Below are 142,223 nucleotides of genomic sequence, written 5' to 3'. Positions count from 1 at the left end.
TGGACAGCTGTACCACTCGAGAGCCTGTAGCTCTATAGGTAAGAGCTCCAGCTGAGGTTTCTGTTAATTGCAACAGTTCAGAGGTCAGAGGGTCAATTTAGATTATCTTTCATCTTACCGAGAACAGAGATCAGAGAGTCAATTCAGTTTCTCTTTCATCTTAATGAGACCAGGGGTGTATGTATTAGTCGAATTCTGTTGCAAAACGTTTGGTCTATTGCAAAACGGTTTACAACTGAAACCGTTTATCTTTCACTTGAGCAACCAAACGGAAGCAAACAGAGCAAACGGAACGAAACGGGAGGGACCTACCCGAATTTGTCCAATAGAAACTCTTCTTTTTTTTTTGCAACAGATTAAATGTTTTTTCAACAGAATCCGACTAATGAATACACCCCAGCTGAACCTTGGAACAATCCATTGAGTCATCAAACCGCTGAACGTGCACACGCACACTAACACACTCACTGGAAACCATGCATAGCATAATTAATATATAGCCTAAACTTAGTGATTCGCATTGTTTAAAGTGGAGTAAAGATGTGAATGACGCGCGTGGATTATATAAAGGACTAAAACCTTCTATACTATGTTTACACTGTATGGCATGGACCACGGATGGGTATATAAATTAAACATGGATGGATACTGGCTCAGCATTGAATGACGTCCCAAATGACACAGGCCCAGTGACCTTCACTTACGCATTCTTCTAATAAACCCATTTAATTCAGAAAGAAGAAAAAAATGAGTGAGGAACTAGACTCAGACAGGAAATTAACTTTAAACTCAGCAATAACATAAAAACTCATTTAAGTTGGATTCTTTATTTACACGATGTCTCAGAGACAAGGCTATGGTATATCTATACCTCTATGACCTCACAGAGAATCTCACTCCATAGGCTGTGACCTCATAGCCCGAGGATCCTCTCTCTCATTGGATACGAGACAGACGGATCCTCTCTCTCATTGGATACGAGACATGAGATCTGACAACATGGTACAACAAGGAGAATGCTGCCCTCTGTCCTTCACTATACTACACATGCTATGCTTGGCTCTCATTATATGCTCTGAAGGGCTGGAATGTACACCACTTATTATTGATCAATAGCGCCATCTGGGTGATTGACTATTGATTAAACGTGTCAATCCGATGAGAAGTTCAGGATGATAACCATTGATGGACTTTTTGATTAGTGTCGTCAAGGAGCTTTCAATTAAAAGACAGTTGATGTAGCTTATTGCTGCAGAGTATTTACTTAGCAAGGGCCAAAACCTCAGCCAACTGGGCAAAAAAAAAACAGGTTGAATCAATGTTTGTTTCCACGTCATTTCAACAAACAAACAAAAAAAAGCATGTGATGATGTTGAATCAACAATAATAAGTCATCAATGTCAGGGAATTTTGTTTTTTTCACCCAACTTTGAACCTAAATCCAGTGGCATGTCGACATGTTTTTGTTGATTTCATCATCTGATTTCACGTTAGTTGACATCTCATCCAAAACTAGACATTGAACTGACATCTGTGCCCAGTCTGAGCCCTCGTTTTGTACCACACCGTCAGGCCCCTAGGCAAGCAGAGAATAAACGATTGCAACCTGAATACTGCAGGACATGGTCTGGATCCCTCATACTCAACCAGAACGGGGTCAATACTACAAACAAATTTCGAGACTACAAAATATATTGTTTTTTTAAATTCGGTTGGGCTTCACCCCTGGTATCACATTCGCCCCTGGTATCACACAAGACATGGAAAATTTGCTTTAAAACAGCAGACAATATCTCTGTCCCATGCAAAATGTGTAGAATTGAAGAAAATTTGATTTCAAATTGCTAAATGTTCTCTACATCAACAAGATTGGTGTGAACAGTTTAGGGGTCGCATGAGTCGCGACTACGCCGATAAATGAGAATCATCCATCCGGACCTTTGCCACCTAGGAGATGTGTGTCTGGACCTTGTCAAATAGTACTTGATTAACCCTGGTCTCGATAGTTACCTGAATTAGCTGGGGTTCATCCAAATTAAGTCGTTGGGCCATGGTTCAGTTTGTTATGTTAAAGTAGCCTACACTCATCAAGTTTAGTGAAATGAATTGATTAATATACACCTTTCTGCTTGGAGAGATTTGCATGGTTTTTGCACACATGTGTTTCTTGATCTTTATGAAAAAAGCATGACATCTCCTGTGTTAGGCTCCGCCTAGTGGCCAGAGCCAAGCATTGCATTTTTTGTTGGGGGCATAGGAATTTTACAAAAACATTCTTCTTCCTGACAAATATTTGTGCATTAATGCATAGAAAAATACAACGGGAAATAAATTACCAATCCATTTGAGACATCCAAACTGGTGGAGAGAGTGCTGGGAAGAGTGGAGGCGGGCTTGTTTAGATTTTTTTGTGCTTCGGAGGAATATTTTTTTACCTTTATTTAACTAGGCAAGTCAGTGAAGAACAGATTCTTATTTTCAATGACGGCCTAGGAACAGTGTGTTAACTGCCTTGTTCAGGGGCAGAACGACAGATCTGTACCTTGTCAGCTCGGGGGTTTGAATTTGCAACTATTCCGGTTACTAGTCCAACGCTCTAACCACTAGGCTACCCTGCCGCCCCAAGAAGTGTGTTGTGTCTCACCCGATTGGATAAGTTTGAAGTGTTGTGTGTTTCCTAAGAGCAGTGGTGAATGAAGGAAAATAGTTTCTGTTCTTTAGTTTTTTTAAATGTAGTCTCTCCCTACTCACGTAGGCGGCAAGTAGCCTAGTGGTTAGAGTGTTGGACTAGTAACCGAAAGGTTGCAAGCTTGAATCCCTGAGCTGACAAGGTAAAAAAATCTGTCGTTCTGCCCCAGAACAAGGCAGTTAACCTCCTAGGCCGTCATTGAAAATAAGAATGTGTTCTTAACTGACTTGCCTAGTTAAATAAAGGTACAATTAAAATAAGTGCAGTTAGGGTATATTAACTAGAGTCAGAGCTTTTATCCCAATGCAGTGGGATCATTGCAAAGCTTTTGGTCATGTGGCGAGTGTTTGCAGAAGAGTCCATGGTAGTGGAGAAGCCGAGATGTGGATGTGTTGTAAAAGTGATGAACATGTGACACGTTGCAATTGCGGTGGGGAACCACGAAGTCTTTCGAATGCCCGACAAAACGATGAAAGATAATTTGTCCACAGTCAGAGCTGTACAGAACATTTCATAAGCAGCAGCTGTTAAAAGGGCTGAGGGTTTGAATAGAGCACCAGAAGAGGCCGTGGTAGTGGATAGGCCTAGGATGCAGGGGTTGCCTTTCACCAGCAGGATCCTGACATTTTAAAAGGTTAAGGAGGTGGATTTTGTGGCTTTTATAGCTGTGGTAATTAATGGCACTGTTAAGGGTGGAGAGAAGGTGGACTTTGTGGCTTTTATAGCTGTGGTAATTAATGGCACTGTTAAGGGTGGAGAGAAGGTGGACTTTGTGGCCTTTATAGCTGTGGTAATTAACGGCACTGCCAAGGTGGAGAGAAGGTGGACTTTGTGGCCTTTATAGCTGTGGTAATTAACGGCACTGCCAAGGTGGAGAGAAGGTGGACTTTGTGGCCTTTATAGCTGTGGTAATTAACGGCACTGCCAAGGTGGAGAGAAGGTGGACTTTGTGGCCTTTATAGCTGTGGTAATTAACGGCACTGCCAAGGTGGAGAGAAGGTGGACTTTGTGGCCTTTATAGCTGTGGTAATTAACGGCAGTGCCAAGGTGGAGAGAAGGTGGACTTTGTGGTCTTTATAGCTGTGGTAATTAACGGCACTGCCAAGGTGGAGAGAAGGTGGACTTTGTGGTCTTTATAGCTGTGGTAATTAACGGCACTGCCAAGGTGGAGAGAAGGTGGACTTTGTGGCCTTTATAGCTGTGGTAATTAACGGCACTGCCAAGGTTGAGAGAAGGTGGACTTTGTGGCCTTTATAGCTGTGGTAATTAACGGCACTGCCAAGGTGGAGAGAAGGTGGACTTTGTGGCCTTTATAGCTGTGGTAATTAACGGCACTGTTAAGGGTGGAGAGAAGGTGGACTTTGTGGCTTTTATAGCTGTGGTAATTAACGGCACTGTTAAGGGTGGAGAGAAGGTGGACTTTGTGGCTTTTATAGCTGTGGTAATTAACGGCACTGTTAAGGGTGGAGAGAAGGTGGACTTTGTGGCCTTTATAGCTGTGGTAATTAACGGCACTGCCAAGAGTGGAGAGAAGGTGGACTTTGTGGCCTTTATAGCTGTGGTAATTAACGGCAGTGCCAAGGTGGAGAGAAGGTGGACTTTGTGGCCTTTATAGCTGTGGTAATTAACGGCACTGCCAAGGTGGAGAGAAGGTGGACTTTGTGGCCTTTATAGCTGTGGTAATTAACGGCACTGCCAAGGTGGAGAGAAGGTGGACTTTGTGGCCTTTATAGCTGTGGTAATTAACGGCACTGCCAAGGTAGAGAGAAGGTGGACTTTGTGGCCTTTATAGCTGTGGTAATTAACGGCACTGCCAAGGTGGAGAGAAGGTGGACTTTGTGGCCTTTATAGCTGTGGTAATTAACGGCACTGCCAAGGTGGAGAGAAGGTGGACATTGTGGCCTTTATAGCTGTGGTAATTAACGGCACTGCCAAGGTGGAGAGAAGGTGGACTTTGTGGCCTTTATAGCTGTGGTAATTAACGGCACTGCCAAGGTGGAGAGAAGGTGGACTTTGTGGCCTTTATAGCTGTGGTAATTAACGGCACTGCCAAGGTGGAGAGAAGGTGGACTTTGTGGTCTTTATAGCTGTGGTAATTAACGGCACTGCCAAGGTGGAGAGAAGGTGGACTTTGTGGCCTTTATAGCTGTGGTAATTAACGGCACTGCCAAGGTGGAGAGAAGGTGGACTTTGTGGCCTTTATAGCTGTGGTAATTAACGGCACTGTTAAGGGTGGAGAGAAGGTGGACTTTGTGGCCTTTATAGCTGTGGTAATTAACGGCACTGTTAAGGGTGGAGAGAAGGTGGACTTTGTGGCTTTTATAGCTGTGGTAATTAACGGCACTGTTAAGGGTGGAGAGAAGGTGGACTTTGTGGCTTTTATAGCTGTGGTAATTAACGGCACTGTTAAGGGTGGAGAGAAGGTGGACTTTGTGGCCTTTATAGCTGTGGTAATTAACGGCACTGCCAAGAGTGGAGAGAAGGTGGACTTTGTGGCCTTTATAGCTGTGGTAATTAACGGCAGTGCCAAGGTGGAGAGAAGGTGGACTTTGTGGCCTTTATAGCTGTGGTAATTAACGGCACTGCCAAGGTGGAGAGAAGGTGGACTTTGTCGCCTTTATAGCTGTGGTAATTAACGGCACTGCCAAGGTGGAGAGAAGGTGGACTTTGTGGCCTTTATAGCTGTGGTAATTAACGGCACTGCCAAGGTGGAGAGAAGGTGGACTTTGTGGCCTTTATAGCTGTGGTAATTAACGGCACTGCCAAGGTGGAGAGAAGGTGGACTTTGTGGCCTTTATAGCTGTGGTAATTAACGGCACTGCCAAGGTGGAGAGAAGGTGGACATTGTGGCCTTTATAGCTGTGGTAATTAACGGCACTGCCAAGGTGGAGAGAAGGTGGACTTTGTGGCCTTTATAGCTGTGGTAATTAACGGCACTGCCAAGGTGGAGAGAAGGTGGACTTTGTGGTCTTTATAGCTGTGGTAATTAACGGCACTGCCAAGGTGGAGAGAAGGTGGACTTTGTGGCCTTTATAGCTGTGGTAATTAACGGCACTGCCAAGGTGGAGAGAAGGTGGACTTTGTGGCCTTTATAGCTGTGGTAATTAACGGCACTGCCAAGGTGGAGAGAAGGTGGACTTTGTGGCCTTTATAGCTGTGGTAATTAACGGCACTGCCAAGGTGGAGAGAAGGTGGACTTTGTGGCCTTTATAGCTGTGCATAAAACATAGCGGATGCGGTGGAGCGGTTCCCAGGGCTGAAAGATTTCAGGAGTTACATGGAATATTGTCACAAGCCGTACCACCCTCTCAGGTCCTAGAGCCGTACCACCCTCTCAGGTCCTAGAGCCGTACCACCCTCTCAGGTCCTAGAGCCGTATCACCCTCTCAGGTCCTAGAGCCGTACCACCCTCTCAGGTCCTAGAGCCGTATCACCCCTCTCAGGTCCTAGAGCCGTATCACCCCTCTCAGGTCCTAGAGCCGTACCACCCTCTCAGGTCCTAGAACCGTAGCACCCTCTCAGGTCCTAGAGCCGTACCACCCTCTCAGGTCCTAGAGCCGTACCACCCTCTCAGGTCCTAGAGCCGTACCACCCTCTCAGGTCATAGAGCCGTACCACCCTCTCAAGTCCTAGAGCCGTACCACCCTCTCAGGTCCTAGAGCCGTACCACCCTCTCAGGTCCTAGAGCTTTACCACCCTCTCAGGTCCTAGAGCCGTACCACCCTCTCAGGTCCTAGAGCCGTACCACCCTCTCAGGTCCTAGAGCCGTACCACCCTCTCACCCTCCCACCTCAAGCCTGAGAAGGGAGATATGGAGAATTAAAAGAAGGAAGGAAGTGGGAGTTTTGTTAGTTTTGGCAATGTACTATTTTTATTGGGGTGGATTAACTTAGTTTCACTATTACATTTGGATTTTTTAAATTTTTTTAAACCATCCAGTTGGTGGCGGCAATACACCTTTAATGGGGTTGTAGTCCGCCATAAAACCCACAGAAGAAGAAGAAGATTTACTTTAAAGGTGGTCATGTGACTAACTTCTGTAAGCGAAAGACGTTTGTTGTTAGCCAATGTGTGAACTGTGAAAATGGAGCCGTTTAGAAGGCTAGTGAAGTGTTTTGTGTTTCTATCTGCAGCATGGGATGTCGCTCATTTGCTGGACGGTGGAATGCTCTTCCCCCGAGAGTCGTCGTCGAGGGAGATCAAAGAGCTGAATGGGCTGTGGGACTTCAGAGCCGACGTCTCCCACGACAGGAACTTGGGCTTTCAACAGGCATGGTATAAAAGTCGCCTTGCAGAGGTAAACACGAAAATCCAGTGTTTAATAAATCACATTAACTATGTAACGTGGATATGGTGTCATAAAAGCGTCGCCAGAAGCATGTGGACTACGAGTTCCTGTTTGTTCAGAATAGTTATCTGCCACTTTAAAACTTACATGTTTAATGCGTGGTCTGTTTGGGGAACATTGATAGGCTAGTCTGTAAACAAAACGATTATCCAATCTCTAGTCTGCAGAACATCTGTATTCTGTGTTGAAACTTCAAACCAACTAAAACTAGTTTGTTTCGCCAAGTCTTTGCATGTATTTGAGCTAATACTTTGTGTAAACTGTCTTGATGATGATTCAAGTCAAAACGAGTGTAAACATTTGTTCGTGTTCATTTTTCACCTCTTCTCTTTTTCTCTCTCTCTATTTCTATCCGTTTGTCTAGACCGGTCCAGTGATTGACATGCCAGTGCCTGCCAGCTACAACGACATCACCCAGGATCCACAGCTGAGGGATTTCATTGGCTGGGTGTGGTATGAGAGAGAGGTGTTGGTACCCTCACGATGGGTGTCTGATGAGGGAACCAGAGTCGTGCTGAGGGTTGGGAGTGCACACTACTACTCAGTGGTCGTGAGTATTTCATAAATCGTCTACCACTTGTTTTCAGCTCCAGTTGACATTCTGTATTGTGTGATAGCTCTAACTCCACAACCTACTCTTACGTGAGTTAATCTGCAATGTACATCCCTCAGTGTGTGTGGATCGATAAAAGTCTGAAGTTTACACACACTTAGGTTGGAGTCATTAAAACCCGTTTTTCAACCACTCAAACTATAGTTTTGGCAAGTCGGTTAGGACATCTACTTTGTGCATGACACATGTAATTTCTCCAACAATTGTTTACAGACAGATTATTTCCCTTATAATTCACTGTATCACAATTCCAATGCGTCAAATACACTAAGTTGACTGCCTTTAAACAGCTTGGAAAATTCCAGAAAATGATGTCATGGCTTTAGCAGCTTCTGAAAGGCTAATTTACATAATTTGAGTCAATTGGAGGGAAGGAAGGAGAAGTGTTCTGTCTCCTAGAGATGAACATTTGTGTGAAAAGTGCAAATCAATCCCAGAACAACAGCAAAGGGCCTTGTGAAGATGCTGGAGGAAACGGGTACAAAAGTATCTGTATCCACAGTAAAACCAGTCCTATATCGACATAACCTGAAAGGCCGCTCACCAAGGAAGGAGCCACTGCTCCAAAACCACCATAACAAAAGCCAGACTTCGGTTTGTAACTGCACATGGGTACAAAGATCGTACTTTTTGGAGAAATGTCCTTTGGTCTGATGAAACAAAAATAGAACTGTTTGACCATAATGACCATCGTTATGTTTGGAGGAAAATGGGGAGGCTTGCAAGCCAAAGAACACCATCCCAACCGTGAAGCACAGGGGTGGAAGCATGTTGTGGGGGTGCTTTGCTGCAGGAGGTACAGAAATAGATGGCACATGAGGGAGGAAAATGATGTGGATATTTTGAAGCAACTTCTCAAGACATTAGTCAGGAAGTCAAAGCTTGGTTGCAAATGGGTCTTACAAATGGACAATGACCCCAAGCATACTTCCAAAGTTGTGGCAAAATGGCTTAAGGACAACAAAGTCAAGGTATTGGAGTGGCCATCACAAAGCCCTGACCTCAATCCTATAGAAAATGTCTGGGCAGAACTGTAAAAGCGTGTGCGAGCAAGGAGGCCTACAAACCTGACTCAGTTACACCAGCTCTGTCAGGAGGAATGGGCCAACATTCACCCAACTTATTGTGGTAAGCTTGTGGAAGTCTACCCGAAACGTTTGACCCAAGTTAAACAATTTAAAGGCAATGCTACCAAATACTAATTGAGTGTATGTAAACTTCTGACCCGCTGGGAATGTGATGAAAGAAATAAAAGCTGAAATAATTTTCTCCACTATTATTCTGACATTTCGCATTAAAATAAAGTGGCGATCCTAACTGACCTAAGACAGGGACTTTTTTACTAGGATTAAATGTCAGGAATTGTGAAAAACTGAGTTCAAATGTTTTTGGCTAAGGTGTATGTAAACTTCTGACTTCAACTGTGTGTGTGTGTGGTGTGTGTGTGTGTGTGCCACATGGGAATAACAGTCCTATATTTCTCACACTCTTTTTCCATTCCCTGCCCAGTGGGTGAATGGAATCAAAATGACAGAGCACGAGGGTGGCCATCTTCCCTTCGAGGCTGAGATCAGCGATGTCCTCCGCAAGGACCCGGGTGTGGCCTGCAGGATCACCATAGCTGTCAACAACACCCTGACTCTCCAGACTCTGCCCCCGGGGACCATTCAACATATTGACGACCCCACCAGGTAAAGTGATGACTTCATTTCAATGTAAAATATATTCAAATGTGGGTGGTTTTTTTTTTGGGGGGTGGGGGGGTTGTATAATTTTTAAGTTGGGAGTAATCTCACATTGTCAGACACTAATTTTAGATGTTCTGGAGACCAAACCTAGAACGTCTGAGGTTGAGGCTAAGTAAGCAACAATACATTTTCTGATGTTTTGAGGGTGGTTAAAAAAAATATCTTGTTTCGGAAATCCAAATGTAAATCTATATTGTGTCTATGTATTGTCTACAGGTATCCTGCTGACTATGGTGTCTATATATATTGTCTACGGGTATCCTGCTGACTATGGTGTCTATATATATTGTCTACGGGTATCCTGCTGACTATGGTGTCTATATATATTGTCTACGGGTATCCTGCTGACTATGGTGTCTATATATATTGTCTACGGGTATCCTGCTGACTATGGTGTCTATATATTTTGTCTACGGGTATCCTGCTGACTATGGTGTCTATATATTTTGTCTACAGGTATCCTGCTGACTATGGTGTCTATATATATTGTCTACGGGTATCCTGCTGACTATGGTGTCTATATATATTGTCTACGGGTATCCTGCTGACTATGGTGTCTATATATATTGTCTACGGGTATCCTGCTGACTATGGTGTCTATGTATTGTCTACAGGTATCCTGCTGACTATGGTGTCTATATATATTGTCTACGGGTATCCTGCTGACTATGGTGTCTATATATATTGTCTACGGGTATCCTGCTGACTATGGTGTCTATGTATTTTGTCTACAGGTATCCTGCTGACTATGGTGTCTATATATATTGTCTACGGGTATCCTGCTGACTATGGTGTCTATATATATTGTCTACGGGTATCCTGCTGACTATGGTGTCTATATATATTGTCTACGGGTATCCTGCTGACTATGGTGTCTATGTATTGTCTACAGGTATCCTGCTGACTATGGTGTCTATATATATTGTCTACGGGTATCCTGCTGACTATGGTGTCTATATATATTGTCTACGGGTATCCTGCTGACTATGGTGTCTATATATATTGTCTACGGGTATCCTGCTGACTATGGTGTCTATATATTTTGTCTACGGGTATCCTGCTGACTATGGTGTCTATATATTTTGTCTACAGGTATCCTGCTGACTATGGTGTCTATATATTTTGTCTACAGGTATCCTGCTGACTATGGTGTCTATGTATTGTCTACAGGTATCCTGCTGACTATGGTGTCTATATATATTTTGTCTACAGGTATCCTGCTGACTATGGTGTCTATGTATTGTATCTACAGGTATCCTGCTAACTATGTTGTACAAAACACAAACTTTGACTTCTTCAACTATGCTGGTTTGCATCGTCCTGTTCTGCTGTATACCACTCCTACGGCGTATGTTGATGACATCACAGTGCTGACATCCTTTGCTGACAACATTGGTGAGTGCAACAACAACAACAACAAAACATATTTTGTCATCCACTTGCTCGAGTGACTGTATTAGGTCTTTCCATTCCCAAGTTTATCCATACCCTGTTTACACTATCGTGCTGAACAAAACCTTTATCGTGCTGTCTTGGCTGTTTCCTTTTCACATTGTCCTTTTCTGCATGATTCCAGGAACTATGGAATAGTGTGAAAAATGGCACTAGTGTACTAAGGTGTTGGTCTCTACTGTTCTGCCCTTTGGTGTAGGGCTCATCAGTTACCAGGTGTCAGTGCTGGGCAGTCTCAACTCCACGCTGAAGGTGACCCTGTCAGACAAAGATGGCCACTCTGTGGCCTCCTCCACTGGACCGTCTGGGGTCCTCAAAGTGATGGACGTCAGCCTGTGGTGGCCGTATCTAATGCATGAGAGCCCAGGTTATCTGTATTCTATGGAGGTAAGTTGGGCTATGTTCCTAGTTGCAAGGCTTAGGTGATCCACTGTCTGTTCCTTTTTAGTGTTTGTTTTTAATGTAATTTTTTATCAAATGTATATGAACGACCATGACATTTAATTATACTGAACAAAAATATAAACGCAACATGTGAAATGCTGGTCCCATGTTTCATGAGCTGAAATAAAAGATCCCAGAAATGTTCCATACCTCCAAAAAATATCTCTCTCAAATGTTGTGCACAAATGTGTTTACATCCCTGTTAGTGAGCATTTCTCATTCGCTAAGATAATCCATCCACCTGACAGGTGTGGCATATCAAGAAGCTGATTAAACAGCATTATCATTACACAGGTGCACCTTGAGCTGGGGACAATAAAAGGTCATTCTAAAATGTATAGTTTTGTAACACAACACAATGCCACAGATGTCTTGAGAAAGCATGCAATTGGCATGCTGACTACAGGAATGTCCACCTGAGCTGTTGCCAGAGAATGTTAATTTCTCTACCATAAGCCGCCACCATCGTTGTTTTAGAGATTTTGGCAGTACGTCCAACCAGCCTCACAACCGCAGACCACGTGTAACAACGCCAGCCCAGGACCTCCACATCAGGCTTCTTCACCAGCGAGAACGTCTGAGACCTGCCACCTGGACAGCTGATGAAACTGAGTATTTCAGTCTGTAATAAATCTCTTTTGTGGGGAGAACTTATTCTGATTGGCTTGGCCCGGCTCCCCAGTAGGTGGGCCTATGTCCTCTCAGGCCCACACATAGCTGCCCCCTCCTGCCCATGTGAAATCCAAAGATTAGGTCCTAATGAATTTATTTAAATAGAGATTTCCTTATGAAGTCATTGAAATTGTTGCATTTTTATATTTTTGTTTTAGTGTATGTTTTAGAGAAATTAAAAGCACTTGCTGGTTTGTTTTCATGTATTAACCTTTTCCTTGTGATGAGTCAACGCTACCATGAACATCGCCTTGGTTTGACCACTCGGCATCACACCGTCCCTACTTCCTGTGTTAATGGAAGGGGCTCTGACTGGAACAATCCTCCTGGCTAGGGCCTGTTCATTACAGAATGTAATGCAACATTATAGAATGTTCAGATAGATATAGATATATGATTATCCTTAGTGCAGATTTGTTTTTGTCAGCTCTACTCTTTCCATTTATACCTGCTACATTCTGAACATTCCACCTCATCTCAATTGTTTCCAGGTTCACATGACGACAGCTAGCGAGGGTTCTGTCTGTGAGGATGTTTATGCTCTGCCTGTGGGAATCCGCACTGTCCAGGTCACCAACACACAGTTTCTCATCAACAGCAAACCCTTCTATTTCCACGGAGTCAACAAACATGAGGATGCTGATGTGAGTACTGAGTCGTACCTCTAGAGGACAGCAAAACACTGGCAGTTTCCTCTTGCGTTTACAACTGGTGTCCTACAGGTGTTGTTCAGTTTTATTCCATATATGAATGTTGACGCTGATTTTGAAGTTATCGGTTTCTCTGGTTTTTAACAAACTCGTTTCAGTAGTTCTGTCATGCATTTTGGAATGATTTAAAGGTCAATGGAAATAGGTCTCTCTTAAGTCTATTAAAATAGGTCTCTAACTGTTGCCCCCTGCTTTCTGTGTCAGATCAGAGGGAAGGGCCTGGACTGGCCCCTGATTGTGAAGGATTTTAACCTGTTGAAGTGGCTGGGGGCCAACTCGTTCAGGACCAGTCACTACCCGTACGCTGAGGAGATCCTGCAGATGGCAGACCGCCATGGCATTGTGGTCATTGACGAGTGTCCCGGGGTGGGCATCGCAGACATGTAAGTCAAATCAAATTGTATTTGTCACATGTGCCAAATAAATACAAACAACAACAACCTTACAATGAAATGCTGACTTACAAGCCCTTAACCAACAGGTGTAGTAGACCTTACTGTGAAATGCTGACTTACAAGCCCTTAACCAACAGGTGTAGTAGACCTTACTGTGAAATGCTGACAAGCCCTTAACCAACAGGTGTAGTAGACCTTACTGTGAAATGCTGACAAGCCCTTAACCAACAGGTGTAGTAGACCTTACTGTGAAATGCTGACAAGCCCTTAACCAACAGGTGTAGTAGACCTTACTGTGAAATGCTGACAAGCCCTTAACCAACAGGTGTAGTAGACCTTACAATGAAATGCTGACAAGCCCTTAACCAACAGGTGTAGGTAGACCTTACTGTGAAATGCTGACTTACAAGCCCTTAACCAACAGGTGTAGGTAGACCTTACTGTGAAATGCTGACAAGCCCTTAACCAACAGGTGTAGTAGACCTTACTGTGAAATGCTGACAAGCCCTTAACCAACAGGTGTAGTAGACCTTACAATGAAATGCTGACAAGCCCTTAACCAACAGGTGTAGTAGACCTTACAATGAAATGCTGACAAGCCCTTAACCAACAGGTGTAGTAGACCTTACTGTGAAAGGCTTACTTACAAGCCCTTAACCAACAGGTGTAGTAGACCTTACTGTGAAAGGCTTACTTACAAGCCCTTAACCAACAGGTGTAGTAGACCTTACTGTGAAATGCTGACAAGCCCTTAACCAACAGGTGTAGTAGACCTTACCGTGAAATGCTGACTTACAAGCCCTTAACCAACAGGTGTAGGTAGACCTTACTGTGAAATGCTGACTTACAAGCCCTTAACCAACAGGTGTAGTAGACCTTACTGTGAAATGCTGACTTACAAGCCCTTAACCAACAGGTGTAGGTAGACCTTACTGTGAAATGCTGACTTACAAGCCCTTAACCAACAGGTGTAGACCTTACCGTGAAATGCTGACTTACAAGCCCTTAACCAACAGGTGTAGTAGACCTTACTGTGAAATGCTGACTTACAAGCCCTTAACCAACAGGTGTAGACCTTACCGTGAAATGCTGACTTACAAGCCCTTAACCAACAGGTGTAGTAGACCTTACTGTGAAATGCTGACTTACAAGCCCTTAACCAACAGGTGTAGGTAGACCTTACCGTGAAATGCTGACTTACAAGCCCTTAACCAACAGGTGTAGACCTTACTGTGAAATGCTGACTTACAAGCCCTTAACCAACAGGTGTAGGTAGACCTTACTGTGAAATGCTGACTTACAAGCCCTTAACCAACAGGTGTAGGTAGACCTTACTGTGAAATGCTGACTTACAAGCCCTTAACCAAAAATGCAGTTCAAGAAATAGAGTTAAGAAAATATTGAGTAAATAAACTAAAGTAAAAAAATAAAATCGAAGTATCAAGAAAATGACATAACAATAACAAAAGGAACACCTATGTGATTAATGCTGTTCATTGACTACAGCTCAGTGTTCAACACCGTAGTGCCCACAAAGCTCATCACTCATTTGTAAAGTGACGATAACAAACAGCGAGTAGCAGCAATTTCAAAATAGTCCGGGTGGCCATTTGATTAGTTGTTCAGGAGTCTTATGGCTTGGTTGTTCAGGAGCTTTTTGGTCCTAGACTTGGCGCTCCGGTACCGCTTGCCGTGCGGTAGCAGAGAGAACAGTCTATGACTAGACTTGGCGCTCCGGTACCGCTTGCCGTGCGGTAGCAGAGAGAACAGTCTATGACTAGACTTGGCGCTCCGGTACCGCTTGCCGTGCGGTAGCAGAGAGAACAGTCTATGACTAGACTTGGCGCTCCGGTACCGCTTGCCGTGCGGTAGCAGAGAGAACAGTCTATGACAGGGGTGTCAAAGTCAAATGGACGGAGGGCCAAATAAAAAAATCAGCTACAAGACGAGGGCCGGACTGTTCGAATGTTCATTGAAAAATTTTTAAATGACGCATATAGTCTAGTGAACCTAATTGAACCTACTGAAAACCTAACAAATATATTACAATATGATCAGATAAATAAAGCAATATTTTCTTATGGCTCTGTCAGTAATCTTTAATTTTCAACAGACACAAAAGACAAATTTCCTTTATATAAATATCCCCATAACATGAACATTAAATGAAAGAAACCGGTATTCAAGGCACCATCAGTAGACTATATTTTCTATTTTAGCAAAAGTGGGCTAAATTTACTTCAAAGAAAAAACAATAATAGCAATTTTCTATCATCCACTCAACTGAAATATTTTTAAAATATAATTGGATTGAAATACAAAAAAATAAAGTGCAAAAATCTATTAATCAAAAACAACACTTTGTTTAAGGAGAAGTAACATGCAGTGAAAACAAATATTAAATTTTAACTTTTAAACTTGAACTGAGTAAAAACTCTAAATATGTGATTGCACAGTAATGTTCACTTGTTTGAGGTTGAGGGTGATACTTGGTGGTGTCCCATCTTTTCCACAAGTTCATCAATGTTCGGGGTAAGGCTCTGAGCTGAAGAAATCCTCAGAATTGAGTGGAGGTGTTCAGCAGTAAGTTGACTTCTGTGTGATGTTTTGTTCAGGTTCATCAAAGAAAACAGTTGTTCACACAGGTATGTGCTGCCAAACATAGACAACGTTTGAGCAGCCTGGATGCGCAGCTGGGGCATTGTGCCGGGGAGGAAACGGGCGAACTCCGCAGCACCCACTGCCGCATATTTTGCCCTCAGTGCATCATTGCATTGGAGGTCAATCAACTCCATTTGGAGGTTTGGTGGTGAGCTTTCCACGTCAACAGCAAATGGGTTACCGAGCAGTTCCAACCTGCTTTTTTGTGCTTCAAAGTCAGCAAATCGGCGTCGAAAGTCAGCGGCAAGCATACCTATTTTATCAGCCAACTGTGTGCTCGGGAACGCACTGGTAGAGAGCTTCTCTTTCATGGTCTGGCAGCTGGGAAAGTGGCTCAAATTTTCTTTCCGCATCTGCGTCTCCCACAGAGTCAGTTTGGTTTTAAATGCCTTCACTGTACTGTACATATCAGAGATGACACGATCCCGACCCTGCAGCTGCAAGTTTATTGCATTCAGATGACTCGTAATGTCACACAGAAAAGCCATTTCACACAGAAACATTTCGTCTCGGAGTTGTGTTGTGTCTTTCCCTTTGCTGTCCAAGAACAGACAAATCTCCTCACGAAGCTCGAAACATCTTTGAAGCACCTTTCCCTGGCTTAGCCATCGCACCTCTGTGTGATAAGGCAAATCACCATGCTCCGTTTCTAACTCCGTCAGAAATGCCTTGAACTGGCGGTGATTCAAACCTTTGGCTCTGATAAAGTTAACTGTGCGCGTGATGATGCTCATTACATGCTCCATTTTCAAGGCTTTACCGCACAACGCTTCCTGGTGTATGATACAATGATAAGCTGTCAGCTCACCTGTCGCGTTTTCCTCTTGCATCTTTTCCCGTATCTTCGCCACCAGTCCGCTCCTGTGTCCACACATCGCAGGTGCTCCGTCGGTTGTCAAACCCACGAGTTTTTCCCAAGGCAGCTCCATCTCATTTACACATCTTGACACCTCTTCATACAAATCATGCCCCGTAGTTGTGCCATGCATAGGACGTAAAGCCAAAAACTCCTCTGTCACGCTTAGGTTGGAGTCCACTCCGCGGATGAAAATTGACAACTGGGCAATGTCAGAAATGTCGGTGCTCTCATCCACAGCCAAGGAATATGCAATAAAATCTTTTCCCTTTTTCACAAGCTGCTCTTTTAGATTGATGGACAACTGGTCTACTCTCTCGGCAATGGTGTTTCTGCTCAGACTCACATTTAAAAAGAGTTGCCTTTTTTCTGGGCAAACTTCGTCACAAACTTTAATCATGCAGTTTTTGATGAAATCCCCCTCCGTAAATGGCCGGGCTGATTTAGCGATCTCTTCTGCCAAAATAAAACTGGCCTTGACAGCAGCCTGGCCTTGTGATTTGGCTTTTTTGAACAGAGCCTGTCGAGATTTGAGGCCTCGTTTTAATTCCTCTGCCTTTTGTAGCCTTTGTTCCATGTCCATATTCTTGTTTTTGTCCGCGTGTTTCGTTTCATAATGTCGTCTCAGATTATACTCTTTCAGTACCGCCACACTTTCTCCACACAGAAGACACACAGGTTTTCCAGCTACCTTCGTGAACATATACTCCGACTCCCACCTTGTTTGAAACCCCCGGTTCTCAGTATCCACCTTCCGTTTTGCCATTTTTGATGGGTATCTGAAAGTTAATTTTACTGTGATGCTGACGACTGCTGTGCCAATAAATATTGAAATGAAGCAGCCTACTGCTCGGTGCGTCACCTTTGCATTGTGGGAAATGTAGTATTGGTGCGTGTAAAAGATCTGCGGGCTGCCGGCTTGCTGCGGGCCGGTTCTAATAATAAATCAAGATCATCCCAGGGGCCGTAAAAAACCTTCTTGCGGGCCGGATGTGGCCCGCGGGCCTTGACTCTGACATATGTGGTCTATGACTAGACTTGGCGCTCCGGTACCGCTTGCTGTGCGGTAGCAGAGAGAACAGTCTGACTAGACTTGGCGCTCCGGTACCGCTTGCCGTGCGGTAGCAGAGAGAACAGTCTATGACTAGACTTGGCGCTCCGGTACCGCTTGCCGTGCGGTAGCAGAGAGAACAGTCTATGACTAGACTTGGCGCTCCGGTACCGCTTGCCGTGCGGTAGCAGAGAGAACAGTCTATGACTAGACTTGGCGCTCCGGTACCGCTTGCCGTGCGGTAGCAGAGAGAACAGTCTATGACTAGACTTGGCGCTCCAGTACCGCTTGCCGTGCGGTAGCAGAGAGAACAGTCTATGACTAGACTTGGCGCTCCGGTACCGCTTGCCGTGCAGTAGCAGAGAGAACAGTCTATGACTAGACTTGGCGCTCCGGTACCGCTTGCCGTGCGGTAGCAGAGAGAACAGTCTATGACTAGACTTGGCGCTCCGGTACCGCTTGCCGTGCGGTAGCAGAGAGAACAGTCTATGACTAGACTTGGCGCTCCGGTACCGCTTGCCGTGCGGTAGCAGAGAGAACAGTCTATGACTAGACTTGGCGCTCCGGTACCGCTTGCCGTGCGGTAGCAGAGAGAACAGTCTATGACTAGACTTGGCGCTCCGGTACCGCTTGCCGTGCGGTAGCAGAGAGAACAGTGTATGACTTGGGTAACTGGAGTCTTTGACAATTTTTAGGGCTTTCCTCTGACACCGCCTGGAATAGAGGTCCTGGATGGTAGGAAGCTTGGCACCAGTGATGTACTGGGCCGTTAAGTTATATGTTATACCACTACCCTCTGTAGTGCCTTGCGGTCAGATGCCGAGCAGTTGCCATACCAGGCGGTGATGCAACCAGTCAGGATGCTCTCGATGGTGCAGCTGTAGAAATTTGAAACTCTCGACCCGCTCCACTTCAGCCCCATCGATGTTAATGTTTCCCTGTAGTCCACGATCAGCTCCTTTGTCTCGCTCACATTGAGGGAGCGATTGTTGTCCTGGCATCACACGACCAGGTCTCATTGTCTGTGATCAGGCACGGCAAGCGGTACCGGAGCGCCAACAGGCAATGTGATCAAAACCACTTGTGTTGTCAGCAAACTTAATGATGGTGTTGGTGTAGTGCTTGGCCACGCAGTTGTGGGTGAAGTCCAGGATCCAGTTGCAGAGTGAGGTTTTTTTAGTCCCAGGGTCCTTAGCTTAGTGATGAGCTTTGTGGGCACTACGGTGTTGAACGCTGAGCTGTAGTCAATGAACAGCATTAATCACATAGGTGTTCCTTTTGTCCAGGTGTGAAAGGGCAGTGTGGAGTGTAATAGATATATCTGTGGATCTATTGGGGCGGAATGCTAATTGTAGTGGGTCTAGGATTTCTGGGATAATGGTGTTGATGTGAGCCATGACCAGCCTTTCAAAGCACTTCATGGCTACCGACGTGAGTGCCACGGGGCGGTAATCTTTTAGGCAGGTTACATTTGTTTTTTGGGGGTTTTTGTGCATTGCCATGTTGGCAGTTTCTGTGACCTCAGTTAAAAGTTACACATTCCACAAGGGTATATTCATTCAGCTGATTTTATTTTAGAAAAAAAATTCTTAACCGGAAGCAAATGGAACGAAACAGGGGAGAGGCATGCCTGTATTTGTCAAATTTTTAAAAAACGCTTGTTTTGCCTCTGTGTGCTTGCATTTGGTTCGTAAACGTTTTCTGTAATGAATACACCCCTGGTGCAACATTTTTTGACGAGAACGTCAGGTGTTTTTCACACGGAAACAGTGTGGGTTTTTTTTTTACGCCTGCTTGCATGTCTTTACCATTACCTTCTCAGTTGTTAATGGACAGTTACGTTTATATATCACATAAAACAGAGCGATATTATCAATGCTCTGCCATTACATCGTGGATAGAATCCAGCGTCATGTCTTCTGTGTCTCTGTGATAGCCATTAACCCTGTCCTCTCTCTCTTGTCCCTCAGCCGTAGTTTTGGGAACGCCTCCCTGTCTCATCACCTGGTGGTCATGGACGAACTGGTGAGAAGGGACAAGAATCACGCCTCCGTGGTCATGTGGTCTGTAGCCAATGAGCCGGCCGCTGAGATGCCCCCTGCTGGATTCTATTTCAAGTAAGAGAACGTTTAGTATTCATTCCGTGAATGTGGGTCCTTGTTGTTTTTTTTAAAGTTTAAAAAAAAATGCACATTCACATTATGATGGAGTGATGTTGTAGTGAACAGATTGTCAGTTAGTTTTTAACTTCCTCTTTTCGCTTCTCACATGAACACGTTACTGGTGATGTCATAAAGGAAGGGACATGGTGTGGTAATGGTGACCTCATAGAGGAAAGGAAGCGGAGCATTACAGCGTTTTGCGGTTGCTGACACACTTGTTGCAGAATTTGGCTCATTGTGTCAACTCTATATATACACACACACACACACACACACACACACACACGCCAAATATGACAACACTTCTATGTCAACATGAAACTCTGCAATTAAAACCTAACAATCCTTTTTCAAAATGTAATTTTTTTGCACTGTCATGCACTGTTTTGAATGACTCTTTCATAGCAGCAACAACACACTGATTGATGTACTTTATACAAAACACTGTCTTTAGTACTTTATATACCTTATTAAAGATTCTATTAAAGATTGTTCCCGTTACAGTACATTTTCAATGAACACAAAAATAGAATGGCTTCAGAAAACAAATATATACAACTTATTTATTTTTTTGCCATTGCAGGTTTTTACAACAACAAAACACACGTAGAATTACAGTAATTAATATGTTACTGTAAACTCATGGAAACAAAAAAGAATTACAGTGCAATGATTTTTTTTATTTTTTATAAAGTATTGCATGGGATGGACGGTTTATGGATCCCGTCTTCTGTTAGGGTCTGGCAACAACACCTCATGTCATCCCTGGCTAGGCAACGGGGAAAATAATGGCCTTGTGTCCAACCCTGGACTGACCCCAGCTCAGTGTCTCCGGATGCCTTTTCCATGACTTGCAGAAGAGGCAGGCTGGCATGTGGTTGGCGGTCCATACACTTTCCAACACGAAAATAATTCCTCAATTGGATTGATAAATGGGGAGTAAAGGGGGCAAGTATTCAACTGAGAAGTTAATGTGGTTGGTGAACCAGTCCCTGACCAGAGCAGCCCGGAGGAAACTAACGTTATCCCAGATGACAACAGACCTGGGCTGCTCTGGTCCGTCCTGTACAACTGCATTATGTAGTGCATCCAGAAATATGATTATGTGTGCAGTATTGTAGGGACCGAGGGTGGCATGGTAATGGAGAACTCCTTGCAGACTAATGGTGTCACACAAGGTGCTATTTCCTCCTCGCTACCCAGGAACATTCACAATGGCTCTTTGTCCTATAATGTTCCCCCTCGCTACCCAGGGACATTCACAATGGCTCTTTGTCCTATAATGTTCCCCCTCGCTACCCAGGGACATTCACAATGGCTCTTTGTCCTATAATGTTCCCCCTCGCTACCCAGGGACATTCACAATTGCTCTTTGTCCTATAACATTCCCCCTGCGCTGCCCAGGGACATTCACAATGGCTCTTTATCCTATAACATTCCCCCTGCGCTGCCCAGGGACATTCACAATGGCTCTTTATCCTATAACGTTCCCCCTGCGCTGCCCAGGGACATTCACAATTGCTCTTTGTCCTATAACATTCCCCCTGCGCTGCCCAGGGACATTCACAATGGCTCTTTGTCCTATAACATTCCCCCTGCGCTGCCCAGGGACATTCACAATGGCTCTTTATCCTATAACATTCCCCCTGCGCTGCCCAGGGACATTCACAATTGCTCTTTGTCCTATAACGTTCCCCCTCGCTGCCCAGGGACATTCACAATGGCTCTTTGTCCTATAACATTCCCCCTGCGCTACCCAGGGACATTCACAACGGCTCTTTGTCCTGTAACATGTCGGGCCCCGACGCCTGGTTTTAGCTAGATTGAGTCCAGCTTCATCAATGAAAATGAACTCGTAAGGCTGTGCAGCTGTATCAAAGTCCACGACTCTTTTTAACAGAAGATGTCTACATTTTCACATAAGGGTGGGGGGTGGGTTTTTGCTGTTGACCCGGATCACTGGTTGCTGCGGAAAAGGAGGAGGTCAAAGGGAGGGGAGGGGGGGGGGTGTAACGGATGTGAAACGGCTAGCTTAGTTAGCGGTGGTGCGCGCTAATAGCATTTCAATCGGTGACGTCACTCGCTTTGAGACCTTGAAGTAGTGGTTCCCCTTGCTCTGCAAGGGCCGTGGCTTTTGTGGAGCGATGGGTAACGATGCTTCGTGGGTGACTGTTGTTGATGTGTGCAGAGGGTCCCTGGTTCGAGCCCGGGTATGGGCGAGGAGACGGACTAAAGTTATACTGTTACATTGGAACAATTTTGCAACAGCAAAAATAAATAAACCGCTCCCCCCTGCCTAGGTCACATACTGCTTTGTCTGAATGTATCTATGCAATGCCAGTAGGACACAATCTACTGCCATTACAGTATCGTACAGTGACACTTACTTGCACGTCGTCATAGCGAAGGACCTTTGACTCTAACGCTGTTCATCTCAAATGGAACCCTGTTGAACAGCCGCTTCATCGTAAGTTGGTGTTGACGCAAGATGGCGGCAGAGTGTCGACCATACTGACACGGGTTGATTTATTATGGAACGTTGTGTGATCTGCGATGATTTGCTCTCTCGTAGTTGATGTAGGCGGATCTAGTGTTTGCCAACACTAGATTCCAGTTCCTGTTCATGTTGAACAGACGTTGCCTTCCACCCACAGGAAGTCGTCTGGCAGTTCTGTAGAAAATGCAAGAATATGATGCCATTGTCTTGCAACAATTACGTAGGTACAGTCTAGTGTAGAACGTTGAAGTTCTCCAGTCTAAAATGTTCGTATTATGGAGGCTACCGTGTAGCGACTCAGGTTGGGATGGACTCTCCGCCTCCCTCATCGTCAGGCCGTGATTTATGACACGGTCCACCAAAGTGGCCCTTAATGTTGTCAGAAATATGTCTCCGTCTATTGCCCGGTCCCCTTTGTTCTTGTCTTCGTCCTCCTTCTACTCCTCTCTTCCTCTCTCTCTCTCTCTCTCTCTCTCACTGCTTGGAGAGTTCTCTCAAAAGAGGTGAGCTTACCTACAGTTACTGTAGAAGTGTTTTCGTGTGTGGGTGTTGCCAATTTCAGCTATGTTTTGCATTTTGAATTGAAGCGTTTTCCCAATGATTGCAAGAGATTTCATTCTTGAACGAAGTGTCTAATGTAAGAAACGATGTGCAGTGTGTTGCAGAATTGCAAAGCAAAGTGCAAAGCAGAAAATGTTTGTACTTTTGGTGCCTTTTTTGTTTTAAGGCAAAAGGTTTTCATGCTTTTATCTAAGCATTCACTTTCAGTGTGTAAACAATCGGCATAGAGGAAGTGAAACAGCATAACAGAGTTTGGCGCACTACCTAGCATTACTGACGTCATAGAGGAAGGGAAACAGCATAACAGAGATTGGCGGACTACCTAGCATTACTGACGTCATAGAGGAAGGGAAACAGCATAACAGAGGCTGTGTTCTTATTGGCGGACTACCTAGCATTACTGACGTCATAGAGGAAGGGAAACAGCATAACAGAGGCTGTGTTATTATTGGCGGACTACCTAGCATTACTGACGTCATAGAGGAAGGGAAACAGCATAACAGAGGCTGTGTTCTTATTAGCGGACTACCTAGCATTACTGACGTCATAGAGGAAGGGAAACAGCATAACAGAGGCTGTGTTATTATTGGCGGACTACCTAGCATTACTGACGTCATAGAGGAAGGGAAACAGCATAACAGAGGCTGTGTTATTATTGGCGGACTACCTAGCATTACTGACGTCATAGAGGAAGGGAAACAGCATAACAGAGGCTGTGTTATTATTGGCGGACTACCTAGCATTACTGACGTCATAGAGGAAGGGAAACAGCATAACAGAGGCTGTGTTATTATTGGCGGACTACCTAGCATTACTGACGTCATAGAGGAAGGGAAACAGCATAACAGAGGCTGTGTTATTATTGGCGGACTACCTAGCATTACTGACGTCATAGAGGAAAGGAAACAGCATAACAGAGGCTGTGTTATTATTGGCGGACTACCTAGCATTACTGACGTCATAGAGGAAGGGAAACAGCATAACAGAGGCTGTGTTATTATTGGCGGACTACCTAGCATAACAGATTTTAATTATTTTTATTTGACCTTTATTTAACTAGGCAAGTCCATTTAAGAACAAATTCTTATTTTTGATGACGGCCTAGGAACAGTGGGTTAACTGAACGACAGATTGTCAGCTCGGGGATTCGATCTTGCAACCTTTCGGTTACTAGTCCAACGCTCTAACCACTAGGCTACCTGCCGCCACAAAGATTTTAGGCTGCGTTCTTTTTGGGAGGACTACCTACCTCAGTGCTGCTTGAGGGCGGGCGGGCAAGGCCTTGAAGGCTACAATTTCCAAGGTATTTCAAGCAGCCTTGGTATTCGCTTTACGTCTGTAAAACCCACGCATGTGAGTGGGTGTGTACTTTGCTTATTCATCAGATGGGAGCGCAGTGTATGGGTGAGTCTGAGCATGTCCTGGTAGAATGGATTACTGGCATGTGGAATGCAGTCCGAGTACTACTGAACCCTGCCGTTCACAGAGCAGCTACAGGTGTCCTTACATCCACTCAGGGCAGGGAGGGACAGACCGACAGGCAAACAGCAGGAATTTCCTCCATAAAGTTTCTTGATGTTACAGTACTTCACTATGTGGTGTAGTCAACAAAGACAGTCTGATACTGTGAGGCTGAGTTTGTATCGTAGTCAACAAAGACAGTCTGATACTGTGAGGCTGAGTTTGTATCGTAGTCAACAAAGACAGTCTGATACTGTGAGGCTGAGTTTGTATCGTAGTCAACAAAGACAGTCTGATACTGTGAGGCTGAGTTTGTATCGTAGTCAACAAAGACAGTCTGATACTGTGAGGCTGAGTTTGTATCGTAGTCAACAAAGACAGTCTGATACTGTGAGGCTGAGTTTGTATCGTAGTCAACAAAGACAGTCTGATACTGTGAGGCTGAGTTTGTATCGTAGTCAACAAAGACAGTCTGATACTGTGAGGCTGAGTTTGTATCGTAGTCAACAAAGACAGTCTGATACTGTGAGGCTGAGTTTGTATCGTAGTCAACAAAGACAGTCTGATACTGTGAGGCTGAGTTTGTATCGTAGTCAACAAAGACAGTCTGATACTGTGAGGCTGAGTTTGTATCGTAGTCAACAAAGACAGTCTGATACTGTGAGGCTGAGTTTGTATCGTAGTCAACAAAGACAGTCTGATACTGTGAGGCTGAGTTTGTATCGTAGTCAACAAAGACAGTCTGATACTGTGAGGCTGAGTTTGTATCGTAGTCAACAAAGACAGTCTGATACTGTGAGGCTGAGTTTGTATCGTAGTCAACAAAGACAGTCTGATACTGTGAGGCTGAGTTTGTATCGTAGTCAACAAAGACAGTCTGATACTGTGAGGCTGAGTTTGTATCGTAGTCAACAAAGACAGTCTGATACCCCGACTAGAGGTCGACCGATTATGATTTTTCAACGCCGATACCGATTATTGGAGGACCCAAAAAAAGGCCGATACCGATTAATCGGACAATTTTTATTTATATATATATATTTATTTGCAATGACAATTACAACAATACTGAATGAACAATGAACACTTTAATTTTAATTTTAACTTAATATAATACATCAATAAAATGTATTTAGTCTCAAATAAATAATGAAACATTTTCAATTTGGTTTAAATAATGCAAAAACAAAGGGTTTGAGAAGAAAGTAAAAGTGCAATATGTGCCATGTAAAAAAAAAAAGCTAAAGTTTGTTTCTTGCTCAACATATGAAAGTTGGTGGTTCCTTTTAACATGAGTCTTCAATATTCCCAGGTAAGAAGTTTTAGGTTGCAGTTATTATAGGACTATTTCTCTCTATACCATTTGTATTTCATTAACCTTTGACTATTGGATATTCTAATAGGTACTTTAGTATAGCCAGCCTAATCTCGGGAGTTGATAGGCTTGAAGTCATAAACATCGCAATGCTTGAAGCATTGCGAAGAGCTGCTGGCAAACGCAGTAAAGTGCTGTTTGAATGAATGCTTACGAGCCTGTTGCTGCCTACCATCGTTCAGTCAGACTGCTCTATCAAATCATAGACTTAATTATATTATAATTAACACAGAAATACAAGCCTTAGGTCATTAATATGGTCAAATCTGGAAACTATAATTTCAAAAACTTTTATTCTTTCAGTGAAATACGGAACCGTTCCGTATTTTATCTAACGGGTGGCATCCCTAAGTCTAAATATTGCTGTTACATTGTAGAACCTTCAATGTTATGTCATAATTACGTAAAATTCTGGCAAATTAGTTTGCAACGAGCCAGGTGGCCCAGACTGTTGCATATACCGTGACTCTGCGTGCAATGAACGCAAGAGAAGTGACACAATTTCCTTAGTTTAATATTGCCTGCTAACTTGAATTTCTTAACTAAATATGCAGGTTTTAAAAATAAACTTCATCCCCCGTTTGGCGAAGTTGGCGGTCTTTGTTAGGAAGAAATAGTCTTCACACAGTTCGCAACGAGCCAGGCGGCCCAAACTGCTGCCTATACCCTGACTCTGTTGTACAGAACGCAAGAGAAATGACACAATTTCCCTAGTTAAAAGACATTCATGTTAGCAGGCAATATTAACTAAATATGCAGGTTTAAAAATATATACTTGTGTATTGATTTTAAGAAAGGCGTTGATGTTTTTGTGTAGGTACACATTGGGGCAACGACAGTGCTTTTTTTCGCGAATGCGAAAGGCTTGTTAAATCATCACCCGTTTGGCGAAGTAGCCTGTGATTCAATGATAAATTAACAGGCACCGCATCGATTATATGCAACGCAGGACACGCTAGATAAACTAGTAATATCATCAACCATGTCTAGGTAACTAGTGATTATGTTAAGATAAGTTTAATGCTAGCTAGCACCTTACCTTGGCTCCTTGCTGCACTCGCATAACAGGTAGTCAGCCTGCCACGCAGTCTCCTCGTGGAGTGCAATGTAATCGGCCATAATCGGTGTCCCAAAAAAATGCAGATTACCGATTATGAAAATCGGCCATTCCGATTAATCGGTCGACCTCGAACTGTGATACTGAGTGTATCGTAGTCAACAAAGACGGCCTCACGCTATCAGTCATTTTTTTCTTCCCGGTCCTTTCTTCCTCACTAAGTCTCTGTACCCTGACCCCCTGACCCTCTGACCCCTTACCCCATCTTGGAACAAGGAAACCATTGCTCTCTAAATGTGTTTTGTCTTTTTCAGGACACTGATAGCTCATACCAAATCTCTGGATGTCACGCGACCGGTCACGTTTATCACCGCCAGTAACTTTGCCAGAGACAAGGGGGTGAGACTTCACTGTGTTTCTCTTGTTATGTTTATGAAGGATTGGCTTTCTCAATTTGCTTGTCCTCGATTCCTCTCCTTCTCAAAACTTTTTGAAAAAGGTCAGAGGGGGAATTGTGGACCTCTTCCAAGACGTTTTCAGGGTAGAGAATATGAGGAATCGAGGAAAGACTAACTGAAAAAGAGCCTTTGACTGTGCTTGATGCCAAAATAAATAATATATATATATATATATATATATATATATATATATATATATATATATATATATATATATATATATATATATATATATATATATATATATATATATATATATATATATATATAAATAGCCATTTCTTTTTGAAGGCATACCTATGCCCTGATTCAATCATCCTGGCTCGCTGAGGTGTGACTCCCTTCTGCAGATAACTCTATAAGAGGAATGGTTTTACTGCGTGTCTGTTCCACTCAGACTTACCAGGCATAGTTTATCAGTGACTAAACTAAGCACAGTTATGACTGTAACATTCCATACATTACTATGGCAATTCAATGCCAATGAATATATATATATATATATATCATAACAAGGACTGCAACACTATTTCTTCTCACATTGAAAAACGGCTATACATAGGCTCCATCCATTTCAATTATGAACGTAACGTTCCATACATTTACAATGGCAATTCAATACCAATGAAATTGTAGTTGAACACCGTAACACTGCTCCCCCCCCCCCCCCCCTCCCCCCCACAAGGCTCCCTATGTGGATGTGATATGTGTGAACAGTTACTTCTCCTGGTACCATGACCCGGGTCACCCGGAGGTCATCCCCTTCCAGCTCAACACCCAGTTTGAGAACTGGTACAGGAAGTACCAGAAACCCATAATCCAGAGTGAATACGGAGCTGACGTGGTTCCGGGAATGCACATGGTGAGTGTTCCAGAACTACTTTGTTGTTCTATGTTCCGTGTCATGTTCTCCACAGGTCAGAAACAGACATGTTTAAAATAACATAAGGTGTTGTCAAAAGTAAACAGACCTGTGCTTGTTAAGATTTCAAGGTCTCTCTCTGAGGCGAACAATAGTCTGGATACCATTTTGTCAAAATGTGCTTGAACAAAGACCTCTGTCAAGCACCTACCTAGGCCTGAACACCGGTTAAGTGGTTGAGCTTGAATGATCAATGGAAATAAAATGTTTGTTTTTTTACAGGATCCTCCCATGATGTTCACTGAGGAATACCAGAAAATAGTGTTAAAAAACTACCATGATGTGTTCGACCAGAAGAGGAAGGAGTATGTCATTGGAGAGCTCATCTGGAACTTTGCTGACTTCATGACGGCACAAAGTAAGGAGGAATTCCTGAAAACCTGAAGGACTGGAATAGATTGAAAGTGTCGTTATGACAACCGTTCTTGTAAAAACCTACCATTGAAGCTGGTTGTCATGCCTTTGCTTGTTTAGCTAATATTATTGACTTGGATTTTTTTTTTTTCTTCTTCTTTACTCAAGGGGCTCGATTCAATCCGTATTGCAGAAGTTCAGCGCTATAGCGCGATTTTTAAATTGATAGGCAATGTTCCAGCGTTGGCAGAGACTGAGTTCATGGTGAACTGCATACAGTATGTCGGCTCAACCGTATTATTGCGATGAACTTCCGCCTTACGGATTGAATGGAGCCTAGAGTGAGGGGAAAGACGGCAGTAGTACGAGGAGTTAGTGGTGTAGCGGTAGGAGTTAGTGGTGTAGCGGTAGGAGTTAGTGGTGTAGCGGTAGGAGTTAGTGGTGTAGCGGTAGGAGTTAGTGGTGTAGCGGTAGGAGTTAGTGGTGTAGCGGTAGGAGTTAGTGGTGTAGCGGTAGGAGTTAGTGGTGTAGCGGTAGGAGTTAGTGGTGTGGGGGTGGGGTAGGAGTTAGTGGTGTGGGGGTGGGGTAGGAGTTAGTGGTGTAGCGGTAGGAGTTAGTGGTGTGGTGTAGCGGTAGGAGTTAGTGGTGTGGGGGTGGGGTAGGAGTTAGTGGTGTGGGGGTGGGGTAGGAGTTAGTGGTGTGTCGGTGGGGTAGGAGTTAGTGGTGTAGGGGTAGGAGTTAGTGGTGTAGGGGTAGGAGTTAGTGGTGTGGGGTAGGAGTTAGTGGTGTGGGGGTGGAGTAGGAGTTAGTAGTGTGGGGGTGGAGTAGGAGTTAGTAGTGTAGTAGTGGAGTAGGAGTTAGTAGTGTAGTAGTGGGGTAGGAGTTAGTAGTGTAAGGGTAGGAGTTAGTAGTGGGGTAGGAGTTAGTAGTGTAGGGTGGGAGTTAGCAGTGTAGGGTGGGAGTTAGCAGTGTAGGGGTAGGAGTTAGTAGTGTAAGGGTGGGAGTTAGTAGTGTAGGGTGGGAGTTAGCAGTGTAGGGGTAGGAGTTAGTAGTGGGGTAGGAGTTAGTAGTGTAAGTGTAGGAGTTAGTAGTGTAAGTGTAGGAGTTAGTAGTGTAAGTGTAGGAGTTAGTAGTGTAGGGGTGGGAGTTAGTAGTGTAGGGGTTAGTGGTGTAGGGTAGGAATTAGTAGTGTGGGGTAGGAATTAGTAGTGTGGGGGTAGGAGTTAGTAGTGTAGGAGTGGGGTGGGAGATAGTAGGGTAGGAGTTAGTAGTGTAGGAGTTAGTAGTATGGGGTGGGGTAGGAGATAGTAGGGTAGGAGTTAGTAGTGTATGGGTGGTGTAGGAGTTAGTAGTGTAGGAGTTAGTAGTGTAGGAGTGGGAGTTAGTAGTGTAGGGGTGGTGTAGGAGTTAGTAGTGTAGGAGTTAGTAGTGTAGGGTGGGAGTTAGTAGTGTAGGGGTGGTTTAGGAGTTAGTAGGGTAGGAGTTAGTAGTGTAGGGGTGGTGTAGGAGTTAGTAGTGTAGGAGTTAGTAGTGTAGGGTGGGAGTTAGTAGTGTAGGGGTGGTTTAGGAGTTAGTAGTGTAGGGTGGGAGTTAGTAGTGTAGGGGTAGGAGTTAGTAGTTCAGTAGTGGGGTAGGAGTTAGGGGTGGGAGTTAGTAGTGTAGGGGTGGGAGTTAGTAGTGTAGGAGTTAGTAATGTAGGGGTGGGAGTTAGTAGTGTAGGAGTTAGTAGTGTAGGAGTTAGTAGTGTAGGGGTGGGGTGGGGTAGGGGTTAGTAGTGTAGGAGTTGGGGTAGGAGTTAGTAGTGTAGGAGTTAGTAGTGTAGGGATGGGAGTTAGTAGTGTAGGAGTTAGTAGTGTATGGGTCAGTAGTGTAGGGGTGGAAGTTAGTAGTGTAGGAGTGGAAGTTAGTAGTGTAGGAGTTAGTAATGTAGGGGTGGGAGTTAGTAGTGTAGGGGTGGGGTGGGAGTTAGTAGTGTAGGAGTTAGTAATGTAGGGGTGGGAGTTAGTAGTGTAGGAGTTAGTAGTGTAGGGGTGGGGTAGGGGTTAGTAGTGTAGGGGTGGTAGTTAGTAGTGTAGGAGTTAGTAGTGTAGGGGTCAGTAGTGTAGGGGTGGAAGTTAGTAGTGTAGGAGTGGAAGTTAGTAATGTAGGGGTGGGGTAGGGGTTAGTAGTGTAGGGGTAGGAGTTAGTAGTTCAGTAGTGGGGTAGGAGTTAGGGGTTGGAGTTAGTAAGGTGTAAGGGTAGGAGTTAGTAATGTAGGGGTGGGAGTTAGTAGTGTAGGGGTGGGGTAGGAGTTAGTAGTGTAGGGGTGGTAGTTAGTAGTGTAGGATTTAGTTGTGTAGGAGTGGGAGTTAGTAGTGTGGGAGTTAGTAGTGTAGGAGTGGGAGTTAGTAGTGTAGGGGTGGTTTAGGAGTTAGTAGTGTAGGGGTGGGAGTTAGTAATGTAGGAGTTAGTAGTGTATGGGGTCAGTAGTGTAGGGGTGGGAGTTAGTAGTGTAGGGGTGGGGTAGGGGTTAGTAGTGTAGGAGTTAGTGTAGGGGTGGGAGTTAGTAGTGTAGGGGTGGGAGTTAGTAGTGTAGGGGTTAGTAATGTAGGAGTTAGTAGTGTAGGGGTAGGAGTTAGTAGTGTGGCGGTGGGGTAGTGGTAGGAGTTAGTGGTGTAGGGGTGGGAGTTAGTAATGTAGGAGTTAGTAGTGTAGGGGTAGGAGTTAGTAGTGTAGGGGTTAGTAATGTAGGAGTTAGTAGTGTAGGGGTAGGAGTTAGTAGTGTGGCGGTGGGGTAGTGGTAGGAGTTAGTGGTGTAGGGGTGGGAGTTAGTAATGTAGGAGTTAGTAGTGTAGGGGTAGGAGTTAGTAGTGTAGGGGTTAGTAATGTAGGAGTTAGTAGTGTAGGGGTAGGAGTTAGTAGTGTGGCGGTGGGGTAGTGGTAGGAGTTAGTGGTGTAGGGGTGGGAGTTAGTAATGTAGGAGTTAGTAGTGTAGGAGTTAGTAGTGTGGCGGTGGGGTAGTGGTAGGAGTTGAAACTAGGCCAGTTCTTGAAAAGGTGCTGATATTGATGTGAATGATATTTAAAGCTCCCAGTGGTTGGTAAGCTCGGAGTCAGCAGGAATGGGTGTGGCACACAAGGAGGGTTTACACCAGGAATCATCAACTAGATTCAGCCGCGGGACGATTTCTTTCTTTCTTGAGCGGATGGTCAGGGGACCGGAACAAAATTACAAAATCATTTGTACACTTTAAAATGACCACAAGAAGCCCAAATATTTTGACTAAAATCTAATACCTTGCTTACATTTTGTGTATGATTACATCTCTCTACCATGCGTGGGGTGGGAATACATCAGAACAAATTTCTAAAATGATAATCACTTGGAGCTGATTTGCTGACGTTTTGACTAGGGCCGGGATGATACCAGTATCGTGGCAAGGAAACCAAACACAAAATAAAAATAATGAAGCGAAACACGAAGCCGTTTTTTTTTTTTCACTTCTTCTTTAAGGAAAACAGACCATCATTATGATGTCATCCAGAGTCACATTTTAATTCTTTTCCAAGCTATAGCACACCACATTTTAATTATTTTCCAAGCTATAGCACACCACATTTTAATTATTTTCCAAGCTATAGCACACCACACTTTAATTATTTCCCAAGCTATAGCACACCACATTTTAATTCTTTTCCAAGCTATAGCACACCACATTTTAATTCTTTTCCAAGCTATAGCACACCACATTTTTAATTCTTTTCCAAGCTATAGCACACCACATTTTAATTATTTTCCAAGCTATAGCACACCACATTTTAAATTATTTTCCAAGCTATAGCACACCACATTTTAATTATTTTCCAAGCTATAGCACACCACATTTTAATTCTTTTCCAAGCTATAGCACACCACATTTTAATTCTTTTCCAAGCTATAGCACACCACATTTTAATTATTTTCCAAGCTATAGCACACCACATTTTAAATTATTTTCCAAGCTATAGCACACCACATTTTAATTATTTTCCAAGCTATAGCACACCACATTTTAATTCTTTTCCAAGCTATAGCACACCACATTTTAATTCTTTTCCAAGCTATAGCACACCACATTTTAATTCTTTTCCAAGCTATAGCACACCACATTTGAATTCTTTTCCAAGCTATAGCACACCACATTTTAATTCTTTTCCAAGCTATAGCACACCACATTTTTATTATTTTCCAAGCTATAGCACACCACATTTTAATTCTTTTCCAAGCTATAGCACACCACATTTTAATTATTTTCCAAGCTATAGCACACCACATTTGAATTATTTTCCAAGCTATAGCACACCACATTTTAATTCTTTTCCAAGCTATAGCACACCACATTTTATACACAGCAGTTTTTTTTTTAAAGGTCATCCTTTGGTTTGCTTCATGTTTTTAATATTTGCCACGGGGGAGAAGAAAAAAAACATTGCAATACTGGTATCATCCTGGCCCTAGTTTTTAGTATTTTATGTCCCCCCCCCCAAAAAAAATGTAATAATGAATTTTAAGAAATTCCAATAGCTTCATAAGTAAGTGATCAATACCAAGCCATTTCGACGTACTAAAAGACCTGTAGGCCTATGCTAGTAATTGTTGATTGATGTCCCATTTGCTTTATGAGCTTGCAGTTTGATCTTCTTGATAAACCCAAACTCTTTTGGAGCTGCCTATTTATTTATGGAAATCCTCTCTCCTTACAACGTGATGTTTGTTCAAGGACCCGAGCCAATAGCTGTACAGCAAATCAACAATCTGTAAGCTAGCTCCGTGGTTTTCAAACTGTTTGACCTGCGGGAAAAAGAGAAGAAGAAGAAGAAACTGTGGGTCAAAAGCAACACAAAGCTGCCCGAATGGGACCTGTCATTACAGCCATAAACGGCAAAGCATTTTCAAAACTTAAGATGCAGGTGTAAAACAATTTATTTCTGTATTTTTTGTTGTTGTTGGAGGCTTGTTCTGGAGTCCAGAGCAAGCAGAATGGCACGGCCTGCAGAATGGCACGGCCTGCAGAATGGCACGGCCTGCAGAATGGCACGGCCTGCAGAATGGCACGGCCTGCAGAATGGCACGGCCTGCAGAATCGCACGGCCTGCATTTATGCAGTGGAGGTTGCAGGATTAGATGGACAGCATGGTCTGTCTGCACATTATCACTTTGGACAGCCTGGTCTTGTAGACTAGATGTAACAGTACGGGACACTCAAATTAGTATGATATGTTTAGTATGGTCAGTGGTGTAAAGTACTTAAGTAATAGTACTTTAAAGTACTACTTAAGTAGTTGTTTTGGTGGTATCTGTACTTTACTATTAATATTTTTGATTACTTTTGTTTTACTACTTTTTACTCCATACATATTTCCCCCTGACACCCAAAAGTACTCGTTACATTTTAACTGCTTAGCAGGACGGGATAATGGTCCCATTTACACACTTATCAACAGAACATCCCTGCTCTACTGCCTCTGATCTGGCAGACTCACTAAACACACATTTTGTTTGTAGATTATGTCTGTGTGTTGTGCCCCTGGCTATCCATAAATTTAAGAAAAACAAACTGCCATCTGGTTTGGCATTTTTAAATTATCTGTACTTTTGAGACATAAGTATATTTTTTTAGAACAATATATTTTGACTTTTACTCAAGTAGTATTTTACTGGGTGACTTTCACTTTTACTTGAGTCATATTCTATTAAGGTATCTTTACTTTTACTACAGTATGACAGTGGGGTACTTTTTCCACCTTCATGGAACTACTTAGCCTACATTTTGAATGTCACCGCAGAAGCTTCAAGACATCTTCCCAATTAAGTAGCCTAAGTTTTGTTGTTTGGCTACCTCTTCCAATGCATTGTGGGCAAAGTGTGCATTGAATTCTACTAGATGAAGAGCTGAAATTCTGACATTTTATTAAACCATACTGGATTTTTTTTTTTTAAATGTTGAGTACTATTATAAACATTCTATTTTCGCATCCTGACAATGCGTCACGTCAAACTGGATTTGTCACATGCGCCAAATACAACAGTTGTAGACCTTACAGGGAAATGCTGAATACAACAGGTGTAGTAGACCTTACAGGGAAATGCTGAATACAACAGGTGTAGTAGACCTTACAGTGAAATGCTGAATACAACAGGTGTAGTAGACCTCACAGTGAAATACTGAATACAACAGGTGTAGTAGACCTCACAGTGAAATGCTGAATACAACAGGTGTAGTAGACCTTACAGGGAAATGCTGAATACAACAGGTGTAGTAGACCTTACAGGGAAATGCTGAATACAACAGGTGTAGTAGACCTTACAGTAAGATGCTGAATACAACAGGTGTAGTAGACCTTACAGTAAGATGCTGAATACAACAGGTGTAGTAGACCTTACAGTGAAATGCTGAATACAACAGGTGTAGTAGACCTTACAGTAAGATGCTGAATACAACAGGTGTAGTAGACCTTACAGTAAGATGCTGAATACAACAGGTGTAGTAGACCTTACAGGGAAATGCTGAATACAACAGGTAGACCTTACAGGGAAATGCTTACTTACAAGCCCTTAACCATAACACTGTATTCAGGACAACAAGTGAATTGCTTTGTCACGTTTTTTTGCAGTTTTACTTTAGTGCCTTGTTGCAAACAGAGTGCATGTTCTGGATATTTTTTATTCTGTACAGGCTTCCTTCTTTTCACTCTGTCATTTAGGTTAGTATTGTGGAGTAACTACAATGTGGTTGATCCATCCGCAGTTTCCTCCTATCACAGCCATTCAACTCTATTTTAAAGTCACCATCGGGCCTCATGGTGACATTCCTGAGCGGTTTCCTTCCTCTCCGGCAACTGAGTTAGGAAGGACGTCTGTATCTTTTGTAGTGACTGGGTGTATTGATGCACCATCCAAAGTGCAATTAATAACTTCACCATGCGCAAAGGGAAATTCAATGTTACATTTTTTTATCTACCAATAGGTGCCCCCCTTTGCGAGGCATTGGAAAACCTTCCCAGTCTCTGTGGTTGCATCTGTTTTTTGAAATTCACTGCTCGACTGAGTGACATTACAGATAATTGTATCTGTGGGGTACAGAGATGAGTCAATGCAACTTATTAAGCACAGTTTTACCCCTGAACATATTCCAGCTTGCGATAACAAAGGGGTTAAATACTTTATTGACTCGAGTCAATGTCAGCTTTTCATTAGTAGAGAGAGAGAGAGAGAGAATATTCCGCTTTGACATTATGGGGTATTATGTGTGGGCCAATGACGTCAAATCTCAATGTAATCCATTTGAAGTGCAAGGTTGTAACACAACAGTGTGGACAAAGGGGTGTGAATACTTCCTGGAGGCACTGTGTGCTCCTGTCATGTGACCCGAGTGAGTCTACACCTCTGGAATTTGGTGGTGACGAATTAGACGATGGTTCCCTTGTTTGCTTCCCGGGGCGACAGGCCTAGTGGTTAGAGTGTTGGACCATTAACCAAAAGGTTGCTAGATCGAATCCCAGAGCTGACAAGGTAAAAAGATCTGTCATTCTGCCCCTGAACAAGCAGTTAACCCACTGTTCCTAGGCCGTCATTATAAATAAGAATTTGTTCTTAACTGACTTGTCTTGTTAAATAAAAAAAATAGCTTGTATTCTGTACAGATCTATAGTTTTATCTATACTTTGACGGCTGAAACAAAGCACTCTGGGGAAATGAACATGTGTCTCTCTCACTCTCTCTGCAGCGGTGGCCCGTGTGGTGGGCAACAAGAAGGGGATCTTCAGCCGGCAGAGGCAGCCCAAAGCTGGGGCCTTCCTCCTGAGGGAGAGGTACTGGAGGCTGGCCAATGAGACGGGCCTGCTGCCCACCTGGTCCAGGTACCCCTGCTACCTGGCTACATATCCCTGACACACCTGGGTGGTATTCATCAGCGCAGAACCCTGCACATTATAACAAAACATTTCTAAACGCTTTGCAACCCGAAAACAAAAACAATCATTTCTTATTTGATGAGTCCTCTGTTTTGTTCCGTTTTGGAACAGGTTAAAGACATGGGAGTAATGAGTAGGAATTATGTTTTGTTCCGTTTTTAACACCAACCTGTATGGCGCAGACTGCGTGACGACTAGAACGCTATGAAGACACACAATTACCAGAAACAACGGGATCAATGGCTGCGTTTACACAAGCAGCTCAATTCTGATATTTGTTGCACTAATTGGTCAAATGACCAGATCTGATTCAGTGGAATAATGATCAGAATTGGTGTGCCTGTGTAAACCGCACCTATTCCTGTGCGACCCTCTGCTCAGACGTTGCTGACGCCTGGCAGATCTTACAACCCCTTGGGTAGGTATTTTACCTATCCGCGTATGTTATAGCAATGTCAGTCAATGGGTGGATTTGATTATGCTGAGCTGCAGGACAACGGTCTATGGCGCGTGACGTGAATGATCAAAAGCAGTAAGAAGGAGTGTCCTTCTCAAATCCAACAGTCATCTGCGCTGTTCGGTCATGTTAAGTTTTCATTCCGAAGGCAGATTGCTTTTGATTAAAAAAAAACTCACTTTTGCATGTGAAAACACATAATTCCTACTCATTACTCCCATGTCTTTAACAGGGTTCCAAAACAAATGCCATCAACTATCACCCGGTGCAAAACACGCCTACCCGGGCCAGATTAATCAAATGCCCTCATTTGAGACAGTCGATGACTTGGTACACAACCATTGGTTATCACTTCTGTCTTGCCTTTTTTTTTGTAATTCAGGGGATCAACCAGTTATATACATGAATGTGAATCATGATGCTGTTCAGTGTAAATAAATGTGAATGTGATGTATGAAAGAAAGAATATGCATTTTTATTTTTTACTCTTGTGACGGCAGGGTAGCCTAGTGGTTAGAGCGTTGGACTAGTAACCGGACGGTTGCAAGTTCAAACCCCCGAGCTGACAAGGTACAAATCTGTCGTTCTGCCCCTGAACAGGCAGTGAACCCACTGTTCCTAGGCTGTCATTGAAAATAAGAATTTGTTCTTAACTGACTTGCCTAGTTAAATAAAGGTAAAATAAAAAATAAAACTCTTGTCGTTTTATTTGTATTCATTTTAGGACTTTATTCAGTCTGAATCGCTGAATCAGATTGTGTGGTAGAAATGTCAAGGACATATGCAGCGTTTACCGTAGACATGCAGAAACTATTCAGCCCCCCGTGACTTTTTCCACATTATGTTACAGCCTGATCCCCCCTCTACTCTATCCCGTAATGACAAAGCAAAACCAGGTTTTTAGAAACGTTTTGTTGAAGCACCTTTGGCAGCGATTACAGCCTCGAGTCGTCTTTGGAATGACTCGAGGCTGTAATCCGCTCGCCCACAAGCTTTGGCAGACGTATTTGGGGAGTTTCGGCAAGCTAGCTCGGGGTTAACTCCGTTTAGTTGAGGACCAATGAAATCCGATACCCTCCATCTCACAAAGATTAGGTCATCCCCTTCTTTTGAGCAAGATAACGACTGTTTAAAGTTTAGGCGGACGAGCAATATCCACTGTTGTAGTACGGATGAAGCCTGAGCTGGAATGTGAAGATAGCTGGCTAGCTTTAGAAAACCCTGAGTAGATTTAGCTTCATAGTATACCCCCCTCTGGTGTAATTTAGTTCCTAACGTCCTAGATAATGAACTGTGGAGATTCTTCAATATAGCCCTTTGGTATTACACATTTTTAAAGAATAAAGCATTATACCGTGCTAACTAGAGGTCGACTGATTTATACCGATTGAATCAGCCTATTTTTTTTGTAATAATGACAATTACAACAATACTAAATGAATACATCAATAAAAATCAATTTAGCCTCATAAATAATGCAAAAACAAAGCGTTGGAGAAGAAAGTAAAAGTGCAATATGTGCCATGTAAAAAAGCTAACATTTCAGTTCCTTGCTCAGAACATGAGAACATATGAAAGCTGGTGGTTCCTTTTAACATGAGTCTTCAATATTCCCAGGTGAGAAGTTTTAGTTTGTAGTTATTATAGGACTATTTCTCTCTATAGCATTTGTATTTCATTAACCTTTGACTGTTGGATGTTCTTATAGGCACTTTATTGCCAGTGTAACAGTATAGCTTCCGTCCCTCTCCTCGCTCCTCCCTGGGCTCGAACCAGGAACACAACGACAACAGCCACCCTCGAAGCAGCGTTACCCATGCAGGGCAAGGGGAACAACTACTCCTAGTCTCAGAGCGAGGGACATTTGAGCGAGTGACGAGCCTGCTGGTGCCTACCATTGTTCAGTCAGACTGCTCTATCAAATCTTAATTATAATAAACACAGAAATACAAGCCTTTGGTCATTAATATGGTCAAATCCGGAAACTATCATCTCGAAAACAAAACGTTTATTCTTTCAGTGAAATATGGAACCGTTCCGTATTTCACTAACGGGTGGCATCCACAAGTCTAAATACTCCTGTTACATTGCACAACCTTCAATGTCATGTCATAATTACGTACAATTCTGGCAAATTAGGCAGCCCAAACTGTTGCATTGACACTGCGTGCAATGAAGGCAAGAGAAATGAGTTTCTCAGTTACATATTTTGTGTAATAATAAAGAGTGAGATGCTACAAGAAGAGGCACAAAGGTCACTTCAGATGGAATGTTTTTTAATGGTAGACCATTTCCACATGACAATGAGCCCCATTTTAAAATGTTCACTGTTAATGTCAACTTTCGGAACAGTTTTCTCACAAGGTAAAGCAAATAGTGGATTTCATTCGATTCGTTTCTCTGTACCCATTCAACCTACCATTCACATAATACTTTTTTTTCCCGTGTATGAAAATACAGCATTTGTCAACGTATTTGTCAAATGCAGAAGCAAACCTACAGTATTCCCTCCCACAAACAAACTGATGCTGACACGTGGACATCCCTCGTTCTGAAATAACCCAGAAATGTTAAGTCTATACAGCTAAGATGTAGTGACCAATGGAGAGCCCATTCATACAAAATAAGGAGAAATACAAATGATTTCCCTTGTAATTCAGACAAAAAAAATAATAATTCTAGCAGAAACAAGTGACCTCTAACGACAGAAATTAAAGATGAACATTTATTGAAAATAAAGTAGACACTGTCCGTTTTAAATACAAGACAGGGCTTTTCGGTGAGTCATTTTTTTTTTTTACCTCTCACGTGGTTTATTCATTACAGAAACCAAATGGTAACCGACACGGGGAGGGATCTATCTGAATTTGTCCAATAGAAACTTGTTTGCGCTTTACGTTTTTTTGAAAAAAAGTACTTAGCAAAAGAATCTGCATGTTTACACCCCTGGTCTCTGATCAGTTAGTGCTCTTGCCGAGCCATGACATTTCCTTTCAAAGTTGGCAAGACGGCAGAAACAGACTGGCACCCAGGCGATCTACAGAGTGCTGTGGGGGGAGGGTCCAATGATCAGAAATACATGTTTAGAAAGGCAAGCAAGAGAGCCAATCACAGTCACCAGACTTTATTTTACTGCGTCTCTTTTAACTGCGAAAGGCCCAGTGATCCAACAGAAGGCATTTGTTGATGCAGGTGAACATGACTCATGGTTCTAAATCTAGGGACATTTTTAGAATCACTTTCTGAACAGGACACGCGGATTAAAATGAGTCGAGGGCTGCATTATACATTTATCTGTATTTCTGTTGATTAATACGTGTTTTATCTTCTAATTTGACTTGAATAAAATCAAAACATTTTAAAAATGTGTTGACTCCTTATCCAGCAGGTTAGCGATAGGAACACATTCAGCAAGCTTCTTTTAAGGACTTTTGACGTGTGTGACTTAAAGCCAAACACTCCACCCATACATCTCTGGAACAAGTAACTCTGGGACTATTACACCTGTTTAAGTTTGTTGCTCCAACATTAGGACCTATATGAATGCTGCCAACATGGGCTCTGTGAGTAACCCCTTAGCAAAGTCTATAGTGTACAACCAGACTGTAAGTCAAACTCTGGGAGTTGGAGGTTTAGACCTTGTCATCATGCACAAAATGGCATCTCGTCCCAAAGACCTCAGGTGTTCCACTGCTAAAATTCGGATGCAACAGGCAATACCAATATTCTTGTGTCAAATACCTTGTGCAGCGCTAGTGAGTGAGTTACAATGCAAACCATGTGTAACCCATAAGTACCTCATATTCCATCATGCGTGTACAACTGATGACCTAGCATGGTTTAACAGGAAGCAGTCATTTGCGTCATCAGCCATCTTTGTTTAGACCTCGGCCATACGGAAACAATGGCTCCTTTATTAGGAAATTGCCAACTGGTGTAAAAAAAGAAATGTGACAATGTTGAGTGCCCATCTAAAACAGTATCAACGAGATTGTTCAACGTGAGCCAAGGGATGTTCCACTGTCCATGAATGTGAATAGTAACTTACACATCAGGTTTGAAGGGCTTCAACATGATCTGTCGGCTATTCTGCTTCGCGATGATCCAACTGCCTTGGGTTGTATCACACACTTTGGCCAATACTGAGAGGTTTCCTTCCCCAAAAAACTGTAGCTACAGTGCTGTTGTTCCACAGAGAGAGACTGAACCTTACTACTTAAAAAAAAAATAATCGACAACCTTAACCTACAAACATGCCTAACTGAATGGCTGGCCTACTACTGCCACCCTTGAGCTGACAGACGATCACTGTTTGGCAGCCTGTGCTACCGTATCATTGCGCTATACACAAGGGGTGAGGGAGACACCAATGGCCTTAAGTATACAATTTAGTAAATACAAAACAAAAAAAGCAATGGGTTTGTAACAATGGTGAGACAATGAGGAAAAAAATAAGTGAAACATTTACACATACCCCTCCACCCAATAAAGGAAATTCACGTCTCATTTACATATACCCCTCCACCCAATAAAGGGAATGCACGTCTCATTTACATATACCCCTCCAACCAATAAAGGGAATGCACGTCTCATTTACATATACCCCTCCAACCAATAAAGGGAATTCACGTCTCATTTACATATACCCCTCCACCCAACCAATAAAGGGAATTCACGTCTCATTTACATATACCCCTCCACCCAACCAAATAAAGGGAATTCACTTCTCTTTCAGGCACATAAGTCTACATGGATCCCCCAGTGGTACAGTAGTGTGTGTCCAGGAATGCTTTTTACACATAACGACAAGACAGGGAAGTTCACGGAGAGCAAAGACTTCATCTTGGCAGAGAATAAATTAACTAGGGTCATGTACATTAGGCACCAGATAAGAAAGAAAATAATAAACTGAAACGAGGTACTACCTGGACAATAGACGGGTTGGTTGTTTAGCAACAAAACTGACGGGGTTGTTTGTTAACACAAACTATATTGTCGTCATTGTTTATTGAAAACATAAGTACATTGTTACAGTCGTTGGTTAAACCAACTGAAACAAGGCACCTACGATTCCCCTCATGGTAGCTTCATGTCATTGTATCTGGCCATCCAGAATCACACCACCACGCTGCCTTCTGCCCCATTGAAGCAAGCGCATTGTTTTCGTGATGTCAGCTAACCAGTCTATAAGAAACGCACATTTTCATTTTCCAGTGCAAAACGTTATGAAAACGTTGCGTTGCCTAATGAACACAACCCTGCTCTGAAGACTCTTGAGAGTGCACATATCATATCTGCTTTGTGACCTCGGTGAGTTAATGAAAGACTTCTGAGAAAGAAACTGATTAGTGAACACATGAATCCACGCAAGTCTATGCAGCATGCCTGGCTTGGGGTTACAGGAAGTTAAGACGTGGCACACCGACTGCAAAAACGTCTTCAGACGGAGTTAATTCACCCAGATGACAACTTGACTTTTTTTTTTCTTATTTTTTCTTTTTCTTATTTTGTGATTTCTTTCGAAACATGTTTTTTATTATTATTTTTTAACTTAGTCTATGTCAACACTAAATCACAATCTAACCTGGAAAATTTCTCAGCAGCTATTTACAGAATCAAAAAAAAATAATTAAAAAAAATAAAATTCTGACTGATTTCCACACAGTTGCTCACAGTCTCCCATGTTTAATATTAGTGGTACTATCAAAGACACAAACAAAAACCTGCTGTAAAGTGTAAACATTGAGAGAAAAAAAAACAAAACAAACTATTCTGTATGCTGTAGGATGTTAACCGGTTTGGCTCTCATGTTATCCTAGCTATGCTGCCAACTGTACGATTATAAATCTCCACGATCATGCATTTGGTATTCTGACCCATTATTCAGTTCCGCTGAGGTTGTAGTGACGTTGCAGCTAGGCTCCGGAGCCGGTCAGGAACAGGACCTTCTTATCGATTTTCAAGTAGACACCTTTTAGAAGTCCCAATTTTCCTTCTATGTTCTGGTCCTTTTTTGTTCAAGAAGGACGTCCTGTCCTCTCATCTTTCACAGTGAAGTGAACTGGGATTCTACCTTTGCTTTCCTGCTTGTTTATTATGTGTGAGGGTATAAATAAAAAAATAAAAACGAAAATGAGAAACGAAGAGAATCCCCCCCACCACCCCCGCCCAACCCCGTTTGAAAATCCTTCCATTTATGCAACAATGAACTTGAGAGATGTCTGGCCCAGACTAGTCATCCTGTTTCTTTATATATATATAAAACACACAGCATAATAAACAATGTTTTGGAAGCAAGGTCTCCTGGTGGCAAGTCAAAATGTTCTGTTCAAGAGTTCACGGAATTTGTTTAACTCCCCCCCCCCCCCCACCCCACCCCCCTCATCTTAGTCCTGTTTGACCGGCAGCTGCTGCTTCCAGGCCTCGTTCAAGTAAACCAGGCGCTTGTAGTTGAGCATAAAGAGAATGAAGCTAAGTGCATATGTGGTGACGCAGATAATGCAGAAGTCCTCGAGGACAAAGTAGAGGATGTAGCCGAGGTAGAGAGAGCCCATCACCGACAGGATGGACGTCGCCATGAGGATCAGGGCAGCCATCGCACTCACGGTGATTCCTGTAACCCGAGAGAGAGAGCGAGAGCGAGACACACACACAGAGAGAACAGTGTTTAGGCTACTAAGGTGTACAAGTAAGATGTGCTGTGCGAGGCTAGCAGTGAAGAAACATAAATCACTATGACAAACACTACTATGTGGAAAAGACATATTGGATAAATTGTTCACAAAACGCCTGGACCTTGCACTTGAATCAGGGAGGAATAAGTCCGTGCCTTCTTCTGGTGACCTTGTATGATAACCAGTCAGCGTTAAGACTTAGCACTTAACTGACATATTTATCCATTTGCTTACTCATGCTTGACGATTATAAATATAAAAAGAAAGAGATTGGACACCTGGCCGTCTTTCTGACCTTGAAATCTGACTACCCAGCTGTTGAACGTAACGGGGGGGGTCCTATTCCCGATGTAGTGCATGTCTTGGGTATCTGGTCAAAAGTAATACACTATATAGGGAACATGGTGCCGTTTGGAACTCAGCGACACATCCACTATGGCTAACTTACAGTGATGTCATAAAGGGCACTATATAGGGAACTATATAGGGAACATGGTGCCGTTTGGAACTCAGCGACACATCCACTATGGCTAACTTACAGTGATGTCATAAAGGGCAGTATATAGGGAACTATATAGGGAACATGGTGCCGTTTGGAACTCAGCGACACATCCACTATGGCTAACTTACAGTGACGTCATAAAGGGCAGTATATAGGGAACTATATAGGGAACATGGTGCCGTTTGGAACTCAGCGACACATCCACTATGGCTAACTTACAGTGACGTCATAAAGGGCAGCCAGAATAACAGCAAACTAGCTGCATTTACGTAAAGCGGTTTTCTAGTGACATTTATTTGGATACATCCATAACAATGAGCTAATGAGGCGCAATTTCACCTGGCATAGAACATGTGCTCTCTCTCATCAGGACACCATTGTTCAGAGGAGCTAGCCAACAACACAGCTAACACAGCTAACTTCAAACTGAAGCTGAAAAGGCTGCATTTCGTTTTACTTTTTTTTTTCAAGTTAATTTTTTTTGTATATATCCATAAAAATAATGACAGCCGATTCATGATTTCGACTGGCTGAGAAACACAGCCTGTCTCTTCCCGACATGTTCATTACTATGTGACAGCAGGCGATTGAATTATAATATTGAAACAATGTTGCAAATATCAGAGAGACAGACAGGAAGGTTTATACAAATCTGCAGTTGAAAATGAAATGTTAGATCATGTCTAGATTATTTTTTATAGTGGAGCTCAAGTGTATAAATTGCCCGGCTGGGCTGATGAGACAGTGGATTGTGCAGTCAGCTGGAACAGAGTAAATAGGCATTTTAACGTCAGATTTAGCCTGTAGCAATTTGTGGTATAGACACCGGAATGGGGTTTAAACCAATCAGCATTCCGGACTCAACTTACAGTCGACCGGGTCAGCTCTAGCTGGGCAGAAATTTGACGAACTGACTATGACAGTGCCACGTTGAAAGTCACTGAGCTCTTCGGTGCGGGCCATTCTACTGCCAGTGTTTGTCTATGGAGATTGCATGGCTGTATGCTTGATGTTATACACATGTCAGTAACAGGTGTTGCTGAAATAGCCGAACCCACTAACTTGAAGGGGTGTCCACATACCATGTTGTTTATATAGACATGTTCAACCTAACCACACTGACCGTCAGTTCCACTCACCACTGCTGTGTTAGTCAAAATAAGCCTGTGTAGTAACCTGGGTTAAAGGGCCTCTAGTTCTGAGGCAGCACCAGGTGGCTAAGCAGGGCCTGTAGCCCAGTCAGTCAGTCGGCCCCGTAGCCCAGTCAGTCAGTCGGCCCCGCAGCACAGTCAGTCAGTCGGCCCCGTAGCCCAGTCAGTCAGTCGGCCCCGTAGCCCAGTCAGTCAGTCGGCCCCGCAGCACAGTCAGTCAGTCGGCCCCGTAGCCCAGTCAGTCAGTCGGCCCCGTAGCCCAGTCAGTCAGTCGGCCCCGTAGCCCAGTCAGTCAGTCGGCCCCGTAGCCCAGTCAGTCAGTCGGCCCCGTAGCCCAGTCAGTCAGTCGGCCCCGTAGCCCAGTCAGTCAGTCGGCCCCGTAGCCCAGTCAGTCAGTCGGCCCCGTAGCCCAGTCAGTCAGTCGGCCCCGTAGCCCAGTCAGTCAGTCGGCCCCGTAGCCCAGTCAGTCAGTCGGCCCCGTAGCCCAGTCAGTCAGTCGGCCCCGTAGCCCAGTCAGTCAGTCGGCCCCGTAGCCCAGTCAGTCAGTCGGCCCCGTAGCCCAGTCAGTCAGTCGGCCCCGTAGCCCAGTCAGTCAGTCGGCCCCGTAGCCCAGTCAGTCAGTCGGCCCCGTAGCCCAGTCAGTCAGTCGGCCCCGTTGCCCAGTCAGTCAGTCCCGTTGCCCAGTCAGTCAGTCGGCCCCGTAGCCCAGTCAGTCAGTCGGCCCCGCAGCCCAGTCAGTCAGTCGGCCCCGCAGCCCAGTCAGTCAGTAGACCCCGTAGCCCAGACAGTCAGTAGGCCCCAGGCCCCATAGCCCAGACAGTCAGTAGGCCCCAGGCCCCATAGCCCAGACAGTCAGTAGGCCCCGTAGCCCAGTCAGTCAGTAGGCCCCGTAGCCCAGTCAGTCAGTAGGCCCCGTAGCCCAGTCAGTCAGTAGGCCCCGTAGCCCAGTCAGTCAGTAGGCCCCGTAGCCCAGTCAGTCAGTAGGCCCCGTAGCCCAGTCAGTCAGTCAGCCCCGTAGCCCAGTCAGTCAGTAGGCCCCGTAGCCCAGTCAGTCAGTAGGCCCCGTAGCCCAGTCAGTCAGTAGGCCCCGTAGCCCAGTCACTCAGTAGGCCCCGTAGCCCAGTCAGTCAGTAGGCCCCGTAGCCCAGTCAGTCAGTAGGCCCCGTATCCCAGTCAGTCAGTAGGCCCCGTAGCCCAGACAGTCAGTAGGCCACGTAGCCCAGACAGTCAGTAGGCCACGTAGCCCAGACAGTCAGTAGGCCCCAGGCCCCGTAGGTACAGTCAATGCTTGTCCTATGATTTATTTCAGCAGTGGTGGCAAAGTTAGCGTGGTAGTGGGCGTAGCCAATGGCGCGGTCTACGACCAATGTTTTTAAAGGACCTCCTCCTGGACACAGGAACAAAATGTAATTCTGATTTCCTGCAATTGTACACATTTCACCATGGCTTACGTCACGTTCTTATGCTATCTGAGTGACTTAAAAATAAGGGGGGGCCCCCCCATGTTGACATTTTTTACATTTTTGATTCTCCCCGACTGTCTAGTTGTTTTCATTTAGGTGATTATACGTTCTTAAAAAGATTATCTAATATTAAATATATGAGTTCAGTATATTTTCTACATACTTTATATCTGGTTTTGGTCACTTAACTTTACTCTGAAAACATTTTACCACCCCAAAAATGCAATTTTTTAAATATTTTTTTGGAGTGGCTGCCCTCCACTGCTAAATTAATATAGGGGGGGAAATGGTCAGTCAGCAGGCCCCAGGGCCCATAGGTCAGTCCGCAGAGCGTCATGCCAACAGGGGGCACGTGCTCAGATGTGATTGGTTTGATTTGATTTGTTTTGTTGTTGTTTCTCTGTAACACTGGTAGCCACCTAGCAATTTTATGAAGTTGGGTTTAGCTGGCCCAATTAGTTATGAGGTTTGGAACCTACCTACCAAGAATCCATTTCAAGCTATCAATCGTGTTAGAGTAGCTTGCTTATCTAACTTGATTTGCTGGAATGCGTGCTGGCAAGGTTAATATACTTTTTTTTTTAAATAAACAAATTATTAAATGTACTGAATAAGACTCGCATTCCTTTTAATATTTTAGCAGAGAAGCATAGTTTATTTTTTTTTTAAAAACATCCGCCTGGAGGATACAGACAGTTAAAGAAGTATGCTTAGATATGCAGAAAAAATAAATGTTTTAATGATTGTGGCTCTAGATTGCAGTCAGCAAAACCTCCAACCTGCCACAAGGACATCAGCCAGTCAGAGGAGTGAACGGTATGATTTAACACAGGGCCCTTAGAGGGACTCTGGGGAAAGCTTTTCCTAAACAACATTAACCCATGCTGGACTATCTACTACTTGAATGACACCAACATTTAAATGTATTTATTTTTACCTTTCTTTAACTAGGCAAGTCAGTTAAGAACAAGTTCTTATTTTCAATGACGGCCTAAGAACAGCGGGTTAACTGCCTTGTTCAGGGGCAGAACAACAGATTTTTACCTTGTCACCTCTGGGATTCGATCTTGCAACCTTCCAGTTACTAGTCCAACGCTCTAACCTTGTCTATCCAAGATAGCCTAGCAGTAGGACGTGTGTATTTGTCTTAGAAAATTTCCATCCCCAACTACAACATTTTCCGCCAAGATAACACTGCCAAAGGGGGTGGAGTTGCAATCTACTGCAGAGATAGCCTGCAGAGTTCTGTCCTGCTATCCAGGTCTGTGCCCCAACAGTTTGAGTTCTACAGAAATAAGTCTCTCACTGTTGCCGCTTGTTATAGACCCCCCTCAGCCCTCAGCTGTGCCCTGGACACCATATGTGAATTAATTGCCCCCCATTTATCTTCAGAGTTTGTACTATTAGGTGACCGAAACTGGGACATGCTTAACACCCCGGCCATTCTACAATCTAAGCTAGATCCCTCAATCTCACACAAATTATCAAGGAACCCACCAGGTACAACCCCAAATCCGTAAACACGGGCACCCTCATAGATATCATCCTGACCAACCAGCCCTCTAAATACACCTCTGCTGTCTTCAACCAGGATCTCAGCGATCACTGCCTCATTGCCTGCGTCCGTAATGGGTCTGCGGTCAAACGACCACCCCTCATCACTGTCAAACGCTCCCGAAAACAATTCAGCGAGCAGGCCTTTCTACTCGACCTGGCCCGGGTACCCTGGAAGGATATTGACCTCATTCCGTCAGTAGAGGATGCCTGGTTATTCTTTAACTTCTTTGGGCCTGGGGGCAGTATTTTCACGTCCGGATGAAAAGCGTGTCCAAAGTAAACGGCCTGTTACTCAGACCCAGAAGCTAAGATATGCATATTATTAGTAGATTTGGATAGAAAACACTGAAGTTTGTACAACTGTTTGAATCATGTCTGTGAGTATAACAGAACTTATTTGGCAGGCGAAACCGAGGACAAACCGTTCAGAAATTATTATTATTTTTTGGGGGGGTGGCTTTCATTGGGAATCCAGATTTCTAATCGACTTTCCTGCAGTTCCTATCAATTCCACTGGATGTCAACAGTCTTTAGAAATTGGTTGAGGTTTTTCCTTTGAAAAATGAATAAATAACACTGTTCAGAATGAGGCTCGAGTCTAGTGTACTCTTTGTTAGAGGCGTGTGACCTGACAGCACACTCCACTTTGTTTTCCTCCGGTATTGAACACAGTATATCCCATCTTCAATTTGATCAATTATTTACGTTAAAAAATACCTAAAGTTGGATTACAAAAGTAGTTTGAAATGTTTGGACAATGCTTACAGGTAACTTTTGAGATATTTTGTGGTCACGTTGCGCAAGTTGGAACCAGTGTTTTTCTGGATCAAACGCGCCAAATAAATGGACATGTATATCAACGGAATTAATCGAACAAAAGCAACATTTGTGATGTTTATGGGACATATTGGAGTGCCAACAGAAGAAGCTTATCAAAGGTAAGGCATGAATTATATTTTTATTTCTGCATTTTGTGACACGCCTGCAGGGTTGAAATAGGCTTTTTTCTCTTTTTGTTTACTGGGGTGCTTTCCTCAGATAATGGCATCGTTTGCTTTCGCCGTAAAGCATTTTTGAAATCTGACATGTTGGCTGGATTCACAACAAGTGTAGCTTTCATTTGGTATATTGAATGTGTGATTTCATCAAAGTTGAATTTTTATAGTAATTTATTTGAATTTGGCGCTCTACATTTTCACTGGATGTTGGCCAGGTGGGACGCTACCGCCCCACATATCCCAGAGGGGTTAAAAGTGCTTTCCTCCCCTTCTTAAATAAGCATGCCCCATTCAAAAAAATGTAGAACCAGGAACAGATATAGCCCGTGGTTCACTCCAGACCTGACTGCCCTCGACCAGCACAAAAACATCCTGTGGTGTACTACATTAGCATCTAATAGCCCCAGCGATATGCAACTTTAAAGGGAAGTTAGGAACTAATATACACAGGCAGTTTGAAAAAGCTAGCTTTTGCTTACCTAACAGAAATTTGCATCCTGTAGCACAAACCTCAAAAGGTTCTGGGACACTGTAAAGTCCATGGGGAATAAGAGCACTTCCTCCCAGCTGCCCACTGCACTGAGGCTAGGAAACACTGTCACCACCGATAAATCTAGGACAATTGAGAATTTCAATAAGCATTTTTCTACGGCTGGCCATGCTTTCCACCTGGCTACCCCGGTCAACAGCTCTGCACCCCCCACAGCAACTTGCCCAAGCCTCCCCCATTTCTCCTTCACCCAAATCCAGATAGCTGATGTTCTGAAAGAGCTGCAAAATCTGAACCCCTACAAATCAGCTGGGCTAGACAATCTGGACCCTCGCTTTCTAAAATTATCCGCCGCAATTGTTGCAACCCCTATTACTAGCCTGTTCAACCTCTCGTATCGTCTGAGATCCCTAAAGATTGGAAAGCTGACGCGGTCATCCCCCTCTTCAAAGGGGGAAGACACTCTCGACCCAAACTGTTACAGACCTATATCTAGCCTACCCTGCCTTTCGAAACTATTCGAAAGCCAAGTTAACAAAACAGATCACCGACCATTTCGAATCCCACCGTACCTTCTCCACTATGCAATCTGGTTTCCGAGCTGGTCATGGGTGCACCTCAAGGTCCTAAACGATATCATAACCGCCATCGACAAAAGACAATACTGTGCAGCCGTCTTAAATCGACCTGGCCAAGACTTCGACTCTGTCAATCACTTTATTCTTAATTACCGCAATCTTATTGGCAGACTCAAGAGCCTTGGTTTCTCAAATGACTGCCTCGCGAGGTTCACCAACTACTTCTCAGACAGAGTTCAGTGTGTCAAATCGGAGGGCTTGTTGTCCGGACCTCTGGCAGTCTCTATGGGGGTGCCACAGGGTTCAATTCTCGGGCCGACTCTTTTCTCTGTATACATCAGTGATGTCGCTCTTGCTGCTGGTGATTCTCTGATCCACCTCTACGCAGACGACACCATTCTGTATACTTCTGGCCCTTCTTTGGACACTGTGTTAACAACCCTCCAGACAAGCTTCAATGCCATACAACACTCCTTCCGTGGCCTCCAACTGCTCTTAAATGCAGGTAAAACTAAATGCATGTTCTTCGACCGATCACTGCCCACACCTGCCCGCCCGGTTCTGACTTAGAATATGTGAACAACTACAAATACCAAGGTGTCTGGTTAGACTGTAAACTCTCCTTCCAGACTCACATGAAGCATTTCCAATCCAAAATTAAAACTAGAATCGGCTTACTATTTCGCAACAAAGCATCCTTCACTCATGCTGCCAAACATACCCTCGTAAAACTGAATATCCTACCGATCCTTGACTTCGGCGATGTCATTTACAAAAAAGCCTCCAACACTCTACTCGGCAAATTGGCTGTAGTCTATCACAGTGCCATCCATTTTGTCACCAAAGCCCCATTTACAGTTCAAGTCGGAAGTTTACATGCACCGTAGCCAAATACATTTAAACTCAGTTTCTCAATCACTGACATTTAATCCTAGTAAAAACTCCCTGTCTTAGGTCAGTTGGGATCCACACTTTATTTTAAGAATGTGAAATGTCAGAATAATAGTAGAGAGAATGATTTCAGCTTTTATTGGTTTCACATTCCCAGTGGGTCAGAAGTTTACAAACAGTCAATTAGTATTTGGTAGCATTGCCTTTACATTGTTTAACTTGGGTCAAATGTTTTGGGTAGTTTCCACAAGCTTCCCACAACAAGTTGGGTGAATTTTGGCCCATTCCTCCTGACAAAGCTGGCTTAACTGAGTCAGGTTCGTAGAAATCCTTGCTCGCACATGTTTTTTTCAGTTCTGCCCAGACATTTTCTATAGGATTGAGGTCAGGGCTTTGTGATGGCCACTCCAATACCTTGACTTTGTTGTCCTTAAGCCATTTTGCCACAACTTTGGAAGTATGCTTGGGGTCATTGTCTATTTGGAAGACCCCTTTGCAACAAAGCCTTAACTTCCTGACCGATGTCTTGACATGTTGCTTCAATATATCCACATAATTTTCCTGCTTCACGATGCCATCTATTTTGTGAAGTGCACCAGTCCCTCCTGCAGCAAAGCACCCCTACAACATGATGCTGCCACCCCCGTGCTTCACGGTTGGGATGGTGTTCTTTGGCTTGCAAGCCCCCCCCCCCTTTTTCCTCCAAACATAATGATGGTCATTATGGCCAAACTGTTATATTTTTGTTTCATCAGACCAGAGGAGATTTCTCCAAAAAGTACCATCCTTGTCCACATGTGCAGTTGCAAACCGTAGTCTGGCTTTTTTTATGGCGGTTTTGGAGCAGTGGCTTCTTCCTTGATGGGCGGCCTTTCAGGTTATGCTTAAAACGAGGTTAGGACTCGTTTTACTGTGGATATAGATACTTTTGTACCTGTTTCCTCCAGCATCTTCACAATGTCCTTTGCTGTTATTCTGGGATTGATTTGCACTTTTCACACCAAACTACGTTCATCTCTAGGAGACAGAACGCGTCTCCTTCCTGAGCAGTATGACAGCTGCGTGGTCCCATGGTGTTTACACTTGCGCACTATTGTTTGTACAGATGAACATGGTACCTTCAGGCATTTGGAAATTGCTCCCAAGAATGAACCAGACTTGTGGAGGTCTACAATTTTTTTCTGAGGTCTTGGCTGATTTCTTTTGATTTTCCCATGATGTCAAGCAGAGGCACTGAGTTTGAAGTTATGCCTTGAAATACATCCACAGGTACACCTCCAATTGACTGAAATTATGTAAATTAGCCTATCAGAAGCTTCTAAAGCCATGACATCATTTTCTGGAATTTTCCAAGCTGTTTAAAGGCACAGTCAACCTAGTGTATGTAAACTTTTGACCCACTGGAATTGTGATACAATGAATTATAAGTGAAATTATCTGTCTGTAAAAAATTGTTGGAACTATAGTTTGTTAACAAGAAATTAGTGGAGTGGTTGAAAAACTAGTTTTAATGACTTCAACTGTACTATCCACCACTGCGACCTGTATGCTCTCGTTGGCTGGTCCTCGCTTCATATTCGTCTCCAAACCCACTGGCTCCAGGTCATCTATAAAAGTATTTGCTAGGTAAAGCCCCGCCTTATCTCAGCTCACTGGTCACCTTAGCAGCTGGATGAGCTGCACTACCTGAGCCACTTGTGTGGGTTGTAGACTCCGTCTCATGCTACCACTAGAGTGAAAGCACTGCCAGCATTCAAAAGTGACCAAAACATCAGCCAGGAAGCATAGGAACTGAGAAGTGGTCTGGTCACCACCTGCAGAACCACTCCTTTATTGGGGGTGTCTTGCTAATTGCCTATAATTTCCACCTGTTGTCTATTCCATTTGCACAACAGCATGTGACATTTATTGTCAATCAGTGTTGCTTCCTAAGTGGACAGTTTGATTTCACAGAAGTGTGATTGACTTGGAGTTACATTGTGTTGTTTAAGTGTTCCCTTTATTTTTTTGAGCAGTGTATTGTGCATGCATCCAAATGCCTTTGACTTCTAATTAAAATGATATACACAGTGAACACACAATAGAGAGGACACAATGACGGGACGCATTAAGTTTCACTCCTCTAGTATACTTTAGCCTCATCTGAACCAGGGGCTAGTCAGTCCTCAGGCATCACCATCTGAGCCAGGGATCACCATCTGAACCAGGGGCTAGTCAGTCCTCAGGCATCACCATCTGAGCCAGGGGCTAGTCAGTCCTCAGGCATCACCATCTGAGCCAGGGGCTAGTCAGTCCTCAGGCATCACCATCTGAACCAGGGGCTAGTCAGTCCGCAGGCATCACCATCTGAACCAGGGGCCAGTCAGTCCTCAGGCATCACCATATGAACCAGGGATCACCATCTGAACCAGGGGCTAGTCAGTCCTCAGGCATCACCATCTGAACCAGGAGCTAGTCAGGCCTCAGGCATCACCATCTGAACCAGGGGCTAGTCAGGCCTCAGGCATCATCATCTGAGCCAGGGGGCAGTCAGGCCTCATCTGAGCCAGGGGGCAGTCAGATATGGTAAAGACTGAGAGGGTGCCTGACAGATGTGTGTCAGCACAAATAGCACCAAGTGACTATCAAGGAGGCTTGCAGGGTGTTTTCTGCCATTGTTATACTTTGGCGGGCCGCCTATGCTGTTTTTTTCTCTCGGTTCGCCTAAATCCAAACTAATTAATTTTCTGGATAAAACTGTTTTCAGTGTAAACATCACACAACTAAAAACAGTATGTAGAATAGATTTTTTATATATATAAAATATATATATATATATATATATATATATAAAAAATCTATTCTACATACTGTTTTTAGTTGTGTGATGTTTACACTGAAAACAGTTTTATCCAGAAAATTAATTAGTTTGGATATATACTGCTAAATTCATTATTTTTGGAATTTTCAATTCTCCTAATTTTTATTTAGGTGACTGTTAGTTCTCAAAGATTATATATAAAAAAATAAAAAAAATAAAAAAAAATAAAAAAAATATATATATATTTTTTTTTTTTTTTTTTTTTTTTTATATTTTTTTTTATATATAATCTTTGAGAACTAACAGTCACCTAAATAAAAATTAGGAGAATTGAAAATTCCAAAAATAATGAATTTAGCAGTATATAAATTGTTATGTTTGAGCAAAAGAACACAGTATTAGCCATGGCAAAATGCATAGTCATATGATATTTGCTTTAAAACTGCAAAAAATGTTCTCTGCTTTGTAGAATAGCCGGAAATTGTCTTAAAAAATGCTAAAATGTCTCTACACCGTCAAGTGGGGGCCTCTAAAATGTTCTGAAATTAAGCCTCACTGATGACCGCGCCCCCCCCAGACACACCCACCACCTAAGCCCTCTTTTGATCCAGAAAAAAACTGGGTTGCCACCTAACATCTACCCATACGTTGAATAGCATGTGCCTGTGGCAGTGGAAAAACCAAAGTCTTACCTAGTAACAGTTGAAAGACATAAAATACAATTCCGTAGACACTGTTTGGCTGGTTCATTGCACTGTCGTTTCCGAAGATCGAGCCCAACAGTCCAAATCCTCGACCCCACCTACACACATTGAGAGGAATTGGAAGAAAGAAATGGACATTTGTTGGTAATCGTGATGTTGATGATTTGCAAGGATAAATTGACAAATACATTTAATTAACCTGAAATACAAATGGCAATGTACACTAATGGCAATGTCCACCAATGGCAATGTCCACCAATGGCAATGTCCACCAATGGCAATGTCCACCAATGGCAATGTCCACCAATGGCAATGTCCACCAATGGCAATGTCCACCAATGGCAATGTACAATAATGGCAATGTCCACCAATGGCAATGTCCACCAATGGCAATGTACACTAATGGCAATGTCCACCAATGGCAATGTCCACCAATGGCAATGTCCACCAATGGCAATGTCCACCAATGGCAATGTCCACCAATGGCAATGTCCACCAATGGCAATGTCCACCAATGGCAATGTCCGAGAAGATCAAGCTATTATTGGGCTCGATTCTGATAAGGTGATAACTAGGTAGCCTAAATGGTGTCATTTATAAGTTACAGCCATAAAGTTAACGGCTCTACAATACTAAGTTATACTCTTTATGGTTGTAACTTGTAAATGAGGTAGCCAAAACAGTGTCATTTACAAGTTACAACCATAAAAGTAAAAGCAGGCTTTCACTGAACCACTGTTTCCTTAGTTAGTGGAACCACTGTTTCCTTAGTTAGTGGAACCACTGTTTCCTTAGTTAGTGGAACCACTGTTTCCTTAGTTAGTGGAACCACTGTTTCCTTAGTTAGTGGAACCACTGTTTCCTTAGTTAGTGGAACCACTGTTTCCTTAGGTAGTGGAACCACTGTTTCCTTAGTTAGTGGAACCACTGTTTCCTTAGTTAGTGGAACCACTGTTTCCTTAGTTAGTGGAACCACTGTTTCCTTAGTTAGTGGAATCACTGTTTCCTTAGTTAGTGGAACCACTGTTTCCTTAGGTAGTGGAACCACTGTTTCCTTAGTTAGTGGAACCACTGTTTCCTTAGTTAGTGGAACCACTGTTTCCTTAGGTAGTGGAACCTCTGTTTCCTTAGGTAGTGGAACCACTGTTTCCTTAGGTAGTGGAACCACTGTTTCCTTAGGTAGTGGAACCACTGTTTCCTTAGGTAGTGGAACCACTGTTTCCTTAGTTAGTGGAACCACTGTTTCCTTAGTTAGTGGAACCACTGTTTCCTTAGTTAGTGGAACCACTGTTTCCTTAGTTAGTGGAACCACTGTTTCCTTAGTTAGTGGAACCACTGTTTCCTTAGTTAGTGGAACCTCCAGAGGCCTCAGAAGCAAGTACTTTGGAAGTCCTGAGCGACGCAACAACCACCGGTCCTGATTACACATCTCCCCTCCCCTCCCGCCTCCCCTCACCGCCTCCCCAATTTTCGATCGTCTCATCGCTGCAACTCCCCCAAAGGGTTCGGGAGAGGCGAAGGTGGAGTCATGCGTGGGCCAAAGCATGACCCGCCTAACATCGCTCCTTAACAACTGCCAGCTTAACCAGGAAGCCAGACGCACCAACGTGTCAGAGGAAACATCATTTAACTGGCAACCTGTGTCAGCCTGCAGGCACCTGACCCACCACAAGGAGTTGCTAAAGACCCGCAGGCCAAACCCTCCCCTAAACCGGGCGATGCTGGACCAATTGTGAGCCGTCCTATGGGACTCTCGGCCATGGCCGGTTGCGGCACAGCCAGGGAATGAACCCAGGTCTGTAGTAACGCATCTAGCACTGCGATGCAGTGCCTTAGACTACTGCAACAATCGGGAGACCGAAATGCACACAAATTTTACAAGATAAAACAGCAATCACTACAGCATAAAATGCACTTTTACCCAATAGCTCATCAAGAGGTCTGTAACAGCCAATGTCAACATCCCTGTAACAGTAAAACAAGAGAGTAAGGAAACAGGTTCCACTAACTAAGGAAACAGTGGTTCCACTGACCCATGTCTTTCCTACCAGCTCCAGGGTCTCCCGAGTGGCGCAGCAGTCCGAGGCACTGCATCTCAGTGCTAGCGGCGTCACTACAGACCCTGGTTCGATTCCAGGCTGTATCACAACCGGCCGTGATTGGGAGTCCCATAGGGCGGAGCACAATTGGCCCAGAGTCGTCAGGGTTTGGCCGGGTTATTGTAAATAAGAATGTTCTTAACTGTCTTACCTAGTTAAATATAAGGTTTTTTATAACCGTGTCTGTCCTACCAGTTCCAATTCAACCAGTGTTTCTGAATGTCAACAGCAAAGAATAATACAGATATATTAATGTATGTTTATTTGGACAACCTATGGCCAGAGCGTCACCAGCTCACAGCACTTACGTTTTGTTTTTCAGTTTGTCATCATGCTTTATTGGGGTTGCCTCCGTAGGTAGACCTACACAGCCATGGAGAGGGCCAGCTGACAAGGCCTGCACAGCCATGGAGTAGGCCAGCTGACAAGGCCTGCACAGCCATGGAGAGGGCCAGCTGACAAGGCCTGCACAGCCATGGAGAGGGCCAGCTGACAAGGCCTGCACAGCCATGGAGTAGGCCAGCTGACAAGGCCTGCACAGCCATGGAGAGGGCCAGCTGACAAGGCCTGCACAGCCATGGAGAGGGCCAGCTGACAAGGCCTGCACAGCCATGGAGAAGGCCAGCTGACAAGGCCTGCACAGCCATGGAGAAGGCCAGCTGACAAGGCCTGCACAGCCATGGAGAGGGCCAGCTGACAAGGCCTGCACAGCCATGGAGTGGGCCAGCTGACAAGGCCTGCACAGCCATGGAGTGGGCCAGCTGACAAGGCCTGCACAGCCATGGAGAAGGCCAGCTGACAAGGCCTGCACAGCCATGGAGAGGGCCAGCTGACAAGGCCTGCACAGCCATGGAGTGGGCCAGCTGACAAGGCCTGCACAGCCATGGAGTGGGCCAGCTGACAAGGCCTGCACAGCCATGGAGAAGGCCAGCTGACAAGGCCTGCACAGCCATGGAGAGGGCCAGCTGACAAGGCCTGCACAGCCATGGAGAGGGCCAGCTGACAAGGCCTGCACAGCCACGGAGAGGGCCAGCTGACAAGGCCTGCACAGCCACGGAGAGGGCCAGCTGACAAGGCCTGCACAGCCATGGAGAGGGCCAGCTGACAAGGCCTGCACAGCCATGGAGAGGGCCAGCTGACAAGGCCTGCACAGCCATGGAGAGGGCCAGCTGACAAGGCCTACAGGCCAGCTGACAAGGCTAGAACTGACTGTCAGGCAGTGTGGTTAGGTTGAACATGTCTGTCTATACAGTGCATTCGGACACCATTCAGACCCCTTGACTTTTTCCACATTTTGTTACGTTACAGCCTTATTCTAAAATGGACTACATTGATGGGAAAAAACAACCTACATACATTACCCCATAATGGCAAAGCAAAAACAGGATTTTTTTTTGTGCACATTTATTAAAAATACAACTTAAATATCACATTTAGATTAGTATTCAGACCCTTTACTAAGTACTTTGTTGAAGCACACTTGGTAGCGATTGCAGAGTCTTCTTGGCTATGATGCTACAAGCTTGGCAAAGCAGTATTTGGGGAGTTTCTTCCATTGTTTTCTGCAGATCCTCTCAAGCTCTGTCAAGTTGGATGGGGAGCGTCGCTGCACAACTATTTTCAGGTCTCTCCAGAGATCTTCGATTGGGTTCAAGTCCAGAATCTGGCTGGGCCACTCAAGGACATTCAGAAACTTGTCCCGAAGCCACTTGTGCATTGTCTTGGCTGTGTGCTTAGGGTCGTTGTCCTGTTGGAAGGTGAACCTTCACCCCAGTCTGTTGTCCTGAGCACCCTGGAGCAGGTTTTCATCAATGATCTCTCTGTACTTTGCTCCATTAATCTTTCCCTCCATCCTGACTAGTCTCCCAGTCCCTGCCGCTGAAATACATCCCCACAGCATGATGCTGCCACCACCATAGGGACGGTGCCAGGTGTCCTTCAGACGTGATGCGTGACATTCAGGCCAAAGAGTTAATCAGACCAGAGAATCTTGTTTCTCATGGTCTGAGAGTCCTTTAGGTGCATTTTGGCAAACTCCAAGCGAACTGTCATGTGCCTTTTACCGACAATTGAATTTACCACAGGTGGACTCCAATCAAGTTGTAGAAACATTTCAAGGATGATCAATGGAAACAGGATGCACCTGAGCTACATTTTGAGTCTCATAGCAAAGGGTCTGAATACTTAAGTAAATAAGGTATTTCTGTTTTTTTTATAAATTTTTATACATCCAAAATTGTCTAGAAATCTGTTCTCTTTGTCATTACGGGGTAGTGTGATGTCATTACGGGGTAGTGTGATGTCATTACGGGGTAGTGTGATGTCATTACGGGGTAGTGTGATGTCATTACGGGGTAGTGTGATGTCATTACGGGGTATTGTGATGTCATTACGGGGTAGTGTGATGTCATTACGGGGTAGTGTGATGTCATTACGGGGTAGTGTGATGTCATTACGGGGTATTGTGATGTCATTACGGGGTAGTGTGATGTCATTACGGGGTAGTGTGATGTCATTACGGGGTAGTGTGATGTCATTACGGGGTAGTGTGATGTCATTACGGGGTAGTGTGATGTCATTATGGGGTAGTGTGATGTCATTACGGGGTAGTGTGTGTAGATTGATGAGGGAAAATATTAATTGAAACCATTTTTTAGAATAAGGCTGTAACATAACAAAATGTGGGGAAAAAAGTCCAGGGGTCTGAATACTTTCCAAATGCACTGTATACAACCATGGAGAAGGACAGCTGAAAAGGCCTATACAAATCATGGAAAAGTCCAGCTGCCTGGTCTGGTGTGAACAACGTGGAATATGGATACCATGCCTTTCAAATCCCATGGGAAAATGTCATGACAGTTACACTGACTCGTAAAAAGACCTCTATGACCAAGCCACTGACTTCTAAAGAAGTCATTATAATGATTTTTTCCCAAGAATGCTAACCAAGGTTATTGGGGTGAATATCTTTTAGTATAACATAACAGTTCTGGACTAACAGTTTTATGCTACATGGAAAATGATATAGGTCTCCTTTCCTATAGGGTTCATCTATTTAGTTCACAGACGTGCCACACAGACCAAAAGCATCCAGTCTCTTCTCTCTGCTATATATATAAAAAAAAATAAAAAGCTCTCCCGCGAGACAAAAATACTGTATATTTTGCCACTATAAATTAACAGGTTTAGGTTGGGTGTTATTCAATGCATCATCATGATGGCCTTTGGCAGGCAGAGTGTGGTTGAGAAACTGAAGGTCTCATCACATGTTGTTCTCATTGACTCCAGCATTATATCTGAAAAATCTCTTCACTGTACCCCCCCCCCCCCCCAACCCACCCACCCAGGGACCTGACATTGCCTGTCCACATTAAACACCAAAACAGGAGCATGCATGTCATATAATCATGGTGGCTACCCCAAGATCACATGGCAAGTGAACTAGCGGATGAAATCCAACAGGTCATGTGACTTCAGCTTTGTCAATATAAACATTTGCATTTCCTAATCTGAGGAACAGGTTGTTCATATTGTCATTGACATATTACAGCTGACAATTCAACTCTTCTCAACGAGGACAGAAATCGGAGGGGGAAAAAATAATATTTGATATATAGTTAATGGTCCTATACAAATGTAGCCTACAATTTCTAGTTAAATCAGTTTTAGATATTGGAAAAAAGGTGCTTGAGGTTCTCAACCAATTTAGTTCATAGGTTACACGTTAGATTAGACAGCTGATTCACACGTTTATACAAGCTACATAAAACTGGCTGGATGGTTACGCCGATCTCGTCCAGTTAGCTGGACTAGCTTAGTGACTAACCTTAGCCAATGTTAGTTTGCTGCCGGCGGTGGCGCCGTAATTCGCTAGCTAGTTGGCTAATGTATCAATCTAATGAAAGCAATACGTGTTAAGAAGTTTAAAAGAACAAAAATGTGTAACATGTGCATCCATGCAAATTAAAGAAAACACCACCTCCTGGCATCTTAGCAAACAAACCGGCAGTTAGTAGCTAGCTAGCGTTAGTTGCTGGCTGGTGGATAAGTAGCGTAGCTTTAGCAATTTGGCTAAACAACTAACGTTACACCAGCCTCTAACAGTCAAACATACCAGCCTAAGTTTCTTATCAACAGTAAGCAAGCATCAGATTGTAACTTTTGTACGTTTTTTTTGGGGGGGGGTGAAAACCATAGCATTTTTTTTTTACATAAATTGTAAAGTGTACTAAAGAAGAGTATGCGGAAGAAAACATATATATATATATATATATATATATATATATATATATATATTTGACAGTTCAGCTCGCTCAGCCGTTCCCACAATGCCACAAAACCACCCGGTCTCATTCAGAGCACCGCTGGTGAATTCAAATTACCTGGAGGTGAAGACTTTTGAACAGCTGATAGAATTGCTCACGTCGCACATGGCCCGATAATTCGTGTCTCTAGACTTTTCCGTTTCCACGTGAAAGGCGTATAAGGACAACAATATACCCAAGACGCAAACAAGGAGCCTGGCTATTCTTTCCCATCGAGGGGTGGACACTCTCAGGACGGGCGCCGCCATCTTTCTCCGGCCTTGCTCGAGTCGTACACGCAACCGCTTACCATTGGCGACAACGAGAACTGCGACGTGGAAAAGCGTCAGAACGTGCCACACCACCAGGGCAGGGGCGTGTCACCAAAGTGTCACCGTCTCGCCACCCCTCGTCTACATTACAATGGCCTGCCAAATGCCAATACAGAAAATATGTTTGTGTAGATATAAACGTTTGCATCAAAAATGTTTCCATACCCTACCTGTAACAGTCTGACTTGTATTTATCACATTGCTGGTCAGCTAGACTTAGTTCTGGACTATGATTTAAAAAAAAATACAACTATACCTCTATCTAAGAGTTGAAGCTCCCTATGTCCTTGCACTCTGAGACCAATCTAATATATTACAAAAATAAATAAATCAATTCAAGGAACATGAATGGCAATCCCCTCATGCCTCTGAGCAAGAGTGGCAGCTTTAAAATGTTTGTTTTTTTGCCAGTGGGGTCATACTGCCTCTTAGTGTCTCAGTCGTGTACTGTTAGATATTAAGAGTTTGAGATCATTTCTAATGAAACATGTACTGAGTTAAACATAGGAGTTTGTCTCTCTACAAATCAAATCAAAGTGTATTGCTCACGTCCACAGATTTGCAGGTGCAGCGAAAAGCTTGTTATTAGCTCCAACAGTGAAGTAGAATTTGATTTAATTAACATGGCAAGTCAGTTAAGAACAAATTCTTATTTACAATGACGGCCTAGGAACAGTGGATTAACTGCCTTGTTCAGGGGCAGAATTACTCTTTTTTTTCCTTTTTTTAAAAAACTTTGTCAGCTCAGTAATTTGATTTAGAAACATTTTGATCAACTGACCCAACACTCTTACCACTAGGCTACCTGCCATCCCAAAATGTCTTGCAAATACAATACACATGGAATGTGAAAGTGGACAGTATCATATGTTTACCGGACATGTCTAGATTGTACTCGCATTGCCCAGTTTGCAGTCTACAGCCAACAGACGTATGTAATACTGTGTCGTCATGATAGATTTACAAGTCAACTGCATGTATCTGGGTATAGGGGTTGCAGTGGCGACCCGGCATTCAGGGTAGCAGAGGTAACTCTGGGTCTTCCTTTCCTGTGGCTGTCCACATGAGAGCCAGTTTCATCATAGAGCTTGATGGTTTTTGCGACTGCACAAGTTCTTGACATTTTCCACATTGACTGACCTTCATGTCTTAAAGTAGTGATGGTCTGTCATTTCTCTTTGCTTATTTGAGCTGTTCTTGCCATAATATGGACTTGGTCTTTTACCAAATAGGGCTATCTTCTGTATACCACCCCTACCTAGTCACAACACAACTGATTGGCTCAAACTCATTAAGAAGGAAAGAAATTCCACAAATTAACTTTTAACAAGGCACACCTGTTAATTGAAATGCATTCCAGGTGACTACCTCATGAAGCTGGTTGAGAGAATGCCAAGAGTGTACAAAGCTGTGATCAAGGAAAAGGATGGCTACTTTTGAAGAATCTCAAATATAAAATATATTTTGATTTGTTTAACACTTTTTTGGTTACTACATGATTCCGTATGTGTTATTTCATAGCTTTTATGTCTTCACTATTATTCTAGTTAAAAAAAGATTAAATAAGATAGTAAAAATAAAGAATGAGTAGGTGTGTCCAAACGTTTGACTGGTACTGTATATTATCAGCATTCTTGAAGAATATAACTTTTAAATGCCTCATGAGCTTAGTTAAACTGTCACACTCCATGAGAACCCAAAATATAAGCTTGTTTTCCTCCAATTTTTGTAAACATTGTAAATGTAAACAAACACTGTATAGCCTCATAACATGGTTAAAACAATCATTTTGATATCATGGATGGTCAGTCCAGTTGCTCTGTCTCATAATCTGAGAGTGGTTACAATTCTCCAGGCCCATCCCTCATCTTTTTACCAAAACAGAGGCGGGGCATCCGCGTTTTTGTTTTTGTTTAATGCCTAGATTTGTCCTTTAAACAGCTGCATATTATCAAGATATCAAAATGTCACCAACTAAAAGGTAAACAATAGGCATATAGCAAATGCAGCATATGGCATTCATTTTTCACATGTAAATAACACTTTTCCGTGGTGCTCACAGCATGCCGTTCCATGAGCGCAGCATTTTTTTTTTTTTTAACTCGAATCAATAAGCCTAATCAGTCGTCCATGACAACAAAATCATAAACAACAGAGTAGGGCTGACTAATGAGTCCTTAGTTTTAGGGTTTTGCTCAGGTAAAACAATATTCTTGAAGATTGGAATGACTGGAATTCTGAAAGACTTTGGTTTTTAACGTAAAGATATAATTTAATCGTGTTATTATATGTAGTAGAAAGCGATGGGTTAGAAGAAGCCTACATAACCAGCCCATAAAGTAAAATGTAACATCCATATATGGCCAGCTATGTAAACTTTAACATTGTTTTATCCTGCAATAGTTGTCGTTCAATTGGAAACATACATTTGTGTCTTCTTATAATGCCTCTTAAGGGGAAAGTAATGTAAAAGTAAATGAATGTAAACAGTTTGCATTACTGAGTATGGGTAATCCAAAAGTTGCATTACTGATTACAATGTGGACAAGTAACTCGTAACTGTAACGGATTACATTTAGAAAGTAACCTCCCCAACCCTGATTGTGTGTAGTGGCTTTGCTGCCTTGCGAAGAAGAAGAAAACAAGGAGAACACCGCCTTGTAAAAGGAAGGGATCTTGACACGGGCCAATCAGAGTCGTCTCTTGATCATGTGACGTTAGGAATATAAACAGTGAGTGACATCATCTGTTTACTTCAAGCTTTTGCACCGCTGATAGACTTCATTAGAGTACTGCACTAGTAATATTTGCCTCTCCTAAAATTATGGCAACAGACATCGAAAGATTTGCTTTTTTTGAGGAAGCACACTACGACCAATACGATTACTACAATTTAGCCGAATATTCATGTCACGCTGGTGGAAAAGGTAGAACCAAGAGAGAAATCGGACTGAACACCAATCGCCATATCCCTGCTGGACACGAGAGAAAAATTGCTGAAAAATATCAAAACAGTGAACTCAAACGCAGGAGAACCAAAAGTTTAATATCTTGATGGACTCTGTGTCAGGTAATGTTGTAGAACTATGAAAGATATAGAAAATGTGAAGAAAATTAAGCTATTTTAGTGCGAACAACGTTGCGCATAAACATGTCTGTTCAGTGTATTTTTGCCTCTGCGCTGTTGTTCTTGTCCAACTGCCATTTTAAGACGGAACAAAGAACCCTGTGCATTGCATCGGGTGGAGTTTTTGACATTCTGGATCAACAGCATTTATACCCAATAGCAAATCTAACTGTTGTTCATGTTGACCTTGAAAAATGTACATTATAGTTGATTTTATGTATTTTATCTCCCTTCTATACAGATCTCAAACCTAGTTGAAGATTGAACTGGAACATGATCCAAATGTGTATTTTTGCCTTTCCTGACCCTTATGACCCAATGAAAGGAGTTGACTGGGACTGGCCTGCCAGGAAACACACCTTGGCAGTTAGTTTAGAGTGCACTCCTTTTCCACATGTTGCACCCCTGTTACTGGACCTAACGGGTCTTCAGTTACAGCAGTGTGCAAGAATAAACGGTTTTAAATGGTTGAAGACATCTCTAGCACTATTATGCTGTTATGATACTGTTTGGTTTAAAGTGTAAAAATTACTGTGTTGTGAATAAAAAGCAGAATAAAGAGATGACGATTTAAGAGGTTTGAAGTTGACCCTCATTTATCTGATCTAAATACCTCTATGAAATACATCTTGCCTATTTTTTTTACCCATATTTCCTGTTATTTTAGCAAAAAAAAAGTAGTGTGTAGTTCCAGTAGTAGTAATTAACTACTGAAAATACTACCACAATTTTAATTTAGTTCAACTAGGCATACCACAAAGCTACTGCAAAATGTAATTAAATGACTAGTTTAACTATACTGAATAAGAAATATAAAGGAAACAATATCAACAATTTTACTGAGTTACAGTTCATATTAGGAAATCAGTCAATTGAAATAAATAAATTAGGCCCTAATCTATGGATTTCACTACTGGGCAGGGGCACTGCCTTGGGTGGGCCTGGGAGGGCTTTACAACAGACAGAAATACTCCTGAGCTTTCTAGGTGGCTGGTATCAGACGATTTCGCAGGGTGAAGAAGCCGGATGTGGAGGTCCTGGGCTGGTGTTGATACACGTGGTCTGCGTTTGTGAGGCAGGTTGGACGTACTGCCAAATTCTCTAAAACGATGTTGGAGGTGGCTTACGGTAGAGAAATGAACATTAAATTATCTGGCAACAGCTCTGGTGGACATTCCTGTAGTCAGCATGCCAATTCCACGCTCCCTCAAAACTTGAGACATCTGTGGCATTGTGTTGTGTCACAAAACTGCACATGTTAGAGTGGCCTTTATTGTCCCCAGCACAAGGTCTCAATATATGCCACACCTGTCAGGTGGATGGATTATCTTGGCAAAGGAGAAATGCTCACTAACAGGGATGTAAATAAATTTGTGCACAACATTTTTAGAAAAATAAGCTTTTTGTGCATATGGAACATTTCTGGGATCTTTTATTTCAGCTCATGAAACATGGGACCAACACTTTACATGGTGCGTTTTATATTGTTGTTCAGTGTACATGTACTGTAGTTCACTACTCCCCATCAATGACAAATTTGGTATGAATCCCAAATGTCACCTCCAGTCACCTCACTCTCCATCTCCTCTCTCAACCTCTTCACTTTCTCTATCCGTCTTTCCACTTCTTTCTCATTCATTTATCTTCTTCATCAGTAAGACTTTTTTTTCCTCTCTTAAGTCGTGCTCACTTCTTGCCAGTGCAACTGTCCTTGTGGCAGTTGGCCTAGTGCAACAGTATAGCTTCCGTCCCTCTCCTCGCCCCTAACCTGGGCTCAAACCAGGGACCCTCTGCACACATCGACAACAACCACCCTTGAAGCATCGTTACCCATCGCTCCACAAGGCCGTTAAATGTGGAAGACATATGCCAAGTCTAGGTCCAAAAGACTTCTCAACAGCTTCTAGCCATAATACTCCTAAACAGCTAATCAAATGGCTACCCAGACTATTTGCATTGTCCCCTTCCCCCCTCTCTCTTTTACACTGCTGCTACTCTCTGTTTATTATCTATGCATATTCACTTTAACTCTATCTACATGTACATACTACCTCAATTACTCGTCCAAGCGGTGCCCCCGCACATTGACTCTGTACGGGTACCCTCCTTGTATATAGCCTCAATACTGTTGTTTTACTGCTGCTCTTTAATTATTTTTTATTTGTTCAATTATTTTTACTTAACACTTATTTTTCTTAAAACGGCATTGTTGGTTAAGGGCTTGTAAGTATTCGGCGCTTGTGTGACAAATAAAATAAAATGTGATTTGATTCAATTGAAAGCATTCACCTGTGCCACAGACAACAGTAGGTATCCCCTCTACCTTTTACTTATTGTTACCAGCGCGACTGGGCGGTACTTTCACCGCTGATTACGTCACGCTTCTTTTCTTTCCCCCCCCCCCCCCCAACACGTGTCTGTTCTGCTAGCTAGTTAGCAGTCGACGCATGACAATTTTGTTCCACGTTTATTTTGTTTAAAATATTACAATCAAAATGCAGATCTGCAATGTGTGCAGTGGAGAGACACCCAAATACCGATGTCCGGCCTGTAGAATCAGATAGTGAGTATAATTTCTTCTTGTTTGTACTTCTGCTGCAGATTTTTGTAAAAAAACAAACATTTTAACAGCTAACGTTAGCTATCGCTACACAATCTAGTTAGCTACCGTTACTGAAGCTACATTATCTCGCTAGCTACAAAACATGCGTTATGATTTGACATGTTCTGTTCCATATTTTTTTCTTTCGTACTTTGTTTTTCAGCTGCTCTCTCAGTTGTTACAAGACCCACAAGGCCAATGGTAAGAACGTTGTTTTTTTCCCATTATAGTAGTATCTAAAGTCTTGGAAGTGGCTATCATTCATAAATAACGTTACACATGCCTATACAGTATATAGCAATAGCTGATAACATACGTTATCACACTTGTTTGTGACATGAGTTTCCTTGTCCCCAGATACCTGCCAGCCTCTAAAACAGTCAGTCCCTCCTCCCGTTCAAGACCTAAATGGAGCATACAGCAATGGTAGGACATGATCAATGTTATACCTAGAATCTTCTCATCAATTCCCAGGAATGTACTCGCGCTCGGTGAGTTGTTCAGAAGTTGAACATTGCAGACAGAAATATGCTTTATTCGTTGGGACCCGTTTCCTCATTCTCTCTCTCAGGCATCACATTTATATATCACATTTTTGTTTGAAGAGCTGTATGAAATACAGCAGTTTGATTATACACTCTGCTTGTCAGTTTCAGCAGAGGATCCCTGGACCGTTGAAGATCTCCTAGATGATGACCAGACAGATAAAGTACCACTTCAGAGGCTACGGCGATTAGGTGCGAAACGCCGTTGAGATTTCAGTTTGCACTCAACTTTCAAAACCCCGTTAACTTACTGGGAATATAAACAGTCACTTGGCTGCCATAGTTTCCACTAATACATGTATTAGTGGACGAATTGTGCTGTATGAAATGTTGTTCTGACATCTTTGCTGTAATATAGTTGTTTATGCTTCTCCACAGGCAAGTCGGAGGAGCTGAGAGAGCTGCTCCGAAACCCACATCTCCGTCAGCTGATGAGCTCTTTGGACGCGGCCGACAGCAAAGCAGACGCCATTAAGACCGCAATGCAAGAGCCTCTGTTTGTTGAGCTTTCCGATCAATGCTTGCAGATCGTTGAAAAATGATTAAAAAAATGTACTTGCAGACAGAGCCGAGCCGAATACACACCGAGTCCATAATTCATGTTCACTTTTCAATTTGACAAAAACAATTAAATCCTCAGTTTCTTTCTGTGTAAATATACAAAACTGTATACTTATTTGTTAAATATTTATTTTAACTCGTCTTTGCAATACTGTGGTTACAACTAGCTCAGTCAGATCTTTATATAGCTGTACCAAGAACCCTTTGAAACACCTAGCTCGCTATGTTTGATAACACATTTGATCTGGGTATGGCTTTGAATACCCTTAATAAACAAACAAGATTGTTTAGTCAGTTCAAAATACAAACATAATTCAAGGAAGGATTATACAAGCAGTGGGTTACTAAAAAAAAATGATTGGTTACTCTAGTAGCAGATTGGGACAAGGCAACTATTGTAGTGGCAAAATACAGATCAAACGATACAATCCTTTGAGCATCTAGCATATAAACACATCTTGGCATTAAGCAAATGTGGCACATCAATGTTTCCTTTCAAAATAAAGACAGCAAAAGGTTGGTGTTTCTGCCGTGCCGTTTGGTTTAACACTGAAGCGATCAGCAGCAAACTGGTTGGCGTTGATCATAAAGCTTGTTCCAAGACATACTACTATTCCCTTACATGCAAAACACTGTAGTGTACCTCTAATGATGAATCTTGTGCCATAAAAATAGACTGGATTTGGTGTAAATGCCCAGCGTTTTCCCCTTGATCTGTAGTTGACTTTAGCTAAAAATTATACTTAGATTTGGTCTGTGAGCTCAAGTATACGGAATATAGGTTTAAAAAAAAAAAAAAAACTGGTTTAAACAACATGTATCCCTGATGAAAATAACAATTTCCCTCTGAAAACAGGCCCGTCAATAACTTAAAATGCAGCAATATCTAAAAAATTAAACATTTACATAAGGAGTACAACAAATATCCCAAATGAACTGCTTCCCAAAGCCAAGTTCATCCACAGTACATTATTGAGTTGAACGCCACAGATTGAGAAAAGGCACCCAAGTGGTCATAAAGCCTGAGACTTTCAACAATGGTCAAAATATTTCCAATATGGCAGCTAAAGCACTACAAAACAATTTCTCCTGGTCCATTTATCTCTACAATACTTATAAAAAAAAAAAAAAAGGTGCAGTTATATGATTGAGGCAGCTCACTTAAAAGTGCTGGATATAAATTAGGAACATAGAATGGGATCCCACTCAGGTGCTCTCTAGCAGTATCTGGTTTAAGCCGGTCACTCCATCACGCTTGTGGTCTGGATGCAGATCAGCGTAGAGCAGTGGAGATCGCTGGTAGTGGAGCTTAATAGACCCCTAATGAAGTGGGAAAAGGACCACAAACAACAAATTCACAATGAAATTCAACAACACGTGGGAATTGTCTGGTTGAGGGGGTAGACCTAGGTCAAATGCATATATATTTGTTTAATGTATATTTGAGGTGTGCTCAACTTCGCTTGCCTCAAGTATTACAAGTATTTGTCTGGAGGGGAGAGATGGTGGTCTTACCCTGGGCTGAGCCCTGATGGAGGCAACGCCCTGCTTGAATTGGTTGGTCTCCACCTTATAGCCCCCGCTCCTGAAGCAGTGTCCGTTGAGGCAGGCCATGACAGACATCATCTTCTGGAAGCCAGTAGCGGTCATGGACACAGTGATGGTGGGGGCTGAGGCCAGAGCCAAGCCCATGGGCCAGCCTCTCACCATGACGGGCTCCTGGATGCTGGAGAGCTGCACCGAGCCCCTGGCCCGGAGGATGGGGTCCAACTCCGTTGGCATAGCCTCCTGAAGATCCTCTGCGTCGTCCAGCTCGGCCTCAGCCAGGGAGTCCATCAGCGCCTGCAACACGAGGACAAAGGCTGTACAGTCACAACTCCTGTACTAGCTTTTCCTTCTTGCATGTCTGACAAGGACGGACCATCACGATGAAAAAAAATTAACTTGACTTTGTTTTTAAAAGGGTGTATGGTGTATTTTCTCTGAATGAATCAACCGTTTGTATTTAAAATGTTCAAAAATCAAATGAATTCACTCTTGTAGGAAAGAAGAAATTCCTACATAGAAGAGACCGACCGCATGAGTTTAAACACTGTCCTGGAATTCAGACGGCGAGGATGGGAGCCAATTAATTCCAGAAAATCACGTGTTGCCCCCATTTTAAAATTGACCCTTTTTGTTTAACCAGGAACCATCCTTGGAGGTTAAAAACCCATTTTGTGCGAGGGTGACCCAGTGTAACGGATGTGAAACGGCTAGCTTAGTTAGTGGTGGTGCTAGTGTAACAGATGTGAAACGGCTAGCTTAGTTAGCGGTGGTGCTAGTGTAACGGATGTGAAACGGCTAGCTTAGTTAGCGGTGGTGCTAGTGTAACGGATGTGAAACGGCTAGCTTAGTTAGCGGTGGTGCTAGTGTAACGGATGTGAAACGGCTAGCTTAGTTAGCGGTGCGCGCTAAATAGCGTTTCAAAACGGTGACGTCACTTGCTCTGAGACCTTGAAGTAGTGGTTCCCCTTTGCTCTGCAAGGGCCGCGGCTTTTGTGGAGCGATGGGAAACGATGCTTCGTGGGTGACTGTTGTTGATGTGTGCAGAGGGTCCCTGGTTTGCGCCCGGGTAGGGACGAGGGGGACGGTCTAAAGTTATACTGTTACACTAGCGAGAAGCCAGCAGGACTTTTACTCACCCTCCATTTCCTCCAGGACCTCTGGAGGACTATGGCCGCCCTGTGCCACCTCCGGACCGCTCTCCTGACCAGCCATGACCGTACCGCTGCAGGAGGAGACGCGATCAGATAACGATACAGCCACAGAATTTTTAAAAAAGAACACTATTACATCGTATCTCTATAGATCCATCACAGACAACCGTGCATTCTAGACATGCACTATTTTTTTTTTGTCTTAACAGCTGTGTCAAACGCTGTCATCTGAATTAAAAGGGACACTTTATCTGGATTAAATCATCGAGATCTGATCACCAAAAGGTATATCTGGATATTAACATCAATGTGACTCAGAGGAAACATAAGGTCAAATCAAATCAAATTGTATTTGTCACATACACATGGTTAGCAGATGTTAATGCGAGTGTAGCGAAATGCTTGTGCTTCTAGTTCCGACAATGCAGTAATAAGTAATCTAACTAACAATTCCAAAACTACTGTCTTGTAGGTGTTGTTCAGGTGAGCTTAAGTTGTTTATATTCCTTCATAAGGATTTAAGTACAGCAACCTGTAGTCATCTGAACAGGGTTGCAGGCTCTACCATCTGGTGCCTCTTGGCCAGACAGACAGGAACAGCCAGGCCAAGACATGCCCCCTAGACAGGAACAGCCAGGCCCCCTAGACAGGAACAGCCAGACCAAGACGGGCCCCCTAGACAGGAACAGTCAGGCCCCCTAGACAGGAACAGTCAGGCCCCCTAGACAGGAACAGTCAGGCCAAGACGGGCCCCATAGACAGGAACAGCCAGGCCAAGACAGAACAGCCAGGCCCCCTAGACAGGAACAGCCAGACCAAGACGGGCCCCCTAGACAGGAACAGCCAGGCCAAGACGGACCCCCTAGACAGGAACAGCCAGGCCAAGACAGAACAGCCAGGCCCCCTAGACAGGAACAGCCAGACCAAGACGGGCCCCCTAGACAGGAACAGCCAGGCCAAGACGGGCCCCCTAGACAGGAACAGCCAGGCCCCCTAGACAGGAACGGCCAAGACAGGACACAGCCAGGCCAAGACGGGACACAGCCAGGACACAGACAGGACAGACAGCAGTGGAGCTGTGTGCCATGCAATGATCTCCATTTGCATAACAGAAGAAGTGGCAGACCCAGTTGGAGCGAGGCCATTGTTACGGAGCGCTATACTGTGACCTCTCCCGCTCTCACAGACTGCTAGGGATTTAGGTCTTGACCTTACCTGCTTGGATCAGGGTGACAGCCCGTCTCATGGCGTGACGTCTGCGTTGTTTGTGCCTGTGCCAGCAGCACTGGATAGAGAAGGCCCTCTGGGAGCACACCCGGCTCCTGTGTTCCTCCAGCAGCTCCAGCTATAGATTAGATCAGAACTGAGGATTAGGGTCTATCCCAGACTCAGCTCACAGTACACTGCTTATAGACAGGACAACTGTCTGGAGGTCACCTACGTTGATTTATAGTCTACAGGGGCCGAGCCGTCAGTCTGTCAGCCCCAGAAAACATCCTGTTCAATTCTTAATTCTATTGTCAGTCCATGGTGACAAAGGGTCTGCTTTGACCTATCCCACTAGGCAGATGTCAGTTCAACGTTTAGTTTTGATTTACAATTGATTTTAGTTGTCAACTAACGGTAATTCAAGAAAACATTTTAACCATCTCATTGGATTTAGATGAAGAAGACGTGTTCGAAATTCCTTCACGTCGATAACTTTTATTTTTTTGCAAATCCAGATCAGTTTTCCACATTGATTCAACGTCGTCACATTGCTTTTGTTGTTGTTGTTGTTGTTGAAAAGAGGTGGAAAACAATGTTGTTTCAACCCGTTTGTGCCCAGTGGGATGTTTTGAGTGTTTATGTTCCACTCAACAGTGTGACACTGTTACAGCGTATGGATTAGGGGCCTTAACATACGACTCACACTTACTACACTGAATAAAAATATCAACGCAACATGTAAAGTGTTTTGGTCCCATGTTTCATGAGCTGAAATAAAAGATCCCAGAAATGTTCTATACGCACAAAAAGCTTATTTCTCTAATTTTTGTGAACAACTTTGTTTACATCCCTGTTAGTGAGTATTTCTCCTTTGCCAAGATAATCCATCCACCTGACAGGTGTGGCATATCAATATGATTAAACAGCATGATCATTACACGGGTGCACCTTGTGCTGGGAGCAATAAAAGGCCACTAAAATGTGCAGATTTGCCACACAAGACAATGCTACAGGTGTCTCAAGTTGAGGGAGCGTGTAATTGGCATACTGACTGCAGGAATGTCCACCAGAGCAGACATTGGTTGACTGATTAGCTGGACCTGGCTTCCAAGTGGGTGGATCTGGCTCCCAAGGGAAAGGCCTACACCCTCCCAGGCCCACCCACAGCTGCACCCCTACCCAGTCATGTGAAATCCATAGATTAGAGCCTAATGAATTTAATCATATGAACTGTAACTCAGTTAAATTGTTAACTTTATATTTTTGTTCAGTATACATAACTGGACTTCTCAAGAGTATTAAATCTCATTGATTTGATAAAATCACAGAAGTAAATTCAACCAACTATGATGCTGAAGACCAATACAGCACTGACCATGGAATTAGTCAGGAACACTTTGGTCCTGCCGCAGTGCACCAGCGAGCTGCGGGCCTCGTTGTCGATATGGCGCGAGGCGTCGAGAGAGTGACTTAACACCACCCTGAGAATATCAGCCACAGCCGAACCGAGAGCTTCCTTGTTGTCCGCCTCCAATCCTGACAGAGCGAGAGAGAAGGGTTAGAGACATAAACAGACTGACATCTATATGAAGGACTGCCCCAGGGCAGTGATTGGGGACATTGCCCTGTGCAGGGTGTCGTCTTTCGGATGGGACGTTAAACGGGTGTCCTGACTCTCTGAGGTCATTAAAGATCCCATGGCACTTACAGTAAGAGTAGGGGTGTTGACCCCGGTGTCCAGGCTAAATTCCCAATCTGACCCTCAAACCATCACGGTCACCTAATAATTTACAATTGACTCATTCATCCCCCTCCTCTCCCCTGTAACTATTCCCCAGGTCGTTGCTGCAAATGAGAACGTGTTCTTACCTGGTAAAATAGGAAGAAAAAAATGATAATTATTTTGATTCAAGGTAACACTTAAAATGGTTGCTTCAAGGTTAAAGTGAATGTTGTTGACCCATTTGGTTTCTACTGCCAAACCACACAATGAATACCCATTTGGTTTCTACTGCCAAAACACACAATGAATACCCATTTGGTTTCCACTGCCAAACCACACAATGAATACCCATTTGTGTATTTGAACACAGAGCTATACCACGGGTTCTAGAGCTATACCACGGGTTCTAGAGCTATACCACGGGTTCTAGAGCTATACCACGGGTTCTAGAGCTATACCACGGTATTTAGGTTCTAGAGCTATACCACGGATTCGAGAGCTATACCACGGGTTCTAGAGCTATACCACGGGTTCTAGAGCTATACCACGGGTTCTAGAGCTATAAAGTGTCACCCCATAACAATGGACAATTAGCATAAAACATATTTCCGTTCTGGAATTACAACCAAATAGCGTCAACTTGACCGCGGGACAGATCATTAATTTTGACAGCAAGTCAGAGCAAGCCGGGAACGTCAAGAGAAGGAAATAGCACAGCATGCAATGAAGAAATTGCGTAAGCATGCGTTTTTTTACCTGAGAGATTATAAAATTGTTGGAAACGTATTTTAGAAAAAAGTCAACTCTAAGGAGCTCCAGAGTAGGAGGGGAGAGTACAGGATCAACTCTAAGGACAGGAGAGCTAGCAGAGAGAAGAGAAAAGAGCCATCAGCAAGAGAGAACAAAGATCGCAGAAGCCCCTGCTGTATTCATCCTGATAAAACTTGCCATATGACCAAAGAGTTCACTATTCAACAGTTTGTTTTCTTTTGGAGTCAAAGCCTTCGGAAAGTATTCACGCCCCGCGTTATAGCCTGAATTCAAACTTGATTTAAATATACTGTATATAGAGCTTTTCACACCTGGATTGTGCAACATTTGGACATTATTCTACTCAAAATTATTCAGGGTCTGTCCAATTGGTTGTTGTTATTCATTGCTAGAAAACCATTTTTCAGGTCTTGCCATAGATTTTCAAGCAGATTTAAGTCAAAATATGGAGAATGGTGCTCCGTAATGTGTTGTGTTGGATTTGACACGAACATAACACTTTGTATTCAGGATAATTAAAAAGTGAACTGCTTGGTCACATTTTTTTTTCAGTATAACTTTATATAGTTCCTTGTTGCAAACAGGAAGCATGTTTTATAATGTGTTTTTAATCTGTACAAGCTTCCTTCTTTTCACTCTGTCAATTAGATTAGTATTGAGAAGTAACCACATTGTTGTTGATCCATCCTCAGTTTCCTCCTACCACATCGATTTAAAACTTTTTTTTTTTTAAATAGTTCAAGTTTAAAGTCACCATTGGCATAACGCCACCAAAACACTACCTACAGTACATGTCTCCTGATGTCAGACTTACCTTGCTCACCAGCTCCTTGACGAAACAGTGTCAAGTTGGAAATCAGTCCATAACGCCGTGTGAAACTCGTATAGGGAATTCTGCACAGAGGAACAAAAAAAACAAAGTGAGATGGAAAGCGGCAGTCTAAATCAAGAGGAGATTTTGTTCAGTATAACCCTCGTCTTTCTGGGTCAGTGGTACTGATGACAGTGCCTCTTGTGTAGAGGTTCAAGCCCAGTTCAGGAAAGAGATCTGCTCTCTATAGTATTGCAAAAATCCAGAAAACCAGGCTGGGAGATCCCAGGAATTAGGAGGGAATAAGCAAGGAATCCAGAATCCTCCAACCAGGATTTCTGGAAAACCTGGGAAAGTTACTTGAAATTTGACACCCCTAACTCTGAACAATACACCATCCTCCTCTGACCTTACCTTATTGGAAAGCCTGCTGCACTGATGTGTATGGTCTCTACAATCCCACAGGCCTCCAGTTGCATAATGACCTAACAATGAAATCATAAAATGAATGAAGTCATAAAATATAGCTTTATAAGAGAGAGTTGTAGAACATATTAAATTAAAAAATACAATTTGCCTAGTGACCAATATCGGAGTAATCAAATTGTCATGATTGTGTTCCAAGAAGACAAAAACATCTACTGAACAAAGACGATGATGATGGGTGCGTTTTCATGGTTTGTTACCACGTCAAAGCAGTCTCTTTCTCCTACCTCCTCCTTTTTGAAGGTGAGAGGCCTGCAGTCCGTGTTGGGTTTGATGCAACGGGTGTAGTGAGGAGTGGTGCTGTGTAGAATCTTCATTAGGTTCTCCAGAGAGTTCTATAAAGGGAGACAATTACCATCCAGAAAATATGGAACAAGAAGCTCTGAGGAGTTCTAGAACAAGTGAACGCCACAAATAGAGATCAACAATTAGAACAGAAGGATTCCTAACATCTAGGATGGTTTGCCTCACCTTGAACTTGGAGACCACAGTGACCACTTGTCTGAGTCCCCTGGTGCCTTGACCCACTGGGTCTCTGTCAGCAAACAACTGGTGAAGCAGAGGGTTCTCAGACTTCTGTAGCAGGTGGATTAGTTCTGGGGGCACTGGGTCCTATTAGAAGGGAGAAGGGTGCTTTCAGTGTGAGTCTTCTCATGAAATTAAGTCTTGCAATGTCCTTTGGCTCTGAAGTACAGTGCATTCAGAAAGCATTCAGACCCATTCACTTTCTCCACATGTAAATTGGATTTCAGTTTATTTTATTTTTTTATACATTTGCACAAAAAAAATCAAGAAAACAGTTTATGCTTTGTCAAAAAAAAAAAATGTTTAATCCATTTTAAAATAAGGCTGTAACTTAACAAAATGTGGAAAAAGTCAAGGGGTCTGAATACTTTCCGAACGCACTGTATGTTTGGTGTTAATTAAGTCTCGTCACGAAATTAAGTCTTGCAATGTCTTCTGGCTATGAAGTATGTAGGGCTAGCATCTTTCACAGACTTCCATACAGTAGTGTGTGAATGGACCAAACGTGTCAGTTATCCATTATAGAATCAGCACAGGGGAGTCTTGTAAATACATTTAAAAAAGTGTTTTTTGCGATCAACTAATGAAATGTATTTATTTTATTTTACCTTTATTTAACAAGGCAAGTCAGTTAAAGAACAAATTCTTATTTTCAATGACGGCCTTGGAACAGTGGGTTCAATGCCTGTTCAGGGGCAGAACGACAGATTTGTACCTTGTCAGCTCGGGGATTTGAACTTGCAACCTTCCGGTTACAAGTCCAACGCTCTAACCACTAGGCCACCCTGCCTCCCCAAATGATTAGCAGCACCGTCCACAGCATCGTTCCAACGTACCTTGTTCTTCTCCATCATGCCTTCTATCTGGTAGGAGACTTTGCCAGCATAGTGAGCCACAGTGAAGTGGGGCTGCTTGCTGAACTTGTCCCAGCTCATACTGCCGTTGTCAGACAGCTCTTTCTCCAGACGAACCCTGAACTGCTTGGCGTCGGAAGCTCGGTTGAGAAGGCATTCCTGAATGGATGGATGGGTTAACAGACAGAGACATACGAGTAACATAAATAACCAAAAGAGCTTGATATATTGTTTCTGCACAACAAAATGAAATAGAAAAAAGGTAGCTCTAACGCAGTATTCTAGAGCGGTGGATCCCAACTCCGGTCCTCCAGTACCCCCCCCCTCAACAGCACATATTTGTGTTGTGACTCTGGACAAACACAACGGATTCTACTTGTCACCTAATCATCGAGCCCGTGTTGAGATCAGGTGTTTCTGTCCGGGTCTGCAACAGAAATGTGTGCTGTTTGGCGGGAGGGGGGGATACTGGAGGACCGGAGTTGGGATCCACTACTGTACACACCTCATTGAGGAGAGAAAACACTCCGGTGGGGATGCCCTCTATCAGATCCAGACAACCCTGGTTGTCCTGGTATTTCACAAACGACCACTCCAAACCTTCTGAGACGTACTCCTCCTAAGGGCGAGAGACGTCACTGTTGAGTACTAGGTAACTAAGACGGCACTAGGTAACCAAGACAGCACTACATAACCAAGACGGCACTACATAACTAAGACAGCATTTTCTTGTCCTCCAAAGTGTTACACGCCCTCTGGCTCATTCAGAATGGGAAAATCCAGTCTAGTTCTACACAGATTAGCGCCCTGAGACCGGAGGCTAGAGCCGTACAGCCCCCAAACAACTCTGGACCTCGAAGCCAGTCTCCCTGCTTTTTATCTCTTCTTCCATTGTTCAATGAATTAAATCAGGTAGAACAGAAAATCCGCCGGCTCCGTACTGCGTAGGGTCAGAGGTTAATACCCCTGATGTAGAGTATAAAACTAGAAAAACACAGTTCGCTATTTCAACTTGAATTTAGCTTAACAAGCTACCTGTTGGGCTTTGAGATAGTGGGCTACAAAGTGCTGCTGTAGTTTCTCATTGGCGTAGTTGATGCATAGCTGTTCTAGGTTGTTAAACTGAAAGCACTCAAAACCATAAACATCCAGCAGACCTAGAGAGAGAAAGAGAGACAGAGCCACAGAGAGAGAGACAGAAGAAATGTAATAAATTATATTTAGCAGACGTTTTAAATTGAACCCACTATACCGGTGTAATTACAAAGGAAAAGTTACCCCCCCACACAAAAAAGGACAGGTTCAGCTTAACCAGATTGACAAGTAAACAAAGCATTCCTTTTTAATTATTAATATGGGAGATATTACGTCATTTAAAAAAAAACACCTATTTACCTATGAAATTACACCAGGTCGAGTTGTCTGCACATATGCTGTCGTTGATGAACGTAACCAACCATTCAAATAATCTGTTTGGAAAAATAACAAAAATAAAAAAGAACATTCAGTACACGTTACACAAATGGTTGATTCCATTGTAGTTACAGTGCACATTAAAAGGGTGTGATATTTTCAGAATGAAGTTGATGAGGGAGAGGACAGGCATGTCTTTCATCCCAACAGACAAGAGCTGGACCTCAGCCCAAACACATGTTTCTAATAAGTATAACCTCTCAGAACCTACTTTAGGGGAAAAAAATGTAAAGTTTTCAAAATCACAACCTCTAAATATTTATGACAGATTTTTTTGTTTTTAACTTAGGAGTGATTATAAACGAGGTTATGAAGGAAATATGTCCTCTCGGTTGGTCTGACTCACTGTGCATAGACGACCTTTGCGAGGCAGTCCCTCCTGACACTGCAGTCTGCCAGGGAGCAGGGCTTGAAGAGAGCACTCTGCTTCCCTGCCCTCAGGGTGCGTACCCTGAGGCATGTCTGCAGTTCCTCCACCGGGACACACAGCAACGATGCACAACGATGCATAAAGTCTACAGGATGAAACAGGAGGATCATGTAAAAAACGCTCTTCAAATAGGACTCATTGATTGTTGAGGCCACGTTGGAGCTGAACTGATGTCTGAAAAGGTTTGAGAACGGAGTCAGACAACAGTTTCAATTTAACTGAATTGAAATCTAAAATGCCAGAAAGGGAAAGTTGATCTAGTGAAATAGCAGATTAAATACCTTTGGATTTCTCCTCGAGGTCACAGGGTTGCGATTCATCCATGGCAGAACAGAAAGTCACGTTCCCCAACTGAAGAAGACCTGCTAGTACCTGTTAAGACAACAGGAAGTTGTGGTAGAAATATATTTATGAGTGATTATGTGGAGAGGGTACAGGATCTTCTTCGGAATCATTTAGGTGATTTAGTTTATATCCTTCTACCCTAAATATATGTCCCTGCTTCTCTGCATTGATGCCCAGGTGTACCATAGCCTCTACAGTCTCATCAAAACAATCCTCTGCAAAACAAGAAGACAGAGAGAAGAAGAAGAAGACAAAGAGAAGAAGACAAAGAGAAGAAGAAGAAGAAGAAGACAAAGAGAAGAAGAAGAAAAAGAGAAGAAGAAGAAAAAGAGAAGAAGAAGAAGAGAAGAAGAAGAAGACAAAGAGAAGAAGAAGACAAAGAGAAGAAGAAGAAAAAGAGAAGAAGAAGAAAAAGAGAAGAAGAAGAGAAGAAGAAGAAGACAAAGAGAAGAAGAAGAAGAAAAAGAGAAGATAAAATCAGAAACTGGGAACACTGACCTGATTAGAATAAAAAGACATGCTACCTTTACATTCAATACGTGCAACCGATTAGAAGCTATTTGTTTAGAGGAGGATGAGGACACAACAAATGTACCTTCCAATGTCTTTTCAGCATTTGGAAGCCAGGCAAAACGTTGGTCATGTGACATCTTCCACTCCCTCCTCTGCTCATCACTGCCTCCTGTCATCATCTGAACAGAATGTCAATGCATATATACACTGCTCAAAAAAATAAAGGGAACACTTAAACAACACAATGTAACAACAAGTCAATCACACACACATACATATACATACATACATACATACATACATACATATATATATATATACACACACACATACATACATACACACACACACACACATACATACATACACTGCTCAAAAAAATAAAAGGGAACACTTAAACAACACAATGTAACTCCAAGTCAATCACACTTCTGTGAAATCAAACTGTCCACTTAGGAAGCAACACTGATTGACAATAAATTTCACATGCTGTTGTGCAAATGGAATAGACAACAGGTGGAAATTATAGGCAATTAGCAAGACACTCCCAATAAAGGAGTGGTTCTGCAGGTGGTGACCAGACCACTTCTCAGTTCCTATGCTTCCTGGCTGATGTTTTGGTCACTTTTGAATGCTGGCGGTGCTTTCACTCTAGTGGTAGCATGAGACGGAGTCTACAACCCACACAAGTGGCTCAGGTAGTGCAGCTCATCCAGGATGGCACATCAATGCGAGCTGTGGCAAGAAGGTTTGCTGTGTCTGTCAGCGTAGTGACCAGAGCATTGAGGCACTACCAGGAGACGGGCCAGTTCATCAGGAGACGTGGAGGAGGCCGTAGGAGGGCAACAACCCAGCAGCAGGACTGCTACCTCCGCCTTTGTGCAAGGAGGAGCAGGAGGAGCACTGCCAGAGCCCTGCAAAATGACCTCCAGCAGGCCGTGCATGTGCATGTGTCTGCTCAAACGATCAGAAACAGACTCGATGAGGGTGGTATGAGGGCCCGACGTCCACAGGTGGGGGTTGTGCTTACAGCCCAACACCGTGCAAGACGTTTGGCATTTGCCAGAGAACACCAAGATTGGCAAATTCGCCACTGGCGCCCTGTGCTCTTCACAGATGAAAGCAGGTTCACACTGAGCACATGTGACAGACGTGACAGTCTGGAGACGCAGTGGAGAACGTTCTGCTGCCTGCAACATCCCCGAGCATGACCAGTTTGGCAATGGGTCAGTCATGGTGTGGGGTGGCATTTCTTTGGGAGGCCGCACAGCCCTCCATGTGCTCGCCAGAGGTAGCCTGACTGCCATTAGGTACCGAGATGAGATCCTCAGACCCCTTGTGAGACCATATGCTGGTGCGGTTGGCCCTGGGTTCCTCCTAATGCAAGACAATGCTAGACCTCATGTGGCTGGAGTGTGTCAGCAGTTCCTGCAAGAGGAAGGCATTGATGCTACGAACTGGCCCGCCCGTTCCCCAGACCTGAATCCAATTGAGCACATCTGGGACATCATGTCTCGCTCCATCCACTAACGCCACGTTGCACCACAGACTGTCCAGGAGTTGGCAGATGATTTAGTCCAGGTCTGGGAGGAGATCCCTCAGGAGACCATCCGCCATCTCATCAGGAGCATGCCCAGGCGTTGTAGGGAGGTCATACAGGCACGTGGAGGCCACACACACTACTGAGCCTCATTTTGACTTGTTTTAAGGACATTACATCAAAGTTGGATCAGCCTGTAGTGTGGTTTTCCACTTTAATTTTGAGTGTGACTTCAAATCCAGACCTCCATGGGTTGATAAATTTGATTTCCATTGATCATTTTTGTGTGATTTTGTTGTCAGCACATTCAACTATGTAAAGAAAAAAGTATTTAATAAGAATATTTCATTCATTCAGATCTAGGATGTGTTATTTTAGTGTTCCCTATATTTTTTTGAGCAGTGTGTATATATGTATATATATATATATATATATCACACACTAAATGTATTGACATGTACAGAGGCCAGGCACACACACATAAGATATTACTTAACTTACAATTAACCAGAGTTAATTAACATTAACTTTCAATTCATCTTTGTAGTCAAGAGTGTGTCTTTAACTTGCCTGGTAGAATATGTGAAAGTTTCTCTCATTGGCTGGTTGTCCAGCTACCCTGGTCTTCTCCAGTAGGTATGTTTGCACTGACGCTCCCACCAGCAGCTGAGACCTGGACAGATGACAAAATGACATTTGACATGCAAGTTGCGTCGTCAGCACAGAACGGCCTTTTCCAGTTAAGATTTATTGTGACGTTCTCATAACTTATTTATTAGGTGTCTGCAGTGATAGCATACTACTCTGCTCTCAGATCTGTCGGTGCCATCTTGTCAACTATTATGGTCATAGTCATCAATGACCACTTGGCTAAACAGGACTGATCTAGAATCAGATAGACAACCAGACATACCGGTTGAGCTGGAGCTGGATGTACTTCCCAAAGCGGCTGCTGTTGCTGTTTCGTAAGGTGCAGGCGTTGCCTATATAAATAGGGGCCCAGTAAGTAAACAAAGCATGGAATGAGCCCATATAGCAACAACAATCATCATGTCAATTGGACACATCAAATAAATACCACATTGATTAGCTAGATCCAGGCATCTTTATCCCAATATTGGCTAAGTTGTTGATATTAGAAACTAAAAATGCTTTCCAGTCTCACCAAAAGCCTCCATGATGGGGTTGGAGTCCAGTACCCTCTTCTCTATCCTCTCCACGGTGTCCTGACTCTTCATCAGCGAGGAAGACGCTGCTACAGTGGCATAATACTTCATAAGGCAACGAGAGGTCCATGTCTGGTCAAGAACAAAGAGACAGTTGATCTGAAATAATTCTGGGTACTTTTAAAAACAAAAAAAATGTTACACTTCCATTATTGACACTTCATAACAGTGTAATAAAAGAGCGTAGACATTTTATATCCACCATTATTGATGACGTTGTACCTTCCCTGCTCCGCTCTCTCCGCTGACCACCAGAGACTGGTTCACGGGCTCCACCTGGCCTTGTACATTTCTGTAGGCCTCCTCAGCCACTATGAAGATGTGGGGTTTGGACTCCTGGACAGACAGAGAAAACATTTATTAGAGACAGTCGTAAGAATTCATGAACTGTGACTCCTTTCCGTTAGCATTTTTTTTATTTAACCTTTTATTTGACTAGGCAAGTCAGTTAAGAACTAATTCTTATTTTCAATGACGGCCTAGGAACAGTGGGTTAACTGCCTGTTCGGGGGCAGAACGACAGATTTGTACCTTGTCAGCTCAGGGATTTGGGTTCCGGTTACTAGTCCAACGCTCTAACCACTAGGCTACCCTGCCGCCCCTACACTCTAACCACTAGGCCACCCTGCCGCCTCATATTTTTAAACTATTAAAACATTAATTTACCCAACTTTGTTTCACGTGTTTTATATATATATATATATATGACATTCTATAAACCAAAAAGGCCATGATAATACCATTGATAAACAGACTAATGGTTGTACAGTACCTGTGGCTGTGGAGCACAATGGTATTCCTTCATCACATCCAAGGAGTAGAGGTCAGGGACTGGCTGGAAAGGGTTGAGGGCCACCAGGGTACAGCCAGCATGGGTGTAGAACACCTTCGCCCTGTACCTGGCTTGTAGGCATTTCAGCACTAACCACAGAAAAACACACAGGGATTTACACATGGAACACACGGGGATTTACACATGGAACACATGGGGATTTACGCAGAAAAACACACAGGGATTTACACATGGAACACAAGGGGATTTACACATGGAACACACGGGGATTTACACATGGAACACACAGGGATTTACACATGGAACACAAGGGGATTTACACATGGAACACAAGGGGATTTACACATGGAACACAAGGGGATTTACACATGGAACACAAGGGGATTTACACATGGAACACACAGGGATTTACACATGGAACACAAGGGGATTTACGCAGAAAAACACACAGGGATTTACACATGGAACACAAGGGGATTTACACATGTAACACACGGGGATTTACACATGGAACACAAGGGGATTTACACATGGAACACAGGGATTTACGCAGAAAAACACACAGGGATTTACACATGGAACACAAGGGGATTTACACATGGAACACAAGGGGATTTACACATGGAACACACGGGGATTTACACATGGAACACACGGGGATTTACACATGGAACACACAGGGATTTACACATGGAACACACGGGGATTTACACATGGAACACATGGGGATTTACACATGGAACACACAGGGATTTACGCAGAAAAACACACGGGGATTTACGCAGAAAAAAACAGGGATTTACACATGAATTAACAAGAAAACAGAAAGTCTAAACTAGTAGCTAGTTTGTTAAAAGAGGAACCATTGTTTAAAGTCCCTCTGAAATATATGTCAGTTGCAGTTCCAAAGCGAAACCAGCCTGACTGTTGTTGAGTCATGTCTGGCTCTCTCCAACACAGAGGTAGCCATGGCTTTGGGCCTACCTGTTGTTGGGGTCACGGGGTTGACTTTGGTGAGGTCGTCGTAAGTGTGCAGTTGACCCTCGTCTAGGAGGAAGGCCTTGACCTCTCCCTCCAGTGAGTCATTCAGAGACTTCCTGTGAGCAAGTCCAGACTTCTTCCTGACTCCTCCTTTCACCTGTGGTAACCAAGGGAGAGGACCAGGGTAAACACCAGAGGCCTGTACTATTCCACAGGAACGCAGGTCTGTATCATAACAGGCGTTAGCATTAAATGAGGGCTTTGCACTGAGATTAATCTAAAAAGACTTTTAAACAATTACCGCTGAACATTTTACAAAAACACATTTACTTGACCAGACTGGCCTACGGGACAAACCAGACTGGCCTACGGGACAAGCCAGACTGGCCTACGGGACAAGCCAGACTGGCCTACGGGACAAACCAGACTGGCCTATGGGACAAAGACTAACTGCACCACAGCTTCAGTCAGGAAACTACAAAAACAGCTGTAGGTTACGTCGATTTACATTCAACAAAATAAACGTTTAATCTCCAGCTAGCTTGCTTATCCTAAGTGTCTAGTTAGTGTGTTCTCTAGACATCTTTATTGGATTGGTTAAATCCTACCAAATGCTTGAAATGGTGCTCAGTTAAACATAGCTCTTTAGTCTGGCAACAGATGCATGAAATATGTGCATTTTGCATACAACGTGTGCAGAGGCATATTTTATTTTTTAAATGTACATACATACCATCAGCGTTGTCGTGATACAATTGTTTTACCTTATCATAAAACAATCATGATCTATTTACGCTATTTGTCATGTGAAACTGTGTGTAGCTTCAAATCACGTGTTTTTTTTAAAGCTATGTTTACACATGAAAATGTTCGTTGAGCACTAGATAGCATAAAAGTATGAGGCTATAACGGGTGCATTTTATGCTCCGTTGTCAATGTTAAAATGTATTTGTATTCAATTTATTGTAACAAGTGATGATTGCTGCCAGTAAAAGGTTGAAAATAACTGGTATTGGAGATTTTTCAAAAGGCTGAATGAAAACAACTCTAGATTATCGAATTTTGTCAATTCTATGAAACTGTGAGGAGATTCATGACAGTTACAGATTAACTGTTGTATATCAGCATACATGAGCTACACAGGTGTGGCAACAGCTAGGCAAAATGTCACTGTTCTAGACCAGAGTTTCCCCGGTTTGCCCTAGCACTACACTACTGATTCAAAGCATCAAAGCTTGGTAATGAGATGGTTATTTGAATCAGCTGCTGGGGAGAAGAAAATAAAAAACGTGCCCCAGGACCAAGTTCGGGAAACCTGGTGTAGACAACATTTTTTTTATGTAACGCTACACTCTGCTGAACAAGCCCCTCTACGCAGAACAGCATCAATGCAAGATAAAGCCGACTTTAGTTCATATTCAGACGTCGATTCATTGAGAAATTTGGAATTCATTAAAAACACTTTAAATACAACTAACTACCAAAGTTTTCAAAAGGCCCCCTGTTGTCTCTTACCTTTTCCCCGTGTCCATTTCCTATGCGCTGACTCCTCTCAGAATTCATGGATTTTGGAAGTTGTCCCCGCCGCCCTTGCGAAGAGTAGAAAAGGCAATGCTGTTAATCAATGATTTTTCCCCCCTTGAGACCAGGCACAAGTGAATCAGACTTTAATATAATTTAGACGTGTCGGGTGCATAGTCTGTCTTGACTATTCCGCCGCCATTTGACATGGAATGTGAAACTTTCCCTATCCCTCTGTGATAAAATTCCACAGTGAAGGACAAAAAACACTTAATCCGCCTCGTTTTGCTCACACCGGCTGCTGAGACATGGGCATAGTACGCACACTCTTCGTGACGTAGAACACAGAAACGCCCAGCTGCAGAACGCGGAAGTAAGAATTCACCAGGTTGTGGTAGCTTTTTAAATACATTCATCGAGGATGTGGGCTACATTTTATATCATCCGATTAATCTAGGACGATTCATCTATTACAAACAGAGATTTGTTTTGAACCAGGCTAGCTACCGAAGTAAAGTGCGGTAGGTGGAAAAAAAAAATCTAGTCTTTTCTGTGTGTTTGTGATGTTAGCGCCAAATGCTGGCTAGCCAGACTCATTGTCTCATTGAGGCGTAAATGATTTTCAATCTTGTAATCACATTTTGTAATGAAATAACGAGTTGGTTGGCATAAAAGTAAACTTATATTTGCTTGTACTTTATTTTTATATATATATATATATATATATATACTGCTTAGCTATCTCCTCATGCAACAGTCTCAACTGGATCCTGAGTAGGCTCCCGGGACTGCAACTCAGTGCTTGAGGCGTCACTACAGACCCTGGTTCGATCCTGGGCTATCACAACCGGCCGTGATCGGGAGTCCCACAGGGCGGCGCACAATTAGCCCAGCGTCTTCCGGTGTAGGCGTCATTGTTAAATAATAACTCGTTCTTTTAACTGACTTGCCTAGTTAGATAAAGGTTCAAAAATAAAAATACATCTTTGCTATGTTCAGCTCTGACTTCACCTCATTGAAGTTGAAATTAAAACAGTCATGGTGCTTTCAAGACAATTGGGAACTCAGAAAAAACAAGGTCAAATCATGACGTCAGTGGTCTTCAGGTCGGAAAGTCTGAGCTATAGAAAGATGCCCTAGTTTCCGACTTAGAATTCCGAGTTGGATGACCGTTCCAACGATTCCACGCTAGATAATTGACATTAAAGAAAATTAAATAAACACATTTTATTTGGGGTAATGGCAGGGGTTAGGGTAATGGTAGGGGTTATGGTAGGGGTTAGGGTAATGGCAGGGGTTAGGGTAATGGTAGGAGGTTAGGGTAATGGTAGGAGGTTAGGGTAATGGTAGGGGTCAGGGTAATGGCAGGGGTTAGGGTAATGGTAGGAGGTTAGGGTAATGGTAGGGTTTAGGGTAATGGCAGGGGTCAGGGTAATGGTAGGAGGTTAGGGTAATGGTAGGAGGTTAGGGTAATGGTAGGATTTAGGGTAATGGTAGGGGTCAGGGTAATGGTAGGGGTTAGGGTAATGGTAGGAATGTCCTTATATCCTGATGGCTACTGTCCAATACTTTGAGGTGTTGGAATGCTGATTTTCTTTTCCTCCTTTGTAGGAAATGTCAAGTCAGAAGGAATTGAAGGAGGCGTTCGTCAGCAATCTGAATGGGACCAGCCTTGGGGAAGTTGCCCTGGGCTCCTTTCTGGCCCCACTGTGCCTGATCAGCCGAGGACTGTTTCTGATTCTATACCATCTGGGTAGGGGGGCGCTCCCCCTCCCCTGGATCGCCCACCTCGTCCTGGACTTCTCCATGATCATACTGCCCCTGGTCTTATCATGCACCGTTCTGAGTGACATCCTTCACCTAGTCATCCTGGGCCTGACTGTTGTGTCTGGGGCTGTGCTGTGCTATATCTACCGTACCAAAAGGCCAACCAGGCCCAGCGCAACTTCTAAGGACACTGCTGCCAAGAGCTTTTTCCAGAGCCATGTTCAGTGCGACCAGGTGCCCTTTGTGACGATCTTTCGAGTCCTGGTCAATGTGAAAACGGCCATAAGCATTCTAGCTGTCGACTTCAGCGTGTTCCCAAGACGCTATGCAAAAACGGAAACCTATGGAACGGGGGTTATGGACTTTGGTGTTGGAGCCTATGTCCTCGCCAACGCCCTGGTCTGCCCAGAGGCACGGAGGAAGGAAGTCTCAGGATCCAAGTTAAGCCAAGTGGTTAAACAGCTCGTGTCTGTCTGGCCCCTGGTCATTCTAGGCTTGGCCAGGCTGGTGAGTGTGAAAATGTCTGGTTACCACGAGCACGTGTCTGAGTACGGCGTGCACTGGAATTTCTTCTTCACCTTAGCCATAGTCCGAGTGGCGGCCTCTGTGCTGTTGGCTCTGTTCCCTGTCAACGGGTCATGGCTCCTGGCCCTTCTGATTGGAGGACTTTACCAAGTGACCCTGGAGATGTCTGGACTGAAGTATTCCATCATCCACAACAATGACAGGACGGGAGGTTTTCTGCAAGCCAACATGGAGGGGGTTTCATCTGTTGTGGGCTACATAGCCATCTATATGGCAGGGGTCCAGATTGGACTGTATGTAATGCGACCAAGGACACAGGTCAAAGAGTGGATCGGAGTGATTTGGAATCTCTTATTGGGAAGTGCTGTGTTGTACACTGGCTTGATCCTGTGTCAGGCCTCTGTTGAGCCAGTGTCTCGCAGGATGGCCAATCTGCCGTTCTGCCTCTGGACCGTTGCCCAGTCGATGTTTTTCTTGTCCTGTTTAGCAACTGCTGATGTTATTTTGTTTTTTATGAAAACGGTGTCAGGTTGCGTACTGGTGTCGTCTTCCTGGTATCCTTGTAGAAAGGAAGCCTCTGTATCTGAGGAGAAAATGGAGAAAAAAGTTCAGGGACTTTGTCTCATTCAAGCTGTGAACCGTAATCAATTGTTGTTTTTCATGCTTGCCAATTTACTGACTGGAATCACAAATGTGCTAGTAGATACATTCAATAGTAGTGATTACATTTCTGTGTGTGTTTTGCTGTCATACATGTTCATAAATAGTTTTGCAATATATATTTTACATCTCATGAAAATCACAGTAAAATTCTGGTAAGCACAGTGCCATTCTCTTTACAATGACTGCCTGTTCTTCTTATTTTAATTAAGTCGTAGACTTATTCCAATACACTGTAGTGTTTTGTTACATTGTTTTCCATATTATAGTTGGTGTTAAAGGTCCCGAACAGTCATTCTGATTTCCATGTAAAATAGCCTTTTGAGTAACTAAAATATCACCCATAATTTAATAAAAAAATGTTCTCTCATGGCTAACTACCAGGAAGTTAGAAAATACAGGCTGGGTGGGCAGGGATCTTATATTCATGAGCTCCCCTTGACAGACAGGTCTTTGAAACGCCTACGCCAAGCAACGTGGACACAGTGTTGCAGTAAAATCATCTCAAGCTAATTTTGGTGAAACACAAAACAACTCTAAACATCACTAACCGCGTTTTGATCCAGTTTTAATGTGGGTAAAGTCATACCGTATTAAAAGAAAATCATGACAGCTGTGATGAAAACTGGTAGTTTCAGGACAATCTTTGTAAATGCCGACATGCCTGGGATCTTTTTGTGTCTGTAAAATTAATTATGTGAGAAATGGTGTTGGAAATGCCTTTATGTGCAAGAATATCAAAGGTAACTTGGAGTCAACTCGATGATATGTTGTGTGGTACGCCCACTATGACCCCGGGAACCGTGCAGTTTATTAGGCTACAGATTAAATAAATGATGATGAACTTCACAGGGTGGTGAAAGTGCACGGTGATGAGTTTATGCACAAAGTAAGTATCTGGATTTACTTCGTTCAATTTTGCACAGTAGCTACACCTAATGGAAACAGGTGATTTTTCCTTTAAATTATTATTACAAATATACTTAATTTACTTGTGTTGTTCAAACACTATTGAATTGAGAAATAATACATGTGTCAGATTCACCAAATGTATTTGTGTTTCTAACACAGAAAGCATGCAGTTTATTAGGCTACAGATGAAATAAGTTATGATGAACCTCACAGGGTGGTGAATGTGCACGGTGATGGACTTGATGCTCCTTTCCAATAAATATCGAGGGTCTTATTCTGGTGACATGATGATCGATGCTTGGCTGCTGTTTAACAAATACTCTTTTTTTAATCCCATCATGTAGACTATACCCACATTGTATCTGCCAGCTGTTGGCTGGAGCGCACATGCCAAGACCAGAGGGCACAATCCCTAATATAACGCTAAATGTTTTGCTACAAAACCTTCAGTAGAGTTGAAAATGTGATGGAAACCCAGTTAGCTTGTATTTTTTATTTGGTACGTGGGAATTGAACAGCAAAAGTAATTTTGATGTGCACTACGTCATCACGCACAGCCAAGTACAGCCAAGTACATTTGATGGAAAATACCTCTCTGGTGGGGAAATGCACATATTGTTTTTTATGCAGGTTTTAGAATATTAGCGTGAAAATCGGTCGCCATTTGGATGAAAACCTAGCTACTGATGTCAATTTGTTTTATGCTTCTCCCGTTTGGCATGTCTAGCAGCATTGACGGATGTATTGACGACAACTGTGTCAGAGTTTTGAACTAACCTTTCCTCCCTCCCTTCCTTCCTCCCTTCCTTCCTTCCTTCCTCCCTCCCTCCCTTCCTCCCTGTATCTTCTCCCTGTATCTCCGGTATCTTCGCCATAGACGAATAGTATAAACCACGCCCCTCGGCAAACACGCCTTCTCCGATGTTGGTCACAAGGCGGGTCCTTATTTAAGAGAATATCATGTTACCATTGGTGTATTAAAATTAGAATTATGGTGATGTCAACCTATCCCCTTAATAATCCCGCCTCCTGAATCCAATGCGTTTGATATGGGGAGGGGACCAGTAACTTTATGATCCAACTTTATCAATGTAGAAGCAACAGTAATTTTTCATAATTTGGTCATCAATACTTTGGTCTGGTTTCATCCAAATATCATCACATTTCGTGAAAAACATGATTTTGACTGTTTATGACCTTTAAAGCAAAAGTTGCCATTGTAAATATTATGCAAATATGTTGTACAAATATGATCTCTTGATAATAAACTGCTTTGAAATGTTCCGTTTATAATTCACATGTAATGTCACTTTGATCAAATATATTATCATAGAGCCAGCCAGGAGAAAAAACAGACATTCATCTTTACTGTTTAGGTCCACCGGAAATAACATTTCCCCTCTTTTGTCGACCCCTAGCGTTCGATTTTGAAAAATAACTTCCAGCAGGGTTAGTGCTATTAAGAATCCTTGGGACGGCCATAACACCCATTGAAGTCGAATGGGGTTCAAGTTTTGGTTTTTGCCCTAGAACTACACAGCTGATTCAACTAATAATCAAGCTTTGATAATGTGAATCAGCTGTGTACCTAGAAACCAAAACGTGCACCGAGTTTGGGAAACGTTAAGGTTAGGGTTGTGGTAAGCATTTCGCAACACTCGCATTAACATCTGCTAACCATATGTATGTGACCAATAAAATTTGATTTGATTTGAAGAGAAGTCTGCCACAGATATAACAATGAGACAGATATTTCACCAGATGTATAAATATGAAGCATCCGCTTGGCATTTCCACTCACTACCAAATATGGTAGTGAGAGGAAGCCCAGTGGACGGCAGTGGGAGAAGATGGAACGAGATGGATTTTGGCCGATATTCTGCTAATTTTCTCATCGATGAAACCTTTGACCTCAATACAGTTCTCTGTTCCCAAAACTATAATATGTTACAAACAGAGTGGACACTTTTTTTTAGACTTTACCCTTTGCCAAAGTATTAAAACATGCAATTGTTTAGAAGGAGTGCAAAGGCGAATTGAGTTTTTGCACACGCGCACTTCACAGAGTGGGCGTTGCCTAACATAAATATGCAAATTATTAATAGAACGCACGAATAGGATCTCGCTAAGATCGTGATTGGCTTTGCCCATTTCCTTGCTTGTTCTGCCCACTATGACTCTTTGTTTTCATTTAAAACGACGGGCTGTGGTCTTATCTAGGTTTAGTTATACAAATCTTTGGTCTTTCGTTGCCATACCTCCAAAATCACGAGGTTAAAGGTTAGGGACGTCCCAATAATCTCGGATTGCACAGACCCTGGCCGGAAGTAATTTTTTGTTCGTACGTCTTGAGGGCGAAGGTTACATGAATATTCTGCAGCCGGTACATACACCTCTGTCGCACTTGTTTTATTTTATTTTTTTGTATAAAAAGGCAACTTTTAAAAGCGGGTAAGTAATGTACGATGTGTTGCTTGTGTTTTACAAAAATTGTCATTACATGGAAACATGGACAAGATCTGTTATTAAGTAATTTACCTTGTCTGAGGCGAGAGTTAACCAGCTGTCTGGCGTTTTGACGATTCAATTAGAATTTCCTCAGACCCTGAACGTAACTAACTTAACATCATGTTAACCACAACTAGTTACTAGTAAATATACACAAAGCCTAATCTAACACATGATGACTGGAGTTTTTTTGTTGTATTTTCTTAAAATATTGCGCCTTAGTTTCAAACCAATTGAACTTTTTTTTAAAACTATAGCGAGTAAATTTTACTACTGAAATATCCCCAATGTTAACATGTATTAGCATCCACTTCACTAGCCAGTTAGCCATGATAAATATACCAGAGACTTGGTACAATTTGTCAACCACGTTATGCGTTTGAAGAATAGCTCAGGAAAATTGTTACCGTTTCCATATTGTCATGACATTTGACTAACGTTAGTTAATAACTAGTTGAACTAGTTGCAATGTCACCTTCCAATTTTATAATTCCTTTTTTTTTTATTATTGTGGGAGTGGGGGGGGGGGTGATTTTACGCCATGACACGGCATAGAAATTGAAATGACCCGCGGTGTAAAAACGTTAAGCCCAAGCTATTGGTGAAACTGCGACTGTTGTATTTGCTCCTCCGTCTGTGAACAGGCTGCTACCCACCACGACAGGAGCTGGAAGACATGGCGCGCCTCGTTGCGGTTTGCAGGGACGGGGAAGAGGACTTCCCTTTCCTCGCAAGACAGATTCCCTTATACATCGATGACACTCTCACGGTAAACCAATTTATTTATTTTTACCGTCTCGTACAAGTTGCTGTAGTTAGTTTTTTCTTTGTAAGGCTTTGCAATCAGATACTCTTCTGAAAGAAGCTAGCTATGTCGACCAGGAAACTCGGGTCAAAATGCTTTATTAACGTTGAGTTGTTGAGCGAGATGTGACTACCTGTAACTAGGCCTCTCCAACAAGCTAGCGTTAGCAAGCTAACTCAGCTAGCCCGATTCTCCAACCGGCTTTCCAGTCAGCAATGTTTGTTAGCTCGTTTTATGTCAAAATAGCTATCTCGATCTGTCACGAATTTTCAAGGATTCCCTGATGTTACGTTTACGCAATGTATTTTAGAAAAATGTTTTCTGAGCTGTTAGGCCAGCCTAACTGACCAGCTAACCGGTAAAACTGTTAATTGAATGCGGTTGCTAGGTAGCTTGTTAGCTGGGTGGGAGGCTAACCTAAATGGTTATCCTTTGAGCATTATTGGGTACTGAGCCTGGACATTATATATATGTTGGCTATGCAGGAACTGTATGGACAGGTTAATGTTGAAATAGCATTCATTTAGTGGATAGTTTTACTTCCTCCACTTAGCCCGTGTACCAGTCGCGTTGTAGGATACTTGTGCTAATGACACTTTCACTATCAATCAATGCCCCTTTTTTTATATTACAGATGGTGATGGAGTTTACTGACAGTGTCATGAACCTTGCCACTCACCAAATCAACAGCGCTCAGATGAAGCAGTTTGTCGAGGTGAGTGCTGTGACAGAAGATTTGTGTGTACCTTTCAAACATGTCTGGATAATATTTACCCATAAGACTGTTGGTCATAGTTTGCTCAAGGATTATGCCTTTTTATTTCTTCAACACTTAACTATTACACACGGTACTAAGTCAAGTGGTGTCTCGTGTGCCTGCCTTCTTCTGCCCCCCCCTCTCCCCTCAGCATCACAGCATGCTGAAGCAGCAGGACCTGAACATTGCCATGATGGTAACTTCCAGGGAGGTGTTCAGCGCCCTCTCCCAGCTGGTGCCGTGTGTGGGCTGCAGGCGGAGCGTGGAGCGCCTCTTTTCCCAGCTGGTGGAGTCCGGGAACCCGGCACTGGAGCCCCTCACTGTGAAGCCCACCGGCGTGCTGTCTGTCACCAAGACCTGCATGGCCGACGCAAAGACTCTCTACACCCTCTTTTACATCCACGGGTGAGTGAGACGCGTGTCACAAGACTAATACTTCTGTAACCTTCATACTTACTTGGCCTGTCGGACTGCTTCACTTGAAGCCTACCTTTTTATTGACCACAAGAACGAACTCTTGTTGTGGCCTATCTTTTATCTGTACTTTATTGGCCAATTTACCTAAGAAACAATCTTTCTAAACTGTGCCCTCGATTTGACAGCAGAAATATTACGTACTATTTCTTGCGTCCCTGTGAGAATCGGCTGTATTTGTGTGTGTGTGGAAGGTTTTTTTGTTTAGCATATGTAAGTACTGAAACAATCTGACCACTATGTTTTTATGGTAAACTATTAGTATAAGTAATGTGCTAAACAGGAGAATGTTTTTTGTTTTTTTGTTGTTGTAGGTCAAAGTTAAATGACATGATCAATGCCATTCCAAAAAGCAAAAAGAATAAACGCTGCCAGTTGCACTCCTTAGAAACACACAAACCAAAGCCTTTGGGGTGAGTCACATTTACCACTGCTTTTTATCATCTATTAAACTGCTTGTAATTGAACTTGTCATGTATGATACCATTTTTGAAAAAACAAGTTGTAAAGCCTGTTCTCTCAGACCTTGTACATTAAATGAAGGCTGAATGTCCACATTTGTCATACCAGGGCCAAACTAGGCTTTTGAAACGTCATTTGTGATGTGCAATATTGTAGTGTCTTTGAGAAAATCTCTGAATCTTTAGAGGAGAAGGGAGCGTAGACAAAAGGCTAGGTTTAGAGAAAGACAAAGATGGAGGAGCCAAGACAGACAGCCGATGTAGCGTCGTTTTTCACTCTGAACCACTTCAGGCCCCCAGCAGGTAGGCAGCAAAGCAAACACAGCTCGTTCATTCAGAGCATTTCTGGACCCTAGTTAGTTAGCGCCAGTCTGAAGTAGTTTACTTCATTTTTCTGGATCGTGTCATGCATTATGTTGTGCGCATGTACATCTGTGAAGCTCTATGTTTTTGACAGTAAAATACTTCTGAGTTAAAGAGCATTTTAATCCGGATTTATCCAGTGAATACTCGCCGGCGCTAAGTTGGCACGCCTGTCCTTTTCGTCACCTCCATTGTGAAGCTGACTTGATAGGTTTATTTATTGAAATAATACGCTGATTGATGAGTCGTGCATGATGTTAACGATGGGGATTTGCTGCTGACAGGGGAAGCTGGATGGATGTGTGGGAGCTCATGTCTCAGGAGTGCAGGGATGAAGTCGTCCTGATCGACAGCACCTGCCTCCTGGAGACCCTGGAAACATACTTGCGCAAGCACCGGTAAGTCACGGTAATGGTTTTTAAGTAATATAGGCCATGTTTACATCCAATAGGCTTTATTTTCGCATTAGACTGTTTAGGAAATTGTACTAGTGTTTTTTTAATCTTCTCTTCCTTTCAGGTTCTGTACTGACTGCAAGAACAAGGTACTGAGAGCATACAACATCCTTATAGGGGAGCTAGACTGCGCTAAAGAGAAGGGCTACTGCGCTGCCTTGTACGAGGGACTCCGCTGCTGTCCCCAAGAGCACCACGTCCACGTCTGCTGTGAGACTGACTTCATGGCACATCTACTGGGCCGGGCTGAGCCGGAGTTCTCCGGAGGTTACGAGTATGTAGACTGCTGCTTTTTCCTTTGTTCTATTCACATGTAGTAACCTTCAGTACTGGACAAATAAATTGTCATCTTTTAAACTTAAATAATTCCTTATTTCTTAAAAAAATGTGTTCATATTGAAAGAAAGAACTTTTGGTCTCCCACATATAAAAAAAATATAGAAATAGAAATCCTGGACCAAATGATTGGCCCCACAGCTGGTACTTGATTTGCACAGCCTTTAACTGCTCTATTTCTTCAGTGTTTGAGGGGTGCTCTCCACCAACTGCTGTTGTCAGCACTTGCCGTAGGTTTGGATGGGATTCAGCCACTCCACAGGCATGGAGAAACTAGTCGCCTTTCGGCGAAATTTGCCGTTTTGAAACCAAAATAGGAGACCTATGCGATTCGTGTAGATTCAATGAGAAATGTTTGGATCACTACTGGCTGTAAGCGGATGAGTGATGTGCGTTTGGATCACTACTGGCTGTAAGCGGATGAGTGACGCGCGTTTGGATCACTACTGGCTGTAAGCGGATGAGTGATGCATGTTTGATTCACTACTGGCTGTAAGCGGATGAGTGATGCGCGTTTGGATCACTACTGGCTGTAAGCTGGATGAGTGATGCGCGTTTGGATCACTACTGGCTGTAAGCTGGATGAGTGATGCGCGTTTGGATCACTACTGGCTGTAAGCGGATGAGTGATGCGCATTTGGATCACTACTGGCTTTAAGCGGATGAGTGATGTGCGTTTGGATCACTACTGGCTGTAAGCGGATGAGTGATGCGTGTTTGGATCACTACTGGCTGTAAGCGGATGAGTGATGCGTGTTTGGATCACTACTGGTTGTAAGCGGATGAGTGATGCGTGTTTGGATCACTACTGGCTGTAAGCTGGATGAGTGATGCGCGTTTGGATCACTACTGGCTGTAAGCTGGATGAGTGATGCGTGTTTGATTCACTACTGGCTGAAAGCGGATGAGTGATGCGCGTTTGGATCACTACTGGCTGTAAGCGGATGAGTGATGCATGTTTGGATCACTACTGGTTGTAAGCGGATGAGTGATGCGCGTTTGGATCACTACTGGCTGTAAGCGGATGAGTGATGCATGTTTGGATCACTACTGGCTGTAAGCGGATGAGTGATGCATGTTTGGATCACTACTGGCTGTAAGCGGATGAGTGATGCGCGTTTGGATCACTACTGGCTGTAAGCGGATGAGTGATGCATGTTTGGATCACTACTGGCTGTAAGCTGGATGAGTGATGCGCATTTGGATCACTACTGGCTGTAAGCGGATGAGTGATGCGCATTTGGATCACTACTGGCTGTAAGCGGATGAGTGATGCGCGTTTGGATCACTACTGGCTGTAAGCGGATGAGTGATGCGCGTTTGGATCACTACTGGCTGTAAGCTGGATGAGTGATGCGCGTTTGGATCACTACTGGCTGTAAGCGGATGAGTGATGCATGTTTGGATCACTACTGGTTGTAAGCGGATGAGTGATGCGCGTTTGGATCACTACTGGCTGTAAGCGGATGAGTGATGCGTGTTTGATTCACTACTGGCTGAAAGCGGATGAGTGATGCGCGTTTGGATCACTACTGGCTGTAAGCTGGATGAGTGATGCGTGTTTGGATCACTACTGGCTGTAAGCTGGATGAGTGATGCGCGTTTGGATCACTACTGGCTGTAAGCGGATGAGTGATGCATGTTTGGATCACTACTGGCTGTAAGCGGATGAGTGATGCATGTTTGGATCACTACTGGCTGTAAGCGGATGAGTGCATGTTTGGATCACTACTGGCTGTAAGCGGATGAGTGATGCGCATTTGGATCACTACTGGCTGTAAGCGGATGAGTGATGCGCATTTGGATCACTACTGGCTGTAAGCGGATGAGTGATGCGCATTTGGATCACTACTGGCTGTAAGCGGATGAGTGATGCGCGTTTGGATCACTACTGGCTGTAAGCTGGATGAGTGATGCGTGTTTGATTCACTACTGGCTGTAAGCGGATGAGTGATGCATGTTTGGATCACTACTGGTTGTAAGCGGATGAGTGATGCGCGTTTGGATCACTACTGGCTGTAAGCGGATGAGTGATGCGTGTTTGATTCACTACTGGCTGAAAGCGGATGAGTGATGCGCGTTTGGATCACTACTGGCTGTAAGCTGGATGAGTGATGCGTGTTTGATTCACTACTGGCTGAAAGCGGATGAGTGATGCGCGTTTGGATCACTACTGGCTGTAAGCTGGATGAGTGATGCGTGTTTGATTCACTACTGGCTGTAAGCGGATGAGTGATGCGCGTTTGGATCACTACTGACTACTGGCTGCTGTATCCAAGGCCAATCGTTCACATAACAACAGAATGCAGCGCAGCACCTCGACTGAAGAAAGAAGAGACAACCAATTTACTAGTTACAACATCAGCTAGCGCTCTGGAAAGGCATCTTGCCGTTAGCTAGCTAACGTTCCAACATCAGATGAGTTAACATTAGTAACCTAACCAATTCGCTTTAGTATTAACTGGTATATGACTCCTTGCCGCTGTTGTGCCGAAAATCACCCCTTGCCAGAATTTTGCTGCGACTTGCTCGCTAGTTGAGGTTTTTGCTCTTCACTCCGTTGTTAGTTTAGTCTACATTTCACTGATCTGAATAGCAGAAGGCATTTTTGTCTGCAGTTTTCGGTTTGGCTATTTGTTTGAAGTGTATGTGGCGGTTCTAGCTTTTATGGCGTCCTGCCGATTTTTTTTTTTCTTTTTCCCCCCCTCCCCCTTTAGCGCCGCGCACGGTCCCGCCCCGGGCACGGTCCCGCCCCGGGCACGGTCCCGCCCCGGGCACGGTCCCGCCCCGGGCACGGTCCCGCCCCGGGCACGGTCCCGCCCCGGGCACGGTCCCGCCCTGGGCACGGTCCATGTCTTATGCGACTAGTATTTGTGAAAGTGTAATAATTCAGCCATAGTTGTTCTGAAATGTTTATTGCCAACATTTTAGTCCCTCTGTTTAATATAACACACATACATTAAGGATTCATTTCGGTTGCATATCCTGACGTGAAGTTTGTTATATCGAAAGTATTTGACTTTGGCCACAAAATGAAAAAATTCTGGCAGTTCCTCAAATTTATAACACGTTAGTTGCTTACTGGACCCTGGCAATCTGTGTGAAATTAGTTGACTAGCTAATGAACTAACCACTATCTGTTAACTGGTGGTTTCCCTCAACAGTATGTGGTTAATTTTCACAATGACCGAATTAGGTGAAAATGAGGCGTTGCTTGTTAAACAAGTGGATTCAGGGATCAGGTGTAGCTGGAGCTGGGCCTGGTTTAAGCTGGAAGCCACTATAGAGGTGAATGGAACGAAACACTCTTTCCCTATTTCTCACTTCAATACAGTGGATAAAAAGGGGTATGCCAGGTGTACTCTCTGCCTGAACGAGATCAATTATTGCCTAGAAAGGGTATCATGCTCTGCTGGCACATTGTAGAACAGATGTCCCCAGGCAGAAAGTGTATAATGTGCAGTGTAGCCCAAAAAATATTGTTTTGTTGTGTTGAACTTGAAAGTATTATACTTTAAAAAAATTAAATTAAGACATTTTTACTCAGTGAACGTTATTTTTGCACACATGTAGACTTGTGCACTTGATCGATGTCTACTATAGTGGCAACTATAATAGAGCAAAAATAGAATGTCTGTTTCATTCTTGTTCTACTTTAAAAAAAAAAAATATATATATATATATATATATATATATATATATATATATATATATATATATATATATATATATATATATATATATATATTAAAATAATAATAATCCCAAGTACAATATTTAGGTGTTTGTAAAGGCTGTCATGGTAACATGCGTTCTATTATAAAGGCTGTCATGGTAACGGGCGTTCTATTATGAAGGCTGTCATGGTAACGGGCGTTCTATTATAAAGGCTGTCATGGTAACGGGCGTTCTATTATAAAGGCTGTCATGGTAACGGGCGTTCTATTATAAAGGCTGTCATGGTAACGGGCGTTCTATTATAAAGGCTGTCATGGCTAACTGCAATATTGGTGTCGTTTTGAGGTTAATTTGCAGTAAAGTCTAGGCCACAAATAACAATGGCATGCTTTCTTTATACTTTTTAGCTGCGAGTTAGGTTAACATTAACCACTATTTTACACAGACTGATCATATTCTTTTGTTTTAATTAGTTAAAACCTGCATTTCCCCCTAGCGGGGATCTTTTTTCATTTTTACATGTTTCAGTGCAAAAGAGAAACGTGAGCATGGCGCATGACATCAGCAGACTATCAGGGGTTTTGGAGTCCAATGTTTAACAGTGTCCCAAAAACTGGGTCTCCATTGAAGGCCCCAAACACACATCAAAAAAGCACCCAGGAATGGTTCAAAAAGAGTTGCTGGACTGTCCAGATCTGAATCGCATTCAAATCCAGCGAGTGCAGAGAACAGAAGTTGAAGAAGTAGAGGAGTTTGTTGCTGGAAAAAAATGGGCAAAACTTCCAGTAGAAAAGGGGCTGCAAACTCATGGCTACAAGGAGTACAAACTACGAACTGTTTGTCTGCAGTTGTCTTGGCCAAAGGCTGTGCGACCATCTCCCAGACAGTAATGTAGTCCAGTCACGTAACCTCAAGGTCTAGTCCCTAGTGTCCAAGTATGAATCGATTATTTTTTAAATATTTATTTTACCTTTATTTAAGCAAGTTAAGAACAAATTCTTATTTTCAATGACGGCCTAGGTACAGTGGGTTCACTGCCTGTTCAGGGGCAGAACGACAGATTTGTATCTTGTCAGCTCGGGGGTTTGAACTTGCAACCTTTCGGTTACAAGTCCACCGCTCTAACCAACTAGGCTACTCTGCCTCAAGCCACAAGTCCCTTGGTAGTTCTAAAAGTAGCTGTCTTTTTCATTACACTAACCAGGTTTCGATCCAATCCTTTTTTTAATGAAAGTAAAGTACGTTGGATAAATGAAATGTCACGACAGACCGGATGGAAAGGGCAAATTTGTCGGTTAACTTTCCAAATGTTCACCAAACGAAATACTCTAGACAGGGTGGGATCTTTTTGTCTCTAACATTTATGTGAGAAATGGCTGTGGGAACAGCTTTTTTATGTTAAAAAAATAATATTTATATAACCATATCGAAGTAAACTTGGAGTCACGCGATATGTTGTGTGGTCCTACCATTACGACTGGGGGGGGGGGGGGGGGGGGCATGCAGTTTATTAGGCTACAGATGAAATAAGTTATGATGAACCGGGGTGGTGAATGTGCACGGTGATGGACTATCGAGGGTCTTATTCTGATGACATGATGATCGATGCTTGGCTGCTGTTTAACAAATACTCTTTTGTTCATGATAATCTCATCATGTAGACTATACCCACAATGTATCTGCCAGCTGTTGGCTAGAGAGTACGTGCCAAGACCGGAGTGGGCACAATCGCTATATAACTCAACAGTTTTTGTGACAACCATAACTAGAGTAGAAAATGAGATGAGATGGAATTTTATGTGCACTATGTCATGACGCACAGCCTTTTCTCTGCAACAAGTGAATTTTATGGAAACTCGTCTCTGGTGGGAAACCGAGGTTTTTATGTGAATTTTAGAATAATTTCAAGAGTGCCAATTGTGTATTTAGAAAATAAAGTTTACGATTGTGTATTTAGAAAATAAAGTTTACACACATACATTTGCTTCTGCAATGTTGAAACACCAATAACATGGTGTGGAGCACAAACTTTTTTTTTTCATGTTAATTTCTCAATTTCTTGTAAAATAAGGAAAGTGCCAGTATATTTGACCAGCACTATAGTAGTGAAGTATGATTCACTCTCCTGGTGACCTTCTGATGTACTTACTTGTAGTTCTTCACTACCTTTTTCTGTTGGCTAGTTAAATGTTCTAGAATTATATGACATTCTAGAATGTCATTCTAGAATTAACATGCAAATTCTAACACGACTCCTTGCCCTTCTCTCTCGTTTTATAGACGCAGAGAACGACACGCCAAGACCATTGACATTGCACAAGAAGAGGTGCTCACCTGCCTGGGCATCCACCTGTACGAGCGACTGCACAGAATCTGGCAGAAACTGAGGGCAGAGGAGCAGACCTGGCAGATGCTCTTCTGCCTCGGCATTGACGCTTTGCGCAAAAGCTTTGAGGTTTGTGTTTTGCACGATGCCTGCCTGCATTACACTACCAATAACAAGCTTATGTGACAAAGACATATTTTGTTGATGGAAGTGATGTATGGTGAGTGCTTTCCCATCCGACACACGTCTATGTTTACAGTGTTGTGGCATGTCAGTGTATGTATTGATTCATTTGACATAAAAAAAATTATATATCGTGTTTATTTAGCCAGGACTCCTCTCTTTATAATAACGACGTGGTAACACCCGTTTTCCCCTCTAGACGGCGGTGGAGAAGGTGCAGGGCATCAGTCGTCTGGAGCAGCTGTGTGAGGAGCTGTCGGAGGAGGAGAGGGCCAAGGAGCTGAAGCAGGAGAAGAAGAGACAGAAGAAGAAGAACAGACGCAAAAACAAGTGTGGCTTCGACGTGTCTGAGCAGGAGGCCGAGGGCAAGAACCTGGCTGAGGTAACGCTTCGTTTTACACACACACACACACACACACACACACGAGCACTGAGGCAGCATGACAACAGGGGAAATACCAGTGAGTCTGTTATAGGAAACTGTCCTCACATGCCATCAGCATGCTTGTTCCACATTATCTGGTTACCCTCATCCAGGCTAGAGGTCGACCTCTAATCCAGGCTAACCATGTCATTGTATGGATTAATAATGCATTCTGTTTGTGACCTTGTTGTTGTTCACACATTGCGCTTCGTCACATTTCAGACTTTCTAAATGCCGTCAGTAGGTTTAAATGGCAAATATAGCTATCAAATGTTTTTAGTGTTTTTAAATTCCTTAACTCTCACTGCCCATAACACTGTCCTCCCTTTTCTATGGTCTGGCCATTTTAGGGATGTTACTCTAATAGTGTACGGTCATTCAATCTTATCCCCCTCCATGCAGGGTTCATTAGAGTCTGTGGAGAACGGTGGCTGCAAGGCCTGTGGAAGCCGAGAGGAGGAGGAGGGGCATGTCAGCTGTGTGGAGGTGGTCGTCACCAGCAACGAGAGCACTACTTCCTGCAGCTGCCCAGACAGCACCGTGCCCATCCTGGGCTCTCCTAAAGTCAAGAAAGGTAATGCTGTCACCACCATCCAACCATCACTCAAGACCAGACACCTGACCCTGGGTAAGATCAGTCTTACCAATGACAGCCATCCTTTCTGAAATGTATTTATTTGAGTTAAGGGACCATTTTACAATTGAAATGTGAATCTCAAGAGCAAATGTGATGTATTTAAATCATGGCTAGACAGCTAATTGTCATCTTCAGTCCCCGTTGATGAATCGACAGGCTGAACTCTGTTTGTTCCAGTTCAGTGTATATATTTCATGATTTTCCCTTTATTCAGACAGGAGGCAGAGTAGCAGTGGGCTTGGGATGTGTACCTACACTGACTGTGATGGTGTATATTGTCAACACTCCGTTGTCTGGCTTATCGTTTTAACATCTAAAATCATTGAAATTGTTGAGTTTTTTTTATTTTTTATATATTTTATTTCGGTGTAAATGCACAATTTGTAAACTATTCAAAATAATAGCCTAGTCTTTCACGATCAACCATTTGAATGACTATAGGCTCAATGGAGTAATCTTAGAAAGTTGTTTTGCGATTTTTAGCATTAAATAAAAACATAGTAACAATGAGAGAGAGAGAACAAACAATTGCAAGCGACTAATGGAATAGGAAGTTGAAACGAACCTGGAACGTTACTGCCTTGTTTCACTAAAATCACTCCTGGCAAACCAAAACAGACCATAATAGGCTATAGACCTACACGTAGGCTACTGTCAATAAAAGTTTCAGTAGGCTAAACACGACTTATAGATTTAATTATTTATGTTATTTACAAAGTGTTAATTAATGTGCTTGAATTGCACAATGAACAGTAGGGCACAAGCTCCTACAGCTGCACTTCAATAAGCGGGAACAAAAAATAAATGAATTATCTTACTAACTTTATTTTAAATAGCTTACAAATTGTGCATTTACACTGAACAAAAATATATAAATGAAACTATTTCAAAGATATATATATATATATATATATATAAAATTATTATAAAAATTAAAAAATTATTTATATATATATATATATTTAAAAAAATGTTTTACTGAGTTGGTTTCATATAAGGAAATCAGTCAATTGAAATAAATTCATCAGTCCCTATTTTATGGATTTCACATGACTGGGAATACAGATATGCATCTGTTCATCACAGATGCCTTAAACAAAACAACCAAGATCACGCTGAAACGTGAGGTGATGGCGGCGGATGAATGACACGACAATGGGCCTCGGGGATCTCGTCACGGTATCGCTGTGCATTCAAATTGCCACAGATAAAATGTAATTGTGTTCGTTGTCCGTAGCTTATGCCTGCCCCATACCATAACCCCACTACCACCTTAGGGCACTCTGTTCACAACGTTGACATCGGCGAACCGCTCACCCATAAGACGAACTGCAAATCCAAAACATACAATCAGATAAAACAAATGATTATTTATAACATTCTTTATGACCCTATTTTAATAAAAACAATGTATGAACATTGGCTTAGGCTAAAATCAAATAGCATATTATGATGTGCATTTTGCATATTGAACTGTACACATCCTAAAGATAGGCATGTAAGTTACACAATAAAGTAGCCTAAACAAAATAAGTAGCCTTAACAACAACAACAAAATGCTATTAAGTCTTACGGTTTGACAGAATGTTTTTTCCTATGCTTGGGGCTGTCTGTCTTCCAATAAGATGCTTCTAGATTTGAATATAGGCCACAATTTTTTAGTTTTTTTTTATTTTTAAAAAGTGCAATGAGGAACCATTTTAGGGGTAGTTGATTTACCATGTCTATCAGGGAACACCAGAATGTTGACCTTTTCTGCCCCAGAGTAGTGAATTCAGCAGGATGGATGGACTTGTAAATGTTGACAGGTTTGTAATCTGTCCGTCCTTTTCCCTGAATCTTTTTGCTTATTCTGCAAGGGATTTCGGTCAGGATGCTGTTCCTGCATCTTTATTAGAATGACATTATGCACCAAATCACACTTCTGTTATTACCATTGTGTAGTTTATATTGTGTAGTTTATATTGTGTTTTCCCTGCCATTTGACACCTACAAGTGCAACTATATCTGGACAGGATGATGTGTCATACCAGACATTGCCTAACCTGTGTGTGTGTGTGTGTGTGTGTGTGTGTGTGTGCGCACACCATGAACAAAAGTATGTGGACACCTGCTGGTTGAACATCTCATTCCAAAATCTTTGGCATTAATATGGAGTTGGTCCCCCCCTTTCCTGCTAGAACAGCCTCAACTCTTCTGGGAAGGCTTTCCACTAGATGTTGGAACATTGCTGGAGGGACCTGCTTTAATTTAGCCACGAGCATTAGTGAGACCGGGCTCTGATGTTGGGCGGTTAGGCTTGACTCGCAGTCGGTGTTCCAATTCATCCCAAAAAGTGTTCGATGGGTTTGAGGTCAGGGCTCTGAAGGCCAGTCAATTTATTCAACACTGATCTCAACAAACCATTTCTGTATGGACCTCGCATTGTGCACAGGTGCATTGTCGTGCTGAAACAGGGCCTTAACACAAACTGTTGCCACAAAGTCGGAAGCACAGAATCGTCTAGAATGTCATTGTATGCTGTAGCGTTAAGATTTCCCTCCACTGGAACTAAGGGGCCTAGCCCGAACCATGGCAAAACAGCCTAAGACATTATTCCTTGTCCACCAAACTTTACAGTTGCCACTAATGCATTCGGACATGTTCTACTGGAATCCGCCAAACCCAGATTCGTCCAATGGACTGCCAGATGGTGCAGCAGGATTTATCACTGTTGCTTCCAGAGGCCGTTTGGAACTCGGTAGTGAGTGTTGCAACCAAGGACAGACCATTTTAAGCGCTTCAGTGCTCGGCGGTCCCATTCTGTGAGATTGTGTGGCGTACCACTTTGCGGCTGAGCCGTTGTTGCTCCTAGACGTTACCACTTCATAACAACAGCACTTACAGTTGAGGCAGCTCTAGCCGGGCAGAAATTTGACGAACCGACATGTTGGAAAGGTGACATCCTATGACGGTGCCACGTTGAAAGTCACTGAGCTCTTCAGTACAGGCCATTCTCACAAACGTTTGTCTATGGAGATTGCATGGCTGTGTGCTTGATTTTTATACACCTGTTGGCAACGGGTGTGGCTGAGATGGCTGAATCCACTGAAGGGGTGTCTGCATACTTTTGTATACATGTAGGAGGGCATTACCTGCTAGACCAGCCTCATTGAGTGTATGTATATATATTTAATTGTTTGGTCATTTCTTTAGGTCTTTCGCCTCACAGTAATGGGAGTGACTGTGGTTACTCGTCTAGCATGGAAGGCAGCGAGCCTGGCTCACAGGAAGGATGTGACGTCGCCTGCGCTGAGGGTATCTGCAACCACCATGAAGCAGGTTGGTCCATCTTCAGTTAATGGTCCATATAGTGGCTAGTTGTGTCAAAGCTAGAACAAAATGGGGATTCGTAACATTAAGAAAAAAAATATTTTTAAAAACACAAGTTTTAATCACAGTCCAGTTTTCTGTGTTATGGCCTAACTAGATGATAGGCTGTTAAGGCCTGGGGAACCCGAGTAAGAGGTGAACTTCAAGCTACTTTTGTGACTTTGCGAGGCCTGTAAGACGAGACACGGATTACGAAGTCGTATGCGCTGGCTCCACCTGCTCTTTGTCTTTGCTAATGATGCGCGCGTGTGTGTGTTCAGTCTTCGGTCTGTTGCCTGTAGATGATCCTAACCTATTCATTGATGATAGCCTCTGATTTACTGAAGGTATCAGATATTGCATGCCAAAAAATTGCGCGATACCGCTTGTCTTCGCTATTCACGTGGAATTTTAAGATTTTTTTCTTATGGTTTTAACAGTCCCCCCCCCCAAAAAAAAAATGATGTACACCTTATGACCCCCCCCCATCCCTATTTGTTCCATCCCTAGTAGTGTTGCTGTCTGTTATTTTGTTGAATGCTCAGAATGTGGCATACGTGCATAGAATGCTTGTCATATCCTTGTCTTGTCATCTGAAGGAGACTACTTGTGTGGTCATCAATGTGCTGAAGACAAGGAGGAGGACTGTATGGACAGCTGTGTGGAATGCTGGGCCAGCTCTGAAGAGAACACCAAGGGCAAGAAGAAGAACAAGAGAAGAAAGAACAATGGCTTGTTATCTTACCATCAGGTTAGATGAGAATGTCCTTAGGGATGGGATTTAGCAGGAATTCCTGCTTTTAAAACAAAAGATATGTTTTAGTGTTTTCCCATTCGAATAGCTTATAATTGAAAGTGACCTTTCACCTAGCCAGATTTTCCTGATGGATATGTTAGCCCAGTCAGAGATGTGGATCTGGTCATGTCATTCATTGCTTCTCAGGTAAAACTATTTAAAAAAATAAACCTTTGTCTTTCTCAACCAGGGTCCAAATGCAGAGGTTTGTGTTATGGAAGAGAACAGGAAAGGGCAAAACACAGCTGCAACGTCACCCGTGTGCAGAACCAAAGAGACGTGTGCCCAGTTGTGCCTCGACATCTTTTCTAGTATCCCACCGCAGTTACCACGTGCAGAACATCGAAAGAACATCAGCCATTATCTGGAGGATACCAGTGCCAAGAGTCTCATGGAACTGCTGGTCAGTGCCATTTTTTTTTTCTCAAGAAGTCGGGATGGTCACTTCAGTGTTGACATTATTTGTACTAGTTTTGAGTTCCGTGTGAGTTGGTAGGATGTGAAGCGTTTATTCAATGCGTTTGTGTGTTTTTGAAAGGTCCATTTGATCAATGCTTGTTTTTGGGTTTTTTTGTACTAAAAACAGGACGACTCTGAAGTGACTTCCGATGAAGAGAACTGCCTCACGCAGGATGAGATCCAGTCGTTTGTGGACAACAACAAGTCCTTCTACAACAACCGTGACCAGTACCGACAGCGCCTGAAAGATAAATTCACCAAGTACTGCCACGGAGGTGCAGATTGGTTTGCTGCGGCCACCACCAGCGTCAATTAATGAATTAGCTCCTGTTGCACTACTCTACTGTCATGATATCTTGTTACTGGGACAACACACATGGTGATTACCACCCCTCTGCTCACACCACCTTTTAAAGGAGAAAGAATTCAGTAGTACATTTTAGTGTCTTGTTCAATGAGCTCCCACCCCCCTCTTTGGTTGAAGTACATGTGGTTCCTATTTTCCTACCTTTGTTCATCTTCTGTCACCTCTACCTGTTCATCTTGTCACACACCGTCCTTGTTGTCGTCCGTCCCACCCTGACCAAACCCGGTTTCTTTTCTGGTCTCATTTTGTAGGGCTGTTGGTTTAGAGCACAGTGGATCTGATAATTAAGCTTGCAAGCTGTGACATTAGGGTTTAGATGTTAGTAGTCTTGTTTTAGTTTTTTTGTTTTTGCATTTTCCATTTTTTTTCTCTTGTCTCTTCCTCTGTGACGCTTCATTTTAGTGGGAAAAGTTGTACCAATAAATGTGTACAGAAATTATATAATCTGAATAGATTTTACAGTAAAACATCCATTTATAACAGGGGTTGGATGTGATGTTAAGGGGTGCAATGTGTAAAATTGACAAATAAAGAATATTTATTAATATGCATTAGAAAGTTGTTTGTGCGGTAACTTTTTTATTTTTTTTCTGACATGGCAACCAGCCTGTGCTATGTTCATAAAGACACCAGGAGATGGCGTGATATGACGAGTTTACCCTCACAGATTGGGAGCTGACCATTAAATGGTGAGGATGACGTTTGTCTCCTTTAAAGATTCAATGTTTAAGCATTGAATGCATCTTTCGCCTTGTTCCAGCCATATTTGTGATCTCAAACCACCATTTTATTTTCAGCACTATTGGATTTGAGTATTCGCCACTTTTTTTTACATTTTTAACCCATTTTGTCTTATGAATCTATTTTTATACATCTTTAGAAGCTAGTATAATTTATAAATAAGAAACTATCCAGGGCCCACTTCCCAAAAGAATCCCAAAGCGAAATGCATCGTTAGAATCATAGGAACCAGTGGTTCTAATGCCGTAAGATTATTTTGGGAAACCGGGACCAGGACTGGCTGAGCAAGTTATTTTTTTAACATTTTCCAGTCATCAGATGTAACTAAATTACTTCTGCGTTGGAAATGTCCAAACGAATGCGTTATGAAATCATATTCGAAAGGAGGCTTGCGTCAACAATGTTATCAGACTTGTAGAGTACATGATTTATCAGTGGGTGCACACTAAAATCCCATATGTCTGTTTTTCAATATGAAGATTACTCATGAACACAGTGGAGGTGTCAGACTCGTCTTTTCATACTAAAACAAATACGCGTCCTGATCCAGGAAGTAACATGTCTGAATGATTGACATTGTTTTTTAACCAACCGAAGAGCGATCTAAACATGTTAATTCCGCCTCCATTAGAAAATAACCAATAGTGATCCAGGAAGAACTTCCGCTGCAGGAACAAGGCATGTTCATTGTACAAGGCTCTTCTGAAAGAATACCGCAACTATTATTAAGGTGAAGTCTGAAATATGTGATTACTTCAAAGTTGTTTAATCAGTTAAAAACGACTTTTGTGTTCCGATTTAGTTTATGTGTTAACCGATTGGAGCCGCATGTACGAATGACCGAAAAGTATAGGTTGCACGTTGTACAAAATCGACATCACCGTTTTTGTCGGCTCAGGAATTTGTTCGCTAGCACAGCTAGCTTTGATAGCAAGCCACCTTGTGGTCCTGTCTTGGCATTCTAGCCTGAATTGTGGTATGGATTATTTTTATTTTTTTAATCTATATACAGTTTATAGTTTGATCAGGAATCTCGTTTAAAGTTTCGTTTTAATTGTTTTTCCGCATTTTGTTTAATTTGAGAAAAACAGCTTTCTAGTTCACGCTTGTCTGTATAAAAAAAAAAAAGGGGGGGGTGGGATTTTGGGAGGAGAAAATAACGTTCTCAGTGGGTTTTTTACAACAAAAAAACATCCCCAAACCCAACAATCATGAACGGGTTCAGCACTGAAGAAGACAGTCACGACGGCCCCCCAGCGCCGCCGTTTTACGGTCAGACTTGTTGTTTGATTGAGGACGGTGAGCGCTGCGGACGATCAGCTGGAAACGCCTCCTTCAGCAAACGGATCCAAAAAAGCATATCGCAGAAAAAACTGAAACTGGACATCGACAAAAGCGTAAGTGTTATTATTGCTAACTAACGTTAGTTGTCTCAACCATTTGAGACTATGTAGTTCGTCCCCATAGACATCCCCTTCTACCAACTGGCTAAGCAAACCAAGCACTTGCTAATCGAGCAAGCTTGTCAAATTCAACCTCACTCTTTTATTCTAAGGTTTGTTCTGCGCCATAATTATGTATCACGGAAAATGGTGGACTTCTCTCTGACTGCTTATGGTTTCATTTGGAGTAGCAGCCAGTGGGACAGCAAACAAGAAAGGGTTTCTCCCCCACCTCCAATCCGAGCCTTGGCTGGCAGTTTCACCCTGCGTAGACAGTCTTTTCCACGCCTCCACTCCCTAAAATGGCTGTTACTAAGGAAGCTATAGGTTGTCCTGTGGGGGACACAAAAGTTACGAGGCAGTTCTATTTGGCTACAAGCAAGTGTGATGAAGAAGGAGAAGAAAATAAACTCCCTAGTGTATAGTTGTCTGTAAAATCCAGCTGTGAAATGTATACAATGTATCCGCCACAGGCAGATCGAACTCTTGTCTTTCAGCACTCAATGCTACCGCCCCAATTGAACTTGAAATGTAAAATTGCGGCTTTGCTATCTGGAAAACTACACTTTGCTGTGTTCTGGTCAGGGTGTGGATTCTTGCTCCCTCCCTAACTACTAACATAAGATGAAAGATCCCCAAGTGGTGATCCATGGCCATTTCTCTTAGATGATTTTATGCACAATGGTTGAGTATAGGAAAACCTGCCAATTTATTTTTTATTTAACTAGGCAAGTCAGTTAAGAACAATTTGTTATTTACAATGACGGCCTTGTTCAGGGGCAGAACAATATATTTTTACCTTGTCAGCTTGGAGATTTGATCTAGCAACCTTTCTGTTACTGGCCTAACACTCTAACCACTAGGCTACCTACCGCCCCCTACACTCTAACCACTAGGCTACCTACCGCCCCTACACTCTAACCACTAGGCTACCTACCGCCCCTACACTCTAACCACTAGGCTACCTACCGCCCCTACACTCTAACCACTAGGCTACCTACCGCCCCTACACTCTAACCACTAGGCTACCTACCGCCCCTACACTCTAACCACTAGGCTACCTACCGCCCCTACACTCTAACCACTAGTCTACCTACCGCCCCTACACTCTAACCACTAGGCTACCTACCGCCCCTACACTCTAACCACTAGACTACCTACCACCCCTACACTCTAACCACTAGTCTACCTACCGCCCCTACACTCTAACCACTAGGCTTACCGCCCCTACACTCTAACCACTAGGCTACATAAGGCCAGAATTTTGGCTTCCTCTTCCCAACACAATATTACCAGAGCTACCACACTTGGTTAGGCTAACTCAAATATAAATAATTATTCCCTTTGCTTTCCCAAATTATCTTTTGTCAAGAACACGAGCTAAATACAAAATTATGTGGAAACCTACGTTATGAGGAGTTAAACTGGCCTAGTTGAATAGCACATTGAGGCGGCAGGTAGCCTAGTGGTTAGAGTGTAGGGATGGCAGGTAGCCTAGTGGTTAGAGTGTAGGGATGGCAGGTAGCCTAGTGGTTAGAGTGTAGGGATGGCAGGTAGCCTAGTGGTTAGAGTGTAGGGATGGCAGGTAGCCTAGTGGTTAGAGTGTAGGGGCGGCAGGTAGCCTAGTGGTTAGAGTGTAGGGGCGGCAGGTAGCCTAGTGGTTAGAGTGTAGGGGCGGCAGGTAGCCTAGTGGTTAGAGTGTAGGGGCGGTAGGTAGCCTAGTGGTTAGAGTGTAGGGGCGGCAGGTAGCCTAGTGGTTAGAGTGTAGGGGGGGCAGGTAGCCTAGTGGTTAGAGTGTAGCGGCGGCAGGTAGCCTAGTGGTTAGAGTGTAGCGGCGGCAGGTAGCCTAGTGGTTAGAGTGTAGGGATGGCAGGTAGCCTAGTGGTTAGAGCCTTGGGCTAGAACAGCTCCCTGAAGCTGTATCTGTCGTTCTGCCCCTGAACAAAGCAGTTAACCCACTGTTCCCCGGTAGGCCGTCATTGTAAATAAGAATGTGTTCTTAACTGCCTACAACAGCCTAGTTAAATAAAGATTAAATAAATAAATGGAAATAGTGTCACATCTGTCACACCCAAAAGGAGAATTATCTGGTGAAATTTTGATTGTTTTTCCACTTGTGCGTCATCATAATTATACAGTACCAGTCAAAGTTTGGACACATGCATGTACTCATTCAAAGGGTTTTCTTTCTTTTTACTATTTTCTACATCAAAACTGTGAAATATCACATATGGAATCATGTAGTAACCAAAAAAGTGTTAAACAACAAATATATATATATATATATTTGAGATTCTTCAAAGTAGCCACCCTTTGCCTTGATGACAGCTTTGCATTCTCTCAACCAGCTTCATGAGGTAGTCACTTGGAATGCTTTTCCTACAGTCTTGAAGGAGTTCCCACATATGCTGAGCACTTGTTGGCTGCTTTTTCTTCACTCTGCTGTCCAACTCATCCCAAACCATCTCAATTGGGTTGAGGTCAGGTGATTGTGGAGGCCAGGTCATCCGATGCAGCACTCCATCTCTCTCCTTCTTGGTCAAATAGCCCTTACACAGCCTGGAGGTGTGTTTTGAGTCAGTGTCCTGTTGAAAAACAAATGATAGTCCCACTAAGCGCAAACTAGATGGGATTGCGTATCGCTGCATAATGCTGTGTTAGCCATGCTGGTTAAGTGTGGACTGTCGTTTCTCTTTGATTATTTGAGCTGCTCTTGCCATAATATGGACTTGGTCTTTTACCAAATAGGGCTATCTTCTGTATACCACCCCTACCTAGTCACAACACAACTGATTGGCTCAAACACATTAAGAAGGAAAGAAATTCCACAAATTAACTTTTAACAAGGCACACCTGTTAATTGAAGCTGGTTGAGAGAATGCCAAGAGTGTACAAAGCTGTCATCAAGGCAAAGGGTGGCTACTTTGAAGAATCTCAAATATAAAGTATATTTTGATTTGTTTAATACATTTTTTTGGTTACTACATGATTCCATATGTGTTATTTCATAGTTGTGATGTCTTCACTATTATTCTACAATGTGGAAAATAGTTTAAAAAAAAAATATATATATATATATATATATATATATATATATATATATAAATAAAAAGAAATACCCTGGAATGTGTGTCCAAACTTTTGACTGGTACTGTATATCTGTTTGTATTTTAGGTTCGACATCTCTACATATGCGACTTCCACAAAAACTTTATCCAGAGTGTCCGTAACAAGAGGAAGAGGAAGACGAGCGACGACGGAGGGGAGTCTCCGGACCACGACGTGGAAGTACCAGAGGTAACAGACCCCCATTGTCTTCCCTTTCATCGTCTTACTCTAAAAACACAACATCGCTTCCTCAATAGGAAACATCCTTGTTGAAGAAAAAAATACCAGCAAGTTGAATAGATATGAAAGACGACATAAGATGGCTATTGATGAAAATTCCTAACTGCGTGAATTCTCTTTTAAGCATTTTATGCGTGAAATGTAATTGATAGAGAACAGTAAAAGGTGCTTAAAGATATTAAATCCTTTATGGATAACACACCCGTCTTTCCTCACGGTCTGTTTCTGTGATGTTAGGTGGACCTGTTCCAGCTTCAGGTGAACACGCTGAGACGCTACAAGAGACACTACAAGCTGCAGACCAGACCTGGCTTAAACAAGGCCCAACTGGCTGAGGTAGGCCTACATTTAAAGTGGAGTTAAGTTCACTCTCTGATTCAGAAAGTCTTAGTCAGTGCATTCAAGTAAGGTAGGTAGCTAAAGACAACCACGTATCGCAGGCAAATAAAACTTTTCTCAAAATAAACGACCGTTAGAGAAATTAGTGCTTAGTAAGAAATACAAGTGCCTGTGTTACATCAAGGTCAACTAGTAAGCCTACAGCAGTACTGTGTATGTAAGATGTTATAGACCGGTAACAGTGTACCCACCAGTGGGGTATCTAACAACATTTTCCAGCTAAAGACAAGCATCAGGCACTTTTTTTTTTCTTAATTTTTTTGTTTGTTTTAACTTTAATGAATGTATTCATGTATTGTCTTATATGGTGTATTGATATTTTGCAATCTAGATGTCCTTTGTAATACTGGACTACTACCTAGCAAGTCTCCCAGCAGGCTAAAACAAACTGCAACTTGCCAAACCAGTTCAGTTTAACAGCTGCTCCGTGCTGGCCAAAGAGTTGCTGGCTGGTAGAATGGAACACCTAACTGGATAAGTGCCAGTTAAACCCACGGGTGTTGAAACTACTCGTGTCACTACCCGTTCCATGTCCAAATAAGCTTATTCCAACCTAATTTGGGCTTGGACTGCTTAGTGTTAATATATCCATAGGACATTACAGTGCGATGTTTATTGCCACAATGACAGTAGATGGACTTTAAAAATATTACGTCACAGATTTCAACATTTGCGTTCATTTTTTTTGCGTACAACAATGTAGCACTGTAATATATATATATATATAGTTCTTTGGATCTTTGGATGGGACACTAGCTCATATATATATATATGAGCTAGTGTCCCATCCAAAGAACTCGGTAAGCTGTCTCAGAAGGACTTAACTCTGTTAGAGCTAACTTCTGTCTTGGGGTTTCGCTAGGATAATTATTCTTAGTGATTTTCCTGTAAAGGGGTACCCTCACCCTCAGTAGGTGTGCCCAGCCCATCCAATGGAACCCGTGGCCCATAACATAAATATGATTATTATTTACCATGATGTATGTGGTGTGGGAGACCAATTACAAACTAATTGGACATAGACGGATTGTTAGGAGAATTTGTGAAATCGACATGTAATCTTGCAGCTGGCACGACTCCTGTCCTTACAAATACTCCTCTATGATGTTTCCAGCCCGACCCGGTGATGCAGGGGGGAGAGGGGAGGGGAGGGGGGGTCGTTGCGGGAGCTGGTTGAAATAAATGAAACTGCCCTGTAAGTTGAATGTTTCCCCAGGCTGTAGAGAGGCCCAGACCTCCATTAATGAGCCTGTCACGTCATTAATAAAGTGCACGCCAACAGGTCCAACCAATTACAGCTCTCCATGTGCCGCCCACATTGAGTGGAACTGTCAGCCTGAATGGAGCTGGGTGAAACTACACAGAGGATGTTTATTTCCCCTCGCGCTTGTTATTTTAAATTCAAAATGATCTCTGTGTGTTTTGGGTTTAGAAGGGGGATTGAATGTCTCCTAGAAACACATCTCTTTATACATGGGGATCTAATCCTTGACAGTATGGGAGGATTCAATGTTTTGTCACTGGGTGGTTAACCAGACTGGTGATCTCACTTGGTCTTCGTTGGTCTTGCCTCCTGCTTTTAAATATCATATTCTATATTCAATACCACTAATCTTTGCCAGATTTTTTAAACTTTATTTTTATTAAAGTGGGCGGAAATAAACTGGATGCTCAATCAATAGAGGGATTACACTGACCTCCTCTTTCTCTCTGATGTACTCTCTGAAATATAGAACCTTTCTCTCTGATGTACTCTCTGAAATATAGAACCTTTCTCTCTGATGTACTCTCTGAAATATAGAACCTCTCTCTGATGTACTCTCTGAAATATAGAACCTTTCTCTCTGATGTACTCTCTGAAATATAGAACCTTTTTCTCTGATGTACTCTCTGAAATATAGAAGCTTTTTCTCCTCTGTGATAAATTAATCATTTAAATCTAGAACGTTGTTCTCCTCTATAATAACTTTGTGATTTTTAAATCTAGAACATTGTTCTTCTCAATGATAACTTTAGTGATTTTTAAATCTAGAACATTGTTCTCCTCAATGATAACTTTAGTGATTTTTAAATCTAGAACATTGTTCTCCTCAATGATAACTTGAGTGATTTTTAAATCTAAAACGTTGTTCTCCTCTCTGTGACGACTAAATGATTTTGTCCTCCAATGTTGTTTGTTTTCAGACTGTCAGTCGTCACTTCCGGAATATCCCGGTGAACGAGAAGGAGACTCTGACCTATTTTATTTATATGGTGAAGAGCACCAAAAGCCGACTGGACCAGAAGTCGGACGGTAGCAAACAGCTGGAGTGAAAGCCACCGATTTAACTTCCCATACCAAGACTTGGACATGGACACGTGTGTTTGATAACAAGGTGTTTTTCCGAACAGGCAGCCAAAACTGATCTTAAGACAGTTGTTGAGACTCCGCAGGGTAATGTAATGCTGTAATGTGAATATGCTGATATGTACAAAATGCACAGATTATGAAGAAATCAGCAAAAAGGTAGAATGCAATGTATGATAACTGCCTTAAAGATGTTTGTTTTGGGGGCTGTTTTTTTTGTTTTGTTTTTGCGTTGACTGTTAACAACTTTTGAAGAAAAATGGTTTGTGCCAAACCAGAGTGTGCAAACTTAAGATATCTATAAACTGGACAGGGTGCATTTTGTGAATGAAAAGATCATTTAAAAAGGTGTTAATAAGCATTGTACATTTTCCTGTTGCCCAGCTAGTACTCATTCTGTTATCTGGCAGTGTGACATGCATGTGAAGACTGAGGAAGTTGAATGATGTAGCATTTTGGCAGACCCTTTTCAATTTTTTATTTTTTTTAGTTTCTCTCACTCGGACTTTTCCCTCTCGTCTATCTTCTACACTGAAACACACACAGACAGACTGAAGTGGTGTTTCAGTTAAAAACAAGTTATTTTCAAATATTGGTGTCGATTTTTTTAATTTTTTTTACATTTTTTGTTTGTTTTTTCTTTACCCACTACCTTTTTTTTGTGATAAATATAAGAACAGTACTTTAGTTCATCCTTTTATTGTAAGATTTCTATGTGAAGTTGTGTTTCTGGTAGGAGTAACTATTTCAACAGTTGTTTTAGATTTTTGTCATTTTATCATGCTTTCAGCATTTTGAGACTAATTTTAAGCAATTAATTGAAGCTGTGTTCATTAGAGTGGGAAACGCCTTATTACCACAATATATTATTTCCGAAGCAAACGTTGTTGCTCTACTAACACCGGCACAATATAGAAAGTCTCAACTTTGGAGAGCAGTGAACTGTGTTTGAACCGCCTAAATTGCTTTCACAGTGCACAATGAGCGCTGTCTGTACTTTTGCTTTAGTGTTTACAATATCTTAGTTCTATTCTATTGGAATGTATTTCCGAGGAATCATGTCACCCTGGACTTGTCAAGTCCATTTCCTTTCCTGGCACAGTGTTGAAATAATGTGTTCTCTAGTGGTACCACAGTACCAACTATAGTCACTAGAGGAAGATGGGAGTTGTTTTTATTCCTCTGTGTCGCTAATTAATGAGTTTCTACACTTCAACATCACTGTATGTTCACTGGTTTGTTTGAGTCAGTGGTCTCCCCACATATGATGGTATGTCTTTTTAGTATTGATTTGTTTCCAATTTTCCCTGTCCTTATTTATAAGTCCCAAGAAATAAGTCGTGTCTGCTGCGTTCCATGTTACACCATCAGTTAGCCGTGTCCGGTGTGTCATTGCTGAAGAATCGATGGCTTTTTTTATTTTCTTTATTTTTGACTTTTTTTGTCGCTTGTAGCCTTGTTAGCACCATATAGATTTCCCCTCTTGAACATATTGGCTGTGCTGCGTTAATACTGTAATGGCTGTGCTGCGTTAACCTAACTGTTGTAATAGATAATACGTGTATTTAAATATGGCTGCGTATTGCTTTTAATAAACGTATTGTACATAGATAATGGCTTGTCTTTTTTTTTTTTTTTTTTGCTCTGGGCTAGTCACTATTTTTTGTGATTTAGTAGCTGGATAGAATTAGTAAGGGACAAACTGCTCTCCTTCCATGCTTTTTCAACCACAAGACAGCGGAGTTGTCATGCAGCCCTATCACTAGTGTTGCAGATTTACAGTGCACCTCTACCGCATGCATTAGCCTCTATCACATGCAAGCCTCTATCGCATGCATTAGCCTCTATCACATGCATTAGCCTCTATCACATGCAAGCCTCTATCGCATGCATTAGCCTCTATCACATGCAAGCCTCTATCGCATGCATTAGCCTCTATCACATGCATTAGCCTCTAACGCATGCATTTTCCTCCACCTTCTCTCTGTAGTTACTCGATCTACCGGTAGGTGTCAGTAGCATTCTGTTGGGCTCCGGTGGTTGAACGGCAGAAACAACGCTAGACCTACTCCTACATGAAGGTAGCAGGGCTGAAACCTGACGTGTTTCCTACATGTGACAACATTTCGTAGGCTATGCAATAAGAGAATGACACGTGTGCCCCCCCCCCCCCCCTCCCAAATAAAAATGTCCTGTACATGATTCGTTGATGAGCAATGAACTTTGCCGGTTGAGACCATCCATGTGTACAGATGCAATTATTTGCTGGAGGAATCAGTTTCTTGCCTGTAGACCTATAGGTTAGACGGGACATATATAGCCTGTATAACCTATGGCTAGTGCTATCCGGGGTTCCCTGGGACGTCCCTACCGTAAACCTTAACCCCTAGCCATTAAAAAGGTTATGGCTTGGGTTTAAGGTTTACGGTAGGGACGTGCCAGAACCTATAACCGTAGGAACGTCCCAAGGATCCCGAATAGCTATTTTGTCTTTTTTTTCTCACAAAAAAAAGTAAGAACAGTGCTTTTAATTCATCCTTGATTGTAAGATTTTTATGTAAAGTTGTGTCTGGTGGGAACTAAGTATTTCAACAGTTTAGATTTTTGGTCATTTTCATGTTTTCAGCTTTTAAGGCTCATTTTAAGCAATTAATTGAAGTTGTGTTTGTTAGGGTGGAAAATGCATAATTGTTACTATATATATATCATTTCAAAAGTAAACGTAGTTGCTGTACTAACACAGGCACAATGTAGAAAGTCTCAACTTGAGAGCAATGAACCATATTCGAACTACCTAAATTGAGTTTTTTTTTGTCGCTTGCCTACACAATATCCCATAAATAAAAAGCTGAATTGTCTTGAGTCAATAAGTATTCAACCCCTTTGCTATGTCAAGCCTATATAAGCCCAGGAGTAAAGATTTGCTTAAGCATAACAATACATAATAAGTTGCATGCGCTCACTCTGTGCGCAATAGCAGTGTTCAATATGATTTGTCAATGACTACCTCATCTCTGTACCCCACACATACCATTTTCTGTAAGACCTCTCAGTCGAGCAGTGAATTCCAACCACATAGACCAGCATGGATTTCCAATGCCTCGCAAAGAAGGGCACCTATTGGTAGATTGGTAAAAATACAAATAAATCAGACACTGAATATCCCCGAGGATGGATCAACGACATTGTAGTTACTCCACAATATTAACCTAATTGATAGAGTGAAAAGAAATCCTGTACAGAATGAAAAATATTCCAAAACGTTCATCCTGTTTGCAACAAGGCACTAAAGTAATACTGCAAAAAATGTGGCAAAGCAATTAAGTTTTTGTCCTGAAGTTAAAGTGGTATGTTTGGGGCAAATCCAATACAACACATTACTGAGTACCACTCTCCATATTTTCAAGCATAGTTTGGTGGCTGCAGCAGTGGTGGCTGCATCATGTTATGTGTATACTTGTAATCGTTAATGACTGGGGAGTTTTTCAGGATACAAAATATTAACCTAATGGAGCTAAGCACAGGCAAAATTCTAAAGGGAAACCTGGTTCAGTCTGCTTTCTAACAGACACTGGGAGATTAATTCACCTTTCGGCAGGACAATAACCTAAAACACAAGGCCAAATCTACACTGGCGTTGCTTACCAAGGAGACATTGTGGCCGAGTTAAATCTATGACAAGACCTGAAAATGGTTGTCTAGCAATGATCAACAACCAATTTGACAGACAGAGCTTGAAGAATTTAGGAAAGAATAATGGGCAAATGTTGTACAATCCAGGTGTGGAAAGATCTTAGATATTTACCCAGAAAGACTCCGCTGTAATCGCTGCCCAAGGTGCTACTACTTTCACTTTACCATGATGGGATATTGTGTGTAGATGGATGAGAATGTTTTATTTAAATTTTGAATTCAGGCTGTAACACAACAAAATGTGGAATAAGTCGAGGCGTATGAATACTTTCTGAAAACACTGTATATGCATAGGCAAATATAGACGTCCAAACCAATAGTATGCTGGCCTAATATTAAGCACTAGTTGCTGATGGGTCTATAAGCACATCTTTGTTCAAGCATATATGTTTTTTTGCATAATTGAAATAATAGTCTAATCTTATCTCTTAATTTGATTATTCTATACTAAAATAGGCCAGGGTTTCACAAACTCGGTCATGCTTCGAATCAGCTGCTAGGGCAACAACCAAAACGTGGCCCCGGGATCTAATTTAGGGAAACCCTGGTATAGGCTATGCTTTGAAATTGATTGATTGATGGGACGAGTTTATCTTGTGGGCTGATAAGTCAATCGAAAGACGGTTTTATTGGTTCCGGGCGAAACAGCGTGCGTCTGTCCCATGACAAAATGGAACGTAATCACCGTAAATTGAACTTAACCAAATATTCGTTTTTCGTCTACATTTTTAACTGAATTACTATAGACCTATATTGATCTATAATTAATTTCTGAATATGGTAAATATCGTATAGAGCCAATCAAATGTTTTAGCTCATACCCAAGAAAATTGCTTATAACTGCCATCACGACTGGCATATGACTTCCCTCGCCTATATCAATTATGACTAGAGATATATACCACTGATTATTTATTGTACTTCGGACCAAGCACCCTGAAGCATGTGTTTTCACATTTTAAACCACTGCACCTCAAACCCTCATGTTATCTAGCACATTACCATAAAACAAAAGATTGAAGAAACAAAATAAGAAAATGTATCCTCGAGGGCCCAGCTGTATGGGGACCTGGGATAGTGGGAGAGAGGGAATGAACTTCTTATGATCTTCCACAACCTTTTTATTTTGTTTATTTTTTTTGCACACATGCTATGATTAAATCGTTCCATTTGTAACCTAAAATGTTTTACCAAACTGTACCATTACCCGGATGTGTCTCGTGATTGGTAACAATACATAATAAAAATGTACTCTTTAGAAAATGGATCCTCCAATAAAGGAAAGTAATAAATAGTAACCTAGGGATATGCACATCAAGACCTATCTATACCTAATCGTTATCGTTTTGAAGCACTGAATGATTTCATTGCCGTTTTACAACGATTTTGTGATTAATTATGTAAGTCATTTATTAAGTCATCTATTTTAATATAATTTTACATCCAATTCACACAAAGACAACAATTTCGTCAGATTCAAATATACAGTCTAATAATGAACCACCTGTGTGTCCTTTGGAATTACGTTCCGTTTTTTTTTTTTTTTTAACAGATATTTGTCCTGCACTTCTAAATGTTGTCTATTTCAAAGGGACAGTTACATTAATTTGAGGTAGATTCCCAAAACATATTAACAAGACAACACGACAAAGTCGACACTATTATAACAAGACAATGCATAGCATAAAAAAAAAAAACAGTGCTGAACATTGATTGCCGCGTTAAAGAATAAAAAAAACACCACACATATACCACCGTGTCAGTCTCTCCGTTCACTATTGTGGCCTATCCACAACCATACATATTTATTCTAAGCTATATAGCCTAACTTTCATTTATATTCTATCAAAGAATACAAATGACAAACAAAAGGTGTCCAGGCAGTTTTTTTTTTTTTTGAATCATTTGCATAATATTGCATTTCACCAAGTCTACCGTGTTTGAATTTGAACATTGCACGTAGAAGGCCTATAGATGTGTATATAAGTGGTTGTATTCCTGGCAGCGAAGTGCTTGAATACGGAGTCTGCGTGGGTTTCCTGCTGCTAGGCTCTGCTCAGTGACGTCAGAACAGTCACTGGTTCAATTCCAAAGCCCAGACTTGCTGAGGCCAACCCGTCCGCCCTTTGAACTTTTTCTCGTTTCCTAATGACTCTTGCAGGTCCTCGTTCTGTGAAAGAAAATACAAAAGGGGATCAGAATATTGATATAGCATAGCATTAGGCAGTTGTATTGCTGACTGACTTTTAACTAAATGTATATGATGGCCATGGTCTGAATGAAATAAACACCTATTAGCCGACATGGTACCATGTAACAACCAGGCTAGCAGGATCACAATGCTCTACTGTGAATCTTTAAAGGCCTTCTCAGGCTTGTTCAATTGAGCAAAAAAAATTATGTAACTCTGATGTGCGATTCTAAAATAAGTTTCATTGTTCTAAACTGTGAAATATTTTCGCTTTAAATTGTCAACAAATGTGGTTAAGCAAATTATTTTAACATTAATTGAATAGACCTATACATTAATTACAATATTATGGCCTCAACTTTGTTTCAACAGTTAAAACCACTATCACGACGGTGCATATTCCCTACTTACGCATTAAATACACTCAATAACGATGAAAATAATGTAGGTTGATGGTAGAACGTAAATTCCAACAAATACTTTTTAGGCCTACAAAGTTAGAATAATATACCATTTATAACACATAGCCTACCGTTTCCCGTTTCCGTTTCAAATCTCTGTTATCATATTTCTTGATTTCGGCATTGAATCCCTCGGTCTCTCCAGTGTCTTTAGCCAGCACGTCCATTAGGTAGGCAATATAACTTGTTGCTAGTCGTAATGTTTTAATTTTGGACAGTTTCGTGTCTGCCGGTACGTTTGGTATACATTCTCTCAGTTCGGCGAACGCAGTGTTGATGCTCTCCGTCCTCCTCCGCTCCTTCTTCGGCCCGGAGGCTCTCCTCTTCCCAGTGCGCGCTGAGGGAGCGTCCAGCTGGCTGTCGTGAGCCGGACCCTGAGCCCCAAACTCCGTGGAGTACGGAGACTGGATCTGGAAATCAGGAGGGACTTCGCCGTGGTTCACCACCCAGCTTTGGAAGTACGGGTTATCTTGATGACACCTCTGCACGAATGGAAAGGTCTCGTGCATCAGATGATGATGCTGGTAGCTCCCAATAAGGTTCATTTTGTAAAATAGATCAAAAACAAAATCTCCTCAGGTCCCAGCAGGTCTTTTGGAGTCTTGAGGTTGGTAACACTCGTCACTGACCAATGCTCTAGTGATCAGGGGAAAGTGACATTAGCGAATGATGCTCCAAATCGACATAGGAAGACCTTCACTATAACAAATACAAACACATAAGACAAGCAACAAACGTTTATAAACGTTTCTCCTAAAAAAAAAAAAGTGTCAAATTTGTTGAAAACCCGTCGTTGTCATTCTGATAGGCTAGAACAAGTACGTGTAAAGTGAAGTAGTATAATCCAGGCAGGTTTTGACAATCTGTAGAGCACTCCTTTTTCGTGGGATTGCTCTCATTTACGCAAGAAATTTGACCCTGCTGAAGGCGCGGGGGCCTCAGGTTTATATGGTTTCGAAAACAACAGAACGACCAGTCAGCCAATGAGGTGAGATGGCCACAGGTTGGGGTGGAGAGTGTTGGAGAGCAGAGCAGTCAGTGAGGTTTAACAATAACATGCGCCATGGTGCCACAACCAAAACCGGTATGAGAACGTATGCAAACCAATACATAATTTGCACGGCCTGTTCCCCTTTCAACCCGAAGAAGAGTATAGTTTTCATGTTTAGTTCGATTAGTTATAGTTGAAAAGGCTCCTGCGGATCCCATATTGAGCTCTCTGCAGCCTTTACGCACGGGTTTTCCCCCATACTCAGAATGTATCATTTGTCTATATTGCTTCAGTTAGTCAAATATTGTGTTTTTGTTTAGCATAGATTCCATTGGTACTATATTGCATGCATTTGTGGAAGAAAAAAATAAATTCCTTGTATGCATGTTGTAGCTTATTTCTTCGTGAGCACATAGGCTATGTAATATAGGCTATACATGTAATACAATTCGATGTGAAATACTTTGAGAAAGGGAAATGGTTCATTAAATATAACGTAGGCTAGAGATAGGAATGAAAAATTAACGTGTAGGTAATACGCCTACATCTAGAAGAAGAAAAACAATTGAAAGGTGTATTTTAACATTGTTATTTTGCTAAATGTATAATACGGTCTACTCGGTTAGTGCGCAAACTGTGCTTTCTCATTTGTGAGATGTGTGACTGAGCAGTGGCAACCCTATAAGAACATGTGGAAACAAACGTTTTATCAATTAACCTTTAAAATGCGGTTAAATTATTGTTTTCTCTGATTTCACCCCCTTGCATTGAAATCGTCCATGCTTTTAACAACTGTTGCTTTTAATAATCATACCAACAACCGTAGAATCAACCTTTGTTATAGTTTTATAAATGCCTAATCAAATAAAACCATATAAACTGAATTTATAAAGATCATTTAAATCACGACCTCACTTGATGAGCTTACCCGAATAGAGAGGGGGTAGAACAAAAAGTGTGGCCTAATATTTGTGTGTCCTCTGAATAATGAAATGGTTAACATCGTTTGGTAAATCTAGCAAGTTACATTCAACAGCGTGGATCATTTGGAATATGTGTCCTGTATGGGAATAAAATATAAACTTGTCGAAGCTGCCTATTTCGTCAAATAAGTCTACTTGTTTACACAATAGCATACATTCATTAGAGGCTATTATTACAATGTCTATACAGTTAATGTGATCAACATGGAAAATATGCAGTATTTATTAGCCTTAATTGTAGAGGCTTCTGATATTAGATTTTTAATTCACTGTTCATGTCATTAAATGTATATCAAGTAAGAATATGCAGTAACGTCATATAGTCTAAGTATGGTATGGCTACAAAAACATTCATGTTAATATATATATTTTAAAATGTAATAAAAATATTCGTTTTCTCATTGGCTAAATGTTTACAATTCAAACGCAATGGACGCACAATTTGAATTAATGTTTATGGTCTTGGGGTTGAAATGAATGATGGTTCTGTGTGTGTGTGAATATTATTATTTTTAAAATGTTTTGTGTAACACGTGTGGACAAATACACAGGCCTAAATAACAGATCTTTAACATCACGTGCTTTAGTGATGCTATAACATGAGAGCCAGTCGAGAGGGAGGCGGTTGAAAGGAACGCGCGCTGGTTATCTCTCTTCTGGCTCAGGAATATTCATTCTCCATAGCTCAGTCAAGTAGAATTCCGCATTGCTGCCTGCAGCCCCATACTAACATACCATCTAATCTCTATCGGCCTAAAACATTATCCCATTACACTGTATGACCTTGACGCTATTTAGAAACCATTTACTTCAATGTCTTATCTAAATATAGTAATAAATCAGAGGTGTCACGTTCCTGTTTATCACACATATTCCATAAAAGCACTCCTTGGAAGGCCACTGTTTATATTAGGGCAGTTGGTTACATATTTTAACGTCACCTATGTTAATGCCGACGGTCGCGAGAAATAATCAATCACAACAATATGGCCATTATGAATGGCCATGCAGTCATGATCGGCTAGCTGCCTTGTCAGCGTCAGTAAGATGTAGGATCATATCAAAATGACTGTTGTGCAGTTGTTAAATTGCAACAATAATCATTATGTCCGTGTCATTTTCTTTTTTTGGGGGGGGCAACACTTGTTTTCGAGTACACCAGAATTGTCGTGCTTGACATTTTAAATATTATTGGATGTAGTCTACATTGTTCTATTAATATTAGACTATATTGGATTCAACGGGTTGCATCTTGCCAGCATTTTAAATCGTTGCCTCTGCCTTTTCTTTAGCTTCTTAAATATATTTTTGGGGGAATATGTATTTTTTTCCTGCTGTTGTTTGATTTCTATTACGTGGCTACTGTTTATCACTTCTGATGGTATAGACAATTAAATCCATGTCATGTTCTACCCGTCGGTCTAAGGCACTCAGTGCAAGAGGCGTCACTATAGTACCTGGTTCGAATCCAGGCTGCATCACATCTGGCCTGTGCTTGGGAGTCCCATATGGCGGCGCACAATTGGCCCAGCGTCGTCTGGGTTTGGCTGGAGTAGGCCATCATTGTAAATAATAATTTGTTCTTAACTGACTTGCCTAGTTAAAAAAAAATATATGATTTGCAAAAGGTTATCATTTATATCCATTTTCTTTCTGGCATTAAATTACTGGGCACACACTGGTTGAATCAACGTTGTTTCCAAGTCATTACAATGAAATTATGTTGAACCAATGTGGAATAGAAGTTGATTTGATATCTGTGCCCAGTGGGAAGGTTCAATCTCCGCATATCTCAAGAAGAATGAATGCCTTACAATCATTCCATGTAATATACCCTCCGTTTGTATGGTATAGTTCTCCTGTTCGTATGAAACAACCAATGCGGACACAGCCTCTTGAAAAGAAAACCTGACACTGTTGATTAAGAGTCCACTACGCAGATATGAAATACAATACTGGTCATATTTGTTCTGTAGCTCGCTGTAACCAACACTTTTTAACATGAAAAAAGGCAATCAGCTTCCTCAGAGGCTTGGATAGGCTTGGGCATCTTGTAGCACCAACAGGAGCACTGAAAGACCCTGGGCCCTGGCACCAACAGTGACCTCTTAACCTTATGCCTTTACCCCTCCACTCCCATCTCCCTCTCTTTCTCTCTCTTTTGCTCTCTCGCTCTCTGTCTCTCGTTCTCTCTGCCCTTTCTCCCCCCCCCCTCTCTCTCTCTCTCTCTCTCTCTCTCTCTCTCTCTCTCTCTCTCTCTCTCTTTCTCTCTCTCTCTCTCTCTCTCTCCTCTCTCTCTCTCTCTATCTCTCTCTCTCTCTCTCTCCCCCTCTCTCTCTCTCTCTCTCTTTCTCTCTCTCTTCCTCTCTCTCTCTCCTTCTCTCTCTCTTTCTCTGTCGTTTCTAGCTGTGCCTGTGGAAACATCCAAAATAGGTCATAGGAGCCATCTTGACCGTGTTATGAATTCTCCTCAGAATTATTTGTGTCATCATGTAGATTTTTCAATGGTGCCGTTTCCCCCCTCTTCAAAATGCTTACTCTGGACTTCAGATTTTAAACAAATATCCCCAGAATGATTCAAAGCTAATGTGCCCAGACATGGCATAATAACTAACTCTAGGAAACTATTCTACACAGTATGTTCCCTCGCTTCTTCTCTTTACTTTCAGGGCTGTGTTTACCGTATTCTCTTATATCCATCTCTCACACGAAACGTCTAAATGCAAATTGATTAAACGTTATTATGCACACAAACAGACAGTCTCTCTCCATGGCTGCTTGTTTGGGGGGGGGGGGGGGGGGGGGATATGCTCTTTGGCTTCATGTGGCTCCCTGGCTGTCTCCCTGTCCCATTCAATCTCAAGCAGCATCTCTCTCATGCATCACCCTCATGACTGTCGGTCGCTGTTGTGTTTTTCCCCCCATCCTCCACTAATAAAGATAAGACACCCCGGCTGGAATGTGGTGAGGGTGGCTCGGCGAGGTACATTTGGGGCAGATTCTTGTGATTGTTTACAGCAGTGATGAGCCTGGGAGACCCTAGTGCCCTCCGAGCTGATTTATGCTGTGTGTACAGCCAGGGAGAGAGAGAGACCAGTGGTCTGGACAGAAGCCTACCCAGCCCGACAGAATACCACCTCAGCCCCCATCTCTGGGCAGACACGAGACCCCCCCCCCCCCCCTCCCCCCGCACGTTTTACAGTCCCGGCTCCTGAGACCACCAACCGGACTGGCACTAACGATTTCACAGCAGTCATTTTTAAAAGTACACAGCTGTTCTATGTATAAAAAAATAAAACATAAAAAATAAAAATTAAAAATTAAAATAAAATAAACTGCTGCATTATTATTTTAGTATTTTGGGAGAACAGCATTGACACACAAAAAACATCATCTTATAGATGTGACCCTGGGAAGTTTGTTTTTTTTTAAAAAAAGGCTTTGTTGATACTAGAAATAATGTGTCTTAGTACAAAAAAGAATATGTTTTTATGTACCCATTCTATAATACTATGTGTCGGTGTATGCTATAATGCTGCTGTTGTCATTGTGTTCGTAGGACTAATTGCCTTTAATGGTAGAAACAGGGAGCCACTCTGTTCATTCATGCTTCAAGTCTCTCCCGCTCATTAAAACCAATGAATGAGCTACAGATGTCAGATTGTGGTTAGCTTACCTGGAGGGAGCATTGTAAGAGGTTGGTTGAGGTTTATAACGAAGTTACACATCACACAGACTGAGAGGGAAACCAAGAGACAGAGGGGAGGACTGAGAGCCATGTGGTAAAATCTGAAAGAGCGTAGTGAACCTGTTACTGTAAGCATCTGGAAAACCTGTTTGCTTGAACTGTAAGAGGATACAAATATGGTGTAGCATATAACTCTTAAGGCCATGGAGGGGAAAATTCCCCTTAACGCTATCATAAGTGTCTTGCATTACAATAGCCTCGTTCTGCTCTCTGGCATGCCACCCTCTCTTGACAACTCCTTATGGAATTGTCACGCCGAACATGATGATGATGTGAGCCAATGAGTGACAAGGAGTAGGCAAAAGCACAAACAGATCTGGGAACAGGCTATAGAAGGAGACAACAGATCTGGGACCAGGCTATAGAAGGAGACAACAGATCTGGGACCAGGCTATAGAAGGAGACAACAGATCTGGGTCCAGGCTATAGAAGGAGACAACAGATCTGGGACCAGGCTATAGAAGGAGACAACAGATCTGGGACCAGGCTATAGAAGGAGACAACAGATCTGGGTCCAGGCTATAGAAGGAGACAACAGATCTGGGACCAGGCTAGCATTACAAGGCATGTCAATTTGCTGGTCCGAATCAGTTGAGTTGCCAGGAAAGGGGGTCTGACGTAATAATATGCCCACGCCATGCAGTGTCCTGCCCTGTTCACCTCCCTGAAGCATCTAGATATATCTGAATAGACCCTAAAACAGACACAGGAAGTCTATCTGCATCAGGCTGCATGATAATGTCAGAACTGCCGCCGGAATGCAGTGACAAGCTCTCAGACCAACGCTTGATTGGATCCTTATCATAGCAATGCTGTTCCTGATTGGATCGCTTATCATAACCATGGTCGTCTCTGTGCTAATGTTATGATATTCAGGTTACGTCCCAAATGAGCGACCTGTTCCCTATATATAGTGTACTACTTTAGATCAGAGCCCTATTCCCTATATATAGTGTACTACTTTAGATCAGAGCCCTATTCCCTATATAGAGCACTACTTTTAACCAGAGCCCCTATTCCCTATTTAGTGCACTACTTTTGACCAGGGCCCCTATTCCCTATATATAGTGCACTACTTTAGACCAGAGCTCTATTCCCTATATTATGCACTACTTTAGACCAGAGCCCTATTCCCTATATAGTGCACTACTTTAGACCAGGGCCCTATTCCCTATTTAGTGCACTACTTTTGACCAGGGCCCCTATTCCCTATATAGTGCACTACTTTTAATCAGAGTCCTATTCCCTATATAGTGCACTACTTTAAATCAGAGTCCTATTCCCTATATAGTGCACTACTTTAAATCAGAGTCCTATGGGCCCAGGTCAGAAGCAGTGTACTACATAAGGAACCTGGTTCCATTTGCGACACAGCCTGATTATGAGCCCCGAACACCTTGCCTGGATGAGGTAGCTGCTATCTGCAGTCTGGACTTTCCCATGGATAATAACCACGGAGTGGAACGTGTGTGTGGCAAAACTACAAAATAGCATTATGACCACAGGATAATGTCACGCGAAAAGAGAGAGAAAGAGAGAGACGTGAGTGTTTTGAACGCCGTACCTCCCCCCCCCCCCCAAAAAAAAAAAAAAAAGTTATTTTCATGTGAATTACAGTGATTCTGTCTGGGCCGTTGCAATTTGAGGTCTCGTCTGAGAGGAAGTGGGCTCACTTCTCAAAAGGAAAGAGGATACTGCTGTCGTGGTGCTCCCCTGTTTTGATTTCTACAATAGGGACCAATTCTCTATGAAATGGAATTGTCCATTCAAAAATACACACTATTTTAGTGTGTTTCCATTGAGAGAAATAACGCTCCCTGTATCAAATGTAATATTGTTATTTATCCATCAATGACAATATTGTACATGTAGATGTTTTTTAATAGAAATATTGGAAGGATGGATCATAAAATGTGTCCATATTGTTTGAACCTTGTTATGAAGGGAATTCTCTGGGAAGAGAATATCTCAGCTGAGCTCCAATGGTGCCCGGTGAACCACCTTGCTTGTCTGAACGCAGGATGGGCCGTCACAGCCTAACTCTGGCCCTGGGTTTCATCTGGACCCTAACTGCCCCTGGGACCAGGGCTGTGTGCTGTCCCTGTCCTGAGTTGTGGGCCTGGGGTGGGTTTGGAGCCATGCTTAGGGTTGGAGGTTCTGCTCGCACCGCTTTCCCATTCCCTGGCTTTTCCACGTCGGCCTCGCTCTGCAGCCTTGCTCCTGAGAAAAAGCAGACACCACCACCCCTCCTCCTCCCCTCCTCCTCCCCTCTCCTCCTCCCTCTCCCAGTTCTCTTTTCTGTACCTTTTCCTCTGGGGGGTTTTTATGGCAGCTCCTCTGTCTCTGACACATGACCTCTGCCATGCATTAGACAGCGTGTACACTATAATGCAACGTCAGAAATACAGAGCATGTGATTATATATTTATGTCCCATGTAGATATGTAATAGGAAGCATTACTTTCCAATCTCTGTTCATGCCAGTTTTCAGCAGTGATAACATTGTTGATTTATCCTCCCTAAAACGTATATACTTTAATCCAATTCACTTGGATATTTAGTACACTTGGATATTTAGGAAGGTAGGAAATCATCTCTGTGTAGTGTAGACCTCATTGGGCAATTTTTTTGTTAAAGTTTTCTACCTTGCATGAGTGCAGGTTTCTGTGAACTCTCTGCTCAACTATTGTCTTATGCAGTATGACATGTTGTAATTCTCTGTATACATTTCACTCATTTGCATGAAGACTATTTGTGCTGCTTGGCTGCCACCAAAATGAATGATTTTTTTGTTGTTTTTTAATGAACAAAGGGAGCTCAATGTTACTCGATTTACACTGGAAAGGTAAAAGAAAAAAAAAAAGTTGTTGTTTAAAAACAATTAACCTTTTTGTTGTTGTTAAAGGTTTGTGTCGTTTAGTTCCTGTGTAAAGGGTGTCCTCCTTTGTGGAGGAGATGTACCGTCGGACCTGATCCTAGATCAGATGCTGAGTCGATGTTTTAAAGGCCATCCTATCTGAGGGAGAGAAATGTTATGCTGTCTTTTCATTGATCTTTATTCTCATTCGTCTTCGTTTATTCAATCTTCAACACAAAGGGACTGCAGACTAAAATGAACTACGTCATTAAATCTGGTACAATAACTGTTGAACGTGTTTCCTGACAAATTAAAACAATGAAACATTATAATACAAATTATACAAATTATAAGGACTTATTTCACTTTTATTCAGAATATCTGGAGAGAATTTTTTTTTAAATTATCCAGTTGTAATGCATGGACAGTAAGTCCAGGGTGGAAGAGAGAGAGCAGTGTCCATAGATCTCCTGTGAACTCATCTCATGGCATATGAGCCCGTCAAGTAGGTCTATTTCTGTTCGTGCCGTTACGAAGGATTTTGTGCCTTATTTGTTTGTTAAAAACAAAAAGAATTAACACATCAGCCATGGAGCCATGATTTTGACTGGCAGAATGTAGCACAGGGGCCCTGATGTGTTCTTCTTAAAGTCCCAGTGCAGTCGACAATGTGAATTTCCTGTGTCTTATATTTATACATGTATATATATTCCCACACTATGAGGTTGGAAGGATACTATGAAATTGTGAAAATGGTGATAATTCCCTTTTTCGTGTAAGAGCTGTTTCAAAAGACCGCCAGAAATTTCAGACTGTTTTTGGTGTGATGGAGTTTTGTTCCTGCCCGGTGACATCACCAGCCGGTAAATTAGTTAATAGACCAATAAGAAACAGAGTTCCAAACCTCTCTGCCAATAACAGCTAGTTTTCAGTTTCTCCCTCCCAACTCAGACCACTCCCAGACAGTCCTAGCAAAACTTTTGCCTGAGAAATGGCTTTTTGCTAAGAAGCTATTTTTGTTAATTTTTTTACCATTTTAATTAAAAACAATCACATTAAGGAACTTAATTTTTACCCCAAAATGATTTGATGTCGAGATAAAAATGGCTGAACTGGGTCTTTAAGTCCCCCTCTTGAGAGTCATGTATTATATATAGTTTGTTTGTGAGTAGGATTTAAATGTTCTGGGCCAACAATCCATTCTCGGGTTTAAACACGCTCCCCCTCAAATCTATGGTCTGTCATTGGACGAACTCTGAACCTGCGGGCTCCCCTCTGCTGGTGAGAAGCACCGTTGGCTGCTGGAGATGAGGCACGTTGTTTTATGATGCGATCTGTCTTGTGTGTTTCAGCCCAAAATCCTATTTTTATGGCTTGCTTATACATTCCTGCTGCAAATGGTTTACATACCAAGGCAGGGAGCCTTCCTAAATCAGCTGGCAGGTCCAGGCAGCTGGGACAAGGAGGAAACCCTGTCATCGGGCCGCTCTGCACCGGATTAATGAACCCCAAATCGAGATAATAACATCTCTGCTTGACCCGGAGCACCGGATTACATCACTTTCACAGTAGTTCTATTTAGACTCTTGTCGTTCTCGGTCCTCTGTGACCCTTTTCTCCCTCATTCTTTATGAAAGCCCAGAATGCAACACCCATTCATGAATGATATGGGTGTTTTTTTCTCTTCAACCCGAGGGTCCTTCAACACCGTTCAAACATAGTTTGAGTAAAGGTGGAGAACTTCATCCCAAATGGCACCCTATTTCCGTAGAGCTCTGGTCAAAAGTAGTGCACTATGTAGGGAATAGGGTGCCATAGGGTGCCATAGGGCTCTGGTCAAAAGTAGTGCACTATGTAGGGAATAGGGTGCCATAGGGCTCTGGTCTAAGGTAGTGCACTATATAGGGAATAGGATGCCATAGGGCTCTGGTCTAAGGTAGTGCACTATATAGGGAATAGGGTGTAATTTGGGACGTAGCCTAAAAGTGGAGGAGTTAAAGGGTGCTGACTCAACCATTCAGAACCGGGCAACAATCTAGGCCAGTGTTCAGGAGGCCCCAGAGTGCAGCCACACAAATCCTCTGTTACCTACTCTGTTTTAAAACCTTGTTTCATTCATGTTAGCAGCTCATAAAGGGCCGCCCACTGCTTCGGCAGAAACAATCTAGGGCCTTCAGATTTTATACGACACACTCCTGTGAGCTCTAATCACGCTTTGGCTTTTTTTAGTAGACTCATTTGGCTTGATAAGAGATATGTAGAGGTCATGAACCGTCTCTTGACACTGCTATCAGAGTAATCCGACTTTCCATAAATAGCCAAAAACTCCCTGGACTGACTACTTTCGGTTTTGTTTGTGTTGACGTAGCAAATGAGACAATAGCTCTTAATGTTTTCCTCTCCCCTTCGCCTCGGTGGAGAACTGCATCCTCGCACGTGGGAGAAAACGGTTCTTTAAAAAAGTCTTTATGAGTGAAAAGGATGTTACCTCATTAAAGAAAGGCACGTAAATCTGTCTACCTACTCAGCCTCACCATACCACATCTGTCTCGCCCCGCCCCGCCCCGCTCCCTCTAACCACTCATTGTTCCTCATGCCTACTCAGCCACGGAGCTTACACCCCATTTTATAGGCCATGCCGTTGACCTCACATGCTGTTTAGCCTCCCTTGAGTCCCTTCACTATCCGCGGTGTCATGTTATGGTGGTTCACGACTGGGAAAGCATGTACAGTATTAGGCATTAGGTACTGTTATGGGAACATGGCTTGGAAGCACTTAAAACAAAGGAGGAAGACTTGATAGATACATTGGTGGGTGTCCAAAATAGCAACCTAATCCCTATGTAGTGCACTACCTTGGACCAAGGCCACATAGGGCTCATTGGACTGTGGTCAGAAGTAGTGCACTAAATAGGGAATACTGTAGGTTTCCATTTTGGACCCAGACTTTGTATTAGTCGATGAGGCTCGTCCTATATTATATCAGAGAGAGGAGGAACTCCCTTGTCTCTGGGGTGAAATAGAAATCATTTAGATTCCTATAATATCTGTTCTCTTCGTCCCTGCTTGGTTTGACCGTCCCTCAGTACCGGTGTTTTGTCTTTTCTGAGGTATTTACGACCCAAAGTGCACCAGTGTTTCAGAGATGTTCCTAGAGTTTTTCTCTCCCACGGGACAACGCGTCTCACAGTCAATAGATCAGTGTAAAATGGCTGTGACGTTTTAGTCGTGATATACTGGGACTCACCAATAACTGTGTGTCCAGGTCGGAATCTCTCTGTACGTGAAGACAGAAGCACTAAGGCCGTAGGCTAACACGCTGCACCAGACGCTTTCAATTACATCCTTATGCCCGCGTCCCAAATAGCATACTATTCCCTACATAGTGCACTATTTTTTGACTAGGGCCCATAGTCCACTATATAGGGAATAGGGTGCTATTGGGGACGTACTCTATTATATCTGTCAGGGGCCTTAAAGTATGTTCTTCATGAAAACAACGACCTGGAAGAAGAAAAAAATCACTGAAGCCAACCAAGGATTGGATGTAAGAGGTTTGGATGTAAGAGGTTTAGATGTAAGAGGATTGGACATAAGAGGATTGGATGTAAAGAGGATTGGATGTAAAGAGGATTGGATGTAAAGAGGATTGGATGTAAGAGGATTGGATGTAAAGAGGATTGGATGTAAGAGGATTGGATGTAAAGAGGATTGGATGTAAGAGGATTGGATGTAAGAGGTTTGGATGTAAGAGGTTTGGATGTAAAGAGGATTGGATGTAAAGAGGATTGGATGTAAGAGGATTGGATGTAAAGAGGATTGGATGTAAGAGGATTGGATGTAAATAGGATTGGATGTAAAGAGGATTGGATGTAAGAGGATTGGATGTAAGAGGATTGGATGTAAAGAGGATTGGATGTAAAGAGGATTGGATGTAAAGAGGATTGGATGTAAGAGGATTGGATGTAAAGAGGATTGGATGTAAGAGGATTGGATGTAAAGAGGATTGGATGTAAAGAGGATTGGATGTAAAGAGGATTGGATGTAAAGAGGATTGGATGTAAAGAGGATTGGATGTAAGAGGATTGGATGTAAAGAGGATTGGATGTAAAGAGGATTGGATGTAAGAGGATTGGATGTAAGAGGATTGGATGTAAAGAGGATTGGATGTAAAGAGGATTGGATGTAAAGAGGATTGGATGTAAGAGGATTGGATGTAAAGAGGATTGGATGTAAGAGGATTGGATGTAAGAGGATTGGATGTAAAGAGGATTGGATGTAAAGAGGATTGGATGTAAAGAGGATTGGATGTAAAGAGGATTGGATGTAAAGAGGCTTGGATATAAAGAGGATTGGATGTAAGAGGATTGGATGTAAGAGGATTGGATGTAAGAGGATTGGATGTAAAGAGGATTGGATGTAAAGAGGATTGGATGTAAAGAGGATTGGATGTAAGAGGATTGGATGTGAAGAGGATTGGATGTAAAGAGGATTGGATGTAAAGAGGATTGGATATAAAGAGGATTGGATGTAAGAGGATTGGATGTAAAGAGGATTGGATATAAAGAGGATTGGATGTAAGAGGATTGGATGTAAGAGGATTGGATGTAAGAGGATTGGATATAAAGAGGATTGGATGTAAGAGGATTGGATGTAAAGAGGATTGGATGTAAAGAGGATTGGATGTAAAGAGGATTGGATGTAAGAGGATTGGATGTAAAGAGGATTGGATGTAAGAGGATTGGATGTAAGAGTTACATTGAGTTCCGTCATTGTAAACAAGAATTTGTTCTTAACTGACTTACCTAGTAAAATAAAGGTAAAATAAAAAATAAAAGCTGGATTTCAGAGGGATAGAAAGCAATAACTATTTTCTGAATGTGAAAGATGAGAACCCAAATGATTGAAGAGGTGAAATATAAGAGGTACGCAGGGATCAGACATGGCATGGGGAGAGTTGAATGAATATCCCTGTAGGCAGGGAATAGCCTGTCCTGTCCACCCCACCACTGCAATAAAAGGGATTGTTAAAAACAGAGGACTAATACCAATGATCAGTAACGGCCGGCTGCACTAACAACATCCAAACAACAATTTCCTGGTGAGAAATGACTCCATCGACCATAACAAATAGACATTGTTACCATTTTTTTGTAAAGTCAAGTTGATCATCTCTGTGTTTTCTCAGCAAAAAAAGTCATTGATTTTTCAAGATGATATGCACCAGCACACAAGGAACAAACATCCTGACGGCACAGAAAACATGGCACCGTTTATCTTGATGAATCTCAAAAGCCATCCATCTCACTGAAGATGAAGAAGGTTTTCTCTGCTTGGAAATGTAATAACAAAATATTTCTAATGGCTCTTAGTTGTATTAAAGGCTGGTTATAAAAACCATACGGCCACCGTCATGGCAGGAGAAGGATACAGCTTCATTACTGTAGCAACATACATCACTTTCTGATAACATTAAAGGAAAGCTTCCTTTGTGTGGCTGCAATCTGTTCAGTGCCATTCTAATGGCGTCTGGCGTGAACCAGACAGAGGACGCTTTAAAGCCACACTCCATAGCCAGGGATACTTATCTGATGTCGTTGGAGCAACATGGACAACCATAGCTAGAGGCTATTGAATTACAGTCACCAGAATAGGTTAGGGTAGAGACAATATGTCATGTGCGAATGTAGGTCAGTTGAAACTACTCGAACGCAGCACTTTGACTCTAGCGACTGGCACTCAGTACAATACAATGTACATGGCACAAGGTTTTACTGAAAGGCAATGTGCTTTTGAAGGTTGACATTTCAGAAAACTCCTGCGAAGCTGAACTCTGAACTACTCTCAACTTTACCAAACAAGAGTAAGCCTAGGCCAAATATAATGTTTGCAACAGATCACTGATGAACCATTCACAATTCATGTCTGTAAAACATTGTTATAGATGGTATCTTCCGTCTGTGCCATTCAAGGCCTCAGACAAAAGAATAGGTTCTGGGAAAGTAAAAACCTCCTGTTTACCCTTTATTTAACACGGCAAGTCAGTTAAGAACAAATTATTATTTACAATGACAGCCTACCCCCCCCCCCCCCCCCCCCCCGGCCAAACCCAAACCCGGACAGCGCTGGGCCAATTGTGCTCCGCCCTATGGGACTCCCAATCACGGCCGGTTGTGATACAGCTTGAAATCGAACCAGGGTCTGTAGTGACACCTCTAGCACTGAGATGCAGTGCCATAGACTGGGCCACTCGGGAGCCACTCAGCTTGCCTCAGTCTAAACACTAAATCAAGACAAAACAGCTAGATTTGACATTCCAACCGCTTCTCCAACTGCGTTTTTTAACTGTGTTTTGTTTATTTAACATTGTGTTGTAAAAGATGTCCTCCGACTCCCAGCATAGGTCAGTTTGTGTACAGGCTTTGATGAACACCCCTCGGACCCCCCCCCCTCCGGCCCCTCGTTCCAATTCTAAATGGGGGTCTTTGATGTTGGTGGACGGTGCCTGTTGTTTTTGTTTGTATCAGGGCTTATCAGTTCAATGCTACAGCTCTCCCCCTCCATTCCCCCCCCCCCCCTCCCCCCCTCCCTTCTTCCCTCCCTCTCCCCCTCACTACCTCTGTCTGCCGGTCCCAGGGTCCTGGGCCCCAGGAGCACTCACTGGGCCAGCCCTCTGCTCTCCTCTCCTCTGGGGCAGGCCTTGCTGGGCCTGCTGCAGCCTGGGACCCCAGTGCCGCCAGACTCCCCCTGATAAGGATGATGGATGGGCAGGTCTCTGGCTCCACCAAAGCCCGGCAGCTTCCTGGGAGCTGGAGATAGGTCCGCCATGGCAGGGGGCACAACGTCTTTATTTTGGAGTTGACCCTTAACCTCAACCTCACACAACCATCACTAGGCCCTATCCACATTCCCAGGAATGATTTGTTTGGTTCTCAAGATGATCATGAAACGAAGGAAAGTGAAGGATACCTCCTCACACGGCGAGCTTTATCCTTACACATTCATCGTTGTATAATTGCCTTCAGACATTGGTTTTCATCAAACAATATTTTCAATTATTATATATTTCATGTTTTCTTTTTAAAACAAAGTTCTTTTAGTTTATTATAAGTGAAGAAGAGGGAAGCATAGAAAGCCATGTTCTCATAAGTGCGTATTTTGTATAATCACAGATCTAAGTGATGGGGAAAAAAAACGCTGTGGCTAGAGCTGGCAACAGCTGCAGGTTTCAACCAAATCACAGCGTTTGTGTGGCTTTCTTCTCTCTCTGTGAGAGTTAATCACCCAAACCGTTCCTCTGCCGCACTTCAAATATTCACACAGAGACAGCTAAGAGACAGATCAGACACGGCTAAGAGAAGGCTAAGAGACGCCTAAGAGACGGCTAAGAGACGACTAAGAGACGACTAAGAGACGGCTCAGAGACGGCTCAGAGACGACTAAGAGACGACTAAGAGACGGCTCAGAGACGACTAAGAGACGGCTCAGAGACGACTAAGAGACGGCTCAGAGACGACTAAGAGACGACTAAGAGACGACTAAGAGACAGATCAGAGACGACTCAGAGACGGCTAAGAGACAGATCAGAGACAGATCAGAGACGACTAAGAGACGACTAAGAGACAAATCAGAGATGGCTCAGAGACGACTAAGAGACGACTAAGAGACGGCTCAGAGACGACTAAGAGACAAATCAGAGACAGATCAGAGACGGCTAAGAGACAGATCAGAGACAGATCAGAGACGACTCAGAGACGACTAAGAGACAAATCAGAGACGGCTCAGAGACGACTAAGAGACGACTAAGAGACGGCTAAGAGACGGCTCAGAGACGACTAAGAGACGACTAAGAGACGACTAAGAGACGGCTCAGAGACGACTAAGAGACAAATCAGAGACAGATCAGAGACGGCTAAGAGACAGATCAGAGACAGATCAGAGACGACTCAGAGACGACTAAGAGACAAATCAGAGACGGCTCAGAGACGACTAAGAGACGACTAAGAGACGGCTAAGAGACGGCTCAGAGACGACTAAGAGACAAATCAGAGACAGATCAGAGACGGCTAAGAGACAGATCAGAGACAGATCAGAGACGACTCAGAGACGACTAAGAGACAAATCAGAGACGGCTCAGAGACGACTAAGAGACGACTAAGAGACGGCTAAGAGACGGCTCAGAGACGACTAAGAGACAAATCAGAGACAGATCAGAGACGGCTAAGAGACAGATCAGAGACAGATCAGAGACGACTCAGAGACGACTAAGAGACAAATCAGAGACGGCTCAGAGACGACTAAGAGACGACTAAGAGACGGCTCAGAGACGACTAAGAGACGACTAAGAGACGGCTCAGAGACGACTAAGAGACGACTAAGAGACGGCTCAGAGACGACTAAGAGACGACTAAGAGACGGCTCAGAGACGGCTCAGAGACGACTAAGAGACGACTAAAAGACGGCTCAGAGACGACTAAGAGACAAATCAGAGACAGATCAGAGACGGCTCAGAGACAGATCAGAGACGGCTAAGAGACGGCTCAGAGATGGCTCAGACACAGCTCAGAGAGCTTCAGTACTCATAGTTCCTCCATGCTCCCCTAAGGTGCGTGTACGAACACCCAAACATGATTTAGAAGTGTTTACCACGGCTCACTTAAACATTTACTTTTGTGCTCAAGGTGATGCTGAGAGTCTGAGATTTCTTTTTTTTCTTCTTCGTAAGTCTTGTTCTGTGGTTGAACTTTGTGGACCCCGGAGGTTTAACATGGGGGTTTGGGTGTCTCAGCCTAAGTCCCAAATGGCACTCTAATCCCTATACAATGCACTACATTTGACCAGAGACTAATGGGCCCTAGTCAAATGTAGTGTACTATTAAGGTAATAGGAAACCATTTGGGACTCAACCTCAAGTTTACTCCTGGATGACATCTCTCTCCGAGTTCACCTGACATTTACTAGGCGGGAGAAGCTTGATGTGGCTGCAGAAGGTGGTGTATCTGTGGCCCGACCTAGCCACACAGTCTCTTAAATTTGTATTTTTATTTATTTAACTTTTATTTTTAAACTAAAACTTCATCAATATAATACCAGCACATTGTTTTGATCCAGTTCCTTTTCTTTACTGACTCTTAATTCATTACGGCTAAAGGCTGGGACTGAGTTTCAAAGGCTACCGCAGAGTGTGACTTATTATCAGTGTTCGGATGGAAATGAACTACACAGATGTTTTGACAACAGTGGTTGGAATGTTATTCCGTTCTGGAGTTACTTCACTCGCTCTTACCGAGACACCGGTTCTAGCAAAAATGAATCTCTTCTCTTTAAAAAGAGTTCCTCCCCTCACCTCAGCTGTTAAGCCTTGGCACTGTGCAACACCTTGGACTTTAAGAGGTGCAATTAAAGAGAATTAGTGGAGAGAGATGGAGAGTAAGTGCCTAGTCTCCCACCTCAACTCTGTTTAGACCAAGGAGGATGTGTGATAGAGTATTTGTGTGTCTGTGTGTGTGTGTGTGTGTGTGTGTGTGTGTGTGTGTGTGTGTGTGTGTGTGTGTGTGTGTGTGTGTGTGTGTGTGGGTTGAGGGGGTGGGGGTCTCTAATGGGTTTTGTTGGGGCCCATTAAGACCATTGGAAGAAAACAGCAGAGCGTGATTAGTGACTCTCTCAATGATATAATGATGGCTCTATTTAAGGGCTCGCAGCCTAGGGTGTGTTTGTGTGTGTGTGTTCATCTGTGTGTGTGTGTGTGGGTGTGTGTTCATGTGTGTGTGTGTTTGTGTGTTGTATGGTGTGTGTGTTCATGTGTGTGTGTTCATGTGTGTGTGTGTGTTCATCTGTGTGTGTGTTCATGTGTGTGTGTTGTATGGTGTGTGTGTTCATGTGTGTGTGTGTTCATCTGTGTGTGTGTGTTCATCTGTGTGTGTGTGTTCACATATGTGTGTGTTAATGTGTGTGTGTGTGTTCATGTGTGTGTGTGTTTGTGTGTTGTATGGTGTGTGTGTTCATGTGTGTGTGTGTGTGTGTTCATCAAATCTAATCAAAATGTATTAGTCACAGGCGCCGAATACAACAGACCTTACAGTGAAATGCTTACTTACGAGCCCCTAAACAACAATGCAGTTTTAAAAAATACAGATACGAATAAGAGAGAAAACAAGTAATTAAAGAGCAGCAGTAAAATAACAATAGCGAGACTATATACAGGGGCGTACCGAGACAATGTGTCAATGTCAATGTGCGGGGGCACCGGTTAGTTGAGGTAGTATGTACATGTAGGTAGAGTTATTAAAGTGACTATGCACAGATGAAAACAACAGAGAGTAGCAGTGGTGTAAAAGAGGGAGGGGAGGGGGGGGGGGGCAAACCAAATTGTCTGGGTAGCTATTTGATTAGATGTTCAGGAGTCTTATGGCTTGGGGTTAGAAGCTGTTTAGAAGCCTCTTGGACCTAGACTTGGCGCTCCGGTACCTCTTGCCGTGCGGTAGCAGAGAGAACAGTCTATGACTAGGGTGGCTGGAGTCTCTGACAATTTGTAGGGCCTTCCTCTGAATAGGTTGTGTGTGTTGTATGGTGTGTGTGTGTGTGTAAATACTGGGTACTGATCTATGTGGTAACGTGCTGCTGTCT

At 42.8% G+C, this 142,223-nt stretch overlaps 8 protein-coding genes, 1 long non-coding RNA gene and 1 pseudogene across 15 annotated transcripts; 6 read left to right on the top strand and 4 right to left on the bottom strand.

Moving 5' to 3' along the window:
* Nucleotides 1–6,671: 6,671 nt before the first annotated feature.
* gusb (glucuronidase, beta) lies at nt 6,672–37,568 on the top strand. The gene is made up of 12 exons (XM_036989579.2): nt 6,672–6,986; nt 7,402–7,587; nt 9,160–9,341; nt 10,651–10,793; nt 11,050–11,237; nt 12,458–12,610; nt 12,881–13,059; nt 19,610–19,756; nt 27,067–27,151; nt 27,896–28,072; nt 28,355–28,490; nt 36,231–37,568. The coding sequence occupies exons 1-12, from the start codon at nt 6,774–6,776 to the stop codon at nt 36,392–36,394; spliced, it is 1,953 nt and encodes a 650-aa protein (XP_036845474.2). The 5' UTR covers nt 6,672–6,773; the 3' UTR covers nt 36,395–37,568.
* Nucleotides 37,569–42,543: 4,975 nt separating this feature from the next.
* Nucleotides 42,544–61,425, bottom strand: vkorc1l1 (vitamin K epoxide reductase complex, subunit 1L1). Its single transcript, XM_036989577.2, has 3 exons — nt 61,164–61,425; nt 54,671–54,780; nt 42,544–43,487 (listed from the first exon to the last, which is right to left on the bottom strand). The coding sequence occupies exons 1-3, from the start codon at nt 61,352–61,354 to the stop codon at nt 43,261–43,263; spliced, it is 528 nt and encodes a 175-aa protein (XP_036845472.1). The 5' UTR covers nt 61,355–61,425; the 3' UTR covers nt 42,544–43,260.
* A 1,932-nt stretch (nt 61,426–63,357) lies between these two features.
* Nucleotides 63,358–65,118, top strand: LOC110533295 (nuclear protein 1 pseudogene; annotated as a pseudogene). 2 transcript variants are annotated; one of them, XR_016484092.1, is made up of 3 exons: nt 63,358–63,398; nt 64,029–64,487; nt 64,786–65,118. The product of XR_016484092.1 is annotated as a nuclear protein 1 pseudogene, transcript variant X2 (transcript). The 2 variants fall into 2 exon arrangements; XR_002474940.3 differs by lacking the exon at nt 63,358–63,398 and having other exon boundaries at nt 64,154–64,487; nt 64,786–65,014.
* Nucleotides 65,119–66,894: 1,776 nt separating this feature from the next.
* On the top strand, nt 66,895–68,356 carry znhit3 (zinc finger, HIT-type containing 3). Its single transcript, XM_021617387.3, has 5 exons — nt 66,895–67,107; nt 67,310–67,347; nt 67,504–67,572; nt 67,797–67,883; nt 68,070–68,356. Exons 1-5 carry the CDS (start codon nt 67,040–67,042, stop codon nt 68,231–68,233), a joined length of 426 nt encoding a protein of 141 aa, XP_021473062.3. The 5' UTR covers nt 66,895–67,039; the 3' UTR covers nt 68,234–68,356.
* myo19 (myosin XIX) lies at nt 68,332–86,502 on the bottom strand. 2 transcript variants are annotated; one of them, XM_036989574.2, is made up of 24 exons: nt 86,147–86,502; nt 84,635–84,788; nt 83,630–83,778; nt 83,080–83,193; nt 82,797–82,929; nt 82,545–82,614; nt 82,202–82,304; nt 80,174–80,270; nt 79,717–79,793; nt 79,515–79,605; nt 79,150–79,318; nt 78,726–78,799; nt 78,366–78,487; nt 77,836–77,949; nt 77,313–77,489; nt 76,423–76,563; nt 76,179–76,286; nt 75,880–75,950; nt 75,469–75,548; nt 73,536–73,696; nt 72,167–72,296; nt 70,937–71,022; nt 69,768–70,094; nt 68,332–69,572 (listed from the first exon to the last, which is right to left on the bottom strand). In XM_036989574.2, the coding sequence occupies exons 1-24, from the start codon at nt 86,192–86,194 to the stop codon at nt 69,459–69,461; spliced, it is 2,910 nt and encodes a 969-aa protein (XP_036845469.2). In that variant the 5' UTR covers nt 86,195–86,502; the 3' UTR covers nt 68,332–69,458. The 2 variants fall into 2 exon arrangements, with proteins under 2 accessions (XP_036845469.2, XP_090044953.1); XM_090188827.1 differs by lacking the exon at nt 79,717–79,793 and having other exon boundaries at nt 86,147–86,458.
* On the top strand, nt 86,406–89,283 carry pigw (phosphatidylinositol glycan anchor biosynthesis, class W). Of its 2 annotated transcripts, none has more exons than XM_021617385.3 (2): nt 86,406–86,673; nt 87,764–89,283. In XM_021617385.3, exon 2 carries the CDS (start codon nt 87,767–87,769, stop codon nt 89,261–89,263), a length of 1,497 nt encoding a protein of 498 aa, XP_021473060.2. In that variant the 5' UTR covers nt 86,406–86,673; nt 87,764–87,766; the 3' UTR covers nt 89,264–89,283. The 2 variants fall into 2 exon arrangements, with proteins under 2 accessions (XP_021473060.2, XP_036845470.2); XM_036989575.2 differs by having other exon boundaries at nt 86,460–86,540.
* A 2,812-nt stretch (nt 89,284–92,095) lies between these two features.
* ggnbp2 (gametogenetin binding protein 2) lies at nt 92,096–108,954 on the top strand. 3 transcript variants are annotated; one of them, XM_021617380.3, is made up of 14 exons: nt 92,096–92,467; nt 93,169–93,293; nt 93,964–94,044; nt 94,238–94,491; nt 94,875–94,973; nt 95,669–95,782; nt 95,904–96,113; nt 102,134–102,308; nt 102,562–102,744; nt 103,189–103,360; nt 106,619–106,744; nt 107,374–107,525; nt 107,761–107,973; nt 108,157–108,954. In XM_021617380.3, the coding sequence occupies exons 2-14, from the start codon at nt 93,201–93,203 to the stop codon at nt 108,343–108,345; spliced, it is 2,061 nt and encodes a 686-aa protein (XP_021473055.2). In that variant the 5' UTR covers nt 92,096–92,467; nt 93,169–93,200; the 3' UTR covers nt 108,346–108,954. The 3 variants fall into 3 exon arrangements, with proteins under 3 accessions (XP_021473055.2, XP_021473054.2, XP_090044955.1); XM_021617379.3 differs by having other exon boundaries at nt 92,183–92,467; nt 103,189–103,414; XM_090188829.1 differs by lacking the exon at nt 92,096–92,467 and having other exon boundaries at nt 92,824–93,293; nt 103,189–103,414.
* Nucleotides 108,955–109,572: 618 nt separating this feature from the next.
* On the top strand, nt 109,573–118,289 carry sap30l (sap30-like). The gene is made up of 4 exons (XM_021617381.3): nt 109,573–110,534; nt 113,754–113,876; nt 114,165–114,263; nt 116,511–118,289. Exons 1-4 carry the CDS (start codon nt 110,349–110,351, stop codon nt 116,637–116,639), a joined length of 537 nt encoding a protein of 178 aa, XP_021473056.1. The 5' UTR covers nt 109,573–110,348; the 3' UTR covers nt 116,640–118,289.
* Nucleotides 118,290–118,291: 2 nt separating this feature from the next.
* On the bottom strand, nt 118,292–118,734 carry LOC149979925 (uncharacterized). The gene is made up of 2 exons (XR_016484093.1): nt 118,607–118,734; nt 118,292–118,479 (listed from the first exon to the last, which is right to left on the bottom strand). It is a non-coding gene; the product is annotated as an uncharacterized LOC149979925 (long non-coding RNA).
* Nucleotides 118,735–121,463: 2,729 nt separating this feature from the next.
* LOC110533287 (heart- and neural crest derivatives-expressed protein 1) lies at nt 121,464–124,105 on the bottom strand. Its single transcript, XM_021617378.3, has 2 exons — nt 123,090–124,105; nt 121,464–122,536 (listed from the first exon to the last, which is right to left on the bottom strand). Exons 1-2 carry the CDS (start codon nt 123,561–123,563, stop codon nt 122,441–122,443), a joined length of 570 nt encoding a protein of 189 aa, XP_021473053.1. The 5' UTR covers nt 123,564–124,105; the 3' UTR covers nt 121,464–122,440.
* Nucleotides 124,106–142,223: the final 18,118 nt, after the last annotated feature.

Source organism: Oncorhynchus mykiss, chromosome 10 (genome assembly GCF_057628025.1).
Source record: "Oncorhynchus mykiss isolate SJ-2025 chromosome 10, ASM5762802v1, whole genome shotgun sequence".
In the NCBI taxonomy this organism is placed as follows: domain Eukaryota; kingdom Metazoa; phylum Chordata; class Actinopteri; order Salmoniformes; family Salmonidae; genus Oncorhynchus; species Oncorhynchus mykiss.
The sequence above is the reverse complement of the archived record's forward strand: the minus strand, read 5'-3'. Positions and strand labels throughout refer to the sequence as shown.

What these genes read in the sequence shown, in the direction of transcription:
- ggnbp2 (XM_021617379.3), top strand. Translation starts at nt 93,201, where the DNA reads ATGGCGCGCCTCGTTGCGGTTTGCAGGGACGGGGAAGAGGACTTCCCT. An exon ending in ACCCTCTTTTACATCCACGG is followed by an intron (nt 94,492 to 94,874) that starts GTGAGTGAGACG and finishes TTGTTGTTGTAG; the next exon opens with GTCAAAGTTAAATGACATGA. An exon ending in GAGTTCTCCGGAGGTTACGA is followed by an intron (nt 96,114 to 102,133) that starts GTATGTAGACTG and finishes CTCGTTTTATAG; the next exon opens with ACGCAGAGAACGACACGCCA.
- pigw (XM_021617385.3), top strand. Translation starts at nt 87,767, where the DNA reads ATGTCAAGTCAGAAGGAATTGAAGGAGGCGTTCGTCAGCAATCTGAAT.
- vkorc1l1 (XM_036989577.2), bottom strand. Translation starts at nt 61,354, where the DNA reads ATGGCGGCGCCCGTCCTGAGAGTGTCCACCCCTCGATGGGAAAGAATA. An exon ending in TCAAAAGTCTTCACCTCCAG is followed by an intron (nt 54,781 to 61,163) that starts GTAATTTGAATT and finishes CAATGTGTGTAG; the next exon opens with GTGGGGTCGAGGATTTGGAC. An exon ending in TGTCTTTCAACTGTTACTAG is followed by an intron (nt 43,488 to 54,670) that starts GTAAGACTTTGG and finishes CTCGGGTTACAG; the next exon opens with GAATCACCGTGAGTGCGATG.
- znhit3 (XM_021617387.3), top strand. Translation starts at nt 67,040, where the DNA reads ATGCAGATCTGCAATGTGTGCAGTGGAGAGACACCCAAATACCGATGT. An exon ending in CAAGACCCACAAGGCCAATG is followed by an intron (nt 67,348 to 67,503) that starts GTAAGAACGTTG and finishes CCTTGTCCCCAG; the next exon opens with ATACCTGCCAGCCTCTAAAA. An exon ending in TCAGAGGCTACGGCGATTAG is followed by an intron (nt 67,884 to 68,069) that starts GTGCGAAACGCC and finishes GCTTCTCCACAG; the next exon opens with GCAAGTCGGAGGAGCTGAGA.
- myo19 (XM_036989574.2), bottom strand. Translation starts at nt 86,194, where the DNA reads ATGAATTCTGAGAGGAGTCAGCGCATAGGAAATGGACACGGGGAAAAG. An exon ending in ACTTTCACATATTCTACCAG is followed by an intron (nt 80,271 to 82,201) that starts GCAAGTTAAAGA and finishes CATTCTGTTCAG; the next exon opens with ATGATGACAGGAGGCAGTGA. An exon ending in TGCTGAAAAGACATTGGAAG is followed by an intron (nt 79,794 to 80,173) that starts GTACATTTGTTG and finishes CTTGTTTTGCAG; the next exon opens with AGGATTGTTTTGATGAGACT.
- LOC110533287 (XM_021617378.3), bottom strand. Translation starts at nt 123,563, where the DNA reads ATGAACCTTATTGGGAGCTACCAGCATCATCATCTGATGCACGAGACC. An exon ending in TGAAACGGAAACGGGAAACG is followed by an intron (nt 122,537 to 123,089) that starts GTAGGCTATGTG and finishes TTTCTTTCACAG; the next exon opens with AACGAGGACCTGCAAGAGTC.
- sap30l (XM_021617381.3), top strand. Translation starts at nt 110,349, where the DNA reads ATGAACGGGTTCAGCACTGAAGAAGACAGTCACGACGGCCCCCCAGCG. An exon ending in AACTGGACATCGACAAAAGC is followed by an intron (nt 110,535 to 113,753) that starts GTAAGTGTTATT and finishes TTTGTATTTTAG; the next exon opens with GTTCGACATCTCTACATATG. An exon ending in ACAAGGCCCAACTGGCTGAG is followed by an intron (nt 114,264 to 116,510) that starts GTAGGCCTACAT and finishes GTTTGTTTTCAG; the next exon opens with ACTGTCAGTCGTCACTTCCG.
- gusb (XM_036989579.2), top strand. Translation starts at nt 6,774, where the DNA reads ATGGAGCCGTTTAGAAGGCTAGTGAAGTGTTTTGTGTTTCTATCTGCA. An exon ending in ATAAAAGTCGCCTTGCAGAG is followed by an intron (nt 6,987 to 7,401) that starts GTAAACACGAAA and finishes CCGTTTGTCTAG; the next exon opens with ACCGGTCCAGTGATTGACAT. An exon ending in GTTATCTGTATTCTATGGAG is followed by an intron (nt 11,238 to 12,457) that starts GTAAGTTGGGCT and finishes AATTGTTTCCAG; the next exon opens with GTTCACATGACGACAGCTAG.